The 141,478-nt window shown below is 44.9% G+C and overlaps 9 protein-coding genes and 1 pseudogene across 14 annotated transcripts; 6 read left to right on the forward strand and 4 right to left on the reverse strand.

The window, feature by feature from the left end:
• The first annotated feature begins 11,430 nt into the window (after window positions 1-11,430).
• On the forward strand, window positions 11,431-15,922 carry LOC133111099 (zona pellucida sperm-binding protein 3-like; annotated as a pseudogene).
• Window positions 15,923-16,058: 136 nt separating this feature from the next.
• On the reverse strand, window positions 16,059-27,515 carry csnk2a2b (casein kinase 2, alpha prime polypeptide b). Its single transcript, XM_061222229.1, has 12 exons — window positions 27,057-27,515; window positions 24,100-24,211; window positions 23,453-23,554; window positions 23,021-23,071; window positions 22,180-22,239; window positions 21,813-21,896; window positions 21,001-21,111; window positions 19,790-19,891; window positions 19,119-19,219; window positions 18,178-18,326; window positions 17,881-17,965; window positions 16,059-16,664 (listed from the first exon to the last, which is right to left on the reverse strand). The coding sequence occupies exons 1-11, from the start codon at window positions 27,158-27,160 to the stop codon at window positions 17,889-17,891; spliced, it is 1,053 nt and encodes a 350-aa protein (XP_061078213.1). The 5' UTR covers window positions 27,161-27,515; the 3' UTR covers window positions 16,059-16,664; window positions 17,881-17,888.
• Window positions 27,516-30,560: 3,045 nt separating this feature from the next.
• ccdc113 (coiled-coil domain containing 113) lies at window positions 30,561-41,180 on the forward strand. The gene is made up of 8 exons (XM_061222437.1): window positions 30,561-30,647; window positions 32,148-32,271; window positions 34,517-34,666; window positions 35,241-35,396; window positions 36,211-36,447; window positions 36,750-36,857; window positions 37,413-37,568; window positions 38,104-41,180. The coding sequence occupies exons 1-8, from the start codon at window positions 30,565-30,567 to the stop codon at window positions 38,170-38,172; spliced, it is 1,083 nt and encodes a 360-aa protein (XP_061078421.1). The 5' UTR covers window positions 30,561-30,564; the 3' UTR covers window positions 38,173-41,180.
• A 178-nt stretch (window positions 41,181-41,358) lies between these two features.
• Window positions 41,359-49,630, reverse strand: znf319b (zinc finger protein 319b). 3 transcript variants are annotated; one of them, XM_061222433.1, is made up of 3 exons: window positions 49,249-49,630; window positions 47,913-48,037; window positions 41,359-46,625 (listed from the first exon to the last, which is right to left on the reverse strand). In XM_061222433.1, the coding sequence occupies exon 3, from the start codon at window positions 46,353-46,355 to the stop codon at window positions 44,604-44,606; it is 1,752 nt and encodes a 583-aa protein (XP_061078417.1). In that variant the 5' UTR covers window positions 46,356-46,625; window positions 47,913-48,037; window positions 49,249-49,630; the 3' UTR covers window positions 41,359-44,603. The 3 variants fall into 3 exon arrangements, with proteins under 3 accessions (XP_061078417.1, XP_061078418.1, XP_061078416.1); XM_061222434.1 differs by having other exon boundaries at window positions 47,913-48,050; XM_061222432.1 differs by lacking the exon at window positions 47,913-48,037.
• A 388-nt stretch (window positions 49,631-50,018) lies between these two features.
• usb1 (U6 snRNA biogenesis 1) lies at window positions 50,019-55,672 on the forward strand. Of its 3 annotated transcripts, XM_061222439.1 has the most exons (8): window positions 50,277-50,807; window positions 51,455-51,645; window positions 51,936-52,119; window positions 53,545-53,598; window positions 53,757-53,862; window positions 54,574-54,657; window positions 55,228-55,360; window positions 55,403-55,672. In XM_061222439.1, the coding sequence occupies exons 1-7, from the start codon at window positions 50,650-50,652 to the stop codon at window positions 55,357-55,359; spliced, it is 909 nt and encodes a 302-aa protein (XP_061078423.1). In that variant the 5' UTR covers window positions 50,277-50,649; the 3' UTR covers window position 55,360; window positions 55,403-55,672. The 3 variants fall into 3 exon arrangements, with proteins under 3 accessions (XP_061078424.1, XP_061078422.1, XP_061078423.1); XM_061222440.1 differs by lacking the exon at window positions 50,277-50,807 and adding an exon at window positions 50,019-50,039 and having other exon boundaries at window positions 55,228-55,672; XM_061222438.1 differs by having other exon boundaries at window positions 50,185-50,807; window positions 55,228-55,672.
• Window positions 55,673-55,853: 181 nt separating this feature from the next.
• Window positions 55,854-69,249, reverse strand: pla2g15 (phospholipase A2, group XV). Its single transcript, XM_061222436.1, has 6 exons — window positions 68,977-69,249; window positions 65,962-66,118; window positions 62,400-62,518; window positions 62,221-62,319; window positions 60,685-60,909; window positions 55,854-60,068 (listed from the first exon to the last, which is right to left on the reverse strand). Exons 1-6 carry the CDS (start codon window positions 69,098-69,100, stop codon window positions 59,554-59,556), a joined length of 1,239 nt encoding a protein of 412 aa, XP_061078420.1. The 5' UTR covers window positions 69,101-69,249; the 3' UTR covers window positions 55,854-59,553.
• A 3,617-nt stretch (window positions 69,250-72,866) lies between these two features.
• Window positions 72,867-82,477, reverse strand: lcat (lecithin-cholesterol acyltransferase). Its single transcript, XM_061222435.1, has 6 exons — window positions 81,939-82,477; window positions 80,972-81,128; window positions 80,011-80,126; window positions 78,898-78,993; window positions 75,893-76,117; window positions 72,867-74,258 (listed from the first exon to the last, which is right to left on the reverse strand). The coding sequence occupies exons 1-6, from the start codon at window positions 82,084-82,086 to the stop codon at window positions 73,597-73,599; spliced, it is 1,404 nt and encodes a 467-aa protein (XP_061078419.1). The 5' UTR covers window positions 82,087-82,477; the 3' UTR covers window positions 72,867-73,596.
• A 4,844-nt stretch (window positions 82,478-87,321) lies between these two features.
• On the forward strand, window positions 87,322-97,157 carry uba2 (ubiquitin-like modifier activating enzyme 2). The gene is made up of 17 exons (XM_061221810.1): window positions 87,322-87,552; window positions 88,562-88,645; window positions 89,179-89,249; window positions 90,428-90,492; window positions 90,634-90,734; window positions 90,959-91,080; window positions 91,166-91,233; window positions 91,348-91,469; window positions 91,774-91,873; window positions 92,227-92,378; window positions 92,605-92,698; window positions 92,828-92,940; window positions 94,348-94,503; window positions 95,221-95,317; window positions 95,479-95,584; window positions 95,718-95,860; window positions 96,213-97,157. The coding sequence occupies exons 1-17, from the start codon at window positions 87,412-87,414 to the stop codon at window positions 96,407-96,409; spliced, it is 1,932 nt and encodes a 643-aa protein (XP_061077794.1). The 5' UTR covers window positions 87,322-87,411; the 3' UTR covers window positions 96,410-97,157.
• Window positions 97,158-98,826: 1,669 nt separating this feature from the next.
• On the forward strand, window positions 98,827-111,455 carry ca5a (carbonic anhydrase Va). Of its 2 annotated transcripts, none has more exons than XM_061221679.1 (7): window positions 98,827-99,117; window positions 101,461-101,658; window positions 102,878-102,996; window positions 105,427-105,522; window positions 106,131-106,193; window positions 106,936-107,094; window positions 107,529-111,455. In XM_061221679.1, the coding sequence occupies exons 1-7, from the start codon at window positions 98,976-98,978 to the stop codon at window positions 107,715-107,717; spliced, it is 966 nt and encodes a 321-aa protein (XP_061077663.1). In that variant the 5' UTR covers window positions 98,827-98,975; the 3' UTR covers window positions 107,718-111,455. The 2 variants fall into 2 exon arrangements, with proteins under 2 accessions (XP_061077663.1, XP_061077664.1); XM_061221680.1 differs by lacking the exon at window positions 98,827-99,117 and adding an exon at window positions 101,156-101,306.
• An 8,878-nt stretch (window positions 111,456-120,333) lies between these two features.
• On the forward strand, window positions 120,334-141,287 carry slc7a5 (solute carrier family 7 member 5). The gene is made up of 10 exons (XM_061221382.1): window positions 120,334-121,148; window positions 127,037-127,162; window positions 134,698-134,803; window positions 136,280-136,324; window positions 138,117-138,240; window positions 138,659-138,762; window positions 139,537-139,633; window positions 139,740-139,889; window positions 140,405-140,582; window positions 141,008-141,287. Exons 1-10 carry the CDS (start codon window positions 120,581-120,583, stop codon window positions 141,061-141,063), a joined length of 1,554 nt encoding a protein of 517 aa, XP_061077366.1. The 5' UTR covers window positions 120,334-120,580; the 3' UTR covers window positions 141,064-141,287.
• The last annotated feature ends 191 nt before the right edge of the window (window positions 141,288-141,478 follow it).

Raw genomic sequence — 141,478 nt, forward strand, 5'->3', positions numbered from 1 at the left:
GTCGTACCGCGGGCCCAAAATGACCCTGCGGCAGGTGTGCCGCCTGCTGCGCTCCATGCGGGAGCTGCGCAGACGGGAAGGCCTGCCTGCAGGCCCCAGGTGAGCAGGCCCCCTGCGCTCCCACCCGCACCCTTTCTGAGAGGCCTACTGTCGCCCCATGTAGACTGTTGTCTGATACGAGCAAGAATGTATACCGCATGTAAATGCTCTCCGGTCACCCAGGGTATAAACCAAATCTCACTGGTCACAAAGGTTGGTTATAGCCTGAATGTAAGCCAAAACGCTTTGTCACTGGACTTTAGACTGGCCTTTACAGTCCAATTCACGCCACTGAGAAGGTTCTCACTGACATTTTTGGCAAAAATGATTTAGTGTCATGAATATGTTGTTCCTTTCAAAGGGATTTAAACCTACAGGGTTGGTTACACAGACACCGATTAAGCTTAGCCCTGGACTAAATTGAGTTTTGTATGGAGAATGTCTATTCAAAGACCTTCATTAAAGACATATTTTTTAAAAATAAGCAGGGAAATCTTATGGTTAATAATCATGATGGTTATACATTATGAATGAAAGACAACAAATACAATAATATTAAACTTATTTTATTCAGTGTATATACAAATGAGTTTTCTCAACCTGAAAGAATATTTTCATACTGACCCTCTAAAAGAGGGTTTTGGTCTTTTGGAAATGTTACATTTAAACCAGCCGGAGGCTTAGTATGCGGGCAATCAGAACTGAAGTGAATATGTATTGTCAAAGTCTGCTCCCTAACTCAGCTCTGACATTTTAACTGAGGTGCGGCTGATACTAAGCCGATACTCTTGTTTCCTCTAATACCATCAAATACCATCTCTTGTTTCTCCATGGCTTTACATTGTCAGTGTTGGTTTCTTGATTATCTCTTAATCAAATGTGGGCGGTTATGCTCTCGCCTGATTTATAATCATTGTAAATTGCACTGTATTATTTATTCAATTGATGCTCTCAGCCATGTGATTTGCAAAGCCACCACGGCAAGCTGTTATGACCCTGTGCATGCCAAAGAGCACTAGGAACAGCATCGGATGTAGAACATCAATGATAAAGCACAGAGCAGAAAAGGTTTTAAGATGGATGTATTTGTTTAAAAAAATATATTGTATCATATTTAAAACAGAGGACAAAATATGCAAACAGTATGCACCAACCTGTACAGTCCCATAAGTAGTAGGTATTTACCTGTGAAATATGAGTAAAATTTAAATTCAATTTCAAATTTTTGGGCAATTACCACTGGCAAAAAAGGGAAATAATAACACTTAAACTATTACCCATCAATTCAAGTGACTACCTGTGTCATTATTAAAGGTTTAGACAGGTCACAGACTGAGTTTGTGTGCTTCCAAGGAATTTAGATAATACTTTCTTGGATACACCTCCATTGGAAAGTATATGGTTCCTAGGAAGTACACAATTACATTCAAGCGATAACCAAACTTTGATACCTTTGATAACAACAAAATAGTCACTTGAATTTATAGGAAGTAGATGAGCTATTCCTGATTATTTAGGGGAATGTAAAAGGAAGTATTACTGTACAGTTTTTGTCTGCATTTAATACGATCCCATCATATCTACTGGAAAGGGAGATTATGAATTTGGGGACAAAAACACTGTATTACTAAATATCCTGGCCTGCAGGCAACAGTATGTTTGTGCGTGCAAACACTGGGAAAATCATCTATGATTTCCATCAGCATAGGGGTGTCATCAGACCTGGCCTGTCACCCATGGTTACTATATTCAGCTGACTGCATCAGCCGCCATACTAACTCCTCAATGATTAAATTTTGCGGTTGACGGCACCTTGGCTGACCTTTTAACTGACGACAAAATCAATTACAGGGAGGAGATAAATTATTCATAAAGCTGGTGCACAAACATTGCCTTTGATTTCAATCACTTAAAAAAAATATCATTGTAAATCCAAATCTCTCCCAATGACAGTGGTACTATCACAAATGTTGTGTGCTGTGCAGATACCTCGGCATGAACATATCTGTGTTCTATGGCCTTAAACTCACGTTCTTTCTGTAAAACAAATTCTCTTTAGGGCAGCAGTTCCCTAACCCTGTTTCTGGTGATCGACTGTCCTGCAGGTTGTCACCCCAACCCCAACAAAGCACACCTCCTTCAACAACTACAGATTTCCATGAGCTGCTAATTAGTAGAATCAGGTGTGCCAAATTATGGTTCAGGTGAAAACGTCTTCAGGAACAGGGCGAGGGAACCACTGCTTTAGGGCAATAAAGGTTCAAAATTCACAGAAAAATTAAATGGTCGAAAAATGGAAAAGAAGATGGAGATGATGAATTTTATTCTTTTGACTGACAGGTCGGTATGACTGTCTGTTACAGGAAGCAAACGAGTCCCGCCTCGCCCCCGGGCTCGCCGGTCGTCAAGGTGCCGGAGAAGAGATGCCTGCCAGCCTGCTTACGCCGCAGACGCAGGGGAAACATCAAGAGCCTGGCGTGAAAATGGAGCTCCCCAAACCTGCCTTCAGCTCCCCCCAAACAGCCAATGAGGACGCAGTTTTATTGATGTCTCCGCCCTGCTCACACCTCACACATTTGTACAGAGTGATGACACGGGCATCGAGACCACTGTTTTTGGGAGGGGGGGGGCGCAGCACACCTGTGCAGGAACAGGGATCACTCCACACTGGACTCCAGCAGAACTGAATCTGTACATGATTGATGCTGGGAGCGACAGCGTCTCTCTCCGCCCCTTTATTTCCCCCCTGAACTCCGATACCATGGAAACCGCAGCGTTTGTTGTTCCACTGCATGTTCCACCCACCAATAAGCAGTTCAGTTGTGCTCAGGGCCGAAGTATCTCATTAATTAAAACTGTGGAACGGAGCCATCCATCACTGACCTGAGTGTTGTTTGTTTGTTTGACTGAGACTGGGAGGGGGGAAGGGGTTGGACATTTTGTTCCAGCTTTTTCCTTCAGAAAATTTTATCATCATATTATACCTTTACTGACCATTATCACGTTTAATGCTTTACTGATTTTTAATTATTAATTAATTAAATAATAGATTATTTGACACATTCCACGTTGTTTGAAACTTGTGACGTGGTTCCAGTATTTGCCATCAAGGTCAATTTTATCTGTTGTCCCTGGCCAGAAAAGACTAAAATCATTGAAAGCTTCATAAGTTCATAGAAGAAGATTTGAAAGGTCTAATATAATAATGCTCTGGTTACAATTTACTGTCTGAATGTTACAGGGGCTTCATGTATTGTTTCACAAACGTGTGGTGAGGTTGATTTTTGTGGCGTGTCAGCGTGTTTTTTAATGGAATTTCAAAAGTAAATAAAATGAAACATTCACGTGGACTCTGGCTTTTGAATGGACTGCCAAGCCGTCATCACGGGTGAAAATGAAGCATCTTACTTTCGCGTTCGGGCCACATCCAGAGGAACTGGAGCGGGCCCGGGCTAACAGGCCGTCACCAGATACAACACGGGGAGAAACACTTAACCCCACTGGAGCTCAGGAAACAAACAGAACAAAGCTAATGGACACGGTATCCAATGGTACATAGCCCACACCCCTCAGTCTAATGCAGGCAGAGTGGTAATGGGTAATGAGTAATGCGCACACGCACACACACACACAAACACCTGGTGCAGCCCTGAGTAGTATGAGTATACAAATAATGTAAAAGCCATCTAAGTCACTCTGGATAAGAGTGTTTGCAAAATGCTTGTCATGTCCTGGGAACACACACAAACACACATACACTCACTGACCACCAGCTTGTTAATGCAAATATTTAATCAGCCAATCATGTGGCAGCAATTGAATGCATAAAAGCATGCAGACATGGTCCAGAGCTTCAACTGTTTTTCAGACCAAATGTGATCACAGTCACTTTGAGCGTGGAATGATTATTGGTGCCAGACAGGGTTGTTTGAGTATCTCAGAAAATAATATATAAGGGTATGGACAATACCCTGTCCACAGAGCACTGCTAATAACTGCTCAGTGGTTTGAGGAACAAGAACATGAATAGAACATTCTGGAACAATGCCTAAAGACAGCATTTTCACTTCCATGAACAAAGACGAAGACGAATATTGTATTCAGCAGTATTTCAATATTTCAGTTGCAGGTAAACTCTACAGTATTTGGACATGTGTACAAATCTGTTCTTTTGGCTCTGCGATCACCTTTAATTTGAGAGCATTTACATCCATATTGGGTAATCCATGTAGGAATTACATCCATTTATATACTTAGTCCCCCCCACCCCCCCCCCCCCCATTTTAGGGGACTAAAAGTAATTGGACAGTTGGTTTCTCACATTAGTCAGATAGATACAGTCCCCTCCAAAAGTTTTGGAACAGGTGGTCAATTCCTTTGTTTTTGCTATACATTGAAGACAATTGAGTTTGAAGTCTGAGATGTATGAGAGGACAGATCATCAGAGCATCAGACATCGAACGGGTCGACCAAGGAAAACAACAGCAGTTAATGACGGAAACATTGTGAGAGGTGTGAAAAAACTCCCATAAGGCAGGGGTGAAGCTATTTCAATCAATGGTTTGAAGAAGAATTAGAGAGCAGCAATATAGAGGCCACAAGATGCAACCACTCATCAGTCGTAAGAATTGGAAGGCAAGATTACAATTTGCGATGAAATAAGATGAGCCACAAAAGTTCTGGAAGAAAGTCCACGATTAATGGATGAGTCCACAATTAACCTCTACCAAAGTGATTGAAAGGCCAAAGTGTAGAGAAAGAAGAGATCTGCTCATGATCCAAAACATACAAGGTAATCTGTGAAGTACGGTGGAGGAAGTGTCATGGCTATAATTGGGAGGAACTTCATCATGCAGCAAGACAATGACTCAAAACACACTGCCAACACAACAAAGGACTTCATTCGGGAGAAAAAGTGGGAAAAGTAAAAATTGGGTGGTCTGATACCAAAGGTGCTATGTTCTAAGTAGTTTAACACATCTATGTGTGAATATCAGGAATTAAAAGCTGAAATTCTGAACTCTTGTGTCGTGTTTGTCTTTTTATCACTACCCAAAATGTATTCAGTGTATTGCAAAAACAAATGGATTGGCCTCGTTGTTCCAATACTTTTGGAGGGGACTGTATATTCAGTTGCTTCCATAGTGCAGGCATAATAAAGTTTTCAGCATCTAGCCATGATTCTAGACTTTTAATCGCCTTTTGCATCTGTTATTGGTGTTTGTCAACATGGACCAGAGTTGTGCCAATGACAGTCAAGGAAGCCTTTAAGAGGCTGAGAAATGAAGGGAAAAAACTGTCAGATACATCGGCCAAACAATAGACTTACCAAAATAAACTGCTTAGAACAGCATAAAGAAGAAAGAGAGCACTGGTGAGCACTGGGCAGTAAATGCAAAGGAGCTGGCCGGCCATGGAAGACCTCTAGTGTTGATGACCGTAGAACACACTCTACACTGCACTCTATGCTGACCCCACATGCTCTACGCTGCGCTCTCCGCTGACCCCACATGCTCTACGCTGCGCTCTATGCTGTGCTCTATGCTGACCCCACACACTCTACGCTGCGCTCTACGCTGACCCCACACGCTCTACGCTGCGCTCTACGCTGACCCCACATGCTCTACGCTGACCCCACATGCTCTACGCTGCGCTCTATCCTGACCCCACACACTCTACGCTGCACTCTACGCTGACCCCACATGCTCAACGCTGCGCTCTATGCTGACCCCACATGCTCTACGCTGGGCTGACCCCACACGCTCTACGCTGCGCTCTACGCTGACCCCACACGCTCTACGCTGCGCTCTATGCTGACCCCACATGCTCTACGCTGCGCTCTATGCTGACCCCACATGCTCTACGCTGCGCTCTATGCTGACCCCACACGCTCTACGCTGGGCTGACCCCACACGCTCTACGCTGCGCTCTACGCTGACCCCACACGCTCTACGCTGCGCTCTATGCTGACCCCACATGCTCTACGCTGCGCTCTATGCTGACCCCACATGCTCTACGCTGCGCTCTATGCTGACCCCACACGCTCTACGCTGCACTCTACGCTGACCCCACATGCTCAACGCTGCGCTCTATGCTGACCCCACATGCTCTACGCTGGGCTGACCCCACACGCTCTACGCTGCGCTCTACGCTGACCCCACACGCTCTACGCTGCGCTCTATGCTGACCCCACATGCTCTACGCTGCGCTCTATGCTGACCCCACATGCTCAACGCTGCGCTCTATGCTGACCCCACATGCTCTACGCTGGGCTGACCCCACACGCTCTACGCTGCGCTCTACGCTGACCCCACACGCTCTACGCTGCGCTCTATGCTGACCCCACATGCTCTACGCTGCGCTCTATGCTGACCCCACATGCTCTACGCTGCGCTCTATGCTGACCCCACACGCTCTATGCTGCGCTCTATGCTGACCCCACATGCTCTACGCTGCGCTCTACGCTGACCCCATGCGCTCCACGCCGGGCTGACCCCACACACCGATGCTGCTCAATCTTTAATGCGGAGATGTAGTCTGAGCGTGAGCCACAGGACAGAAAGCCTGTCGGACAGGAAGAGGCGGCTCACATTTCTCCTGCACAGGAAACCGATATTCCTCTCATGCCTGGCTGGTCAATTAGATCCAGCAAGGTGTGTTTGTATGTGCATGACATACGTGTGTGTGTTTGTGTATGTGTATATACAGTGCACATAGGTGTGTGTATCTGCACGTGTGAATATGAGTCTGTGTACATGTACAGTATGTGCACATGTGCATTTACGTGTATGCTTGTGTATGCAGTGTTTTGTCTATGTATGTATGTATATGAGCATGTGTGAAGTTCATGAAGTATGTGTGAGTGTATATGCATGTGTATGTATGTGTGTGTGTGTCTGTGTGTGTCTGTGTGTGCTTAGCCTCGTTTATGAATGTGTGTGTCTCCTTGTGTGCAAGTGTATGTGTGTTAAAAACTGTTTGTGTGAAATAGGAGCAGTGGAAAGCTCTGCAGAACTGCAGTATCTGTGCAGCAGGGCTAGAGTAACATTAACCTCAGACAGACTGATTTAATGGCACCAGTGGAAGTTTCCAGTGCTTTAGTGCTTTAGTTACCGATCTGAACATCTCCTTGGTCACCTTTCAGTGGTCAGTTCAACTGTTGACAAGGTGGAAGATCACAAGTGCTCCAAATACCTAAGAAATTACCTACAAACACTTCCAGTTACTTTGAATAATTGCAGATAACTTTATTCTATGTTTTAATGCTGCAATAATTGAGAGATTATCTTATGAATATGAATAAGTCTTACAGGTGTTTCCAGCAAAGAACAACCTGATATCCAGCCAATCACAAGCCATTCTACTTAATTGGTGCACCCAGAGTACTCATGTTAATACATTTAATGTCTGCCACTCACATGAACAATAAATAACAAAAAAATAATAATAATAACAAGACTATAACTAGGACAGACCGTTTAGCTCATCTAGTCAATTTCCAGCAGGCTAGAAAGTATGGGATGTTGTAAAAAGTTGCACTCATTTTTTTGTTTGGAGCAGGGTGGTCTCAACAAACAAACAGTTTATCAGCAGCTGAATCAGGTATAAAATAAAACAAAACATTAATATCACGCTTGCCTGTGCCCCTGCTATTATTTTTCATGGCAGTGAATGTGTTTTCATATTTAATCAATAGTTTCACTACTAGCTCGTTCACTAGCAAGTGAATGCTGTTACCTATGATTTTAAGCTTTTGTTTCATTGTGATATATTGGTGAGCATCTAATTCTAAAAATGTTGTATTATTATTCAGGCTGGCTTTTGAATAATAAATGGAATGTGAAATGGTAAGATATACTTTAATCAATGGACCTAAATCAATATATTGTACTAGATGTTATTATTGTAATTATTGTAGTTATTTTTTACAATCTTCTGAACCTGCTGCTACCAGAGGGGAGAGCAAGTAATGGGAGGTTAAGAGGGAGAGGGGAGGTGATAGGTGGTTGGGGAGGGGTGAGACTTTTCAGGAGGGGGTGAGACTTTTTTCAGGAGCATTTAAAAAAACTTATTCCAGGATATTTTTAGTGTGCAATATATAGCATTTTACACCTCATAAGACCCATAATATCATTGGGTTATCAAGTGTCCTTTTGGAGTGTCTAAATGGCCTTTTGGAAACCTGTCTAGACAGTGGTTAAATTGGGCAGGTCTTATGAGCTTATCAAATGGTGATAAATGAGGCCCAGTGAGTATTGCATGTTGATGACAAGACACATTGTCATAGCTAACTAGTGTGGTGCAGTTGTGCACTGTTGCAATACTTAGCTAGGTGGCTAACATTAGTGAGCTCCTTGCCCAGAGTCGGGAAATCTGTAGATTAACGTAATAGCACAAGCTAGCCTATATAGTAATATTACTATGTGAGCTGTGCCAAGCCATTCTCCTTTTCAGGGCCTTCTGGTAAGATGTGTTGTGTAAATTACGCCTTGCCAAGCTATAGTTCAGCACAGGGAGAGACTGGTGCCGTATCCAATACCTGTAGGCTCATTTTTATATGTTTCAGGCATCAACATATCCAACTTTTCCTAATTAACCGAAAATGTTTCTAAAATAAAAAAATGACCGATCCTTTAATTTAGGATCCTTCTTTCCAGAGGGAAAAGTTCCATAGGAATGAATGGCAGAATGTTCAGTTTCTAGATTGGTGACAGTTCAAATTTTGACATGTTTTTTTAAAATTGCCATTACTCTCACAACTTTTACACTACATGCATAAATTATATGTTCACATGTTCTCGTCATGTTAACTTCTGGGTAGTTTTTGAATTAGTTTGTTAATTTGTTTGAGAGCAGTTTTCTTCAAACTCTAGTCTCACTTCCAGTTCAGCCAATCCTCTATTGATATGCAAATGAGCTGTGTACTCCTGGAATCCTGTGAGGTCAGAAGAGCCTCTGCCCTCTGGTTAGAGTTCATATATACTCTTTATTAGGTACACCTGTACACTAGCTTGTAAATGCAAATATTTAAACACCATAGTATTAGCAGTAATAACAATAGTCCACCGATTTGCCGCAGTCACATTCTTTAGGAAATATATAGTTCATATCAGTAAATGAATTAACTGAACATGAAAGTCAATGCTTCTTCAGTATTAGGATTTGAACATTGAAATAACCCCACAGTTCACATTTGATCAATGTGATCAGTGTGCTTTCATTAATATTTGTGCTGTGCCTACCCCGCTAGAGCCAGTCCCCACATCCAGCAACAAGGGATCCCAATTTAACCACTGCACCTAGCTTAGAAAAAGCAATGCAAAATGCTCACTTTTGGCAATATCAAATTTGAAATGGCATTTGTCCAGCATTCTGGTAGTGGCTCCATTGTATTTATTAGTCCACTAGCCACAAGCATTTGTGTCCACGCAAATACAAAAACTATTTCAGGTGTTAGGGGGTGATACTGAATGGGTTAATGCAGTTAAAAGCATATGGCTGAGTGAGTAACTGGAATCAAGGAAGCATTTATTGGTTGGAATGAAAACCCCTTAATTAGTACACAACCGAGGCCAGGGATCTCAAACCCCAGTCCTGAATGGCTGCATATCTGCATTATCCTTTAAATCAGCAGCTCATTTAGCCCTCTGAAAAATGTCTGTGGACTTATTAGTCAATCAATGACTTTAAGCCAGCGCAACTCAACTCCACGTCCTGTGGCGTGCAGTCCCTGCAGATATTTGCTCCAACCTTGTGCAACACACTGATTTCACTAATTATTTTACCTGCTTGGTTCAGATAATAAGCTAATTAGTGAACTAAACACACTAAAAACCAGCTAACATCACTGTGAAGTATGAGAGGTTGCACAACTGCTTAATCAGAAATTGAAAATTAACACAGGTGTAAAAAATATTGACTTCATTGACAAATACAACACATTTACAAAGCTGCATAAATCTTACGAGACAGGACTGCTTGAATAATGTTTCATTGTCAGAGAAAGATAAGTGAAACGAGGAAGGAGGGGTTTAGACAAGGAAGTACAAGGAAGGGTTGCTATTGCTGGGCTTTCTAACAGCAAAATCTAATTCACCATAGCAAGGAAAGGGTTAGATGTAGGGTTTGTCTGGTTTGGCTATCTTTGTGATGCAGTGGAAGACGCAGCTCTACCAAATTCTTTGGGTCTTCCATCAATTGCAAGCTCTGCAGTTAATGACACGGCTGAGGGTATACAGTCTGATAGCCCAATGCCACCTCATGGTCTTGTGGCTCAGCCATCCTATGAGAAACCTGCAAGCCCCCCTCCTCCTGTTGACTTTGCCATTGAGAGTCCTCTACCCACAATTGTTATGGTGGTCTGGCCATCGGCTATCCAGCCTCCTGTAGATCAACCACCCTATGAGTGACCAGTGGGTCCTCATGTTTCTGTGGGCCTGCCACCCTATGGGTGACCAGTGGGTCCTCATGTTCCTGTGGGCCTGCCACCCTATGGGTGACCAGTGGGTCCTCATGTTCCTGTGGGCCTGCCACCCTATGGGTGACCAGTGGGTCCTCATGTTCCAGTGGGCCTGCCAACCTATGAGTGACCAGTGGGTCCTCATGTTCCTGTGGGCCTGCCACCCTATGGGTGACCAGTGGGTCCTCATGTTCCTGTGGGCCTGCCACCCTATGGGTGACCAGTGGGTCCTCATGTTCCTGTGGGCCTGCCACCCTATGGGTGACCAGTGGGTCCTCATGTTCCAGTGGGCCTGCCACCCTATGGGTGACCAGTGGGTCCTCATGTTCCTGTGGGCCTGCCACCCTATGGGTGACCAGTGGGTCCTCATGTTCCTGTGAGCCTGCCACCCTATGGGTGACCAGTGGGTCCTCATGTTCCTGTGGGCCTGCCACCCTATGGGTGACCAGTGGGTCCTCATGTTCCTGTGGGCCTGCCACCCTATGGGTGACCAGTGGGTCCTCATGTTCCTGTGGGCCTGCCACCCTATGGGTGACCAGTGGGTCCTCATGTTCCAGTGGGCCTGCCAACCTATGAGTGACCAGTGGGTCCTCATGTTCCTGTGGGCCTGCCACCCTATGGGTGACCAGTGGGTCCTCATGTTCCTGTGGGCCTGCCACCCTATGGGTGACCAGTGGGTCCTCATGTTCCTGTGGGCCTGCCACCCTATGGGTGACCAGTGGGTCCTCATGTTCCAGTGGGCCTGCCACCCTATGGGTGACCAGTGGGTCCTCATGTTCCTGTGGGCCTGCCACCCTATGGGTGACCAGTGGGTCCTCATGTTCCTGTGAGCCTGCCACCCTATGGGTGACCAGTGGGTCCTCATGTTCCAGTGGGCCTGCCACCCTATGAGGGACCAGTGGGTCCTCATGTTCCTGTGAGCCTGCCACCCTATGGGTGACCAGTGGGTCCTCATGTTCCTGTGGGCCTGCCACCCTATGAGGGACCAGTGGCTCCTCATGCCTATTGTAAGGTCCAATGATGCAGTGGTTCTCATCCAGTGCTATTATCCAAGGTTTGTGTTCTATGCCACTATAAAGGCTTTGAATGTACTGGAACTGTTTCTTTCATGGGCTTGTGTGCTTCATCATTGCAGGTCAAATCCAATATACATTACCACTAGCTGAGGCAAAGTACTTGTCACTGCTGCATAATGAGTCCCATTTCTACTTTTCCCCAGGTTGCACAATGTGAGCAGCAATGCCCTGAACCCAACCTGGATCCCCTACCAACCTAGCATATCTACTGATCAACTCTTTGTCTTTACTCTGAGGCTCATGGCTGGTATGTTGCAGTCCTTGTATATTGTTGGTTTACATTTGAAATATTAACCACTTGCCTATCAACAGATGACTGGCAAGCGGAGAGGACCTCAAATGTATTTTTCTTGGGAGGTGTCCTGAACATCAAGGCCTCTGTAGTCCAGGCAAACCACGTGCCCCTCCGTGTCTACATTGAGACGTGTGTTGCTTACTTGGATCCCAGTTTGGCCCCCAGCTATGCTTTCATTGATAACAATGGGTGAGCACTCTATGCTAGTTCCTCAAATGTTTAATGTGAGTATGCTTGTCTAAAGGTGTTTTGTTTAGGTGCCTAATGGATTGCCAGGCTCCCGCTCAATGTTCCTGCCCCGGCTACATGAGCTCTGTATGCAAATGGGTGTTTTCAGGTTTGCCGAAGAGGAACGGAGCTCCGTGAGTACAATGCCATTTATTGTTTCTGATAACCTCCTTTCAAGATTGAAGGTACTAAAACTCTTCCCTACAGATTTACTTCTACTGTTGTCTGAAAGCCACTGCAGCTTCAGATCATTATGGGCCTGTTCATTCTCTCCAGAAGCTGGCCGGTAGGTAAATTATGACTGATATTTAATCATCGGTTGCCTCACAATATGACCAGTTACCCCTTTTTTCCAGGTGGTCCAGTCTCTCTGGGACGGATGTGTGTAGTTGCTGTGTCACTAGCTGTGGTGTGACTCGGAAGGGGAGGAGTCTGGATGATTCAGGTTAGGACCTCATTGCGGATTTACCGATGACCTGTATTCTAGCTGCTGGTGATTTAACTTATTTTCTTCAGCTGTGCAGCGGGAAGGTGATGCCTTCCTTGGCCCCATTACTGTCCAAGAAGAGGCTGCAAGTTGCCTGCAGTCTTGGGGCAATCTCTTGAAGGCAGAGACTCCTAAAGCTACAGGTAATCAAACCTGTATTTTGCTGTTAAAATGAACAATGACTCTGCTTCAGACTTGAGACTTCACATGGTCACCTGTGGCCATGATCATGGTTAGTAGTAGTAGCCATTGGTGCTGTATTGGCAACGGTACTACTTTTGAGAAGATGCAAGCCTGTCTTGTATGAGTTGTCTGGCTAATAGACATGGTGAAATATCTGACTCTGGTTGTACAATTATTCTAGGTTGCCCTGGTCAGTCAGCCATTGCTACCTTCACAATTTATTTGCCTGCAACATTTTATCCTTTATTTCTTTATGCCATTTTAGCGTGCAAGTTGTCACAGATTGTTTTGCATAAACTGATTCTGTTTCAATAAAAGGCTTAACTGGCAAAGGCTACAAGTAATCCGATGATTGCATGCTCAATCTGAAGGCTTGCCACTAAATCCATGAGTGCCAACTTGGAAATTGGTAAACTGACAGAGCTTGGCTTAACTTCACCCATGATGCAAATTATTCCCTGCTTTGCAATGGAAAAATGCAATTCAAAAACAAACCGGGCCCATTGAAAAATATTTCAAATGTAGGAACTAAATGTTTGGAACATGAAATTGGTCACACCCTTTAATTTATATGGAGGAGGGTGGTTTCATGCAAACACTAAGAACCACCTGAATCTGCTTCAAAATAGTTTGGCAGAAAGCTGAAGATGTGAAATCTCCTATAGCCTAATGGAGAGCCCACTGGGAGTGGAGGTGTATAGGCCTATGGTTTCATAATTTTACACGATCAGATGAGCGGTTGCAAAGAATTCGTGATCATGTCACTGTTCTGCCAATATCGTACTAAAATGCGGCAGTGTCAAAATGTTCATTTGGTCACTTAACGAACCACCCATTTTAGCTGTCGAGCTTCTCGTTTGCATTTGGATAGCCAATTGTTCGCTTCCGTTAGACTGCCATGGTTTAAGTATTTGGAGTCAAGTAACATTAGCTTTACTTCTGATACTAGGGCTTATGAACATAGTTATACTGTATTTTGATGCATATGATGGCTTTATATATATTGTCAGCCTGGCTCATTTAAGCTAGCCTAGCCCCAGATGCTCATATCCAGTCTAGAGAAGCTATCTGGTGACGAGAATCAAAAGGTGAATCATTAAATAATTACATATATCACCAAGGTCTGATGTGACATACAGGTACACAATATTAAGCAACACATCAGCCAAACGCATACACTGAACAGATACATATACACTTGGATGCAAACACGCAATCAGGCAATATGGCTGTTCCCTTAAAGCTTACTTCTGATTGGCAGCACAACAAACGGTTACACTGCTGATTAGCCAAAATGCCATTTTACGTAGGCCATGCTACAAAGCTCTGCAAATGACCAAAAGCAAATCCTCAAGTGGGCAGTAAAGGTACTAGCTGACTGATTGGAATGGCATATTTCTCATTGCTTATTCTCTTGTCATGTGTAATCTCGCTAGCAAGATAATATGCAAATACTGTGTTGATGGCAGACAACTGCCATCTCCTTAGGATTGGATTGAAGAAATGCATCAGGTAGCGAATTATCGTTGGAATGGAAAACAATGGATCCGCTATACTATTAAATCAAGCATCATGATGCATGCTAGCTATGAAAACAAAACCTTTGAGAGTGAGAATCAATTCAACCAATAATTAATCACCAATGAATGGCAAAATACCACTTCTTGCCGTGTATAAGAAATGGGGAGAATGGGGCTACTTTAGTTAGCTAGTGGGCTGAGTCGATTCTTTAATGTAAGTTATCAGCCAAGGATTTTATTTTTAATGCATATAAAACAATTTAAAAAACATGAAATTGCTTAGCCCTAATTCTAACATCAGCCTACTCTCCATCAAGGTATCAACACAGAGCTTTGACAACATGCTACAATCCTGTAGTTTGTATTCAGGTTGTGCAGAACAAGACTTTCTTATTTAAACCCCATTATTTCCCCAGCATTAATATGGCAGCAGATTATTTTGATAAATTCAACAGATACAAAATTAATTGTGTATATATTACATACATTATAACATGTATTGTGATTTGTGGATGACACTATCATTGAGCAACTGAATGCGCAGTAGTTAACCATGACTGCGTTTAATTGGTCAATTACCTTTGAATATCAATATCAATTATGCATGAGCCCATACACATACATACAGTAAGTCTGCTTCCACACTTTTACCCAGAATGACATAGAGTAGGCCTATATGAATGAGAGCATAGCAATATACACAATATACACTTGCAGAGATCTATCAATTAATCACACTAGTTAAAAAATGGTATGCGACGTATACAGGCTCAGGCGGTAAGTGCATTCGTCTGGCAGTCGCAAGGGTCGCCAGTTTGATTCCCGCCCTGCGTGTCGAAGTGTCCCTGAGCAAGACGCCTAACCCCCAAATGCTCCTAACATGCAGGTTGGTGTCTTGCATGGCAGCCAGGTTCTCACGCTGCAGGTGTGCGAGTGTATATGAATGGGTGAATGAGAAGCATCAATTGTACGGCACTTTGGATAAAGGCGCCATATAAATGCCAACCATTTACCGCTAACGTCAATATGCAAATTGCCAATATATTTACAGAGCACTACTCTAAGACTGCAAATTCTTCGAGAGGTTTGAATCTGCCCAGTGGATACACATATTGTTTGACATACAGTAGGCATTATTCATGGCTGTAGCATGTTCTCAGAGGTCTGTGGCGACACCTTGATGGAAAGCAGGCTGATGCTTGCGTTAGGGCTGTTCAAATAAGTTTTCTGTCTTTTGAAATACAAACATTTCACTTAAAACAACTAATAACAATATGTTACATGATCTAAATATGAATTAACATATTGTATACCATTCATGTATACCTCCCCCAAATGCAGACCCCCCCCCTCGCCCCCGGCAGAAAAGGAGGCCACACCTGAGCTGAGGCTCTCATCCCCGTGTCGCCGGAGCGGAGGAACTGCGTCAGAGACACACGAGCAGGGGGCCGCTATCACATCACCGCACATGTACACCCCCCGCTAGCACGGAACCCGCGCCCATCGGAGCACACGTGAGGGGGGAGTCAGGCACACGCCGCTGCGTAGCGGCCATCTGCTTTTACTGCATTTCTACCACTGGGCCTCTGAGCTGTCACTGCAGATGGGAACTCTAAAGAATCGTTAAATAAAAAAATGTAGAGCATGGTTCCGAGCGTGCGTGTAGTCAGTGAGTGCGAGTGTGTGTATAAACATCTGCGCGTCTTGCTCAAGAAACTTTTATCGAGAAATGACATCACCACCTCCCGAACACAAGGACCCAACGCATGAATCTAAATAAAAATCATTTATTATTAATATTATTATTATCATTTATACCTATAGCAGAGAAAGGTCCGCCATGCCACCTCAGAACTACAGTGCGGAGTCTGAACCCAGGTCCGCCCAGCCCGACACAGAGACACGCAGGACTGGGCGGGGGGGAGGGGGGAGGGGGGTACTGGGGTGGGCGGGGGCCCACTCATTCTTCTTTATTCTCCATGCTTGTTTATATGAGGGGAGGGGGGGGAACTGGGGCATGAAGTCAGGAGAGGGCTGTTTTATTCTGTTTTGGAAATTATATTCGACCTAAATGGGAGTGGGGGGGGGGGGGGAGGGAGGGGCACTGAGACACCTTCAAGCTCATTGGTCTGGCAGCTGAACACCTGACTGGGCGGAGTCAACTGTACTGTATACTGACACAGAGAGGGGGAGGGAGGGAAGGAGTGTGTGTGTTTGGCTGTGTGTATGCGCACGTGTGGGTGTGTGTTTGCTCATGTGTGCGTGTCTGTGTGTGTGTGTTTTCCACTGGTCAACGGTGTATTGATCCGGTGTCCCTGTACACTTGAAGAGGTTTCTGCCACAAACGGGATAAAAAGTTGAGGTAACAAAAGGAATCCTGAAAGACAAAAAAGGAAGGAAGAAAATTAACAATCCCTGTTCCGTTCTACCGCTGTCACACGTCAGATGGCAAAACATTTCTTCATAAGCATTCATAAACCACAGAGCTGCATCGTGTTACAAGGCGGATAGGATTACAAAACGCCAACATGCTATAAAAAAATAAAATAAAATAAAAGATTCCAGTTCAATGAGCCAAAATGCTTATTACAAACCAAAATATTGGTTTCACTTGTCACAGTATGAAATGGCCGTAACATAAATATTGGGCAACAGTACATAACAAAAAGACAAATCTGTTTAACTCATCAAGGGCACGGCTTCAAATTTAGCCTACTTCAAATGTAACGAGCAGGAAATAGGTTGCAGAATGTTAGTACAGTCACAGTATAGAAGGTGAAGTCTTTCACCATTTGGAAATCAGGCACAAGGGCACAGTGAGAGGAATTTATTAAACCTTGTTTGTGTCTAAAAATCAATGACATATGGCAGAAGAGGACCTGTGGTCCCAGGCCACACGGTTAGTGAGCTGCGCTCTCGTAAAAGTTGCCACTTCTACTGGCACTTTGCCAGTCTGTCAATTTCTATGTAGAACACCAAGGACTGAAATCCTCTTGTCTGACTGAAAACAGTCATCGCTTTCTTCTGAATGCTATGGCGTCTGCCACGGAATGCTGAGATTGGTGCCCTTCGCTTTGGGCTGCTGTGATTGGTCGAGTGATAAACAACTCATACTTATTATTGGCTCCCTGAACTTGGTCATGTGGCAATATGGACAGCACTAATTTGAGGCTTGTGTCTTGAATGCAGGGTGTGTGGCTAATGCAGCCGCCTAGTAGTCAGTTTAAGCGCAGAACTGGAGCTAGGGCACAGGTAGAGATCTTTTACAAAGGCTTTTAATTAAGGAGAATACGTACACGTACACACACACACACACACACACACACACACAAGCCCAAAAGAAAGGCCAGGTCTGAGCAAACACTCCCATCACAAACGTAAACACACACAATCCCTTTTTTTTTTGTTCTCCAGGTAGTGTGACATTACATTATTTAAAAGAAATACAGTACTGAGCACGTGTTAGTGCACTCGCGTATGCAAGTGTGTGTGTGTGTGTGTGTGTAGTAGTAGTCTACATTGGTAGTAAGAGGTGTGTGTGTGTGTGTGTGTGTGTGTGTGTGTGTGTGTGTGTGTGTGTGTGTGTGTATTACCTGCTCTCTCATCGCGCTGTGGTGGAGCCACTGGACTGCAGGTTGCCATCAGTGTTGGAGTGAGACTGCTCCTTCAGCACTGGATCTGTGGAGACACACACCTTACTATCTATACAGAACAAACGCGCACACACACTGCGCGCACACACACTGCGCGCACACACACTGCGCGCGCACACACTGCGCGCGCACACACACTGCACACACACACACACACACTGCACACACACTGCACACACACACTGCACACACACACACACACTGCACACACACTGCACACACACTGCACACACTCACAGAAATACGGGTGCTCCATGGCCTCTGTGGCGGTCAGCCTCTGCTGGTGGTCGTATCGCAGTAGTTTGTCCAGCAGGTCCAGAGCCTCGGGACTGACCAGGTGCTGGTTCTCCGACTGGACAAACTGCTCCCAGCGTTTCCGCGTCTGCCTGGAGGGGGCGACAGAGAGCACCATTGCTCAGCACAGCAGCAACAGGCATGGCAACAGCACGGACAAGGCCATATTTCTCTTACAACGACCTTTTCCCTTAATTATTCTATTTCGAGAAATACAAAAGGAACAATTGTATTCGCTTCCCTGTTTCGTTGCTGAAACTTCCTTGTTAGTTCAGGGCGGGTGTGTCCACACTTGAGGACAAGCAAGGACATGAGGACAATCTTTCATTGTGGCCAACTAAGCTTCACTGTTCCAGGCTGTCGGACACGGCTGGCCCTGGCACCGGTCACAGCTTTCTGGCTAGTTTTTCCAATTGATATGACGTCGCCCCCTAGTGCCACCTATATTTTTGATCAAAAAGCCATTTTCCCCATTCATTTTTGATAAGGAATTGAGAAGAAGTCCTCCCACATATTGATATTCCATCTACGTTAAACATTTGTTTGATTATTTTTCTCATTATTTTAACCGCGCTCCAAATTTTGTCCCCCTAGCACACAGACAAAGATGTTGGTGCTGAGGCACCTAGTTACACACACCCACACACACACACACACACACACACACCCCCACCCACACACACACATTCCCCAGCTCTTAGTTTTCTTTGACGTGCATGTGACTAGGCGTGTGACCAAGGAGACAAATGAGCATGAGCAGTAAGCGAGACTATTAAACTTCCTGGTACCCTGTGTGGCGGGATTTTCCCCCATAGGTTAAGCATTTAACTCTGAACCACTTCCCACCTGCCCACCCACCAGCAGTGCCCCCTGGTGGTACTCACTGGCCCAGCAGGTCCTTGAAGCGCGGGTCCAGTTCGATGTGGTACTTGCGCAGGTAGCCGAAGAGCTCGTCTGTACCCAGAACTTTGGCGATCCGCACAAGCTGGTACCAGGGAAACAGTCAGAACCGAACCACCCCAAAGGACACTGTGTGTGTGTGCGTGTGTGTACGTGCACACATATGTATGGTTGTGTGTGTGTATATGTCAGCTTGTACACTGTATAATGAACTGTTCCATGCAAGTTTGTGATGCATTTCAAAGAGTTATATTTAAACTGTTACATTTTCTAAAAATCCACATAATAATGAATATTAAGATAAGAATATTCCTGCTCCAAGCCAACAAGTCCCCCCCTCAACACCAACAGCTGTGTGGAAGTGCAGATCTTTCTGTGTAAAGAGATGTGCTTTCACACTCACTTTCACACAGGAAAATTATAATAACTGGATTTGGTCTCCATTTCATAAGACAGACAAACCACCCAATCACTGGTGTGTCTATGGAGACCCAGTTTCATGGTTAGTCATTAGTTGTTACAATGCAGGGTCACCTCTGATTCAGATACTTTGAGCTATGGTGTGTATACAGTGATAGTAAGCTATGTACTAGTTATTAAACTAGTGATAGGAAGTTATGTGCTAGTTAAAGATGAATTAGGCAGGTTTTGATACCTGGTCATAGTTGTCCTGGCCATGGAAGAACGGTTCCTTCTGGAAGATCATACTGGCCAGCATGCAGCCCAGACTCCACATGTCCAAGCTGTAGTCATACATCTACCGACCAATACAGAGCGACACCGATGAAAAAAAACAACAACTCAGTCATCAACAGCACATTTAAGCATGTCAATCTCTGACAGTATTCAATCATTTAGGGAGAATAAACCGAGTGTGGATGTACTAGCCCATGGAATGCTACATCTTCAGAGTGAAGGACATTTCTGGACAAAACCTGCATCTCACACCTATTCACTCGCATTCTGAAAAGATAACTTTTTGCCATAATATGGAAAATCACAACAGAAATCTATGTTCATAATTGTATTATGACACAGAAGTGGGATGAACTAGCGAGGTTAGCAGGATAAAATAAGCTACAAATAATGTTTTACCGTTCTGGTCAAAACACATTTTTTAAACAGACTAATAACATTTAAAAACTCTTTCTCTTTGAATCTCGCATTGCTACCAACAGCTGTGTAAATATTATGATGAATAAACAACATGGATGTCAGACACTGAAAGATGATAAATTTCCTTGTGGTTCAGGTCTGGGTCATCATCTGTTGTTCAAAAGAAGAAAAAAAAGACCTTGCTATAATTGCATTCATAGAACACGGTCTTCCTTTCCAGCATTTTTGCTCTTTTTGTCTGTGTATAAAACAGAATCCTGCATTACAGCGACCACTGGCTATAAGCAGTAGTGTGTTGGGTTTGATTATCATCCAGGGTCACTGCTGGCAGTAAATACACCGCTGTGGAAATAGGGTCTTAAAAAGCATAGCCTTTCAGGACAAAGTGTCTGTCAGAAAACAAATCTGTGAAAAGGGATGTTATTATAAATGAAAGTCCAGCAGGATTTCGGATAGACTTTTTCAACGTGAGCCCACTGGGCTGAGATATCCGAGCCTCATCCATTACGAGCCAGAAGGCGGAACGTCTCCTCGGTCAGCACTCCTGCACTTCAGCTGCTTCACGAGTCCATTTATGAATGTATTTTTTTTTTTTTTTGTTGCTGGGGATCGTTTTGTCATCATGATAAAAAAGATATCGGCCCATCAATAGACTACAGGAATCTCTTATCTCAGCAACAACGCAAGGTAAAAATAGCTCCCCCCAAAAAAAGGCGTGCCCTGGCAACAGAGGAACCGTGGAACACTCACCTGATAATCCACCAGCAGCTCAGGGCCCTTGAAGTAGCGTGATGCTACCCTGACGTTGTACTCCTGAGCAGGGTGGTAGAACTCCGCCAGGCCCCAGTCTATCAGACGCAGCTATGGCGCGTACACAGTATACACACACACGCACACGCACACGCAGACAGACACTGTGAGAACTGGAACAAATCTGTGATGATCATTTTAACCAACTGCCGCTCCGACAAAAACTCCAGAAATAAACAACTGCGAGACGCTACTGTCGAGGTGTTGCTCCACCGCCATCTTGTGGCAGCTATACAGCACTACAAGTTCTGAGAGGAGGCCAGGGGCCAGGCAAAATCAGAACTCTCTAATGTTGCACTTTGCATCTCAAAACCAAAGGTAAAGGTAGGATGCAAATTAGTGCTCCTATGTTGTCTATGCTCCTGCTCTCATGGCTTAAACACTCGGCACTTTGATTTGCTGTGCCTTTTGGAAACGTTTTGACCAGCGGTGACGCATTCAGAACATGCCTGGTGTGTGATCGCGCACCCATTTCTACAGATGAAAAACCCATTATAGACTAAGGAGCCCTATAGAAAACCTATTAAGGCCTAGAAATGACACTGAATTTCGACGGCCGTGTGCCTTTAAAAACGGTCTCGCGATCAAATACAACGCTGCCGTCGCATCCGTCCGTTAAGGGGTTAAAGTTTAATGGTTAGTTTCCCCTTATGCATCGCGCCGCAGTAGTTGTGCCAGAAGACGCGTATAAGAGCGTCTGCTGAATTAATTATGCATCAGGTTGGCGGGAATGTCAGCACAGCGCCCCCTACCTTCCTCAGCTGGTGGTCGATCATCACGTTGTGCGGCTTCACGTCCCTGTGCATGATGCCCATGCTGTGACAGTAGTCCAGAGCCTGGGGGACACGGGACGCACATGCAACGAACACGTCAAACACACGCATAGCGCCAGCGGCACACACGCAGAGATAACGGCTGACACGCAGACCTATCATTTTGGACACTTTTGCACACTTCCGCTACTGAGCTCGTCTGGTGTATTGGAACCTGTGAAATACTCCTCTTGGTTGGCGCAATTGCACCAGGCAAGATTAATCGAGCACAGAAAAGTATTTGAATCCAAAACAATGACATATTTCACCCAGGTTTGACAGACAGACACACTTCTCCAGCTCTTACCTTTAGTAACTCATACATGTAGAAACGAATATCAAAATCTGTTAACTTCTGATACAGCTCCTGCATGAGACAAGAGACAGAACATGAGAAAAGTCAAACCAATGAAAAAGACCAATCACATGTTCCGAAAACACGGACCTGCACCAATAAAATGTGCTCTATGCAAAGACCTGGGCAACAAGCCCAGTGGCTAAGGCACGTGACTGGGACCTGGAAGATTGGGGGTTGAAGACCCAGTGTCGCCACCATGAGATCTGTACAGCTGTTGGGCACTTGAGCAAGGCTGTTAACCCCACATTGCTCCAGGGCGGATTGCCCCCAGTTTAGTCTAATCAACTGTAAGACGCTTTGGATCAAAGTAACAGCTAAATAACAAATTATTATTATTACCCTGCAGAATTTCCATACTCCACACCTGTCCACTCCTAAGCCAATCAAAAACCCTCTACACAAGACCAGCCCAGAATGTGCAACTGGATTTTTACATGCAAATTTTTATGTGCGCTGTCAGAGAGGGTGTGTACAGGCATGCTTGGGAGTGTGTGTGTGTTAGAGAGGTGGGTGTGAGAGGAGAAGGTGTGTATGAGAGAGGAGGTGCATGTGACAGAGTGTGAGTGCGAGTACAGGATGAGGCAACAAGCCCTAATCATGACACCTGTCCCACTGGGCAGAAGTGATAACCATCGTCATGGTGAGACACAGCACATTCTGATTGGGTTACAGTTCTCTTAACAACCAATCAGACTGAGCAACCCCTGCTTTCTAGTTCAACCCCTGCTTTCTAGTCTGCCCTGCTGTTGCAACCTCACAGGAAAAGGGCGTAAAGAGGGAACAGGTCTACCTTAAAATCTGTGTTATTGATGCATTCAAAGACAAGTGCCGGTGTCCGGGACTGTGGAAGAAATCAGAGAGGAAGAGATGTGAAACACTGAACACTGAAACAGAACGAACACATCAAACTCAAACTAAACACACATTACTGCAGCCACTAGTGTAAAGTACATTTTTCATAAAGAAAATCATTCAAAGATGCAGGATATCAACCGCTATGCACAAAAGCACATTCAGCTTAGACTGCAGTTGCAGCTGTGCAATCATGCAATTAGAATTACGGGAAATGCTAAGTTTTAATGGTTCCTGTACATCTGGTGATTAAAGTGTGTCAGAGACTGACATCACTCTGAGGATCTGATATTGAGGTTAGTAAACTCGGATTGGTCAGTCGCTGCCATGTGACTTTGGGCCAGCCAATGACACGGAGAGCAGACCATACCACCGGATCCTTTACGGTGTCCACCAGGCGGATGATGTTGGTTCCGCCGCGCAGGTTCTCCAAAATCTTGATCTCACGCTTGATCTTTTTCTTCTTGACAGGCTGCGGAGGTCAGAGGTCGCATCATTGTCATGCAGCCAATCAGAATACGACATGGAGCAAAATTAAGGAATGAATGGGTGTTTCTCAATACCAAGAACTTTCTTGTGTTCTTAACTAGAACGGTCTTGCAAGAACACAAGGAAAGATGACACTGTTAGGCATTTGAGATGCAATGTGTGCTTGTGACGTGTGCATGCGCTACCACTACAAAACAGGCAGCAGCCTTTCCTGGCAGTTTCTACTCTCTACCTTGTGCATCTAATTTCTACTTTACTATGGTTTTGGGTATACTTTTATTCCAACTGTAGCCTACTTGAAACATTGAACAAAATGTCCCTTTCATCTGGTGTTCTTTAGCTAGCTAATGCATTTAGGTTGCATCACTCAGGTGACCCACAAAAATCTAGCTTGGTAAACGTTAACTCTATGAAACGAAAGATGATGTTAAAAAAGTTCACGAGAACACAAGAATGGACAAGGATAGATACTGAGAAACAGATGGGACAGGATGTGAGCTCGTATTTATGGATCGGGGGTCAGCTCACCTTGAGGATTTTGACCACCACCTTCTCATTGTTGTTGATGTTGATGGCCTCAAAGACCTCACTGTACTTTCCACGCCCCAGCTTACGCACCAGCTGGTAGTCCTCTTGGTTACTGAGACAAAAGCAAAACAGAGATTAATTTTCATGGTTACTGCACAGCCATGGGGTAAGGGGAGGGAGAGCGAGCGTTTACTTTTCCTAGTTACTGGGAGGACAGAGATTAATCCTCCTGGTTACTGGGTGAAGAGAAAGAAAGAGTGATTACTTCTCCTGGTTACTAGACAGAGCAACATTCGTACTGGGAGAATGAGAGAGAAAGAGAGACTTTTGATGTTCCTTTATTGAAAAATAGAGACTTTCGATGTTCCTTTATTGAAAAATAGAGACTTTCAACAAAAACTTGCCAAAACATCCCTCAAAAAAGAAAAATGAGACAAATCAGAGTGAGAAGGTGAAAGAAAAGGGGGGCAGAGAGACCCATTGAGACAGAGCAGAGACCCCAGAACAAATGAGAGATTGAGAGAAAAAGAGAGATTGAGATTGAGACATACACTCAGTGAGCACTTTTTTAGGTATTTTAGACTCATTTCTTTTTTACTTATTGGTCTTCTGCTGCTGCTGCTGTAGCCTATAACACGCAGTGTGTGTTCAGAGATGCTCTTCTGCATACCACTGTTGTAATGTGTGGTTATTTGCCTGTCACCTTCCCGTCAGCTTTTACCAGCTTCTCCTCTGACCTCTCTCATTAACAGCGTATTTTTGCCCGCAGAACTGCTGCTCACTGGATGTTTATTTTTTCCCCCCACACAATTCTCTGCAAACTCTAGAGACTGTTGGGAGTGAAAATCCCAGCAGTTCCTCAAATGCCCAAACCAGCCTGTCCAGCAACAATAATGCCACAGTCAAAATCACTGAGATCAGATATTTTCCCCATTCTGAAGGCTGGTGTGAACTGAAGCTCCTGACCCAAATCTGCATGATTATATGCACTGCACTGCTGACACGCGTTTGGCTGATTAGATAATCGCATGAATAAGTCATTGTAATAAAGTAAGAATGTTCCTAATAAAATGCTCAGTGAGCAGAGGCAGAGGCAGAGGGAGACCCATCTGCATCAGGCGTCTCTACCAGACGCCCAAAACGAACAGAATCATAAATCCCACTCGGTATGTTTCAGACCCAAATGGTGGGCTGATAGCCAGGCCACAGTGGTAGACCACAAAATAAAAAAAATAATGAATATGTACTCTACTTCACCACAACCACACATTCACACAAATATAACTAAACACCAGCTATTGCTAGCATACACAGACTTATGTTGACACACATTTTATTCCATATTTGACCATATTTTAGTCTGAGATATTTCAGTGGGGCAGGTCATTGAAAGTGCATTCTCTGTCATGGCTGCTCTGTTCAGGGTAATTGGGTAACAAAAATCGTTTTAGTGAGTAAACTGCAAATACAACAAACAGAGCGTAGACCTCCATTTGACAATTCTCCTCAAGGTGAATTTAGTGTCTCACACATAAGCAATGTGATATTTTTATTTTTATTTCAGTATCACCCATTAACTAATTAATTTTACCTGGTTGAGTCTAGTACGACAGAATTTACCTGTTAGCAGTTAAATTGTTTGACTTTTAAGAGCAAATACATATTCTAATTGAATATTTCTAAGATTCAAAATGATTTAACGCAGGCCAAATCTCCATGTGCGAACAATACTCACTTCCTGTGAGTGAAAAGTAACAGAAATGGAAAGACAGTTTATGCAAAAAGAAATCCACCGGTGATCGCTGATGCTATAACGGTGTTAGTTTGGCAAGCTTGACCGTGTAAACTTAAGCAAAAACAAGTTGAGCCCGGGAGGTAGATTCCCTGCCTAGCCCACGAGCTCGACTCCCTGCCTCTGGCGTCAGAACAGCGCGCGTCATAGCACTGTCACACTAATGACTCATTCAATGGTATAGTATTAAACAAAGAGGAAACGCGAGACAGACAGCCAGGAAGACAAATATAGGACTTCCTGTGTTTTTCACTGAAATTAACTGAAATATTTTCACTATTCACAATTTATGGGATTATGTTGCGCTAACCTCACACACACCCATTTTACATTAAGTGCTAATATACGGTTATGTCACCCCTGTAAATTCACATCGTAAAAGGGAAGAAAAAAAAAAAAGGACACACACATCTAACCTGTGAATGTGACAAGTAGTGCTATTTCAGAATCTCATATTCTTGACTGGAGGAATGTTTAGACGTTCAGCTACATTAATTAGCACCGTGTATATCTGTCAAAAAATTTGAAACGCAAGCGGGTCTTTGGGGACATCGGTGCTGGTAAATACAAAGCCACTCCTGCCCTTCTGTGACCCGACAATCTGAGAATGTGATGGACATCATGCTCACTCGTTCGCGGCGACCCTGAATTGCCGAGACCCAAACAGCCCAGGCCTCCTAGATCCGGGCGGATCAATGAGTTTCGCGGGGTTGATCGATACACGCAAAACACCCGGGGCAAACTACGCGTTCGCTCCACAACCATGACCCCCGCACGTTTAACAACCCTCTGCACACAGACCCTTGCATAACGAATTAATGAAAATACGACCAGGCTGATCGACAACCATCAGAATAATCCAGAATGATGAATTATATTTAATTTTATTAAAACCACACGCAGTTGTTAATCCACGTAAACACAAATTCAAACATGATCAAAAGAAATACAACAATCAAATTCTGCGTTTATCATCTATCCATCTTACTACCGACGTAGCTGTTTCCTGACTTGAAATTGAAACGCTGATTTGACGATGTAACGTTACCCGATTCCACATTAGGCAGTAAGACATGTCGATGTACGCGTAGACTAACTGATGTTAATTGCAACGTTTTTTTATTTTAAGACAGGGTTTACTGTAACAGTAAAACGTGGCCCTCACCTCCAGCTGGGCACGTGGGCTTCATAGTCCCAGTACTCCCGGCTCTTCAAAGTGTTCACGTCGGCGTAAACCCGGGATTTGCTACCGGCCGCCGGGCCGGGCATGGCGCGTACAGGAGCTCGGTCTGAGCAGGTCTCGCTTACAGCTGGGTTCTTCGAAACTCGCAGTGGGAATGCGGAACACCGAACTTCCCCAGGAGTCCGTGGTCTTGCGCTTTTTATGTACGGGTTTCTGGTAGTGGATGCCGTGTGTTTAGGGAGATGGTCAGACTGTGCTGCAGGTTGTGACCGCTGAGCCGCGCTCGCCGCTCGGATTGTCAGAGCTAAGCCGACCGGGGTTCCAAGCTTGAGAAGGAGCCGGGGAGAGAGGGGGAGGAGAGGGCCAGCCAGTTTCAACGAGGCGACGGGGAATAACGTTTGATAAACCAAGCTGAGGTAGAGGTAGAGGAAATGATTCAGTAGGGGTCCAATCGCGAACACCTAACTAAGATAGCGGAGTATATTTGCAAAAAATTACAGTTACAATCTCGGGGTAACATAACGGGGGGAGCCAAGATCGCACGTTAAACCCCCCAACCCCCCAGTGGGCCGCAAGTCGCTGATCCGAAAATGGGAGATCCGACCAGGACGACTCCCGGGGACAGGCCCAGCGCCGGACTGCTCTCCCCGTACTCCCGACGAAATGCAATGTTGCGGTGTATGCTAACGGAAAAGCTAAAATAAATATTTAAAAAATGATTTCACAATTTGCCTAGAGCTAACTAGATACTGGATATATTAAGAATCACAGCCGGTTGGAGGGAGGGGGTGGGGTAAATCGATGTTGTTAGCTAGCTAGCTTTCTGGCTAGCTGGGTCTGTTGTGCCAATGTGAAAGCCGCGCCTCTGGAAGCGCGGTATCTTGCACCCTCGCCGGGGCGCGGAGCCGGTGTAAGCGTAAGGAGCACCAGCAATAAAAAAAAATACCAAGCAAAGCTCTCTGTTGGCCAGGTTCGGGGAGCTCTTTTGGGAACCCCCCCGGTCCGTACTCCGTACTGCAGGGAACCGGATTGCGGCAGAAACACCCGGAAACGATCGGGATCAGAATCAAAAAGCCAAATCGGGTCAGATAAGAATGGCGGGGAGGGGGATACATTGCATTAGTCCATTCTATGGCGCCCTCTAACAGAGAGGAGGTCCCTTGAGATAAAAAAAGCGAAGTTCCGGAATCCGGAAATACACGTTTCCTTCAAACTGAGCTATTCATTTTGTTTGATTGGGTTAAATCAATTAATATTGATTTGTTTTTGGACACCGCCTGGCAGTTATGTTCGATAAGTAGCGCCCCCGATTGTCTTCCCTCGTTTTCCCTATGCTACTTCCGTCTTCTCCCGCTAGAGGTCGCGATATCCTCTTTGTCAAGCAATTATCCCATTTGAACCACCGCACGTAGATAAAGTAATTGCCACTAAATAAGCACAAATAACATGGACATCTTGCAGTGTATTTAAATATTGTACAGGGGCATGAAGATCCTGTGGCTCCCCAGGACCAGGAGTGTGTACCACTAGCTGGCTCAAAGACATGCTTTAATAGCATTTAACCTTTAACCAAATGTGCCTTTTCAGTTACTGTAGTTTCAGTCATGCCTGCACACCTGCAACCCCCAGCACCATACCAATTTGGGGGAGTCATTTTCTCTGATCTCAGCTTTGAAGTGGCGTTCAGAGTATTTCCTAAGATGTGCTGAGACACAGTGAGTGAATGTCTATAAAAGGCATTCAGTTAAACATAAAGTAGACAAAATTCTACAAAATTGTAGAGCACTCCAGTCAAGAGTTGCTATCCTAGCAACTGAGTAGACCCAGGAATTCAGAAGGAGAAACACTGATGTAGTTCAGCAAAGTTATTCTTTCTCACAAATATTTAATGTGTGATGTGAGAAGTGCAGTATAATTCAATGCATAGACCATTTATTAAGAAACCAGCTCACACAGAAAATACATATATTGCCATATATTTCAAAACATTTTAAATATTTGGCAATATATGTTAATCTCTCAAATATATTTTGTATTTTTAAAAAATATATGAAAAGTGCCCTTGTTTTATATTTTGTAATACATTTAAGAAATAGCCTGTAGCTGAGTGGCTAAGGTATGTCACTTGGACCTGGAAGGTTGGCGTTTGTGTTTGGTGGGTGTAGCCATGCAGATGGACTGTAAGTCGCTTTGGATAAAAGCAACAGCTAAATAACAAATTACTATAATTAAGAAATACATTGCAAAATACATTTCATATTTGTGTTTTTCTTCTGTGTGGGAGGACTGGGTTCAATCTGGGCTACAGTCCCCTCCAAATGTATTGGAACAGCCAGGCCAATTATTTTTGCAATACACTGAATGCATTTAGGGTTGAGCTAAAGATGAACATGAGACTAGAATTTCATCTTTTATTTCCTGGTATTTACACCTAGATGTGTTAAACTACTTTAAACATAGCACCTTTGGTATCAGACCACCCGATTTTTAAGTGAGAAAAAGGATTGGAACAGAGAGTATTTAAGAAAATGTAAGTAAATAATACTTAATATTTGGTAGCATATCCCTTGCTTGCAATAACTGCATCAAACATGTGACCCATTGACATCACCAAACTTGCATTCTTCTTTTGTGATGCTTTTGCAGGCATTTACTGCAGCCTCTTTCAGTTGTTGTTTGTTTCATGGGGTTTCAAAATGGCTTTTCTCCCAAAGACAGCTTCATGTTGGTTTCTCTTTTCTAACACAAATGCAGTCTTCATAGGCAATAGCCCAAGGCTAAAACCAAGAGTAGACAAGAGTAGAGCTATTTATTGTTTAACCAATCAATCTAACAGGACACATCTGAGTAACAAGAATATGTAACATGTTACAATACTTTTGCTCACCTAAAAATTAGGTGGGATGATACAAAAGGTAATATGTTGTAAGTTGTTTAACAAGTCTAGTGAAAAATACCAGGAAATAAAAGCTGAAGTTCGGATCTGTCATCTCATGTATATATTTTGACCTCAAACTCAATTGTCTTCGGTGTATAGGAAAAACAAGGCATTGCTGTTCCAATACTTTTGTATATTAGATTGTTTAATGTGTAGTGAGCAACTTGGCCACTCAAACTAAAGTGTGCATTTGTGTTTGTGTGCATGTGCCTGTATCTACGAAACCATTGTTCATTTTAACCACTGTTTATATAATTTTACAGACCAGGGCATGGAGGCTTATACAAATCTGCGGCAGCTGGTCATGGACATTTAATTTGAAGCATGGCTACGAGCTTTATTTACAAAATAAGTATTTGCCAGCACTATTGTGGTTTAGGTTTTATGGGAACTAAATGGCATACATTTGCCATTTACCGTTTAATAGCCTAATAGTCTACTGACTCGCATCGCAAAATAGCGCACTTGCCTCCTGGCGGTTGACATCATGGTTGATATCTGTGCGGTTGCCGCGAGTTAACCGCACGTGAAGTTGTGTTTACCTTAGCAACCATGGCGGATGACATCAAGCAGTTGGCTGATGGAGCTTCAGAAGAGGACAATAAATGTCTTGTCGAAACTGTGGAGGATCTCAGGTTTCTAAAATGAGCACTTTTACAATTATTATAACACGAACTTGACTACATTCTATGTTTTAAGAGAGTTAAAAAAAGAAACATGTACAGTATTGTGACAATGGCACTTGCTAACGTTAACTACATCGCTAACTAGCTAGACGGTTAGCTAGCATTATAATAGTCTAACGTTATACCATGCTGCAAAGTAATAGTGAGTTGGATTATTTTGATATGTAGCATCGGTTCTGACAGCGGAGTTTCAACCGAACCAAACTTACCAGGTTGCTTGTCTAGCTAACTAACAACGCCAGTCAACTTAGTAAGTTAGCGAGTTAACTCTAACAATATAATAACCACTTAAAATATTTTACCAGCATTACTTATTTGTAGCCGTAATAACATCAATTCGGAAAATAATACATCATCAGATTGATGATTGATGTGCCACAATGTGTTATGTCGAGATGGGGGTAATTTACTGTGAATATTAAAGCTGTTGGCTTAATCATTATTTTCATGTGGAATTGATCAATCTGGTAACTTAAATACATTCATTTTGAAACATCGTAGTTATTCAAACCTATGTTGGACTATTCATTTTTAAAATAATTTTAATACAGCCATTTAAAATGTATGAAGCAGTCATAATTCCGCTGAAGTATAAAGTGTTAATTAAATAATGTTAAACTATCTATATGTGGAACATGAGAGAATAGGGATTCATTGGAATCTCACATTGCTACAGGTTATGTGTTGCACTACTAATTTCACAAACAAGAACCATGAAATAAAGAAAGAATTAAAATGCAGTGTGTGGCCCCTTCAAATTTGGCTACAAACCTGCCAGTATATGCAAGTTTAATTCCCTTGTGTTATTTGTGGAGATGATTTCTATCTGAACTCTTAAAAAAAAAAAAAAAAAATGCTGGAATTAAAGGCATGTTCTCTAAAAAGAGCTAAGCTGAACCTTTTTGTATGAGAATCCATACAAGTGGCTGAATCTAAGGGAAACCGCAAACTTTCCAGCTATTAACACCAAAGCAAGCGCCTTTCATTTCATTGTAAACCCGGTTTCTGCCTGTGACGCCATCTTAGGTGCTGCAGGGTGTGTGAATTAACACATTCAAGCAATGTGACACTTGTGCCATTTCTGTACACTGCTGAAAAAAACAGCTCAAGCTAGGTTTTGACACAGCTGGTAGCTGGTTGACCAGTTCAAACCAGCTCCCAGCTCAACATGGTTTAACCAGCTCAAGCTATGTTTTGAAAGCAGCTACCTGCTCAGACAAGCTACCAGCACTAGCTGCTTGACCAGCTCATACCCAGCTAGACCAGCTTCATGACCAGCTCGAACCCAGCTCAGTTTGCAAGCTGGTCAATCTGGCACAGCTGGATTTTACAGCAGGGTATGCTAGTTAACACCATGTGCGTGCGTTAATGCAGTGTGTGCATATACGTTTGTGAGCTCGCGTTCATGCGGGGAACGTTAACACAGCGCACACTCGCTTGTGTTCCCAGGCGGAGCAATGCTGCTCTCCGGGTGGAGACGGAGATGTTCGAGCGCTTCATCAGACGGCAGGGGACCAAGGACGACGGCGCTCTCCTTGACGGCCCAGGAGGGCTTTTCCAGGAAATGGGAATGGTAAAGAGCCGCGATGACAGCTCTGCTGTCAGGTGCCAGACGGCTGTCTCTCAGGGCATGGGCCTCGTTCTGTGTTTACACCTTTTCATTTTGTTCAGGTGACAGTGCAGCAGTTTCCGATGCTACTTAAATGCTTACTTACTCTCTGCTATTTTGCCGCTTTTTAAGATTCTGGTAAAATAAAGGAAAAATAAAGCAATGCTTACATTACATTATATTACATTATTGGCATTTGGCAGACGCTCTTATCCAGAGTGATGTACAACAAAGTGCATACCCATAACCCATAAGTTCGCTGAAAGACCCCAGAGGGAAGTACAATTTCAATTGCTACCCGTACAACAAAGATAAGGACAAGGGCCTATTTTTTTTTTTAAATCAACAAATAAACAAACAAACAACAAAGCAAAAGTGACCAAACTTAACTATCCAAATACTGCTTACCTAGCCAACTAAAAATACCGAAACACTACGCAAATCACAAAGACAACAATTAAGGTTCACAGGGAGGTAGGGAGGGATGGGGAGAGGTGCTGCTTGAAGAGGTGCGTCTTCAGTTTGCGCTTGTAGGTGGGGAGAGATTCTACAGTTCTGACCTCAACGGGGAGTTTGTTCCACCACCGTGGAGCCAGAACAGACAGTAGTCGTGAGCTTGAGGTGGAGGTTCGGAGAGGGGGAGGTGCCAAGTGGCCTGTGGAGGCTGAACGAAGAGGTCTGGCAGGGGTGTATCTGATGATTTTTTGTAGGTAAGCTGGGGAAGACCCCTTAACTGCTTGGAAGGCTAGCACCAATGTTTTGAATTTGATGCGAGCCATGACAGGCAGCCAGTGGAGGGAAGTAAGCAGGGGGGTGATGTGTGAGTATTTGGGAAGGTTGAAGACCAGACGAGCTGCTGCATTGTGGATAAGTTGGAGGGGTCTGATGGCGGACGCTGGGAGGCCAGCCAAGAGGGAATTGCAGTAGTCCAGGCGGGACAGAACCATCGCTTGGACCAGGAGCTGGGTCGAGTAGAGGGTGAGAAAGGGGCGGATTCTCCGTATGTTGTATAGGAAGAACCTGCATGACCGAGTCACCACTGCAATGTTCTCGGAAAGGGACAGTCTGCTGTCCATCACCACGCCGAAGTTCGTTGCACTGAGTGATGGCATGAGGGTGGTATCCCCGAGGGAAATGGAGAGATCCAGGCGGGGAGAGGTATTAGCAGGGATGAATATCATTTCAGTCTTGCCTGGGTTGAGCTTTAGATAGTGGTTGTCCATCCAGCTCTGGATGTCACTCAGGCAAGAAGAGTTACGAGCAGAAACCTGTGTATCAGATGGTGGGAACGAGATGAAGAGTTGGGTATCATCCGCATTGCAGTGGTAGGATAGCCCATGTGCAGTGATCACAGGGCCAAGGGAATGAGTGTAAAGAGAAAAAAGAAGCGGGCCTAGGACTGAGCCCTGGGGAACTCCTGTGGCAAGGGGCCGAGGTGTCGATACTGTACCAGCCCAGGCAACCTGGAAGGAGCGACCAAAGAGGTAGGACTCAATCCAGTCCAGGGCTGTGCCACAGATGCCTGTTGCTGACAGGGCGGACAGGAGGATGGAGTGATCCACAGTGTCGAAGGCAGCAGAGAGATCTAGAAGAATGAGGACAGAGGAGAGGGAGGCTGCTCGTGCGGCATGGAGCGACTCACTGACGGAGAGGCCCTGTTGAGTGGCCCGATCTGAAGCCAGACCGATGGCGGTCAAGCAGGTTGTTGTTAGAAAAGAAAGAAGAAAGTTGAGTAAAAGCAGCTCGTTCTATGGTTTTAGAAAGAAAAGGAAGAAGAAATACCGGGCGGTAGTTCTGGATGATGGAGGGATCCAGGGTAGGCTTTTTTAGCAACGGATGCGAGAAAACAGCCGGAAGACGGAGGAATTGACAAGGGAGGTGACAAATGGGAGAATGTCTGGTGTGATAGTCTGGAGAAGAGAAGAGGGGATAGGGTCAAGGGCACAGGTTGTAGGGCGGTGGGAGAGCAGGAGTTGAGAAACACACAATACATATGCAAGCAAATGAACAAAAGAACAAAGAACAAAAGCACTATTCTACAGTAAAATGTCCAGTGTAAATGGACTAAATTAGAATAAAATGTATTTTGTAAGACTTGATTCAACACTGGAGTTGAACATTCCTCTGTATTAATATGCCAATCCTTCCTTACATGTGTGTATGTATATATCTGTGTGCACTCTTGCGTGTGTGTGTGTGTGTGTGGCAGTGTCAAAGCAGGAAGGCCAGGTTGGCTCAGGAGAAGCATCGCCTCACTATGGAGCAGAAGTGTGATGTGTCAGAGCGAGAGTATGACACAATGTGGGACGAACTGCAGCACCTCAAGGAAAGCTCAGAGAGGCAGATGCACCTCCATCAGGTAACCACAGGGGTCGCCAGAGAGTTAGATGCACAGCTATCTGGTAGCCACAGGTGGAGAGAGCAGTGCACCAGTAATGTAGACAAGGGCTGTCGACATTATTCATCAGGTGTTTTGATTGGGAGAAATATAAGTAATGTTTTTTGATAATTGTTCGTAGAAACTATCAATCTAACAGTTGTATTACACAACATAGCAATGTAAATTGTTGCAATTTTAACAACCATGAGAAATTATACAAACATTGCATTACATTATTGGCATTTGGCAGACGCTCTTATCCAGAGTGACGTACAGTTGATTAGGCTAAGCAGGAGACAATCCTCCCCTGGAGCAGTGCAGGGTTAAGGGCTTTGCTCAAGGGCCCAACGGCTGTGTGGATTTTATTGTGGCTACACCAGAATTAGAACCACCAACCTTGCGTGTCCCAGTCATTTAACTTAACCACTACGCTACAGGCCGCCCTACAGTACGTCTAGTTCTAACAGCAGTCCCTGGATAGTTTTTAGTTGCATAAGGCAGCCCTAATTGGTTGTTTCTTTTTTCACATTTGTGCACCGGCCCTCATTGCCAGGCAACACTGGAGGAAGCGGAGGTTAGGCTGAGCGAGGTGAAGAAGGCCAGCTTTGAGTTTGACCGCGACGTCGCCAAGGTGATTCGAGAGAAGAAGGGCGGCATGATGGACGCAGAGAAGGTCATCCGTTACATTGAGGACAGAATAAAGGCCAAGGTGAGTGGGAGCTTCGAGGGGTCAAAGGTCACTTAGAGCTGCAGACAGGACTGGACTCTCATTTTGATTGGCTGTTGCTGTCACTCAGAGAGAATTGCCATTTATTAGCATTACAAAACTGATTTTAAGCTACCTGAGCTCGCTAAAACCTGGTTGTCATCTTTAATTTCTTAGATTCTTGAGATTTTCAAAATAAGAGCCAGTTGTCTCAGGTCAGAGTGAAAAGCTGCATACGTGACTTTTCTGAGGGGCTACACTTGTGTGTTGTGGGGACTGTACGCATCATCAGCACAAGATAAAAACAAGGAAGACCACAAGACTACACACTTGCATGCCTGATCAAATTCAGCAGCATACCTGTCACACAAACCGACATTTTTGAATTTAAAAGGCCTGTCCAAGATATATAAATATACATTTGCCAGGGTAAAGTCATAGTTTTGAATGGAGTTCAATGAAATTAGCTTTATGGCACCAGAAGCTTAATAAGCTGCAATACGTCTGTTAACCACTGGAGTTTGTGAGCTTCTGAGGGAATGTTTTCTCTTCTTCTTTTGGTTTTGTGGCAATTTAGCTATAAAGTAAAATTAGTGCATTACCGCCACCTACTGTATGCATTGCCATCGTCGTCTCTTCTTTTAGTTCTCCAAAAAACGCCCTCCCATGCCTGTATCCCGATTCTTTACCATTCCCCTTTATCCCTGGCGTCTGAACCTGGCCTCCAAACGCTTTCGGAAACATTCCCAGAGGGAATGTCAATCCCCGGTGGGCTGTAACTGAAGTGTCGCCCCGCCCCGCCCCGCCCCGCACGCAGGAGGCCCTGGTGGAGAAGCTGCGGCTGAAGAACGGCGCGCTGCGGGTGCAGAAGCGCAAGCTGGACCTGCAGCTGAAGCAGAAGGGCGAGGTGGGGGAGGTGCGCCACCACGTGGACTTCCAGCAGCTCAAGATCAAGAACACCCAGTACCTGCAGCAGATCGACATCCTCAACCAGGACCTGCTCCGACTCAAACTGCTGGCTGGGAGCACCCAGCAGATCCTGCACTCGCACAAGGTCCCATGTACACCCTGTCTGTCTGACACGATGTCTCACCAGCGCGCTGTCTGTCCGGCTGTCTGTCTGCCTGCTTGCCTCACCCACGCCAACACCATGCAGGGTTTAAAGACTGTAACAATGGTGGTGCCCCAGTCTATTCCCTCGCTTGCACCACTGTGTCCTCTGTATTTGTTTCGCCACTCTACTTACCCACACTCAGGGCAGAGACCTGGCTTCTGTGAACTGCTTTGTCAATGTTGGAAGAAACTTCCTCTATCCTCCACTGGTAGGTATTCTAACGGTATGTTGGAATGTTACAGAATAAGCTGCAGCAGCTGATCAACGAGTCAAAGTTGCTGAGCAACGAAATCGCCTCACGGGACGACGTGGTGGCCAAGATGGAGCATGAGACCCGGCAGGCCGAGCGTGTGAGTACAGAACCTTCCCCAGAACCTTCCCCAGAACATTCCCCAGAACCTTCCCCAGAACCTTCCCCAGAACCTTCCCCAGAACCTTCCCCAACGTTTTCCTGCCATTATCTCACTCCAGGTCCCCAGCCCACAACCCCCCCCCCAGAAGAATACCACACTGGGGAATTGTATGTTGGTCTGGCACAGGAGTGTCAAATTCCAGTCCTGGAAGGTCACAGTGTGTGCATGTATTTGTAGTTTCCTTTCATATCAGCGAGTTAAGACCTTGCGAATGAGGTGCCATTCGACCACACCAACAACCACTGTGGCCCTCCAGGACTGGACACTAAAACCCGTCGTCAAGCACATGCAATAAAACCAGGTCAAATCAAGAATCAACAGTGCTGGGTTTCAGTCATGGAGTAGAAGTTCTGAGAACACATTGCGGCCACACATACACCCGCACACGCAGTCATGCACGCACACATGCACACACCCACACACACACACACACACACACACACACACAGACTTTGGCCTGAGAAGTGTGCGTTTGGCGCCCCCCGCTGGCAGGAGTGCAGGGAGGCGGAGACGGTGAACGGGCAGCTCAGGAGGCAGCTGGAGAGCTTCAGCGTGCCGCCACTGCTGGACTACATCAAGGCCAAGAGTGTCCATGGCGAGCTGGAGCAGACTGTGCGGTCCTGGGAGCGCAAGGTGGTCATCGCCGAGGTCAGGACCGCACTTCTCTTTAAACAACCTTTCAGGGAGTCCCCATCACTTTTCTGTTTGAAATCAGACAACCATTACCATTTCTGTTTATCTTTCAGTGTAGTTTTAGCCTATCTATCTCAAGTTGTTTCTTGATTGTGTTTCTTTGCTTTGCACCAGACCTGGGTCAAATACAGTGTCAGACAGTTTACACTTTAACCGCATATTCATTGTTTCCTTTCAAATCCAACATGCTCGAGTATGAGCCAAAAGAACAGAAATTGTGCCCCTGTCCAAATACTTATCGAGTGCACTGTACGTAATAAATTTTGGATTTAAATACTTTTCTATGCTTTACTGATTAGTTTATTGGAACCATTCATGAAATATTCACAAAAAATGCAAACCTTGCCTTCTGGTCCTCTTGGTTGGTTCTGTTGCACCAGGCAATATCATTTGAGCACAGAAAAGTAAGAATCCAAAATGGCTCAATATTTTTCTGGGAGATCCTTCTGACCAGCCTGGACTCAAACTCCTTTCCCTTGCTGTCCTGCAGATGGCACTGAGGAACAACACAAAGATGCTGGAAAAGCTTCAGCTTCAGGTGCCTGAGCAGCAGACCTGACCCTGTAACTCCACCTTACTACACCCAAACCTGACCCTGCAACTCCACCTTACTACACCCAAACCTGACCCTGCAACTCCACCTTACTACACCCAAACCTGACCCTGAAACTCCACCTTACTACACCCAAACCTGACCCTGCAACTCCACCTTACTACACCCAAACCTGACCCTGCAACTCCACCTTACTACACCCAAACCTGACCCTGAAACTCCACCTTACTACACCAAATCTGACCCTGCAACTCCATCTTACTACACCTAAACCTGACCCTGAAACTTCATCATACTACACCTAAACCTGACCCTGTAACTCCACCTTACTACGCCAAAACCTGACCCTGCAATTCAACCTTACTACACACAAACCTGACCCTGAAATTCCACCTTACCACACACAAACATGACCCTGGAACTCCACCTTGCTACACCTAAACCTGACCCTAAAATTCCACCTTACTACACCCAAACCTGACCCTGCAACTCCACCTTACTACACTCAAACCTGACCCTGTAACTCCACCTTACTACCCACTGACCAACACCTTACTACCCAAACCAATAAGCTACCACCACACTGGTTGTTGATTGTATCCTACTGCAGATGAAAAAGTACAGTACCGTGAAAAAGTGAATGTAATATTGGTAAATGGGAACCTGAGTAAACACAAAACAGATTTTTTACATTACTACTTAATTTATTTTGTGAAAAAGCTTCTCGAACACCCAATTCACCCGTGAAAAAGTAATTTCCCCTGTAATCTTAAAAACTGGTTGCACCACTTTTAGCAGCAATACCTGCTATCGAACACTTCCTGTAATTTCATATTAGTCTTTCATATTACTGTGCAGTTAGCATAACTGTTTTAATTCGGACAAATTCATAGGTTTGGTATGCCGTAAGGGACTTTCGAGAGATCAAAGTCTAGAAAGGGTACAAAGCCCTTTCTAAGGCTCTGGGACACAGTATGAGCCATTCTCTCAATGGAGAACAATTGGAACAGTCGTGTATATTCCCAGGAGTGGCTGGCCTGCCAAAATTCCTCAAAGGGCACAGTGACAACTAATCCAGGAAGTCACACATTATCCCAGAAGAGCATCCAGAGACCCCTAGCCTCAGCTATATCTGTGTTCATGACTCTACAATAAGAAAGAGACCGGGCAAAAAAGGGGAGTCATGAGAGAGTGGCAAGGTGGAAACCACCGCTAACCAAGAGAAACATCAGTGGTCATCTCACATTGCAAAAAAGCACCCGGATGATCCCCAAGCCTTTTGGGATAAAGTTGTATTGTTTCATCCCAATGTATGTGTGCATGTGTTTATTCTTTTGCAATACACTGAATACATTTGGAATTGAGAGAAAAAGATGAGCACAAGACAAGAGTTCAGAATTTCTGATATTTTATGGTATTTACATCTAGATGTGTTAAGCTACACAGAACATAGCACATTTGCTATCAGACCACCCAATTTCTAGGTGAGCAAAAGTATTGGAACAGAGAGTATTTAAAGGAGCACTGTTACACGTGTTTCAGTTTAGTTTATTTGGATTCAATTTTGTGTGTAGGCATTTTTAAAATCACTGTCAGTGCAGCCTTTTCCTAAATATGGAAATGATGTCACTGGATGTGTTTGCTCTTAAACATTTTGCCCCATATTTAGGAAACTCAGTGCTTGAACTCAAACTAGGAATCTTTAGTGACAGTGCTCCTTTAAATAAATGAAAGTAAATAACGTAATATTTGGTAGCATATCCCTTGCTTGCAATAACTACATCAAACCTGCATTGGGTTAAGGTCTGGTGATTGACTTGGCCAGTCAAAAACCTTCCACTTTTCCTCCCTAATGAAGTCCTTTGTTGTGTTGGCAGTGTGTTTTGGGTCATTGTCTTGCTGCATGATGAAGTTCCTCCCAATTAGTTTGGATGCATTTCTGCGTAAGTTGGCAGACAGAATGTTTTTGTAGACTCTGAATTCATCCTGCTGAATTCATGAGTTACATCATCACTAAAGCTTAGTGAGGCCAACTCCAGAAGCAGCCATGCAAGCCCAAGCCATGACACCGTGCTTCACAGATGAGCTTGTATGTTTTGGATCATGACCAGAGCCCTTCTTTCTCCACATTTTGGCCTTTCCATCACTTTGGTAGAGGTTAATCATGGACTCATCAGTCCATAATCTCTGTACTCATCTCTGTACTTTGCAAATTGTAATCTCGCCTTCCGATTCTGACTACAGATGAGTGGTTTGCATCTTGTGGTATAGCCTCTTTATTGCTGCTAAGTCTCCTTTGAACGACTGATTGAGATACCATCACCCCTGCCCTGTGAAGATTTTTTGTGATATCACTGATATTTTGAGGTATTTCTTCACAGCTCTCACAATGCTTCTGTCATCAACTGCAGTTGTGTTCCTTGGTCGACCTGTTCTATGTCTTTTGCTCAGTACACCAGTCAAAACCCAAGGCTAAAATCAAGAGTAGACATTCAGAATTATTTATTGTTTAAGCAATCAATCTAACAGGACACATCTGGGCAACAAAAAACAACTCAGTTACATGTTTCAATACTTTTGCTCACCTAAAAATTGGGTGGTCTCATAAACAACTTAGAAAAGGGTGATGTGTTCTAATAAATCTCAATAAAAATACCAGGATTAAAATTCAGATCTGTCATCTCATGTACATCTTTTGACCTCAAACTCAATTGTCTTCAGTGTACTGCAAAAACAAAGGAATTGACCTGGAGGTTTCAGTACTTCTGGAGGGGACTGCATACGTCAGTCTGCATGTGTACATGTGGATCATGGTTGGGGTCAATTAAAATTTCAGTTCAGTCCATTGACAAATTCACTTTTGAAATCACAATAGGCATTAACGTGGTTTTAATTTTGTGAATTGACCAGATCGAAAGTGGAATTGACCCAGCCTTGATTTGTGTGGCCAAGCATAAGTATGTCTTCAGATTCTGCAGGGGAAGTGTTGTTTTATATAAACTTTGCTTCCTGTGTTTGTGGTGAGCTTCCTGTTGGCCTCGCTCACACCAGCTTCCAGAGCCCAGAATATTCACAGCTGTTAGTCCAGCCTTTCTCACCCTCAGCTTTTCCGCAGAACACACTCACACCCTCCAGAGAAAACCTCCCGGACATCACACGCCTTTCAAACAAGGACAACCGCTCTTGTCAGTATTCATGGAAAAGGTTTTATTTGTTGGGTGACGTGTGTATTAAATGCTAGAGATCGCTTCAGCTCGAGGGTTACACATCCACTGCCACACATACAGCTTTAACAGAATCGTCCAGAAACTACAAATATGGAGGGGGGGGGAAAAAACAAAACATAAGGGGGACAGGTACACAGAGGCTAACACCGTGAGCATGCACAGAGGGTGATACAGGCAAGGGGAGGGGGGCTAACTACTTCCCACTGCCCAGGTCAAAGGTCATGGTATCTGTACACCAGATAACCAGTCAGTTAATCTCATCATGACTCATCCCTTTCAAACTCCTACTGAGACTATAGATATTTTTCACATAAAGTTTTAATAATGAAAATAAAATACACTTAAACTTGCATACATGCAAAACTTTTTTTTTTCTTTTTTTTTTTTTTAAACGCTATGGGTGGTTACTCAGTGTTTGCACTCATCATTTGCGTTCATTGTCGTTTCCCTTGAGAAGCTAGGGGGCGGATCTGAAGCAGCATCAGTCAGAGTGAGCAGTGATCTGGCCCCCAACAGGAAACAGGCCTCTCATCCGCACTAAAGGCTAACGTACCGTTGCTCTACCGCACACAGCCCTGAAACGTCATACTGTACTGTAACACTTAGCATCACCACTGCCCCTGTGAGAATGGGGGCTTGACCTTTGACCCCAGTCCAATTTTACCCTTTGGGGCTCCTGTAAACTGGCACTTACAATAATATTAAATATACAATCCCCCCCCTCCCCCCATTCCAAAAAAAAAATAAAAAAATCAAGCACCACTTCAGTCTGGGGGCCAATAATCACTTGATCATTTTCAAAAGCAGGCAGTGAAAAAAACAACATAACAAATGAAGCAGAAATGTAAAGCAACAAATGCTGAGGCAAAAGCTTCAGTAGCAGGCTTTGACCTCTCCAGACAGTTCTTCCTTTTCGACATTTTTTTTTTTTTTCTCTCCCCTCATTTGTATTTTTAAAGTATCTCCCTGAACCAGGGGCCAGTGGGAGAGCGTGAGGACTCAAGGGTCAGGTGGCCAGTTCATTTGCAGCGATGAACACTTATCTCATGCAATTAGCTTCCACCCCATCCAACGTTGTGCGTGGGGTCCGTTCTCGCTCTCCGTGTCCCCCCCACCCACAATGCAACAGATATAAAACCACAGATTCTCTACAAACCAGATTGTCAGACCCTTCTTCCTCAGCGTGGGAGAACCCGATTAGTAACAGTTTCAAATTACTTTTGAACATTTGTGAAACGGTAGGCCCCATGAGGAGAACCTCCATCGCAACAAATACTTTATTTGGAGACACCCCCTCGCAAAATACTCATAAGATGGCTCCAACTTCAACTTCAGCAGCAGAGACAGCTATGTTAAGAACAAAGAGTTGATAGTCTAGTCCCAACTTGGCCCTGAGGGATGCTGGCTTTTGATTCAGCAAATGTTTTTTTTGACCAGTTAAGGTACAAAACGTGTTAAAAGTTCTACCATAACGGCTTCCTTTAATGTATTTTAAGACCATACAGGTCTGTCCAATTTTTATTTGTTACGTCATGATCATCATAAAAAAAAAAAAATCTTGTCATCAATGTTTCAATGACCTGGTGGCCACATTTTTTGCCATGGAATGGTCATTTAGCACAATATAAAAAATAAAAGCATGTGATCTGGCTGACTAAAACTCATGTGATGTGAATACCATTTATTCTTCATTCATGTAATGCTGTTGCTTTAAGAAAATAAGTCATCCTGCAACGGACATAAGGGTCTAATTGAGAACAAGTAAAAGCTTGTTCTCATTCAGATGTTGCAATTACAGTAGGAACAAAAACCAGCAGAGACAGTGCAGCCCCAGGACCAAGCTGGAGAAACCGCCCAATGGAGGTGGCATCCAGTGAACCGGTGCCAGCATCTCTCCAGGCCTGGAGACGTGCTGCATGGCTATGGTACCGTCTCAGCACGCCGTGGGGAACGCCAAAAAATGAAAAGGGTGGCACAAAGACGAGCCTCTCCTTCAGAACATTTTCACCTCACACAAAATGCAGTCGGAAGTCCCCCCCCAAACACAACAAAAACACCAAATCACTCAAGTGTAATCACATGGAGGGTACAATTATTTGCCATAAAAAAAAAAGATTAAAAAATGTATAATAAAAATAACCACACAAAATAAAGTGTCAATAGGCAAAATAGCAGGTGCACTTTATAAACGCATACAACGCAACTCCTACGTCACGACTCGTAAACATACTAGCATACATACTATTTATGTACATACAGTAATAACAAGGAGCCTTCTACAGTCCCTAGTCATTGTAGGGGTGACAGACCCATAATCCTTAGCTGCTGGAATCACACACATATACATATATGTATATATATATAGGCAGATAGAAGTGTATACATATTTCTGTACATTTCCATAGCAACTTCAGCACACCCCATTGGGATGTCGTACAGTGGAGGCTTTGGTAAGTCCAGCAGTAACCACGGTGACCCAGAAAATAAACACACAATATTTAATAATTAGACAATTTTCCCTTATATTTTTAATCATAGTTTTGCTAATGTGGCCATGAAGATGGAAAAAAAATGTCTTGATGATTGTTCACGATTGTTAATGAAGTCCACCAAGCAGTAGCACAGGAAGCAGGGTGTCAGGTGACCCAGGTGTAGCCAATTGCCTTGCTTGTGGGAGGTACGGCCTGGTGGGTTAGCTCCACCCCTGCTTCAGCTTGGTACTCAACCACCACTGGCAGGTGGTTTTTGGTTCTTGTCCCTGCATTTCCCAGAACCACCACTACAAACGTGCATTGGATTTTGTCCATGCTTTGTTCATTTGGGCCTTTCAGAAGACAGGCGGACAGGCCTACCCTCAAACCATTATTACAAAATAACATGATTTATAAATACCGTGGGCTCAACACCTGATATATTTCAACTAGGCCCATGTAGCGGTACACGAACGCCACGATGAAGGAGGGCATCAAGCCATGGCACAGGGTAGTGCGTGTGTATGTGTCAGAGAGAGTGTATCTTTGTGTGTGTGCGTGTGTGTGTGTGTGTGTGTGTGCGCATGTGTGAAAATCTGCAAGATGCGGGGCAGGTCTACACGGAGAGTGGGGCCAGGGTTCTGGTCGGGGGCGGGGTGGCTGGTTTGGGGGAACGGGGCGGCTGGTTTGGGGGAACGGGGCGGCTGGTATAGGGGACGGGGCGGCGGGTTTTGGGGGCCTATATGCAGGGGGCCTCTGGGTAGTCCCCGCCCTCGGCGGTGTGCTGGACGGTGTGCTCCTGCAAGGCGGCCAGGTCGGCGAAGCGCTCGCCGCACCACACGCACTTGAACTGCGTCTCGCGGGCGTGCACGCTGCCGTGCTTCAGCAGGTGCTCGCGCTGCTTGAAGCCCTTGTCGCAGCTGGCGCACTTGAAGGGCTTCTCGCCCGTGTGCACGCGCCGGTGCCTCTGGAAGTCCGACGAGTACTTGAAGCGCTTCTCGCAGTCGGGGCACTTCAGGGGCTTCTCGCGCGCCGGGTCGCACTGGTGCTGCACGAAGTCGGACGAGGACGGGAAGCGCCGGTCGCACAGCGAGCACTTGAGCGGCTTCTCGCCACAGTGCTGGCCCTGGTGCCGCTGCAGCGTGGACGCCTTCTTGTAGCCCTTGCCGCAGACGTCGCACTTGTAGGGCCGCTCGGCGGCCGCCGTGGCCGCCGCCTCCCCGCACTTGTGCCGCAGCAGCTCCCCGGACTGCCCGAAGGTCTTCTGGCAGGAGGCGCACTTGAAGAGGCTCTCCACCCCGTGGACGTGCTGGTGGTAGAGCAGGTGCGAGGGCTGCAGGAAGCCCTTGTCGCAGAGGGCGCACTTGTAGGGCCGCTCGGCCGCGCCCTTGTGCGTGCGCCGGTGGCGGACCAGCGCGTACGGCTGCTTGAAGCTCATCTGGCACTCCTCGCAGCGGAAGGGCCGCTCCTCGGAGTGCGTGCGCTCGTGCTGCCGCAGGTCGGACGGGCGGCGGAAGCCCTTTCCGCAGGAGCCGCAGCGGAAGGGCCTCTCGGCCTGCGGCTGGCACTGGTGGTGCAGCAGCTCGGACGACTCCTTGAAGTGCAGCTCGCACAGGTTGCACTTGAAGAGGTGCTCGCCGGCGTGCGCGTACATGTGGCGCACCAGGTGGGAGCGGTGCTTGAAGCCCTTCTCGCAGGCGGCGCACTTGTAGGGCCGCTCGTCGCTGTGCGTGCGCCGGTGGTGGGCCAGGTGCGAGGACTGGCTGAAGCTCTTGTCGCACGCGTCGCACTTATAGGGCCGCTCGCCCGTGTGCACGCGCTCGTGCCGCGACAGCTCCGACAGGTGGCGGAAGCCCTTCTGGCACACCGAGCACTTGTAGGGCCGGTCGGCGGCGGGGGCCGGGGCCTCGAAGCCCGCCGGGGCCATAGCCGCCGCCCCCTCGGCCGACGGCTGCTGCGGGTTGGAGCCCGAGGAGGTGGGAGTGGTGTTGCCGGACGAGCCCGGGCGGTACGTCTTCTCGCAGATGGAGCACTTCATGGGGTTGCCGCTGTTGTGGGCGTTGTGGTGCTGGGCCAGCGAGGTGAGGAGGGAGAAGCCCATTTTACACACGCCGCAGACAAACGGCTTCTGCTCCACCTGGGCGCACTGGTGCTCCAGGAGGTCAGTGGCCTGGTGGAAGACCTTCAGGCACTGGGTGCACTGGAAGGAGCGGTCCTGGCTGACTACGCACTGGTGCTCGTGCGGGTTGGCCAGGTGCGAGATGTCGTGGCCGCAGGCCCCGCACTTGTGCCCGCCGTCGCCCCCTACCTGCAGGGAGGGCTGCTGCGGCTGGGAGGCGTGCGGCTGCTGCTGCTGCTGCTGCTGCAGGCCGGGGTCCTGCTGCAGAACGATGCCGTACACGGCGCAGCCCAGCGCGTTCTCCACCCCCTGAGGGATGGTGTGCACCGCCGAGGGCGGGGCCACCGCGTGCTGCTGCCACGCCTCCGTCATCCTGCCGACGGTGGTGCTGGGATTCGGCTGTGGGCGTGCGGGTTGGGGCGTGGCTCATCGGGGGGGGGGGGAGCGATGGGCGGACTCGGCGGCAATTCCCCGGCTGATTTGCGAGGAGGCGTGGCTGAGAAAACTCGTCAATCTCCTCCAGAGAGGGGGGGGGGCGTTTCCAATAGCAACCGACCGGTCACCAAAGTCCGGGGAATTAAAGGGACGGCGTGGACATTGGGTTGGAGACGCTCCGCTGGCAGTGATTGTGCCTGATTCCCCCTATAAGAACAACAGAGATTCATTACTACACTGCTCCATCTTAACCGACAAACGACAGCGATGATACGGTTTCAAAACCGTTAACAAGGCTACAACTTTGGAAGAATAAGCCAAACTAACCAAAACAAAGGAGAGAAACGTCCAAGGAGCACTGTGATATTTGTCAGTAGACGCTTAAAAAAATTAAATATAAAAATATAAAAAAATAAAATGCAGTTCTTGATATAGATAGATACTTCTACTACTTGGGGTGCTTTTAAACTCATTGTATGAATCTATGCTGTCGGGTTTAAAAAGACAAAACTTACAAATATAACCCGTCCGAACGAGTGAAGTGCACACATACGTGATAACGTTTTTATGTTAACAGCAATTACACATTTTCTCTTAAAGAAAATCAAAACATAGCTGAGTGGGCCAGTGGTTAAGAAACAGACATGGCTCCAACTGTGCTGGCAGCCCACATCTCCATGCATCATTGGGAAAGCCCTCAGATTGACCCCCAGTGGACTGTTACCCATGGGAAATCAGCAGCCGGTTGGTGTGGTGGGTTGAGAGCAGGGGCCATATTCCTACTCCATGCCATATTCCACTTTCCCTGGCCCAGCCTAACATATCCATTATCAACCAATAGACAAAACTGATTTCACGTTCTTAACGACGATGCGCCCCCTTGACTTGTAAGAGATGCTGCCACTGCAATGTAAATAACATGGTAACATTTCTACAGTAAATCTTCAGCTTTTTAAAAATACAAGCTATCCAAGTCAGCCCTGTTATGGCTAGAATTAGCAGTGAAATAAAATGTGAAATGGTTATACATGGCTTTGACGCCACCACTGCAAGGCAGGAGCAGTGAAATGACAGACGTTACACCACTGTAGTGTTCAAACGCCACTGACCTTACCTCTAATTACATATTTTTCCTGGGGGCAAGGGGGAGCATTTGAACACTCAATGCAACCAACACAAAAAGCCAAATCTTAGGAGTCATATCATATACCTTTATAGCCTAAAGTCTCTCTGAGCAAAGACTACTGTTTCTGGTGTATCTCCTGAATTGACTATCAGTAAAATAAAAGATTATAGGCAAAACCAAAATAAAGGCTTGGAAAAGGCCATTTAAAAAAAAAAAACATTTATTTTATTAAGCCCCGTTCCCCCGACCCTTTGGTCCGACTGGAGGAAGTGAAATATCTCTGTTTCATTTTGATCGAGTTCTCAGAAGAAACACCAGGGCGGATTCAGTGCCTCAAAGGGAAGAGAAAGCCAGGAAACCAAGCTCACCAAACGGTACCAAGGCGCCGGGAGCGAACAGAAACTCAGGAAACCGCCAACCAACGGCTGCACCCAACAGCGGGTCAGGCTCTTCTCTGCTTCTGTTCAAAGCTACATCTCCTTCCCTCCAGCACCTGATTAAATAGACTGTGTACTATTAAAATACTCATAAAAACGACCTGACAAATTTGATAAAGATATCTGAAGCAATTTGGTCGGCCTATTGATGCACATTTTCCAAGAGCTGGAACTAGACGATGCCATTCACCCTTAGTAGCCTTTACCTGGCTGTTGAAAAAGCAAGCAGTAACACGGATGACAAGACAAGAGACATCACTACAGATCTGTTCGAAGCTGGGCAGTGTTCAATCAGCTCAACACGGAAAAAACCCGTATTATCGTGAAATATGTAACATGACTGAATTTGAATAACAACTTAAAACTAAACAAATCAGTGCATACAAAAAACAATATTCAAATAAGTTGCATCGACTTGCAACTGCTGTCTGGATTTGCATTTGCATTTACATGTTGAAGAAATGCAAACAGAAACAAACACCTGAAATTTAGTTCTATTCCAGTTTGGAACAAATCCGTTTTCGTAGTGAAAGGGTATGAGGGTGATGCTTCTATAATATTTTAAATGGTTAGCTTTCTATGTGACGTAGAATAGTGGCTCGCCGATATCTGACATTTCTGCAAAGTCGACTTTCTGAAAGCGCTACCGAATCGGTTGGCAGACGCATTAAAACATTATCTGGACACAAATATAGCTCCAGCCGAATAGCTACATTTTGGCTAGTTTCCGGTGGCCTAAAATGGCTTACGCACTCACTAGCCATACACTGGATAGGAATGCATAAACAACGGAAGAAATAAGTTACACACCAATTACAGAAATGGCATCGACAAAATTATTTTATACATGGAGCCAATTAAATAAAGGCTATTTCAGCGGGGTCGCGAAATAATAAAACAACAATAGCTACCGAGCCATTTCATCGGTTAGCCATGATTAGCCTCCCTCATTGTGGGCAGGGGGCAAATTCTCTCTTAGGGAAACAAATCACACGGCAAATACAGATTTAATTTCGTATGAATCAATACCACATCATATGAATGCACCACATTAGCTAGCTTGCTGGTTGGTAACCAGTCGGATCCTAGCTACAGCTTGCAACACAATTGCATCCTACGGTAAAATATCATACACGTCACATATTCTTGCTAGTGAGCCTTAGCCAGGTAATCACTGCAGACAGACGCTGTACAAATTGTCAAATAAACACCCCCTTTATCTGAGATACTGTAGCTAGCCTAAATATTAGGCTACCTTAATACTCACCTTGTGTGCCTTCAGCAGCCAGTCATCCTCGTTTCCAGTGATAAATTAGATCGCGCTACTGTCTTGCAGCGGGCAGAATGGAGGGCCCCAGCGGTCTCCGGCTGTACGGACTGCGGCCAGTTTAGGCCGCTTACTACGTTGCTCTCTCTTCCAGCTGGTGAGCTGTGGTGGTCTGGAAAGGGCAGCTTTGTTTGTTACGCGAAATTCATAGATAGCCGTTTTTCAATGCCCAGTGGATCCCTCCGATGCATTCCGTTTTACATGGAATCCTGTGACTATCACCCCGTTTTTCACCAGGTCTAGGGTCCTCACTTCATTACAAATATTCACGGCTCAAACAGTGCAAAGAAACACAGGAACCTGAATAGGAAATAACTGCCGTCCACAGAAACACACACCGGAAACGTGCGCGCATTACACCCCGAGGGTCACAGTGCAGTTTGCCAACTGTCACTACACCCTGCACAACTTTGTTTCGTTTTTGACCCTCTTGTAACATCTGTAACATTTTGGGCGATAATCCCTGTTATTAAAGTTGGGTTCAAGCTATCTTTCATTTAAAAAGTGTTGCAATAACATATCCGAATAAGTGCTTCAATTGTCTTGTTCATAAGATCCTATTTGCTATATGATACAACACATGTAGACGTGTAAAACACTGGATATATGGTAATGTTTTTTGTCACAAGTCTTTCCTTTGATTTTAATGTAAGACAAACAATTGGATCATTCAAGGTAAATGTCTCCCCTGTAGCAAGCAAGAAAGAGAAGCAGTCAGCGCGCGAAAGCTGGTAGGACGCTCTGGGCATCGTCTATTTGTTGTTATTTCATTGCAAACGCAGTAGGCTATGTATTGTCTGCCACAGTATTCTGCATCTCACTAATTGGGTGTTCCAAGCAGGTAATCCCATACTATTATATACGGCTATACAAAGTAAACCTTCGGTACACTGCGGTCGCATTTCACGCATGAAAGCTAATAATATAATGTCAAAACTACAGTGCAGGACTTCTTTAGAACTAATCTCATCCGCCAGTGTCAGAGGGTAAGGCTTAATTAAAATTGTATCTAAGCCTCAGTAGAATTGCTATCGGGAAAATAAATTGCCGAAATGTAACACCTGTCAACTAGAAACTGGGTGATTCGTATTAAGTCACACGAAGTTATTTAAATAAGGTTTTTCATTTTGTTTTAAAACTACAACCCCTACGAGGTTTAATCGTGGAGCTATAAAGAATAGCGATGTAACCGACCAAGAGCTCGAATGCATACCAATCCACGTGACATAGTGGAACTATTTCGCGTTGGTGTTTGTTTGCCAGGGGAAGTACTTCGAGAACGTTTCTATAGGAAGTGGCAAACGCTTGATTTTGATTTTAATAAGTTATTTTCATGGCTATATGATCCGAGTACTTCGTTGTGGCATGTTAGTCAGCTACAGCAGCAGCTCCGAAGACGACGAAGAAAACGAAGATAGGGATAAAAGGAAGCATAAAGGTTTTAAAAATGACGACTGTGCGCCGGCATGTAAAAAGCTGAGATGTGTCACAACAACACGGTAAGGCAACTAGCTACCTAGTGTAGTTTCGAGCGTGTAATTTTCCTTATTTTTGTCATGTTGTGGTACTGACTGGTCGCGATGTAGCTAGCATGAATTAAATGTAAACAATTAATATTAACACCACATCTGACCTCCTCGTGCCGTGGCATTTCTCACTACCACAGCTTTAGGAAAACAACTCTATACTTAGACGTGACTACGTGAGTACGAGAGGAAATTACCTATGTCTAATGTGTTAAGAGCAAGTTACACCAGTTAGCAGCAAGTAACTCGGCGCAAATGGTCCTGTTTGGTTTCACCAATGCGAGGGCTTCTGCCCTCTTCTGGTTAAATAATGTAAACGCTGTTTTCACGACGTTGTGGGCTGTAACTGCTGGTGGCAGCCCACTCCTAAAGCAAGTACAAGTGGTGTTCCAATGTAGTAAGACAACATTGATGTAACCTACTCCGCTGTGACATTTAAAGTAAGTATCGAACAATCACTGTAGGTGTTCAATTTTAGTTGTCAACAAAATGATTGGTGGAGCTCCTGTTTAGTTTAAGGAAAACCTGACAACTGTACAGATTTTTTTTGCTGGCCACGCAATTGTCCGGTCCCTGCTTTATCACAGGTGGTGTTGAGTTCCTGTGCATTCTTCCCACAGGGATGGCCGCCCCCAAACGGCTGAGCTCCACCGTGCACTGGCAAAACCCCGCCTGCCGTTGCCAGGTAGCGTTCTCGAAATGTTCAGGGAAACTGAGGATCCATCAGTTGAGGACAGCTCGCTGCACGGCGGCAGAGTGCGATCCTTCCAGCATGAGCGGGGAAACTGGGCTACATACGTGTACCTTCCGTGTGAGTTAACCTGCCAGGAATATGCACCCATCCTGTAAAAATGCCTGCATAAGCATACCTGCTGTGCACGTTTACCTGTGACATGCCACATCAAATCACATTTATTTGTATAGCTGACAGACAACTGTCACAAAGACAGAAGGACACAAAAGGGCAAAAAGCAAGCACATAAGGGGAAATAAAGAAAAGGATAAAATGGGGATCGACTAGTCTTCATGTCATGCATAATTAGCGGCGTTATCCACCTGAGATGCCCAGTAAAGACTAGCGCCTGCCCCTCTCCCCCACAGACGATCCCGATGAGGTGTTTCTGGAGCTGGTCGGGGCGATGATGCAGGTGGTGTCGGCCCATGGGCTCTCCCTGAACTGGGCGGAGGAGTTCCATGTCAGCCTGTCTCAGACGGTGGTCCTGCGGCATCACTGGATCCAGCCATTCGTGCTGTCCCTTCGTACGGGGCTGGCCTCCTACCCACGGTAAGGGTCCCTAGATTTTGAGAGAGGGGCCTTGGGTATTTCTCAGTGTCGGTACTTGTGGTTTTGTGTACTTGTGTGACATCATATTTAATGGTCTAAGTCCTGTTCCAAAACCAAGAACGCAAAGAAGCAAGAAGAGATAGAAATCCCTGAAGTGGTCTTGATTCCCCTCAAATATCAAAGATGCATGCATTGCCCAATGAGAATGGGCATTATATTCCACCATTCATTGTGCGATGGTAGACATTACATTACATTATTGGCATTTGGCAGACGCTCTTATCCAGAGCAACGTACAGTTGATTAGACTAAGCAGGAGACAGTCCTCCCCTGGAGCAGTGCAGGGTTAAGAGCCTTGCTCAAGGGCCCAACGGCTGTGTGGAGATTAGAACCACCGACCTTGCGTGTCCCTGTCATTTACCTTAACCACTATGTTACAGGCTGCTCCTCAAGCTGAGCCAAGCCCACAACTAACCAACTAACTAAAGTTTTAAAGGTACAATAGGTAAGATATTTGTGTTAAAAGATTGTTACAAGCCCATTAAAAATCCAAGACCTTCCTATCATTGAAAAAGGCTTACTGACATGTTGACTCACCCTCTGCCTGTTCTTAAGTTTAGGTTTCAAAATATACCGTTGACGGCCTGGCACTCTCTACCAAAACGTTGTATAACTACAATAATTCAAGCTCATTGGTTGAAAATTAGTTTTAATTGCCACAGCCAATGGCGTTTCAATTCATTTACATAGAAGGGGGAGGGATAAACAGTGTGTTGGTTTGAAGGTGTTTGTTGCTGCTATTCGTCTCTTGATCATTAGAAGTCCAAAATTACCTATTGTACCTTTAATTTAATTAATTTTTAAGTGTCACTATCTAATTTCTCCATTATATGTTGCTAAAAATATCAAAATATGCGTATTACTGGCTGAATTCTATCTTGTTTTAAATATAGCTAGGAGCTACGGTGCATTAACTTTAAAGTTTATTGGCTTGGCTAACTCGTAGCCAGTTACTAGTCTCTGCTGAGAGTTACTGACAATTTTGTAGTGAGAGCATAACCACCTGTCACAAGCATGCATTTTATCTCAAATGCATTCCAAAGAACGCAAGTCTGGACTTCATGTTCTTGGGGTGGCCTGTAGAGTAGTGGTTAAGGCATGTGACTTGGACACGCAAGGTCAGTGGTTCTAATCCCGGTGTAGCCGCAATAAGATCCGCACAGCCGTTGGGCCCTTGAGCAAGGCCCTTAACCGTGCATTGCTCCAGGGGAGGATTGTCTCCTGCTTAGTCTAATCAACTGTACGTCGCTCTGGATAAATTGCCAAATGCTAATAATGTAATGTAAAATGGTATTGAGAAACGCCCAGTGTCTATGATACTGGGGGAGGAGCTGATGTCTGTATGCCTTTTCTCTCTCTCTTTAGGATGGTGTGTTTGGCTGAAAAGATGAAGGTGTACACTAATGACGCAAAGACCAGGTAGTGTTTGTTTCCTTGTTTTTGCACTGCAGAACTCACAACCAATTTTAATGCTTAACCACACTTATTAGTTAGTCATGCTCTGTGGTTTTGATGTGCAGTGCAAGTTGGGACTGTTATTGGGTGGGCCCGGCATAACTCTGTACTTTGTGCTACAGGACATTTCTGGGTGTGGAAATCACCACTGGGCATGCGCAGCTGTTGGAGGTTGTGAGGGCTGTTGATCAAACCATGGAGGAGTTCAGTCTGGACACCTTCTACAAGGTCAGAACCGCTCACTGAAGTTCGCCATGGATGGCACTGAGCTGATAAAACTGCAAGTAAATGAAATTCAGAATGAAGCACAACAACAGATGACACAGTGTTCATATAATTAATTTATATTGCTTTGATACAGAGTGAACTTGAAATAGTGAAGTGAAATATATGAATGTAGATGTTGTAATTGTAAACTTGAATACCAATAAATGGTAGTGGTCTGTGGGGTCAGGAACGGTCTTTCTGCCCGGTTCGATGTTTTAAATCTAACCCTGTTCAATTTTTTCATCATTTCCATTCTGCGGAATTGTTTAAATGTAAAGACTATCTTGACCTGCTTGGCTGTGGTATTGAATTTCCATCCATAACAGTGCAGTCCGTAAGTATTTGGACAATGAAATGTATTAAAATAAACTGTCACGCGGCCTGCAGAGTAGTGGTTAAGGCACGTGACTGGGACACACAAGGTCGGTGGTTCGATCCCCGGTGTAGCCACAATAAGATCCACACAGCCCTTGGGCAAGGCCCTTAACCATTGCATTGCTCCAGGGGAGGATTGTCTCCTGCTTAGTCTAATCAACTGTAGTGAAAACAAATGTGTCACTGTCCAAATACGTACAGACAGCACTGAATGTGAAGAGTTGAAATCCCAGTGTTTAGGGCCTGAGAGTGACAGGGAAAATGTACTTGCGCCAACCCCTTTCCTCTTCCCTACAGAACCCCTCCTTCCACATGAGCCTGGCCTGGTCTGTGGGCAACTGTGTAGACCAGCTGAGCAGCAAGTGTCTGCAAGAGCTTCAGGTATGACCTCTGACCCACACACCTGACCCACTTCTCCCCATTCACCTGTCTTCTCTGGTTCTCTTTTGCCATCTGTCTCCCTAATCTGTCCCTCACTTTTTTCTGTTGAAACTGAAAGTAACTCATGCAGACAGCTGATGGAATGTTTAGTGGCTTGTTACCATGGCAATGCACCGACATTCTCTGGCTGTACACAGAAGAAATGTTAACCAGCCTTTTTTTTCCGGCTTGATGTCTTCACAGGTATTCCAGGTATTTCTGCTCTGTGTAAAGATTACTGAGATTCCTCACTCTCCCATCAGCCCATCAGTGTTGTTCTTGTTCTATAACACTGACCTTCAACCATGTTTTGAGCATGATTTAAGAAATGTATCTCAACATATCAGAATCAGAATCAGAAAGCTTTATTGTCATTGCACAAAAACAGTACAACGAGATTTGGTTGAGATTTGGAGATTTTGGACATATGACTGTAACACATTTGCTGTCACCCATCACTGATTACTGATGGAGGAAAATGCTGATGTTTAGATGGCTCTCTCTCTCTCCCACCCCCCCTTGTCTCTCTAGGCCACTCTGGACTCCCATGAGGATGGGTCCTTCCTGCTGAGACTGGCCTGTGAGGAGCTCCGCTGCAAATCCGGGAACAAAGTCTTCACCTTCCCCCTGCGCTCCCCTCTGCCCCCTGACCCCAGCGAGTGAGGCTGCATCGGTCTCCCACTGGGTGTGGCTCTCCACATCACAGATTCAGTCTGTACTCCATCGCTCTGCCCATTACTGGATTCGCAAAGCCACGTTCCCCCATCACTAGCGCCGAACCTGCAAATCCGGGGAGAAAGCACTACGCGCTGTTCGCACTGCACCTTATGGTGGAAATGAGGGTCGCGGGTAGAGTTTCTGCCTCCTAACTAATCGTAGCTTTCCTGATTCCCAGGGCAACTTTTCTCATTAGCAAATTTACACGCATTTTACATTTTGTTTGCAAAGAATAAACTATTTTAAACTTTTCTACAAATTGCTTGTTGTATCTCAAACTTCATCTTGAAGAGTTGGTCTGACCCACTAATGCCAGTCTGAATGAAAATGGCACCGAAAAATGGTGTCATAAATGGCACCACTGCTAAACCACACCTTACATTTAACACAACAAAAATGTTTTGTGATCCCAAGTAAATTCATTTGAATAGAAACACAGCTGGTGAAATGTATGAATTTATTAAATGATATCAGTCATAATGCAACCAAGAAGTACATTACAACACATAAGGATTAGGGAGGAAATTAGATTTAGCAGTGGAACACAATACCGTACGTTTTTAAAAATTAGGTTACTTTGTAATTTTTTACTTTCAATACACTATACTTGATCAAGTTATTGACACTTCACACCCCTAAAAAACAAATAAATAGTATTTTCTGGTGCAGTTATAACAATGGAAGTTGTTGTTCATAAATCATAATAGCCAAACAAACTGCCACACAAAATGTATGTGATTTCAGGGTTGTGGCAGTCAACAAGAAACAATTTTTTAATACTTTTCTCTTACTGGTACACATGTTTACATGTCACGTGAACATACACACCATGTAAATTTGAGGCCATAAATAAGCCAGAGCATTACAAACACACCACAAAACATATGTCGGTTTCACAGATGAAGCTTGGACTAACCAGAAGTTTTTTAATGGAGAATCTGCATTAAAAATGTTATTTAGTCTTATAAGGCTTAATCTGTGTCTGTGAAACTGGCCCATTGTTTGACAACAATCGCTTTGTTTCATTGCATCAATTTGCGTCTTAAAAAAGATAAATAAAAATGAATTACGTTATATAATGGATAGAGCTAGATTCGGTTTCACACCTGAGGCACGGATATTGCGTGGATCACCAAGTACGGGGAGTGAAAACGGCCAAGGCACAGAGGAGAGGGCACAGGGTAACCTCGGAAACAGATTTACCTACAATTTCCCCACCGCTCATGACCATATATGCTATAATACAGAGGCGGGGCGGGACGACAAACCGTACAATGCGTAATGAAACACGGCTGTGGTTAATGTTGCAGACACGGCTGAGGTAAACATTGCTGACACGGCTGTGGTTAATGTTGCAGACACAGACGCAGTTGAGGCAGATTGAGAACATATATACTGTATATATGCCACCATTCATTAGAGGTTGTTATGCAACATAGTACAACATATCCCACAGGCCTGCCTGCAGAGGGCAGCCTTGAGTCTTCAGGAATGAGAAACCATGGCAATGCTCAGGGTTGTGGTTGGTGCTTTATTTTTGGTAGAAAGCAACAAGGCAATTGGAAATCTGTTTGTTTTAATCAGGCGCACCGATTGGTTCAGCATGGGGTGAGCAGTTAAACAGGTGACATGTGGTTCCACGGTGGAGTGGGTATCAGTACTGGAGGCTGCTGGGAGTTTGTGGCTGAGCCAGAGGACCCTGTTGGTATGCAGCAGAGCCATGGGTGGAGTTTTCACATGCGATCAAGGACTCTGATCTGAACCAATCATTTTATTGAGGGATGTGAGGTTACTTAATTACTTCATTGGGAGTAGGTGATAGACAGCACATGCTGCTCCTCCCACAGCATCACGACTGAAAACAGAACAGTAAACACGATTACAGTAATCTACAACATGGTACACATCCCCACCTCTGTATCAGCACAGACACACTGACGAGACTAAAAGAAGGCTTCAACATTTGTTTTGTTCAATGAAAGATATATTTATCTCTGAGTTTCAGGTGGAGTAACACAACTTTGTCCTTTAGCAAAACAACAGCACTGTCGCAGTTCATGTCAGAGGTCGAGTGGTTAGCCAAGGTCAACGCCCTCCCCTCCCTCTGGGTGAAAATCAATGCATCAGCCTTGACAGAAAGGCATTCTGGGATTCTCAAGACACATTGGAAAAGAGTAAAACAATGATAAATCAATAATAAAATCAAGCAATACAAAAAGCTGGATAACATTAAAATTAGAAAAGGAAAGCCATCAAAAAGGCTGGAATACACACCAGAAAAGTGACAGAAAGATCTATTGGCGTGAGCAAGTTATATAAAGCACACCATAGGGACACACTTTGGAAAATACATATCCCAATGTTATCCCTGCCTTGTTGGTTAGAAACTGGCAGATTTGTCATGCACAATAGTTAAAAACAGTCGGAAAAGGCAGCAAAAAAAGAAATAAAAAGTGGCACTTTGATCCTTGAGTATACTGCAGTTGTGTAATAAAATTAATACATCATAATTGAATATCACATTTAGTTATATCTTTTTTGTTTAACATAAAAGAAACATAAAAAGTTGAGTAAGCTATAAAATGCTTATAAAATCTTTGACCTATGGATTACAGGATAGATCAGTAACTCTGAACTGGATAGATACAGCTTGGAGCCCATAGGAATGCCTTACGATGTGATTTGAGGCATGTGACTGCATTTCAACTCTTATCCTCAAGACCTGGAGCTGGAGTTTGATCAATATGCAAAGCTCGGTCTCAAATCAAAATGAAAAAGACTGCTAAAAGAGCAGAATTAACCTTATTAATAATCATTTTAATGAATAATGTCAAAATCCATTACTGTCTATATTTGCAAAAAAACAAAACAAAAAAAAAACGTTATAGGTCTTGTATTCTTTTACAACTAGAAAATACTGGGCCAATAAATTTATAGGACATCCAACGGCGAATGTCTTCAGTTTTCCAGCTGTTCAGAGTTCAACATAGCCTACTAGCTACTCATAAACGCATAAAAGGTCAATTAACCGTGTTCCTCGATGATACTTGAAAACTTTCAATTACGTTTTCCAACCTAAATGCTTGAACACGGTTCTTCCTGATTAAAACATATACATTGATCTCCTATGGCTTTAAATACACAAACTGCAGCAAAGCGTCTTCCCATGCTAATTTTCCCGGCAGTGATGAAGTTACGTCGTTATACTTTGCACGTGGACATTTTGAATGGATTATCCGTTATTGGATTTTTAAAAATCCAATGAATACATTACGTTCAAGTTCAAAAACGTTCTAAGAAGTTGCCGGAAAAAAGCGCATACCAACACACCGAATACCTTTCACCCAGCTTTTACATTTCTCAGAGCAATTTGGATGAATTTTGTAAAAAGTAAGTAAAATAATTTCCTAACACAAATTGTCCAGGCGATATTTGTAACGAATGCTGTCGATGCAGAAAGAAGACTTTCTTCATACATTCACACAGGTGATAGTGTCAGCATGCACATACTTTTGTTTCACAACAGACTTGGAAGCCTCACTTACGGCAATTATATCATTAATGTCGAAGACTAATGAACGCCAATGGGATGATTGTTTAAGATACCTAGCTGTTTCATAACACAGCTTGAGGTGTTTTTTTTTAAGCCGGGTAGTGATCTAGTGGTGGACCAAGGCAACTACCAACTTAAAAAAAACACAAAAAATTCAGAGATTTCTAAGGGCCGAAGTATTATACAGCGCTATACTGCACAGAGAACTCACACTAAATACAGAGGACCACCTTCAGCTGAACGACATGGGCCATTTTGACCAAACAGGTCCACTCTCCTGGATTCTTTCTCTCTCTCAGCATATGTATCCTCCTACATCACCAGCACATTTCATAAATAATTTAAATACATTCATATTTAATTTCCTACAATCATATAATTCCTGTAATGATGAAACGCATGCTCTGGCCATCCCTTAGGGAGCAGGGTAAGGGGGTCAGATCACATCGACCCGAGCTCCTGTTCAATACACCGGCGGTGTCCCTGGATTGGCTCAGCAGGCGCATGTCACCTCCCCCATACAGTTCGGATCGGTCGGAAGCGGAGGGGAGGCGGGGAGGGGTTTAACCTCGCTTGCGGTGGCACGGTCAGGGGAAGAGCACGTTCTTGATGTAGGCGATGGTGGTGTAGTTGAGCAGCATGGCCACGTGCTCGTTCCCTGGCAGCTCGTGCAGGACGACGGGCTGCTTCTGGCGGCCCACCCAGCGCTTGCAGGCCACGGCGGACACCAGGTTCACCGTGCCGTCTCCGTCGCCGTTGTCCACCACGGTGGGCTCCACGTCGGGGAAGCCGGCTCCGTAGTGGAAAGCCTCGGGCGTGTCCACGCCCGTCCCGTACAGGCAGTGCAGCTCCACGCCGGGCGGCTCCAGCACGTTCACCAGCGCCTCGGTGTCGTGCCGCATGGCCCAGCCCTCCTCGTAGCTGATGTCGGAGAAGAAGCGCTGGTAGTCGCCCAGCGTGTAGTTCTCGTTGGCGGTGTACACCAGCACCTTGCCCGAGGGCCACGTGTTGCCGTAGGGGAGGAGCCAGGGCGTGGACACGGCCGTGCGCTGCTGGGCGCGGATCTTCAGCGAGCTGATCAGCGGGATGCGGTCGTTGTCACCTGCAGGGGGGGCGCGGCGAGGGGAGGGGCAAAAAAAACATTGTTCACCGTTTTTCATCTTTCCATTCGCCACTAACGAACAAAAATAGCTACCAACGGGGATGATGCCGAGAGAAAAAAAAGTTGACCGTTAATCACTAATATTTGTTCTTGCCATTTTAAATGCAGCTAATCAGTTAGCGAGCATTGTTCGGCCTAAGTGGCATCTATTTGTAATAAAAAGGCATTGGTGGTGAACTAAATAGAGTGTTTATTTAAAATTGTTCAAGAGTGTCTGTTTGCTGCAAACTTAGTTCTCACACGTCAGCTCTTTGCTCATGTGAGAATGTGTCAGCACAGGCACTCATTCACGCACACACACACCAGGGCTGGGCCAAATACGTAATTGTTTTTCAAATATTTTCCTTTGCTCGATTGATCTGTCCTGGTGCAACTGAGCCAACAGAAGGTGGGGCTTGCACTTTTTGAGAGTATTTCATCGGTTCCAATGCACTAAACAAGCTCAGTAAAGCGTAGAAAAGCATTTGAATCCAAAACAAACACAAATTTTTGACCCAGGTTTGGAACGCGCACGCACACACACACACACAGACAGACACAGGGGCGGGGGCATTACCGGAGGTCATGACGCGCAGGGTTTTGGCCACGCCGCCCCATGGGGCTCCGAGGGAGATGAAGGCCTTGATGTAGCGGTCCTTCCAGGACTGAGGCTGCTGGCTCAGGAAGTACAGCGTGTACATGTTGCCCATGCTGTGGGCGATGAGCACCACCGGGCTGCCGGCCTTGTGCGCCATGTCCTCGATCATCTTCTGCAGGGCCAGGAAGTACGGCTTGTTCTCGTCTGCAACGCAGCCACAAAACCCAGAGGCCCCTCTGACATAAATGCAAGCGGTAGTGCAAAGGGATGGTGTCTGTACTCAAGATAGGGGACTGTGGTGTATATAAAATACCAGGAATGGTCTGTTGCAATGCAGAGGGATGTAGGAGGGGCTTGGCCTATACGAATATAGAGAGGTGTGGTATGTAGTCATATAGAGAGCAAATGAATGGGTGAAGTTTTCTTTAGCGAAACATCACTAGCCTATTGACTGCATTCCAATTTCATGTTTGTGGCCTAGAGTGTGTGTGTGTGTGTGTGTGTGTGTGTGTTTGTGAGGGTGTATGTATATGATTAACATAACCTAATGACCGAGAACAGGTCATTCAGCCCAGCAATGTTCGCCTTTTCCTAGCACTAAACTCTACTTAATGCTTACCTAAAGTTTACCTAAAAGCTTGATAGTATCTAGCACCGTATCAAGCCTGGACTTGAAAACCCCTGCCTCCATGACATGTTCTGGCAAGCTATTCGATAGTGACCACCACCCATAAAGTAATCCTCCCTTATGTTTTAATTTCCTCACATGTAGAATATTGAATTTCATTTGCAAGGTTTCTGTCCTCCTGTAATGCCTACTGTCTTCATTTTGATTATGAGTTTGTCATGTGGTAGCTTACGATTGTGTAAATAAGTGAGTGTGTGCGTGTGTGAGTGTGTGCGTGTGTGAGTGTGTGCGTGCGTGTGTGCGTGTGTGCGTGTGTGAGTGTGTACGTGTGTGAGTGTGTACGTGTGTGCGTGTGTGAGTGTGTGAGTGTGTGCGCGTGTGTGTGTGAGTGCGCGCGTGTGCGCGTGTGAGTGAGTGTGTGCGTGTGTGCGTGTGCGCGAGTGTGTGTGTGAGTGTGTGTGTGTGTGAGTGTGTGTGTGTGTGTGTGTGTGTGCGCGTGTGTGTGAGTGCGCGCGTGTGCGCGTGTGAGTGAGTGTGTGTGTGTGTGCGTGTGCGCGTGTGCGTGAGTGTGTGTGTGAGTGTGTGTGTGAGTGTGTGTGTGCGCGTGTGCGTGAGTGTGTGTGTGAGTGTGTGTGTGTGTGTGCGTGTGCGCGTGTGCGTGAGTGTGTGTGTGAGTGTGTGTGTGCGCGTGTGCGTGAGTGTGTGTGTGAGTGTGTGTGTGTGTGTGCGTGTGCGCGTGTGCGTGAGTGTGTGTGTGAGTGTGTGTGTGCGCGTGAGTGTGTGTGTGAGTGTGTGTGCGTGTGTGCGTGTGTGCGAGTGTGTGTGTGAGTGTGTGAGTGTGTGAGTGTGTGAGTGTGTGTGTGAGTGTGTGTGTGTGCGTTACTCACTTGGAGCCTTGCGCCAGTCGTATGGAGCGCCCCGTAAGTCACCATCTCGAGTGTACCCCCAATCTACCAGCGCCTGTGCTATGGTGAAGAAGTACATCCCTGCAATACAGACAGATCTTAGACACTCGCACACTAACACGCACACTCATGCACTCTCTTTCTCGCAGTGGGTGACTCACCAACGCTGTGCTTCGACGGGTCCAGGAACTCCAGGGGGTAAGTTTTCCCAAACCCCGGAACCCTCACATTTACCCCCGGGGGTGCCTCTGTCCTCCTCTTCCTCCAATTATAGATCAGTCTGCAACACAAGACCGTAAATCTCTCAAACACAAACACACACACACACACACACAGACACACAGACACACAGACACACAGACACACAGACACACAGACACTCTCTCCAACAAACATACATAACTGTGCAAAAGTCCTAGGCACCTGTATAACATTCTGTACAGATAAGATTCTTTCAAAAATAATTCAATAAAAGGTCCTAAATAAACATACTATACATTTTACATTACATTTGAGTAATTTGGCAGAATAATTAAAAACTGAATCAAATCAATATTTTGTGACCACCCTTTGGCAATAAAACTGCATCACTTCTCTGAGATATAGAACTGCAGGACAGCTTTGGCTAAGACAATCAGCAGGGAGGTTGTTCCAAGCATGTTGGAGAACTTGCCACAGTTCTTCTGCAGACTTTGGTTGGCTCCTTGCTTCTGATCTCAGACAGCCTTGATCAAGTTTTTATGTAAAAAGTAGTAAATTGCTTACAGTAATATGTTACTTTTAAAAATGAAATACAAAAATGTCTCTGTAAAATTAAATATTTTTTGTAATTTGGAAATCTCAAATGTGTTATTGTATACTAACACACACAAAAAAATAAACATATATATAATAAAGTCTAGGGTGCATAAAACTTCTGCACAGTACTGTATGTATATACACACTGTAACCCAAACCACAAATGTGTGCGAGCCATGTGACAATTTTTTGCTTTCACCATTTCTTGGAAGCATTAGTGAGCAATTGATTTAACCATGTTTTTGCTAGTCTGACCACACAGGCACTGTACTCTACTGTGCAAAACAAGTGTCTAAAAAAAAAAAAAAAAAAGGTCCAAAAATCAATAAGCATTTAAGTAGCCCGTCTCTAAATGATGCATTCAGCTAGTCCAAGGAATAATTAATTAAATTGAACACTCTGGAATTCATGGGGGTAATTTAATGTCTACTTCAGACATTAGCTATCAAGCTACCTAGGTTCATGATTTTAACCCTTGATTCTTGTTGTCTGCTTGCATTATTCTATAGTGATCTACAATCGGACCATGAGATAGTATGTATGCGTATGTCTTTGTGTGTGAGTGTGTGTGTGTGTGTGTGTGTGTGTGTGTGTGTGTGTGTGTGTGTGTGTGAGTGTGTGTGTGTGTGTGAGTGCAAGTGTGAGTGTGAGTGTGTGTGTTTGTGGGGGGGGGGGAGATGAAAACAGTGAGTAGGGGACGGATGCTGACATAGGCCTTGCCGGTGGTTCTCTCTTCCTGACTGGTGTATTTTCAGAAATAAATGCTGCAGGATTTTAGCCTCAACTCCCTCAAGCAGAAATAAATTACAGAAGATATGTAGGGAAAATTCACAGAGCAAAATATTCCCCCCCTAAAAGCACAAATCAAAATCAGACTCTGCCCTAATGAGCAAGCTGGTTCCTTCAACGCTCTCAAAGATTTATGCTAAGAGTGTATCAATATATATGTATACACGACCTGTAATCAATATATCATATGTATGCTGTTTTATTCAATTGAATGAACCTAGAACATTTCATTATAGCTGAGCTTATGAAAACGCAAGAAGCCACAGTGTACACTGTTGAAAAGAGAGCAAAGACTGCAAGCTAAAGAAATACATTTATTCATCCATCCATCCATCCATCCATCCATCCATTATCTGAACCCGCTTATCCTGAACAGGGTCGCAGGGGGGCTGGAGCCTATCCCAGCATACATTTGGCGAAATGTATTCACTTAGAAGAAAATATTAATCAGATATGTAGTATTATATTTTCTATGATTTTACTGCTGTTCAGTATGTCTGTATACATTCTATGACTTATTGTTATATTTTCAATGATTTCACTGATGTCTATCATATATTTTCTATGATTTTGATTTTACTGCTGTTCAGTTTGTCTGTATACTCTCTATGACTTATTACTGATAAATATTGTTGTTAGAAGCGCATAAGTGACCAATGTGTAAGCAAAATGGTTCTTTGTCAGGGAGTTTTCACACTGCATACCTATCACAGAGGGTTCTGTTAAGAACTAATAGGGGTCCTCAATGGAGACAAACTAACAAACCTTTTTTTCCTGAGAGTGTGTAGAATTAAAGGCACTGTGGCTTGCCTGTGTGAGATACCGAGAGCACTCTGCCAAGAGCCTCAAGTCTCCAGCCTCTGCAGTGATAACCTGCCCTGTTTCCCCAGTGAGCTTCTACTCATTGGGTTACAGTACAGATAATCTCCTTAGTAATTCATTTAAAGAAGGGGAACACGCTCCTTCATTGAGGGCCACTGTTTTTTGTTCCCGACCGTTATTAGTTTAACCATTTCTACACACCGTAGCTGATTCATTCCTGCATTGCAGCACTGTAAAAAATAATAATAATTCAGGAAGATTATTATGTGCAGTCTGCAACTGTGGCATATGTCTTTATCTTAAAAGTTGGGTGAAATAAATGACTTGGCTACTTTAGGAATTAAAATAGCAGTTAGTTTCTGAGAGCCACGAATAACACATAGAGGTTACACACAGGTTTTAAATACAGAGCACTGAGAATTAATAATAGGGAGCTGTCTGTTCGGACGCAATGGGGAATTTAATTAGCTATAATTGACTAAACTCAGCATTTAATAGAGATGTAAAGAAAAAGCCTTAAAGGGCACTAGCTAATAGTTAACTAGCTTTATTAACAATAGAAATGATAAAGCTACTGGTTCCGATGCTTGCATGCCCATTGTAGGCGCTTTCGACGGTGGACAGGGGTTAGCTTGGGCCCTCTGACAGGTCTGCGGCTATAAAGCACCACGTGCAGCAGGCTGCAGTACATTCCTCCGGTATCCATCGTGACTTGTGCTACGGTACCCCTTATTTCGGTTCAGACTACAGAGGATAGCCCTCGTCGCACATCGATGAGCCTTGGGCGCCCAACACCCTGTCACCGCTTCATGGCTTGTCCCTCCATAGAACACTGTCAGTAGGTACTCGCCACTGCTGACCGGGAGCATCCGACAAGCCTTGCCTTTTAGGAGATGCTCTGACCCAGTTGTCTGGCCATAACAAGTGGCCAGTCGCTCAGGTCTGTATGCCTGCACATTTCTTCCGCATCCAACACGTTCACTATGAGAACCAACTGTACTTTTGCCGTCTAATATATCCCAGACCTTCACATGCACCGTCGTTATGAGATAATCAATGTTATTTAATCTGTGAGTGGACATAATGCTTTGGCTCATCAGTGTATATGATGCATATACCTCGTTAGGTTAAATATTAGATTGTTAAATTTTGCTCATGGAGTGAACAAGGTTTTACCCTTTCCCAGAATCCATAAACCCATCCCTCATCAAACACTTTGTCTCAGAGGAGGGGCCTCTATCTTAATCCCACCCCCTACACTCCTCAGAAGCCAAAATAAACATGGCTCAAAGTCCCAGCCTGTGCCCTCCTCACCTCATGTTATCGATCCAGCAGTCGATGGCCACAGGCACCAGTAGCTCCAGGTTTAGCCATAGGGTGAAGTAGTCATTGGTCTTCTTGTAGCAGATGTAGTGGACCACGCTAGGCTTGTCTAGCTTTGCCTCCAGCTGGTTCCCCAGGTCTCCTGGAACTGTGGGGGTAAAGCAGGAGTGTGAAGCAGTTTGAGCGGTTGCAATTCTCATTTGTAGCAAGTCACTACACTTAAATGGAAGCCTCCCATATGTAGCTACAGTGTACCCTAATCTCCTGGTAAGGCCCGGAACAGCTCACCTTCTATGCATTCAGAGTGCTACTTTCATCCCTGCTCTACGGTCACATGAGTTGGGCCCGCCAATCCCAAACCAGCTGCCTCGGTTTGAGAGAGGGCTAGTATCACCATTCAACCTGGTGTACTCTTGGGAGGCATAATTTACAAATGTTCTAATGACAAGTCTGTTTTCCCTCTGTCCCACATACTTTCGTACTCAAGGAAATCCTTAAAATACAGGGTCTGTGCTTACTATGAATGTTCTGTCTATTCGGTGGTCTGGCAGACAGAACTTTCAAGACAAAGCATACATCACACAGCTCACCTCTGACCCCCGTTTACATGTTCAGGGCTGAGCTCAGGAGGATCCTTGCAAACTGTTGGACGCAGTGCTGTATTATAGGTCATACAGGGTGTTCTAGGTATATGCTGGCTGATGGGGCAATTGTGTACATTGTGACACCATTTCTCAAAAAAGTAACTTGCTGCTTCAGGTTACACGGGTAGGTATGTCCAACAAATAGTTCAGTAGTAAAAATACCCCTAAGGTTGCTAAAAATAAAATAAAAAAACACTGGAAATTGTATAGAGTATGCCTAATATCCAATGGGACAGCTGTAGCAAAAATAGTTTTCATCCTGAACACACCCCAGTCTCTCTGGATAAACCACCATGTGACCCATGAGCTCTCCTCACCTGACACATACTAGCCTATTACGCAACATTTAGACTTTTTATTTTTTGTTGGTGGTTCAACAACTCAGTCATAAAAGAAATACAGTCTTCATCCCTTTGCTGTTGTGGCTATACTAGCCTCAGACATGCATTAATGGAACACTGCTTCAGTTCAAGGAAATCCACCAACACATAAAGCTGAAGGTGCACGTGTGAAGTTGACTTTCTTAAAACATCCTCGTGAGCCGGCTTGGTTAAAACCGAAAAACACATTTCTCCATGCCAAATAGGAAACAAGACATGCACGTGTGGGTCTCGGATTGTGGCGGAGCAAGAGAAACCATATCTGAATAAGAATAAGCCAAACAAGGTAACACGCAGGCAACCGCACTCAGTGCTATCACGCACAGACACATATTTGGTGTACTGGTTCACTGGTTAATGTTTTTCCAAGCATGTGATAAAGCGCCTGATAAAGCAACTCCATCGGAAGTGCTTCCCAAACTCAATCCCGGGACCATTGTGTCTGCTGGTTTTTGATCCAACCACAATTGCAATCCCAGCATTTTAACAAGCTGTAAAAAAATTCTTAATTAGATGCTTCATATTGATTATCTGGTATCGTAAAGCACATGATGTCGGAAATATGTGCATGCCATGAAGAATAAAAGTCCCATGTTCACAATCTGTTTATTGTACTATATTGCAAACAAACGATAACAAATGTTTAACCGATTAAATCAGGGGTCTCCAATCTTATCCTAAAAGGGCCGGCGTGGGTGCAGGTTTTTGTTTTAACCCAGCAGTAACACACCTGATTATACTAATGAACTAATCGTGGTCTTTAATCAAGACCTAGATGAGTAGAATCAGCTGTCTTAGTCCTGTGCTAAAACAACAACCTGCACACACACCGGCCCTTTCTGGATAAGATTGGAGACCCCTGGATTAAATGAACGACCAAGATCAATAGGCTCGCTGGAATTGTAATTGTAGTTGAAACGAAAACAAGCATACACAGTGGTCCCTGGGATCTAATTTGATTAACCACCATTTTAATGCACGCAAAGGCTCAGACAATACAATACAAAGACTCATACAATTTGCATTTAAATTACTTGACGATTACGCTTCGTGTCGTGCAGCTACAAGCCGACTCAAACCAATAAGTTACAGAAAGGTAGGCTACTTGGATCGCCCACTTGAAAACCAGCGACGTAACTGTAACTTCCCACCGAAATTATATTTTGTCTAAACTAATTGAGATGGAAATGCACACTTTGGCCGGTTGTGTTAGTTCCAGGGTCCGATGCTTTACATTGGTTACTGTAGCTTGCTCATTTGGAACTGGAATATAATTAGCGAGCTACCACAATGTTAGAGCTGGTTGCATCAATGAGTCACATACCTTCAGACTGTCATATGACCAGTCAAGTGAAATAAACAAAATGCTAAACCGGACATGATGTAAACGGTAGAGGCTGAAACTGTCGAAATGCAAGTCGTGGAGAAGATGGGTTTTCTATTTAGCTCACGAAATTGGTCGCTAGTTGGATATGGGTAGTTCACAAACTTAATTTGATGCATTTCCGCATGGATGCGTTATGCTCAGGCGAAATAGTTATGAACACAGCCATTTTCGTCTGAATTATTTTAACACCAAATAAAATGTTCCAGGCGTTAAAGCAACAAACAATAGCTAACTGAAGACGTTGATTAATGTTGATAATCGTTCATGCTCTAGCTAATATATAAAGAAGATCATATTCCGTATAAAAATAATAGCTATAATAGCAACAGCAGAAGAGTTAGCCAACTATGTCTGATGCATTCTTAACATTAATCTTCAGTGAGTAATGCATGCATTTCATGCCGAGAGTTGGGCCGCTAAAGAAACACTTATTTTTCACCGTTATGGCTAGTATAGGCTTGAAAAATTCATTTACTTTTGCTAGATAGCTAGAATATCGAATCTTGCGAGTGACATTTTCTCGAGAACCCTTTTAAAACATAAACCATACATAGGTTAAATGCTCTGTAAAATAGGCTACAGATATTTAACTTACTCAAGACGACAGGGGGTCTGGCTGCGGTGGAGTTGCCACGGTTTTTGTTTACTGGAGTTCCATATGAAAATGCCACATAAAACAGCTGGAGCAGCGGCAGAATCAGCCCTCTAAAGGACACCATCTCTCCCGATGGCTCATTACTCGGTAGTTGAAAGGAAACTAGGGTGTTATATTGCCCGAATACTTCGCCTCACCAGCGCACTGTAAACAAAACGGTAAATAACATAAAGGAATCACGATAAGAGATGATCGCTCAGCCAGTGTCGGGTCTTGTCTGCTGAAGTCTGAACAAGACGCAGCCAGATAGTATCGAGGAAGAGAGGGCGGGGCAGGAAGACTAATGAGACTGATTCAATCGATCCGTCGATGGAAAAATAGAGCAAGAACGTTGGTCTTGTGAGTTGGGAAAAAATCTTGTTTATTTCAAGCAGTCAGAGCGGTCGCCGAGCTGGGATGAAAACGAATGATGTGTGTGGGGGAAACCCGCTTACTGGTTTTATCATAATTGCCGTTAAAACAATACATTACATTAGCTAAATTCATTGTGATATGTTTGGGATTGAGGAAACGACCCTTTTTCTCACATGTCTTAAGATATGAACTTATTGTAACTATCATCTTAGTAACACAGATAGAAGCCACATTGAAATCCAAGCGCACAGTTAGTCACTAAATTGTTCGATAATTTTCTGTCACCGAATGCCGGATGCAACAGCAGCTCGTGTATACCCACAAAAACAGTCACTATTTTCCACACTGAAGACACAGCAGTTGTGCTTATTGCAGGATATGCACATTTCACAGAGGCAGCCTTACCTGTAGGCTCCTGAAGAGGAGCAAGGGGGCGCTGATGCAGTGGTAACACTGGCTAACTACACCTAACTCTGCCATGTCTGTGCAAACCAGTTGTGTAGTGTTGCTGCAGACACCTGGCGATAGTGACATAATTGTGTAGCCTAGGCCACCATTGAACCAGGCTTACACCTATGGTGAATGCTCTTATTTGCTGAGAATCGGTTCACCTAAATTATGCTCTCCAGCTAAGTGTTTAAGATTTGTATATTATTGCAGAACATGTTGACTTCACTCGGGTTAGACTGGTTTACAATACATGTGTACACACCACGCATTGCATACATAGGGAATTTGTAACGCAATTGCTTGAGAACTGGGAATTAGTTTACAAATCAAAGGTTGTAGTTTAATTTCCCAACTGTGACTCTGCTGTTCTATCCTTGAGCAAGGTCCTTAACCTGACTTACTTCACTAAATATTGATATAAACCCGTATGACACCTGCTTTTTAGATTAGCATAGGCACACATACATTTTCTTTGTTTTAAAATGCTATGTAACTCCAATGATATAGCAGGGGGTGGTCACTTCCCCAGGGTTCAAAAGTGAAGTCATTACCTAGGAGATGATGGGAAAGAGCGATGAGTCTGTGAGGTTGAATATTTGTCTTTGTAGCAAATTGGCAAAGCTTAGTTTGGTTGCCACTTGAACTTTTTGTACAGGATGTTTTGGTTTTTGTCTGAGTCTCCAGTTTAGCCCTTACTTTTGAAAGTCCTTGGACAGGTGGTGGCATTTGGGGAACCTGGTTGTTTTCATGGTTGTTGCAGAATCCATTTTAGACTCTCGCAGTTGGCGGAGGTTTTCAGGCCCCATAACCTTTTCATTTTGTCTATACAGGTGCATCTAAAAAAAATGTAATATCGGGGAAAAGTTCATTTATTTCCATAATTTAATAAAAAAAAGTATATTCTAGATTAATTTCACATAAAGTGAAATATTTCAAGCCTTTTTTTGTTTTAATCTTGATGATTACGGCTTACAGCTCATGGAAATAAAAAATCCAGTATCTCAAAATATTAGAATATTACATAAGACCAATCAAAAAAAGGATTTATAATACAGAAATGTCGACCTTCTGAAAAGTATGTTAATTTATGCACTCCACAATGGGTGGAATTAATTATTAATTTAGCATAGTAATGGAGACAGTCAGGAGAAAGGGGGTGTGGTGGTAAATTTGTATCCCAAAGATAAAGGTTCCATGTTGAAGAGATATTGTAATTTACAAATACTTAGATACTGGTCAGGCCCATTTAAATCTCATCAATACCAATCCAAGATACTGTCCATTCCAATGGAAATTGAAATTGAATCAACCAGCCCATCAGTAACATCATCTGCCTTCATGGGGGGGAGGTGTTTTAGGTTGATAAGGGGAGAAGGCCTCTCTGTTTTTTGGGTACACTTTAGCCTCGCTTTACCCAACATGTTCATCCACATTAATCTGTCAGTATTTTCCTGATAAATTATTTTTGATCCAGAAGCTCATCTGAATGACACAAAAAATACAATTATTTGCCATGGAGGAGAGAGGGTGGGGAATAATGAGATAAGGATACCTCTTATGTGTCTTAATCTTTATTAATATGACATACCCTGAAAAAACAAACATATTATAAAGCATGGCATGACCATAGAAACCAGTGCCAAGGACAGATAGAGGAATTCATGTAATGAGAGGAAGCAAGAAGTTTCATTCAGTTTTTGTGGTTCTTTTTCGTCACCTGCCGTGCTATGATTGCACGCAGTGGGTAAACCATGTGTGGAGTTCTTGAGCATCTTCCTCTTTTATGTATTGCTTTTGCCAAACATGAGAACACAGGAAGAAGACGAAATGGCCAGCTTTCACCAGCAAAGACAGAAGGGCAAGGCCACCAACAATGAACTTTAACCAGAGCAAGTACTCAATAAAACAAACTGTCAACTCCCAGAAAAACAAAAACAAAAAAATCTTTGAGCATACCTACTATTATTATAAGTTATTTATGTTACTACAAACTAAAATTATCTATCTTACAACAAGAGAATTGGAGCAGGGAAGATGGTGGTAAGTGAGGACAGACAGAGCTACAGTACATGCGCAGCGTTCACCTGTACACAGAAAGTAGCCAGAACATCCCAAACATCAGCCAGCCGTGTGCAGACGGAGCATGTTTGCCTGTTTCTATGGGATACGAGAGTAATAAGGATAGTACAGGTGACTATGAGGTCACACTCTTGGTTACACTCTCAGCCTGGTTTGAGTCTGTCAGAGAGGTGGCTGCATTACTTAAACAGTGTCCAGGGGATTGGCTTCAGGGGTTTGTGGAAGGGCAAGGGTAGCTTTGAGGGGTAGGACTATAGCCCTGTCGTATAATTGGATGATGCGGGGGAGTCAGTGGGGGGCTGCTCGGGAGTAGCGAGGGGGCTAGGGCTGGGGTCTTGGCTGGGCGCGGGGGGACTGGGGGAAGGGGACTCCTCCGTGGGAGTGGGCGGTTCGTCCGGCAGGCCCACCAGGATGCGCTGGAGCAAGGAGAGCACGCGGTGGTCAAAGACGGTGTCCAGGTGGAGGAGGCCGCGGATTTCGGTGACGTGGATGGGCTGCTCCTGCTGCCCTGCCCAGCGCTTGCACAGGCTCATGCTGCGGCTGTCCACCGTGTCGTCGCCATCATCGTACACAATGTCCACCGGGTCGGCGTTGGGGAAGTTCTCATCGTAGACATAGGTGACCGGCGTGGGGCTCCCCACACCATACAAGCAGTGCCCATCAGCCCATCAGTAACATCCTCTGCCTTCATGGGGAGAGATGTTTTAGGTTCATAAGGGGAGAAGGCCTTTCTGTTTTTTGGGTACACTTTAGCCTCGCTTTACCCAACATGTTCATCCACATTAATCTGTCAGTATTTTCCTGATAAATTATTTTTGATCCAGAAGCTCATCTGAATGACACAAAAAATACAATTATTTGCTGTGGAGGAGAGAGGGTGGGAATAATGAGATAAGGATACCTCTTATGTGTCTTAATCTTTATTAATATGACATACCCTGAAAAAACAAACATTATAATGCATGGCATGACCATAGAAACCAGTGACAAGGACAGATAGAGGAATTCATGTAATGAGAGGAAGCAATCATTTTCATTCAGTTTTTGTGGTTCTTTTTCGTCACCTGCCGTGCTATGATTGCACGCAGTGGGTAAACCATGTGTGGAGTTCTTGAGCATCTTCCTCTTTTATGTATTGCTTTTGCCAAACAGGAGAACACAGGAAGAAGACGAAATGGCCAGCTTTCACCAGCAAAGACAGAAGGGCAAGGCCACCAACAATGAACTTTAACCAGAGCAAGTAGTCAATAAAACAAACTGTCAACTCCTAGAAAAACAAAAACAAAAAAATCTTTGAGCATACCTACTATTATTATAAGTTATTTATGTTACTACAAACTAAAATTATCTATCTTACAACAAGAGAATTGGAGCAGGGAAGATGGTGGTAAGTGAGGAGAGACAGAGCTACAGTACATGCGCAGCGTTCACCTGTACACAGAAAGTAGCCAGAACATCCCAAACATCAGCCAGCCGTGTGCAGACGGAGCATGTTTGCCTGTTTCTATGGGATACGAGAGTAATAAGGATAGTACAGGTGACTATGAGGTCACACTCTTGGTTACACTCTCAGCCTGGTTTGAGTCTGTCAGAGAGGTGGCTGCATTACTTAAACAGTGTCCAGGGGATTGGCTTCAGGGGTTTGTGGAGGGGCAAGGGCAGCTTGGAGGGGTAGGACTATAGCCCTGTCGTATAATTGGATGATGCGGGGGAGTCAGTGGGGGGCTGCCCAGGAGTAGTGAGGGGGCTAGGGCTGGGGGCTTGGCTGGGCGCGGGGGGACTGGGGGAAGGGGACTCCTCCGTGGGAGTGGGCGGTTCGTCCGGCAGGCCCACCAGGATGCGCTGGAGCAAGGAGAGCACGCGGTGGTCAAAGACGGTGTCCAGGTGGAGGAGGCCGCGGATTTCGGTGACGTGGACAGGCTGCTTCTGCTGCCCTGCCCAGCGCTTGCACAGGCTCATGCTGCGGCTGTCCACCGTGTCGTCGCCATCATCGTACACAATGTCCACCGGGTCGGCGTTGGGGAAGTTCTCATCGTAGACATAGGTGACCGGCGTGGGGCTCCCCACACCATATAAGCAGTGCACCTCCACGCCAGGAGGGGGCAGGCCAGCCGTCAGGTCCTTTGTGTCCTCCCACATGTACCAGCCGTCCTCGAAGTGGATGTCCGAGAAGAAGCGCTGGTAGTCCTGGTTGGTGTAGTTGAAAGAGGGGGTGGAGATGAAGACATGGTCGGTGGGCCAGGCGTCCTTGGTGGGCATCATCCAGGGGTTGGTGGTGGTCATACGCTGCTCCTCACGGATCTTGATGGTGGACACCAGTGGGATGCCGTCATTCTCACCTGTAGAAAACAGGGCGGGGTCAGGTATACAGAGGTGTTTCACTGAAATCAATAAGCCAATGACCCAACAATATTTAAATAAAGGCAGGCATACAATGACCACTTTCTGGTATCTGGAATTTTGTTGTTTGTCTTTTAATTAAGAACTAGAAGGACTTACATTTACATTTTAGCAGAAACTATTATACAGAGTGACTTATACAGCGTACATTCTTTGATTACCTACAGGTGAGTGACACAGCAACAGCCCCGACAGGTGAGTGACATTGAGGCAGCCCATACAGGCGAGTGACATCCTTCATTCATCCATTGCCGCCTATTCTCCAGAACATACCCACTGCTGCACTGACTTCAAGATACTGGAGGCCACAGACATCACAACCCATCATGCAACCACCGCTTGACCCCATCCCATCATCTGTCCTGCAGTTTATATCCGGGGAGATCCTTCCTCATCTGTCCTCTATCATTAACAGCTCCCTTGCCTGTGGTCATGTTCCTCCAGACGTTAAGATCACTTGTGTTACCCCGATCCTTAAGAAACCTACCGTAGACCCGTCTGATGTCAGGAACTATTGACCTGTATCACTATTGCATTTTCTGTCCAAAGCTCTAGAATGAACTTAACCAGTTGTCATATTTTCTCCTTCAGCACAACCTGCTTGACCCTCATCAATAGGGCTTCTGAACTGGGCAGTCAATGGAGACTGGTCTTCTGGGCTACCATCCACCCTGGATGAGATGGGCATTTCTGGGACTGCCCTCTCTTGGTTTGCTTCCTATCTAGCTATCTGGATGGGATCTGTCTCTGAACCTCCTCCTCTTGTTTCAGGGGTCCTGCAGGGATATGTACTGGGGCCTGGCTGTTTTCCATTTACATCAAAGCTCTTGGTTCAGTCATTACTTCACTTGTATCACTGTTATGCTGATACTTTTCTTATCTTTCCCTCCCTCTGCCACACAGGTTAATGAGAGAATATCTGCCTGCCTGGCTGACATCTCAACAACGATGGCTAGGCATCTCCTGAAGCTCAACCCGAGCTAGACGGACAAGACTGCTCTTCACCCCTCACAGAGTCTCCCCACTGTAAGAACTTACCATCACCATTGAGTGCTACAGTGGCTGCCTCAGGATGACTTTCCACCCATGCTTTCCACCCATGTGAGTGTTTCTCATTGAGCTTCTCTACTCTAGCTCCCCAGTCACCTCCCACTTTCCTCCGCAGTCTGAAGATGCAGTATCTTGACCTGCTCTAACATCGCGGAGTACCTGTAACCCTGATCTTTTTGCCCTCTTGTTGTACTTTATATCTTCATCTCGCCCTGAATTTGCATCCATCCTGGTGCTGTATTTGTTGAGCGTATCTATTGCATCATGCATTACTTCTCGTCTGACGTGCCATACCTACTGACATAGGCTGTATTGACCATGTGAACTCGATAAAATGTTCATGGCTATAGACAACTGATCCTTGTACATGTACATTGATTTTATCTTATCTGATCTGTTCGGTAGATGGTTACTCTGACCTTTTGGTATGCATTATTGTAAGTTGCTTTCAATAAAAGTGTGTAATGACACAGAGGCAGCCCATACAGGTGATTGACAGCGCAAGGGTCAGTGTGACTCCCACCTGAGGCTAGGACCCGGAGGGTTTTGACAGCCCCACCCCAGGGGGAGCCCAGTGAGATAAAGCCCCTGATGTAGTGGTCCTTCCAGGCCTGAGGCTGGTGGTTCAGGAAGTACAAGATGTAGTTGCAGCCCATGCTGTGGCCCAGTAGGTAGACTGGGTGCTGATACTCCTTGTACATCTCCTCCACGAGACCCTTCAGCCGCGAGAAGTACTCTGCGTGCTCATCTGAGACAGAGGGAAGGAAAATACCCTTTCAGATTCATTTATCCACAAACTGATCGAACCTCTCATTATTATGTACCTCCCTTATGTCTATGTGCTCATGTATCTCTGCCTGTGTGAGAAGCAGACATGTTAATACAGTGGCTTCAGAAATTTATTGTATCGTAGATTTCATTTTAAATGCAAAGATTTGTCATTTTTGACCATTAATCTATACTCAATAACCCATAAAGACAATGTGAAAACATATTTTTAGACATTTTTACTAAAAATCTAGAACTTAAATCTCTCATTTACATAAGTATTCAGACCCTTTGCTGTAGCACTCCAGATTGTGGTCAGGTGCATTCTATTTGCTTTAATTGTCCTTGAGATGTGTCTAGAACTTGATTGGAGTCCACCTGTGGCAAACTAAATTGAAGAAGAAAATAAATGTGGCAAGGTATAGATCAGGGAGAGTGTATAAAACCATTTATAAAGTGCTCCCAGGAGCACAGTGGCCTTGATAACTGAAATAGAAGACGTTTGGAACCACAAGGACTCTTTCTCGAGTTGGCTGTCCGACCAAACGGGGTTACCGGGAAAGAAGGGCCTTGGTCAGGGAGGTGACCAGGAACCCAATGGTCACTCTAACAACACTCTAATGAGCTGCGGAAGTCCTCTGCAGAGATGGGAGAGCCTGCCAGAAGGATGACCATCTCAGCAGCACTCCATCAATCAGGCCTTTATGGTAGAGTGGCGAGACGGAAAATTTTAATTGGCTCACAAAATATAGCTCATATGGCATTAACTGTGTAATTTGTGCCAAGCATTAATATGTGCCCACTACTAATGTGCAGAAAGAAGCTGTCAACCAGTGGACATTTCCACTGAACTGTAGAAATGTGAGCAAATATGTATCATAGAGCATGAATACCAGTAAAATAATAGAATCAGAAACATTTGTTTCAAATATCATCATGAGCTTGCAGAAAAACAGGAGCCCACCTAACCAAGAAGGGTGGAGGCCACACTGGATTAACCCCAGAGCTTAGAATTGTTTCTCTTGGTGCATGTGTTGGCTGCTGACTGGAAGGAGACAGGGACTGCCCCACTCCCCAGCAACAGAATGTGTATATAAGCTGTAACAAAGTAGAAGGCATTGTTTTCTGCTTTGGAAGCACTGGACCCGATATGCATATTGTATAAAGCTGTTGAACTCTCACTTGTGCAGAGCTGTTATTGTGTTGCAGATTTGTATCCAACACCACTCTTGAGTAAAAAGCATACGACAGCCCTCTAGGAGTTTGCCAAATGGCATTGAAAGGACTCTGAGAGCATGAAGAAAAGTATTCTCTGGTCTGATGAGACAAAAATTGAACTCTTTGGGCAGAACTCCAAGCAGTCTGTCTCGTGAATCCAAGCACTGCTCATCACCTGGCTAATATCATCCCTATGGTGAAGCATGATAGTGGCAGCAGTATCATGCTTCTCAGCAGCAGGGACAGGGAGACTGGTCAGAATTGAGGGAAGGATGAATGCAGCCAAATACAGAGACATCCTTAAAGAAAACCTGCTCCAGAGTGCACACAACCTCGGACAGGGAGACTGGGGTGATGATTCACCTTTCAGCATGACATCTTTTAACCCGAAGCATACAGACAAGACAACACTGGCGTGGCTTCGAGACAAGTCTCTGACTGTCCTTGAGTGGCCCAGTCAAAGCCCAGACTTAAACCCCATAGAACATCTGTGGAGAGACCTGAAGATGGCAGTTGCTTCTCTTCCAATCTGACAGAGCTTGAGAGGATCTGCCAGGAAGAATGGGATAAACTGCCAAAATCCAGGTGTGCAAAGCTTGTAGATACTTACCCAAGAAAACTTGAAGCTGTAATTGCTGCCAAAGGAACTTCTTCAAAGTACTGAATTAAGGGTCTGAATACTTATATAAATGAAAGATTCCAGTTTTTGATTTTGAATACATTTGCAAGTTCTAAACATGTTTTCACTTTGTGTCACAGGTTATTGAGTGTAGATTGATGGGGAAAAAGTGAAGGGGTCTGCATACTTTCTGAAGCTACTTTATATGTATGTGTTATTGTGCTAGCATTATGTGTACACATGTATGTATCCATATGGATGTACATATCAATGTTAACATATGTGTGTTGTTGTGTAGGCATATGTCTTTATTAGTATACATATAAAATATAACGTGCTGTCCGTAATTTTTGGGACAAAGACCCATCATTTATTTGCCTCTGTACTCCACATTTTGAGATTTGTAATACTATATATTTTTTTAAATTACATGTGGTTAAAGTACATATTGTCAGATTTTAATAAAGGGCCTTTTTATATACATTTTGGTTTTACCATGTAGAAATTACAGCTGTGTTTAAACATAGTTCCCCCATTTCAGGGCACCGTAACGTTTGGGACAGCAATGTTATACAAATGAAAGTATGCATGTTTAGTATTTTGTTGCATATCCTTTGCATGCCATGACTTCCTGATGTTTGTGACTTATCAACATACTCAAAGTCTGGATATCTTAAGTTCAGGTTGTCCAACAAGCGATACTAAAACTCTTCGCATTTGAATGGATCTCTAAATTTTTTTAATTACAGAAGCAAATAAATAAACGATGGCTCTTTGTCCCAAACATTATAGAGGGCACAGTATGTTTGTGTGCGTGTATTCAAACGTATTGTGTTAGTTTGTATTCCTACAGAAATGCATGTGTGCATGTTTGTGCTATTACACATTACGTGTGCATGTATGTATCAGCAGTTGGCCCTTACTGGGTGCGATCCTCCAATCGTAGGGAGCCGCACGGATGGTCTCGTTGCGGACATATCCTAAATTCACCAGGTGCTGGACCATAGTATAGAAGTACCCTGCGAAAGCAGAACAGTGTTCACATGATTGTGTTTTATCTTCAGTATTAATATACTACATTTACTCCACTGTACCTGTATATACTGAAGTAACACAGGTTATAACAGCAGTGTAACCTTTTAATTTAGCCACAGAGACACTGATCAACCCTGAAGAGGCCCTGAAGAGATTGTGTCATACTAAGTAAAACCAGTCTCAGACAATCTCTGCTAATGGTAAATGGCTTTATATTTACCATTAGCACCATTATCCAAAGTGCTGTCCAATTGATTATTCTTCTTCACCCATTGACACACACACTCATACACAAACGGCGATTGGCTGCCAACCAGCTCATCAGGAGCATTTAGGGGTTACTCAGGGACACTTCAACACAGCCCAGGTGGGGGATCGAACCAGCAACCCTCCAACTGCCAGACAACTGCTCTTACCGCCTGAACCAAATTATTAAGAAAACCAAAAATACTTGGTAAATAACTAAAACACTGGTAGTTTCATTGTCTTCAGCCTTCACAATGTCTTCATTGTCTTTGTGACTTTACAACATCGGGCATCTCTTCACCATCAGAGATGCAAAGCAGAGACAGATCCTAATACAGCCTCAGGTACCTCGGCCTGGTCATTGAGGCCTGTATTAAGAGTACTGGCTGCCAAAAGAGCGAAGGTCATGTGGTCACTCTGAGACAGGGTGCATGGAGCCAGAGATGTGCTTCCTCCTATACTGTTAAACCTATTCTTAGCTTAGTAACAACCATTTTGATAAGCATATGGATAAGTGTGGACTGCGATGGATTGGTGTCCTGTCTCGGGTGTATTCCTGCTTCTCACCCACTACATGCTGAGATAACTCCCCCCGTGACCCTGACCAGGAATAACATTTTTGAAAATGGATGGAAATTATTTCACAATTAATTATTTAATTTTAACACTGGATAATTCCTTTTATGATAATACAGGCGGTTTGAATCCTTAAATCAAAGAGACAGAGATAGATAGAGAGAGCAAGGTGTCCTCACCAGTCAACCTGTTTGCATCCAGGAACTCCACAGGGTAAGTTTGGCCAAACCCTGGGACCCTTACGTCAACCCCGGGAGCATTGGAGGTCGTTCGGGTCGTCCTGTTGTACACAATCCTGCAGTGGGAAGATATGCGGGGTTACCTTTCCTGTAGTTGAATCACTCTGGACTCTGCCCCCCTCAGGGGGACTGTGCTACTGTGTAATCAGTCAACAATCAGAACTGTACTTTAGTGATTGAGGAAAGAAAGCCCATTCAATCTGTTTATCTTTGGTAGAAGACCCACTTTTCCCAGGACAATGTACAGCGTTTACCCGCTGTGTACCCTTTGTGCAGATGAGTGTTTGCTGAAGCAATTCAGGCTAAAGGGATAGTCCCAACTTTTTTGGCAAATTTGCTTTTTGGCTATCTTACCCATAGCTTGACAATAATATTGTTTCATCCCTGTGCATCCAGTACAAAATATTAGACCGTACAGGCTGCAATGTAACTGTGGATACATGGTTATTTGTCAATTACGGGTCTGAATTTAGTGTCTACAATGACTAAGATTTAGTCGTTATAAACACACAAGATACAAGTGTAAATAACTCAGCTTTGGAGATGGATGATATATTTCCATCACTAATTATCAAAGCTAATGTTTCTTCCGTCTGCAGCCATATATAGTAGTAGCACAGTTAGCATGCAGCCCATAGATATTGTCTAATATTTTTGTACTGGATGCACAGGCATGAAATTGGTAGCGATCTTAGTGTCTACTATGAGATGAAGTCAAGCAAAAAGCAAATCTCCCAAGTTGGAATATCCCTCTAAGACTGTCCCTCTGAGCTTGAGCATGTGTGAAAGTGATGGGGGAACAGGGCCTGTAGCCAGGAGGTTATTTGTTTGATTCTCCATTGGGGTCATTGCCACCACTATAAGTTTCTTTATCAGGATTCCTCGCCTTACTGTTCCTTACCGGATGTTGTCAATCCAGCAGTCGAGCCCGATGGGCATGAACATGTTCAGGTCGATCCACAGGGGGAAGTAGTCTTCAGTCTTCTTGTAGCACAGCCAGTGCACCAGGGTGGGCTTGTCGATTTTGGCCTCCAGACGGTTTCCCAGGTTCCCCGGCACTGCCACGGCGAGGATAAAGGTCACAGATTTAACCGCCATGCTACGTTCCTCTTGCTACCACCCCACCCCCCACAGCAACTCATGGCTTTTCTCACCAACATTACCACAGGAGTTGGGAGAGCCTCACAGTCAAACAGAGACCTCCTACTGCTCTGATAAAAAAAAACTGACGGTTTCTGGAATAAAGTCCAGTTTGTCCTGCATACGTGGACTGATCCAAAGTTGTGAAACAACTGTCCGCACCCACAGCTGCCATTACAGAGCAAGCTGTTCCTCCTGCTCGTCTGTCTCTGTATCCATCCTAACCTCTTCCCTCATACAGTGTAGGAGTATGCTGCAGGAACTTTGAAACCTCTCTATCGTTAATGTATCGGTCACATGACGTGTATCTTTAATGCCCACTGCCCTCTGGCGAGAGGTGCATTGTGGGAAACATGTCCACGGAAACAGGAGACCATCTTCAAGCTCCACCCTGCGGCACAACCCCAAACACCCTATAGGACTGCCCTCTCCAACCAGTGCCCACCTTGCCTCAAGTTCCCACCCGCCACTGTTTTCATCCAAAATATCACTTTACCTCTTACCCCTCATTCGCACACTCCTTGAAAGCCTCCCCACAACAAACACAGACACGCACACAAGCACACACACCTCTCCACATTTACAGATATGTGGATCAACACACAAACTTTTTAAATGTTACTGACAATCATTCAATCCCGGACAATAAGCATTAAAGCCATATTATTAGAACGGGTAACCCCGCTCCCCCTCCCCAGTGTCCTTAAGCAGCGTTCCCCTGGACTCACCTATAATCACAGGTGGGGTGCTGTTTTTTGGGCTCTGCCGGGGCTGGGCGCTGGGTGGGAAGATGACGTTGAGGAGCCAGAAGGCGGTGGCCTGCTGGAGCACTAGGAACAGCAGGAGGGCGGGTGCCAGGACACGCAAGAGCTCCATCTTTCCCTCTGCTTTCTCTCTCTCTGTGACCCTTGCGCGGTGTGCTGCTCTCTCTGCAGCCGGAGCGAGACTGAGCTGTTCACACGACCTCCCCGCAGGCGAGGGGATGGGGTGGGGGTGGAGGGGGGTGGTGACGCGAATTCAGCGAGAGAGAGAGAGCGAGAGAGACAGAGAGAGGAGTAAAGGAAAAGCGTTAGGTCAGGGCATAGCTGGCAAACACCACCACACCACACTGGGAGGCAGACCGCACACGTGGAAGAGTCGAGCGCCTCGACGAACCGCTAAACCATTAAACCCAGCGCTGACCCATTATGCTAGTGGCAGAATTTTAACAGGTTTTCGCTGAATTTTCAAGCAGCACACAGAAGCCTCCCTCGCAGAAAGACAAACAGCGATGGCTTCAGACACCCAGTGGCCTATTGATTCATACTGAAGCCAGTGGGTGAGGGGTGTTTGCACTCTAGCAGAGAGGTAAAACATTAACATCACATGGCACAGACAGATAAATGGATGATACTATCTTGAACCCAAATTATAGGTTGCTATATTGTGAAACAACCTTTTCTTTCAAAAAAAGAAAAAGGATCAATCGCATGACATAAATTTATCAGTGTCTGTCTGTTGACCCGAAGATAAATGAGATTCTTGTTTATAAATGAGTCGATAGTCTGGGTGTTGATTCGTTGAAATGTCAAACAGTCTGTTCTACTGTTTCACAGTAGACTAAATAAATGAAAGAAAATGACCCTAAACATTTACTCTTATGGTAAAGTTCAGATAATTCCCCTTTTTTGGCTAAAATGCCCTGTGGAAGTGACCTGAATTTGCCATAGCTTAGAAATATAGAACATGGTTGACAAGCCAAAGTTTGTAATTATTCTGAGCCTCTGGACACATCCGAACATAACTCTTCTGGGAATGACTGCGGGGTCTTTGTACTGTACAGATGCACAACGGCTTCTCTCAACAGGCGGCTCCCCTCTTAAATGTAGTCTGGGGGCTAATGTTTCCATGGGTACCAGTAGGCTGCAGTAAACCTTTGGAATACTGTGGATGTGCAGACAAAACTAAGTAGGAGCCAAAGAGTTCGCTTTTTTTTTTTTATGAACTCAATGTTACGACTCATTCATTAGCATATGTGATATGTACTGTTAAAAAAAAAAAAGTCTTGCATACATTTGGAAATTTTCTGCACTGTTCAAACTGTTCATTGTTATAGCAGTTCATTGTCTGTCCTGGGGACTCCTGTATATGCTGGTTTTCGTTACAGCCAATATCTTCATTTAAGGCTGTTGAACTTGTGTTCTGTGTTCTTTCATATTCTTTCATTAAACTTATTATAAACTTATTATAACAATGCAGGTTTAGTAATTGTTATAATAATTTTGATGATGTTTGGCTATAATATAATTAAATATAATAAAACTGCTACTAAAGCAGAGTTTTTCTGCTCTGTTTTACTCAATTTAATTCATTTTGAAAACTTTATTAGATCAGATACTTCAGCAGGAAAAAACAATAGTTGTCAGTCAAGCTTCATTTAATATTGGAAACAAAGATGAAAAGCTTTTTAGAGTGCAAAATTTTATATTTATATGTTAATATTATATTTTATCATTATATAATTTTTTACAACCAAGAACAGTGGACACTCAGGCACTTAGTGTAATAGTTCTCCTGTTTTCCCCAAAAGGGCATGATACCACAGAAACATTTTTAAAAACCCACATTAAATAAGCATACGTATTTATATAACGCAGTTTTATTTAAACTAGTTTAAAATATGTATAATTCAGGTAACTGGATATTTGATATTGCACTGTAATAGCGGCATGCAACTACAGTCTCCTCCAAAAGTATTGGATCAGCAAGGTCAGTTCCTTTGTTTTTGCTAGACACTGAAGACAACTGAGTTTGAGGTCAAAAGATGTGCATGTGAAGACAGATCCCAAATTTCAGCTTTTATTTCCTGGTATTTTTACTGAGATTTGTTAAACAGCTTACAACATATCACCTTTTATATCAGACCACCCAATTTTTAGTTGAGCAAAATTATTGGAACATGTGACTGACAGGAGTGTCTTGTTGTCCAGATGTGTCCTGTTAGATTGATTGGTTAAACAATGAATAGTTCTTAATGTGTAATCTTAGTTTTAGCCTTAAAAGACTGTGAAGACTGCATTTGTGTTAGAAGAGACAAACCAACATGAAGACCAGAGAGCTGTCTTTGGGAGAAAAGCAAGCATTCTGAAGCTTAGAAAAGAGAAAAGAGGGAAATCCATTGCACAAGCATTTGGGGATAGCTTGTACAACTTGGAATGTCCTGACAAAATAAAGAAACCACTGGCGTACTGAGCAACAGACATCAAACAGGTCAACCAAGGAAAACAACAGCAGTTGATGATTGTGAGAGCTGTGAAGAAAACCCCCAAAACATCAGTCAGTGATATCACAAACAATTTCCACAGGGCAGGGGTGAAGGTTTCTCAAATAAACCGTTCAAAGAAGACTTTGAAAGCAGCAATATAGAGGCTATACCCCAAAATGCAAACCACGTATCAGTAGTAAGAATCGGAAGGTGAGATTACAATTTGCAAAAAGGTGTAGAGAAGAGCAACAAATGTTCTGGAACAAAGTTCCACTTGATGAGAGCAAGATTAACCTCTGCCAAAGTGTGGAGAAAGAAGGGATCTACTCATGATCCAAAATATACAAGCTCATCTGTGAAGCATGGTGGAGGAAGTGTCATGGCTTGGGCTTGCATGGCTGCTTCTGGAGTGGCCTCATTAATCTTTATTGTTGATGTAACTCATGCTGGTAGCAGCAGAATTAATTCAGAAGTCTACAAAAACATTCTGGCTGTCAACTTACAGAGAAATGTGTCCAAACTAGTTACATTACATTACATTACATTAATGGCATTTGGCAGACACTCTTATCCAGAGCGACGTACAACAAAGTGCATACCCATAACCAGGGATAAGTGCGCTGAAAGATCCTAGAGGGAAGTACAATTTCAACTGCTACCTGTACAACAAAGATAGTTGGGAGGAACTTGCATGCAGCAAGACAATGACAGACTGCCGACACAACAAAGGACTTCATTACTATTATATTACTATTTGAAATAATAACTGAAATTGCGAAAACATCACATTTATTTAGAAACAAATGTTTGAGTCGGGGGGAAGGATGTAAGGTTTTAGGGGTTGTGACCTAAAACAACTGAAGGAGGTTATGAGTTTGAATTCCAAGCGGGCTTCAGTCATTGCTGCTGTTGCAGGGCGACATGGCTCAAGCAGTAAGAGCAGTCGTCTGGCAGTCAGAGGGTTGCCGGTTTGATCCCCCACCCAGGCTGTGTCAAAGTGTCCCTGAGCAAGACACCTAACCCCCAAATGCTCCTGACAAGCTGGTCGGTGCCTTGCATGGCAGCCAATCGCTGTCGGTGTGCAAATGTGTGTATGAATGGGTGAATGAGAAGCATCAATTGTACAGCGCTTTGGATAAAGGCGCTATATAAATGCCAACCATTTACCATTTGTTGTCCTTGAGCAAAGACGATAACCAGAAATTATTTTGCAAATAGCCAAATACAGAAAAGGAGAAATGAGGGGGGCAAACGTTGGCCTAGATATAGACCCCAACTAAAGAGATAAACAAACATATCCTAACTAGACAAAATAAATAGTGCAGATGCTGGTGTGACGTGTTGAGTAATGCACAACGTGGACCAGGGGTTACTGTGATGCACAATTATAGAAGTAAACAATCGGTAGAAGACCCAGTCTTACATGTCAATCACCCAGAATCTCCTCCCTCCTGACAGAGGTTATTAGAGTCCAGTAACATCCAGTACACCCACTGGTCGTGTTTATGTGGCTGTACATACAAACAAGCTATATCCATAGCATTCCCTGCTGGTTTTGAAACAGCTGGTAGACCAGTTCCATACTCAACATAATTTGACCAGCTCAAGCTAGGTTTTGATCAGCTGGTAGCTGGTTCACCAGGTAGGCCGGATCCATACTCAACATGGTTTGACCAGTTCAAGCTATGTTTTGAAATAGCTGGTAACTGGTATTTCAAGCTGGTGATAGCTGGACTTTACACCAGGGCTTTCAAAAGACAATTGCAAACCATACAGACCAACGGTTTCAGAGGTCCCTTATATTGGTTCGCGCCGAGGCCAAAGGGCCAAGATAGGCAATGGAAACGGAACAATAAACATACTGATTTTCCTACACACACTCTTTATATTAACACAGTTAATATAAAGAACCCACATTTAATATCGAAGAATTACCAGCCTGCCTCAGTTACTTTCTAATTTAAATGTGCAATTAAAGTCCCGCAATTACATCTGCAGCTGTAGGGAATAATGTTAGTGTGGCGTTTAGCCTGGTTTTCGTCAGATGTTTACATGTTGGCCTAAACCATGGGATCGTTTAATGAGAAGCATGCACAGGTAAATTAAGACGCAATGAAATAATAAATGAGTCAGTTTTAAGGGATTGCTAATTAAATCAGCAGTAAATTAAATACAGTTTCAGGATGATTAATAGCTTTATTGGTCCACCCCGTATACGAATAACTGACGGGCTATGCTGTGCTCAGGCACTTCAGCTTTCAGTACACTAGCGCCACTAGCCGTCTGCAAACAATACCTGCATATAAAACTTCGAACCGCACAAAAGCTACACATAGTATGTTACGTTTATGCTGAAACAAATAAATATATTCAACATATCCATCTTCAGTTCAGTAAACTATCACAAGGATATTTCAACTAGGTCATACATTATCCAAAACCTTGGCTAATTAAAACATGACATGATCATGTTTCAGAGGTTTAACAATCAGGACTGGGCATAACTTATGGATATATAGCGTACATTATACATGTTCATGATATATAATATATAATAAGTTGGCATTCATTCAGATATCTGAGACATTTATAGTCTGCGTAAAATTTTTATTGAGGTAGTACACATTTCATAATTTATGTAGGCCTTTTGCTATTGTGTCTCATCTTATGAGTGACAAATAGGCCAGCCCAACAACAGATTCACAGTATGTCCTTGTTAGAAGTCATGACTCATAAAAGTTCAGCAGAGCGCTCAACTGAAAACTTCAAACTTGGAGACGGGTGCCAGGGGTCCTCCTGTCCAGTAGGTGACGTCAAACAACAGCCAGCGCTTCCACTCTGGTCTCCCATGTTTATTTTAAAAAACTTCGATGGTTGTCTACGTTCGCGCTGTCGCTAGCGCTGTGACTGTAGTGTAGATTTTACACTGCACGGTGTCTACCTTGAGCCGCGTAATAATGGTGCAGCTTGTGGGGTCCCTCCGTAAAGAGCTCGCTGATTCCGTGTCCTCTTGTCGACTGCTGGTCGTTGGAGCTGGAGGAATCGGCTGCGAGCTGCTAAAAAATCTAGTCCTTACCGGCTTCAGAAATATCGAAGTGGTAAGAAAATGGGGAAAAAAGCTTGTGGGCGGACCATTCGTTCTCTTTTGTACTGACTAGCCAGCCACGAAGGGCCTACCAAGCGACGTTTGCCGCTATTGAATGAAACATTTGAGAATGCACATTGCTGTTTGATTTTTCAGTTAGCTAGGCTAGTGTTGAATATTTTATTAATAAAGTGGTGTCTGATTGGCGCGGGTAAAATATACTGGCTATTTAGTTTCTGTGTTTATGGTACAAGTTATGTTTCATAAAAGTAGCTAGCTAGCATTTTCGCAAGCATAAACTTGGCTAGCTAGTTTTCATTTGTGCGCGCATGTTGGCTCAAGATTTTAGTGCAACGAGCAGGCTCATTATTGACGACTGCGAGTAATCAAATTTAGGTAATGTTACCATTACAATAAATCGTATCGTTCTTTGTAACGGAATGACCATAGGTAACATGTACATATGCGCCATATTCAATCAATTTTTCTTCCAATTTGCAAACATTTCCCCGCCAGGCAGTCTTTTCAAAACTGCTTCAAAGAGGACCACGCAAAATTGTGACGTTTTACGCAGGTTCCCGTTTCATTGTTCCATCGAAGTAACTTGGCAGTCGGCCTTAAAGGCAACTTCGCAGTAGGCCTGTCTTGCTGAAGGACGCCAAAAAGTTCTTTATTTTTGCTGTTTTTCAGCTTATGTTTGGCTTATGTTTTCTTTATTAATAATGCTATAACGTTTGATATATGGTTGCTTTTACAGTACTTACACGTCACTCACATTGAAATGCCAAAGTATGCGCAAAAAACTAATACAAACATAGAATACATATTTTTGTGATGTAATTATTTAGCTGTGATACAATTTAGGCTGTTTTGATCGGTGCTTCTGTTGATTATTGTTTCTGTTGATTCATGTGAAGTGGGAGGCTTAAATTATGTATGTGCTGGGAATATCATACAATGTTTCAGTGCTGTGTAGTAAAATAGTAAACTTTTATTTATTTATTTAAAATCTTTTATTTCAGATTGACCTGGACACCATCGATGTGAGTAACCTGAACCGACAGTTCCTCTTCCAGAAGAAACATGTGGGGAAATCTAAAGCCCAGGTAATGGAGAGATTTCCTCTCCTCCTCATTTCTCATTAAAACACTGCTGTACTCCTGGCACCTACGTGTGCGCATTGTGGCTGCAGTCCTCTTCATTTCTTGTTTTTTGTGTATTTGTGCTCAGAACATTGCTCCCCCTGATGTGTGTATGTGCACGCGCTTGAGACTTGCTGACGATTTTTGTCATGCACGTTCGTTTGCCAATCCTTCCACAAGGCATTCTGTGTGTGGGCGGCCTGTAGCGTAGTGGTTAAGGTACATGACTGGGACCCGCAAGGTCCGTGGTTCGATCCCCGGTGTAGCCACAATAAGATCCGTATAGCCCTTGTGCCCTTGAGCCAAGGCCCTTAACCCTCCAGGGGAGGATTGTCTCCTGCTTAGTCTAATCAACTGTACGTCGCTCTGGATAAGAGCGTCTGCCAAATGCCATTAATGTAATGTTATGCAGTTGGTATGCCAAAAGTTGTGAAGTAAATGTAATGTTGCTGTATTGTCACTGAACATTGTGCTTAATATTTTGACTTGTGTTGCAGGTGGCTAAGGAGAGTGTATTGCGATTCTGTCCTAAAGCCAACATCACAGCCTACCATGACAGCATCATGAAGTAAGTCCCTTAAGCGCTCTGTCTGTCTTGTCCCTGATTATGACTTGCACTTTAGTGTACGTCGCTCTCGATAAAGTGTCTGTCAAATGACTGTAATGTAATGTGATGTGTCGATCAATAAGTCTAAAATATTTCGAGACTTGCATCAGCTAAATCAGCTTACAAACAGATATGCTGAACATAAATGGTGATAATATGGTAAACAAACCTTTGCTATATTACTAAAGAGTGTCGTTTCTGCACACTGGATTTAATTCCATTATTTCAGAAGTTAACTGTGGTACGAGTTGCCAAAAATGGGAAATGTAGTGGTGGCTGTCCAGCTAACATTGTTGTAAGTTGTGAATGACATGAATACTAGTTCAAATGCATTCACGTCATGAAATTCCATTACATTTTAATTGTACAGTGCTTTTCACAGAGGACTGTCTCAGAGACGCTTTACAGAGTAACACAAGGGATGAGGGGGAGGGGGGGGGGAGGGAAACACAAGCGCTAAGCCCCCAGATAGCAAGAGGTAAAGAAAACTCCGTACAGTGGTGAGAGACTCTCCAATGGCAGGAAATCTTAGGAGGAACCCCGGTTAGAGGGGGGATGCCCATCCTCCACTGGCCTGCCGGTGGGGTTGGTAACAGTTGAGGTCTTAAACTAGCAGGTAATAATGGGATGTAAAGTATGCGGTTGTAAGGGCCATGGGAAATAGAGAAATACTAAACTACATTTAATTTGAAGTTCTAACTATGTACATGTAAGGAGTTATAGATTTGCCGAGGTGGGATTTGATTTTGATACATTACCAGACAGCTAAAGACGAAGACACCCATAGCCAAGGGCAGCGGTGTTCTTTTGAATTAGAATTTTGGGGAGCATTGTCCTGGTAACCTGCTCCAGGCTAAACTACTTTAGGATAAACCGTGAAACATCTCATTCCATCCATTTCCCAGCAAATTGTTCAGTCCGAAATGTTCAGATCTGCACAAGCCTCATGAATCAGTACAATCTCAACCTGAAACTGAACTGCACGTGAGCATGAGTAAGCTTGCGTTTTCTCAACACGGCACACCGTTTTCCGCATAGCTTTTTCCTGTGTGGGAAAAACACAGGATCCTGTGTATGTCTTTTTGTGCTGTTGAATATGGTCAATAAACCTGTTGTTTTTCTTTTTTCCCCCTCCATAGTCCGGATTACAATGTGGAGTTCTTCAGGAATTTCACACTGGTCATGAACGCGTTGGATAACCGAGGTACGGGCGCAGGTTTTTGCTCTTCACTTTGTGCTCCCTTCCCTGCTCCTCCCTCTACCCTCCCCTGTCTTTATGCTCGTGTGTCTCTCCTGTTCTCTGTGCATCTCTCTCGATGCCTGATTACCCTGCCCTGTGTCCTAGCGGCCCGTAACCATGTCAACCGGATGTGTCTGGCGGCGGACATTCCCCTGATCGAGAGTGGCACAGCAGGTTACCTGGGCCAGGTGACTGTCATCAAGAAGGTGAGAGTCAGGTGTTTACATGCACATGCAAGTGTGCAACACACGTACACACATGCATACACACACACACACACAGAACAACAAGGAGAAACTGTGTATAAACTGCACATGCCTCCAAAATGTTAAATGTTAATAAATGTGAATATCTGATATTTGATATTATTCCAACAAATATTTGACTGTCCAAGTCCGTACCTACAGCGTCGCTATTTACCCCTCTACAGGGCCTGACCGAGTGCTACGAGTGCCAGCCCAAACCCACTCAGAAAACCTTCCCAGGATGCACCATCCGCAACACCCCGTCCGAGCCCATCCACTGCATCGTGTGGGCCAAGTATCTCTACAAGTACGAGCTTCCCCTGCCGTGCGTTTAGCGCTGTGTGGTCTGTCCAGGTCGCCTGATTAATCCGCCTGCTCCGTCTGTCCTGCAGCCAGCTGTTCGGAGAGGAGGACGCCGACCAGGAGGTGTCCCCCGACACGGCGGACCCCGAAGCTGCCTGTGAGCGGACCTCCTTTTTATGACCCCTTTCCCAAACTCAGGGGATCGTTTTTTTGGGGGGGGGGTTTGGTCCTCAGTTTTCTAGAATTTGTTTTTGTTTTTTTCTCGCTCAAGGGGACCCTGCGGAGGTAGCCGCCCGAGCTGGCGCGTCCAATCAGGATGGAGACATCAAGCGTGTGTCCACCAAGGAGTGGGCCCGGTCCACGGGGTACAACCCCGTCAAGATCTTCAACAAGGTGTGTCCAGCTAAAAGCAGGTGACGGGGCTTCACTGCTGGGGCTGATGGTGCTTTTGTGAAGTCGGCAGTTTCCAGAATTGTCCTACTGAATGGCTGTAAATGTTGAAGTCGAAATCTCGGGCTCCTCAGGAGTATTCTGAGTTTGCTAGACGACTGCAAAAGCATCACAGCTCAACAAAGTGATAAAAGCTGAACATTTGTATTCCAAGCATGCATGAACATGGGGGAGTTAAGCTAATTGTCTTGCCCTTTTATCTGAGGGGTAAGATGCTCAAACTAATCGTCTACGTCTCATCATATAGCTCTTCAAAGATGACATCAAGTACCTGCTGACCATGGACAAGCTTTGGAAGAAGAGGAAAGCACCGCAGCCTCTAGACTGGACTGAAGTACAGAAGCTTGGTGAGAAACACCAAGCACCAATACTGCTAATGCTACTGCTACATATAGTACTATTACCACACTGCTAATGCTACTGCTACATATAGTACCATTACCACACACTGCTAATGCTACTGCTACATATAGTACCATTACCACACTGCTAATGCTACTGCTACATATAGTACCATTACCACACTGCTAATGCTACTGCTACATATAGTACCATTACCACACTGCTAATGCCACTGCTACAAACAGTACCATTACCACACTGCTAATGCTACTGCTACATACAGTACCATTACCACACTGCTAAGGCTACTGCTACACACAGTACCATTACCACACTGCTAAGGCTAATGTCTCTGCAGCATGCCCCCTGGAGGAGGTATCGGGGGCAGGGCTAAAGGATCAGCAGGTGCTCGGTGTGCGGGGGTACAGCCACCTCTTCTCCCGAAGCATTGAGACATTGCGTGTGCAGCTGGCCGAGAAGGGGGAAGGAGGAGAACTCACCTGGGACAAGGTAGGTTGGGCCTGACCAGGGGATGGGTGGGTGCTGGATGTGACAGTATTGCTCCAACCCTTTTAAATAGCAAATGAAACGGTGTGTGAAAGCTATACTCCAGGGTCCCCAAGTTTGACCTAAGCTTGAATTTCACTTCCAAGTGTAGTGACATGTTCAGACTGACTGAAATTCGATTCTCACCGGATGTGCGTTTGACGCCTCTCTCCCTTGCGCGTGTTGCCAGGACGACCCCCCTGCGATGGACTTTGTGACGTCCGCGGCAAACCTGCGCATGCACATCTTCAGCATGAACATGAAGAGTCGCTTCGACGTCAAGTGTGAGTGTTTGCGGGCGGGGGGGGGGTGGGTGACGTAAAAGCGTGAGGCGTATCAGCCACGCATGTTTCCTTGACACGCATTTCGGCGCCGTCTCCTAAACGGACACGTTTGCGGTGGTTTGTCCGCAGCTATGGCCGGGAACATCATCCCCGCGATCGCCACCACCAACGCCGTGATCGCCGGCCTCATCGTGCTGGAGGCCCTGAAGATCCTCTCTGGAGACCTGGAGCAGTGCCGCACGGTGAGGAGACGCCCCGCAAAACTAAATTGCCCCCAAACACAAGTAGCCCCCAGTGGGAGTAATCACTGTGCTCTCTCTCTCTCACGCAGACAGACACGCACTACACTCTGTCCCCCCCCCCAATACACATTTAATTAAATCTTTATTGGCATGACTCTGTACAATTTATTTCTAAAGCAATTAACAATAAAACAATTTACAATGATGCGTAAAACATAATACCATGAAATATTTAAGTAATAGGTAAGTACATACAGTTGTGTTCAAAATAATAGCAGTCCAACATGACTTACCAGATCAATCACTGTTTTTGGTAGAAAATATATTACTACATGGCAAATAATTTACCAGTAGGTGTAGTAGAGTCATAGAAAACCAACAGACCCAACATTCATGATACACATGCTCCTGAGTCTGTGTAATTGAATAATTAATTGAAAGAGGCATGTTCAAAATAATAGCAGTGTGGAGTTCAATTAGTGAGGTCATTCATTCTGTGAAAAAACAGGTGTGAATCAGGTGGCCCTTATTTAAGGAAGAAGCCAGCACATGTTTGCATGCATTTCTCTCTGAAAACCTGAGAAAAATGGGTCGTTCCAGACCAACAAAATTAAAGTTATTGAGTGGCCAGCCCAATCCCCGGACCTTAATCCGATTGAAAACTTGTGGGGTGACATCAAAAATGCTTTTTCTGAGGCAAAACCAAAAAATGCAGAGGAATTGTGGAATGTTGTCAAATCATCCTGGGCTGAAATACCTGTTCATAGGTGCCAGAAGTTGGTCGATTCCATGCAACACGGATGTGAAGCAGTTCTCAGAAACCGTGGTTATACAACTAAATATTAGTTTAGTGATTCACAGGAATGCTAAATCCTGAAGATTTTTCAGTTTATGCAGTAAATATTTGAGTTTGTAAAGAAAAATGCAGACACTGCAATTTTTTTGAACAGCCCAATATTCATTTTTCTTCATTTTCTGTAAAGTAATTCAAAAATTGACACATTTTTCTTCATGTTTTGATTTAGGATATAATGTTCCCAATGCATCGAAATAAAAACTATTAGGATTTTGAGCTTTACTCACATTTTTAAACACACTGCTATTATTTTGAACACAACTGTAAATATAAATAATAACCAAACCATGTGTCTCTACTTTTACCATTTTAGATGCTTTAAAGGAAATTGTGTATTTCTCTAAATACTCGTTGCAATGTTGAAATAAAAGCGACATAAATATAAAAATGTCTCCCTCTTTCTCCCCCCCCTCTCTCACTCTCTCACTCTCTCACTCTCTCACTCTCTCACTCTCTCTCTCTCTCTCTCTCTCTCTCTCTCTCTCTCTCTCTCTCTCTCTCTCTCTCTCTCTCTCTCTCTCTCTCTCTCTCTCTCTCTCACACACTCACAGATCTTCCTGAATAAGCAGCCTAACCCGCGTAAGAAGCTGCTGGTTCCGTGCGCTCTGGACCCGCCCAACGCCAGCTGCTACGTGTGCGCCAGCAAACCCGAGGTCACCGTCCGTCTCAACGTGCACAAGACCCAGGTGCTCAGCCTGCAGGACAAGGTACTGCCCCGCCTCTGATGTCATCATCCTGCACCCTCCACCATCACCACCCTGCTTCTTCCACCATCACCACCCCACTTCTGATGTCATCATCCTGCACCCTCCACCATCACCACCCTGCCTCTTCCACCATCACCACCCCACTTCTGATGTCATCATCCCAACCCCTCCACCATCACCACCCTGCCTCTATTGGCCAGTTTTCTTGCCTGGCCCCTGATTCAGTCCAGCTGCTGACTGAATTTGGCCTGATTGGTGAAATGTGTTAAGCCTGCTGTTCTGGAAATTTTCAAGGAGACAAGGCTTTGTAGCGGGTGGTGTGTGTGTATCTGTGCGATGTGTGAAGGTGCTCGGTGTGTGTGAGGTTCGGAGCGTTCCAGTTGTTGCCTTGTAATGACCGTCAGTGACATTTCGGCTGGCAAGGAGCTGCTGCGAGCTGTGAAACCTTCTGAACCCCATTAGCTTCAGAGCTATTTCGTAATATCCGCTGATCATTAGGAACATGTGCAACGTTTTTCACAGTTCAGTGTATTTCTGTCTGTTTTAATGACGTACTTTGTAACTGTAAAATGATACCACTTTCCAACTCATAATTCAGAGTTAGCCAGTGCATCTTTCATGGGCAGAAGGTTGTAAATGTTGAGTTTCTGAGCTATCTGGAACGCAGTATAAGTGGAAGGCTTGTGTGAATGACACTGAATGTGCGTTGTTTGGCAGATTCTGAAGGAGAAGTTGGGCATGGTGGCACCTGACGTGCAGATCGAGGACGGGAAGGGAACCATCCTCATCTCCTCAGAGGAAGGAGAGACCTCTGGTGAGTCTCCTGGCAACAGTGACGTCACTGCTCTACCACATGCACTTCTGCAGCAGGCCAGCAGGGGGTGAGAAATCACTCCTCTTCAATATCGTTTTTTTTCCCCTCCTTTTATGTCAGTTTATTGTTACCTCTCTCGCTCTCTCTCCCTCTCTCTCCAGCAAACAATAACCGCAGTCTATCTGAGTTTGGTATCAGGAATGGAAGCAGGTTGCAAGTGGATGACTTCCTCCAAGATTACACGCTCCTGATAAATGTGTTGCACTGGTGAGTCGGGTCTGCGATTAACTCTGTGCGTGCCTGTTTTCACCCCTGTGCTTCTCAATGATCAATCCTGGTCCTGAATTGCACTGAACCTCGTCGTGTCTGTGCGTGTGTCTGTGTGTGTGTCTATGCGTAGCGAGGACTTGGGGAAGGACGTTGAGTTTGAGCTGGTGGGCGATGCCCCGGACAAGGCCCCACCACAGCCCAGTGTTCCAGAAGGGGGAAAGGGCATCGCCAACGGCAGCGAAGACTCCGCCCAGCCTTCCACCTCCTCTAAAGGTCAGCTCACACACACACTTCTACGTTTCACCTTTATTCTTTGCTCTGAACTTGCTAGAAAAGTATGCCAGTTATGACATCTTGAGTGTGTCTTGTATAACATTCCCATTTAAAGGCCTTCTAAGAGAATGCAAACTGAAATCTCTATTGCAGTATCAATAACACCCTTAATTGAAAAGGACAAATTGATCACTTAACTACCCCATTAGTGTTCAACTACAGTATCAGCAAAGATCAGATAAACAGATTGGGTCGTTTGGGCATAGGGAATGAAGGACACACCCATCCAAAAGTTGAAATAACGCTTGAATAGACAGACGCAGGTAAATAATGTTACAACCGCCCGCAACAGCAACCCCAGCAGAGGATGATGACGTTCTCATCGTGGATTCGGACGAAGAGCCGTCCTCCAGCGGCGCGGATGTTGCCCGGGAGACGGGCGCGCTCAAAAGGAAGCTGCAGGACGCGGAGACCGGCGAAGGCGTCGCCAAGCGCCAGCGAGTGGAGCAAGCGCCCGCCGAAGACGATGACATCATTGCGCTCGACTAGCTCCTGCGTGCGGGCCATGTTCATGGTCGTGTTTGTGTCTCCTCTTACCGAACACCTGTAAATATATATGTACAAAAACTGAGCTGTCAAAAGCAGTATGCTTATTTTTGCCTTTGTATTGTCAACTGAATGCCAATTGACAAATGAAGATACAGCTGACTTCTGGAACAAGTTTTAAAAAATTTAAAGAAAAAAAAAAAAAAAGAAAAAAACTTTTGTATTTCTTACAAACCAATTGGACACAAACCATGAGTCGTGTGCTCCATTTTGGGCAGACGAATTTGAAGGCGAGGAACAAACTGTAAACAAACTAGTACATCTCAATGCATATTTGAGAATTGGAAGTTATCCAATTATGTGTTTTAACAGTATGTAAACCACAACCAGCTCCATGATGAGCCGCCAAGAGTTCACGCAACTCTTTGGTCTGTACCATAGAGTAGACAATAGTGTAAAACGCGAAGTGGATCCAGGCTCCTCGACAAATGTGCATTAGCGGGCTGTTTGGCAGATTATTCTGTTTGCCATAGCCTAATGCATAATTTGGTTGTCTGCTGTTAGATGCTTACTTCCCCTTACCAATTGATGAAGAAAGATGTTTTGTGGGTGTTTGTGGCCAGCATTATTTATATTTCACCTTTTCATGGTTTTATTTTTAGGCACAAATACTGTACCTCATTTGGACCAAATAAAGACTGCATAAACGGTGAAATATTGTATCAATTAAACCAGCTTTATTCACCTTTAACATACGTTTCCAAGAACATGTCTGAATGAAAGCCTGATTTACTATAAGGAAACCAATGGTCCTTTGATCCGTTTTGTTTGGAGCTCCCACTTTCGCTTAACAAATTTGGTCAAAGTGGGTGAACTCTCAACCCGCCGGATGCCGACTTTTTGAGTGTACTGAGAATTCTGCCAACTGCAACGGCCCTGTGTGGTAACTCTTGCACATTCAGTACGTTCCGAGGCTGTTTTTGCAAACGTGGTTTCGTAACTGTTTGTCTGGTTGTAGATACGTGCGGATTTTCGTGCGTCAAACGAAGACACCGGGGAAAACATTTAAGGAAAGCTGTTTGTGCGTCGTTGGAGACCATAGTCCAAGAAAACACACGCAGCCCTGTCACTAGGTCATTAAATGATCTACACACAAGTCATTTTATACACGTCAGGTGTTTACAGTAAATGTCCAGGCTACTAAAAGCAAATAATCCGGAAACCTATGTAGATAAGATAATGGAATTTTGTCCCAACAATCGTCACCCACTGGACTTGCAGGCAAATTGCAATTTTATAATGTATTTTACATAGTACGCAATGGTAGGAGGTGTTAAGGATTTGGTATTATATTTGCGAATTTGATCCAATTCCCGACTTGTGGATTGAGTTTGATCCAGGGTTGTACCCTTCAGCAAGTTATTTATATTAATGGCGACAATAGGGGCGATAAGAGCAGCCGTCTGGCAGTCGGAGGGTTGCCGGTTCCATCCCGCCTTGGGTGTGTCGAAGTGTCCCTGAGTAAAACCCTGCTCCTGACGAGCTGGTTGATGCCTTGCATGGCATCAATTGCAGTTGGAGTGTGTGTGTGTGTGTGTGTGTGTGTGAATGGGTAAATGAGAAGCATTAATTGTACAGCGCTTTGGATAAAGGCGCTAGCCTATATATACATGCCTGCCATTTAATATCTTATATATAGGCCTATATATAAGATATTATATATATACACACATATACATATACACACATACATTTGTACATCTGGTAGGCTAAGGCAGGTTGCTCAGACTACCCAGAGGAACTTGCACAATAACAAGCCTAGCTAATTACGGATGTAACTTCGTATTTAAGAAATATTTCTACCCGATCACTAAAGGTAGCCATTACCTGCAAAATGAAAACGATAGGCACCTTGTCTTTATTTTATGGTGCGTTTATAGGCTTTGCATCAGGGATAAGATGTGTGATGCACACTCATTTTCAACAACCCTTAAAAAAAGAAATGTAACACCAAGCGTGGCCTGTTTGTAGGTCTGGCTCTTCCATCACACCACTGCATGGAGTCTGACTGTCTCGCGATGTCGCCTGTGTAACCAACGAAACGTCCATGTAATGCCGCAGCTGATTGGCTGTCGTCGCACCGCCCCGAACATTTTTTTGTCTGTTTATGATTTTTTTTTACTCGGTGTCTGTTATGGATAAATCACACAGATTAAACACATTAATCGGTGCCTCCAGGAGTTATGACCGAACAGAGAAGTGTAGACTACAGCTGTACCACCCTCTCGTAAACCAGAAAAACTTGTAGGTAACCGCAGAAAGGAGGCGTAAGTTTGTAAGCCTCCCCTTTTGCAACGACCAATCAGCGGGGGCGATTCCCTCCCCCTTGCAATGCATGGGACTTGACACTCTTTTATACCATGGTAATTTGAACCACATCGGGCAAGTTGGGCAAATAAGGAGTGAACAGACAACCTGCCATTCACCAGAAGATAGTCTTAGAATATTTCAAAGCATTTTTTTTATTATTATTCTTTTCAAACGCTTATTCCGCCTTGGAGTTCACAACATGGTAACGCTCACCGCGATCGTTGCACCGATGGGTCGTCAACTGTTAAGGCAATTTTCCAAACACACAAGAGGGCAGCGATGGATCCCTGTAAGAAGATGCAATCTGTCCGCATGTTCCAGCAAATTTGTGCTCTCCCATGGTGAGTACGTTATAATCGACACTGGTAGGTTATAGAATAGGCTAGTGTAACAAGACTTGAGCTTGTTAGTTTCGGTGAAAGAAAGGTCTTATGCTAGTGCGAGCTGGCTAAAGCATGCTTGCTGAGACTTGTTCGCCTGCTGCCGAATCTGCATGTCATCTCATCCGGAACAACATCTGTACCCTTTGTCACTTGGGCCTATTATAGACCGGTTAATTTGGAATTGTAATCAAAACGTGTTAACTCCACAAGCGTATGTTATTCGAATAACATTGAATGAACATCATTAAAGGGTTAACTGTAGAAATCTAGCCTAGACGTTCTCATGTCAGCGAATAACTACACGGAAAATGCGGACTGGATTACGGCAAAATGCGATTTGGGCTCGGGACCCCATTTAGGAGAAAGGCGGTCAGTGTCTGGTCTCGGACAAGTAAGCCAGTCCAGATTTTCATGGCAGCCGGTTTTAATTAAACAATGCAAGATTATATTCGTAAATATGTTTGTCTGCCAGCATGTTCATATACTTTATAAGCAGGAGTTTATAAACCTCATCATCATTCTTGTGATACGTTAAGTATAATAACCAGGATTAACCAAAAGGCTATGCGTTTGGTTTGCATGCCCATTTTGGTCGATTTTCAATTTTTCAAGTTGACCTAGTTCTTTGCCATTTAGTGAGAGAGTGGCATTGCTTGCGTCACACTGATATTAGTGATGTCAGGAAATAAATGATGCGGGAAGCATTCGTGGGCCCACGACCATAATCTGGGGTAAATTTGACCAACAGCCTATTTTTTGTTGACTGGGGGCTTGTCGATGTTGATCTTTTTACATTGGATAAATGTTTTGATCTATTGGTCCGACCGCCCTTCCTGTCGAATCTTATCTTGTATGCCTCCTATTCCTGAGAATATTTCGTTATGGTTTTGTGTTGTTGGAAGGAAACAATGTTACGTAAGAGGCATCCATCCGCACCTTCGCCCCACCCAGCGGGCTGGGCTGTACCGTTTTTTTAATTTGTTATTTGGCATCACATCGAAAACACTCAGACTCACACGTACTGCAAGCGTGGCTGAGCTAAAGTGGGGGAAAATCTGGGAAAATGTCTCCCTGCAATTGCAGTCAGCTACAGACTAGGCTATGTTCATTTCAGACATGCGCCTATGTTGGCAAAGTATTTCACATGCAAAATAATTCATTGCTTTAACCCTACATTGAGTTTTTTCCCGACATGGAGTCTGAGACTGTGGTCCAGGTATATGATGTGATCTTTCGGTCTCAGATCAGTTGCCTTCAGTTAGAATTGTGCTACTCGCTCTCTGGCTCTCAGTCACAGGCTACAAACAGTTCAGTTAAAAAAAATAAAAAATAAAGCCGCTCAGCTGACGCAATTTCATTGTGCACGGCTCAGGCTTTAGCGTACAATAAGCGTTGCACTTATGCTACTGAGTAATGAAACATTCAGGGAAGGGAACAGTTGATGCCCTCAGCTTTATTGACTATTAAGTTCGCATATGGCCACTTAGGCCTACACTGTACAATGTAGGCTCTCTCCTATCGCCTATGAAATCTAGAAATATGAAACCACTGGAATCTGCAGGGATTAGGATTTGCCTGTCTCTGGTTTAACATTCTCTGCTCAGAAACCCACCCATGATAAACACGTTTTCAACAATAAGCGCATTTCATAGCGGTTTTTGCTGTACGATTATACCCGAAAGAGTTAAACGGTTGTTTTAGACATAGGCCTGTGGATTGCATACTGTTAGGTTTTTGTTTAACAGACCAATAGCAGGCAGACTTGCAAGAAAAGAAGCCGCAGTAATTGTCTTGTGACCCGCGAATGCTGAAACACTTTTACCCGAAAGGAAGACATTCTCACGGTTAAGCAGCCAGGTGGAGGAGAGGGGCTGTATTACTGCTTTCGACTTGATGCCGACCAATGAATGTGTTCCGATTGTCGGGCTCTGAAACCTATCCGTCCGTTTTTTTTTTTTTGTTTTTTTTTTCTCAATTTCCTTTAAGGTCATTGCGGTTTGAAGAGGAAGTGCTTTTCTTTTTCATTTCCACTCGTTCAAGGAAGAACGAGCTTCGTTCAGTCCATTTTCGTATTTTTTCATACAAGTTAAAACTTTGTGTCGATATTTCTATAATGTGTACTATGCAGGCAGCGGTGGAATGTAAACGTAAGTTTTATGATATTCTTTCTCGAGAATCCCGTGTTACATGTTACTCTTTTTGTAAGCGATAGTCGCCTGTCAGGCATTGTAACGTTATAGTGCAGGGAGCCAAATAGTCTGTCACGTCACTGACAGCTCAGCGTGTCTCTCTCCTCTCCAGTGCATCCAATGTGGCAGGGGACACTGGCGGTGCCCGGTGGGGATAGACAGTCTCCGATCGACATCGCGGTCCGCAAGAGCGTCTTCGACCCCCAGCTGAAGCCTCTGACCTTCCAGTACGACCCCAGGACTTGCCAGCAAATATGGAACAACGGCTACTCCTTCCTCGTGGAGTACGACGACACCACAGACAAGTCAAGTAAGGATTTAATTTCTTTCTTACCTCCACCAAACTAGGTACTTTCTGAGAACTATGTCTGGAATGGGTGTTATGAATGCCAGCATTTATTACATCGAAGCCCGGCTTCATTTTGTGAAAAGATTTTTTCCTGTTTAAGTGAAAATGTCTGACTTTTAGCTGTGGTGGAGGGAGGATTAAAAAAACCCCAAAAAACCATTAACATATTTTTTAAGCTAGTAAGACCTGGATATATAAACTGCTCATTGCACTTGGACACTCCCTCTCTGTGTGGTTACTGCTTTTTCCATTCCAGTTGAAATATAGGATGAACAGAATGAAGCCTTCTGCTGCCTTTTGAAAATATTCTTCAATTCTACAATGTGCAGACTGTATGACCTCAGCTGGCCTTCTTTTTTTTGTTCCTTTTCATACAAAGTGACCAAATTCATCACTGAGCTGTCAAAGTGACCTCTTCACCAGCTATACACAAATGAGCATGTGGGTGTAGATTTAAAAGGATTTAATGGTGTTAAAAGCTTCAGAAAAGGAGACTGTTATGTGTGTGTGCATGCTAATCATCACAGGCGTGTCCAGATCTGATCCTGAAGAACCCCATCAAACTGCTTTAATGAAATCAGCATCCAGTTTAGGTCACAGATTTACAAGTGAGGTGAAATAACTGCAAATGATTAAATTGTTATTTTGCCTCCTTTGTATTTTATTTAAAACTCTGAGAATCAGCGTTGGCCATCCCTGACCCTTCAGGAACAAAGCAGGGCATTTGTTGACATTTTGAGGCTTGTGGTGCTTGCAGCTTGTTTGATTTTCCAACTGAACCAGTTCCTGTCACCCCGCACCTCAAAAGGCGTGTTCTGGAAAACTGCTTGGTTTTTGCGCATCAATCGTATGGTGCGTTTCCATTCAGGCTGGATAGTGTAAGCGCTGTGTCTTTCCATCGTGGCTTTATGGTATAAGTGGTGTGTGTTTACGTTCAGACTGCTTAGTGTAAGCGCTGTGTCTTTCCATTGTGGCTGTATGGTATAGGTTGTGTGTTTACGTTCAGACTGCTTAGTGTAAGCGCTGTGTCTTTCCATCGTGGCTGTATGGTATAAGTGGTGTGTGTTTACGTTCAGACTGCTTAGTGTAAGCGCTGTGTCTTTCCATCGTGGCTGTATGGTATAAGTGGTGTGTGTTTACGTTCAGACTGCTTAGTGTAAGCGCTGTGTTTCTTCCGCAGTTCTGAGCGGGGGCCCACTGCAGGATGCGTACCGGCTGTGCCAGTTCCACTTCCACTGGGGGGAGAGCAACGCATGGGGCTCAGAGCACACCGTGGACCGCCGGCTCTTCCCTGCTGAGGTAGAGAGCCTCTCGGAGAGAGAGAGAGAGAGACATTGTGTGTTGCCTCTTGTGTATGTGTGTATGCATATGGAGTGTATGTGTGTACATGCACAGGGGTGTATACCAGACCTGGGTCAAATGCATAATTGTTTTGGTTTCAAATACTCCTCTATGCTTCACTGAGCTTGTTTTGCGTATTTCAATATATGAAATGCGCTCAAAAAGTCTGCTCCTCTTGGTTGGCTCAGCTGCACCAGGCATGATGAATACAGCACAGAAAAGTATTTGAATCTGATGATTATGTAGTTGAGCCAGGTCTGGTGTATACGTGCACTGACTGGGGCGAGAGATTTTTGTAAGCACGTGTACAGGTGTGGCTATAGATCCACAGTGTTTGCGAGAGTGTGTGTGGTGACCAAGCATTTAAATGTGGCTGAAAGTTGTGCCTTCACATCTCCTGTCCAATATAAGTTTCAATATAGCAGCAGGCACTGGAACACTATCCATCCAAACCCTGCCAATATCAGCTCCGCCCCCATGCCATCACTGTCAATATCAATCCACACCAATGCAGCTAGCCATGCTTACACACAGCCCTGACCCATGATGTCACAAAGACTCCAGTGTCATGTGACCCCGTGTGCAGTGGAGGTCAGTGTAGTGGGCAGTGCTGAGGGTGGGCTTTCTATTGGAAAATCCCATGACATCTGCCTGCAGTCCCAAACAGCTGACTGGGATCAGTGCTTTTTGCAGAGGAATGTGTGGGGGTGTGTGTAGGGGTGTGTAGGGGTGTGTGTGTGTGTGTGTGTGTGTGTGTGTGTGTGTGTGTGTGTGTGTGTGTGTGTGTGTGTGTGTGTGTGTGTGAGATGCCAGGCGGCAGGCTCTTACCAGTTCCACATACCCTTGTCTTGTGTAACCACTGCACTATTCTAGTCTCTCTGTGAGGGATGAATCTTCTGCCCTTTGTGCATGAAACTTTACATTTAATTTAGCAAAAGCTTTTATCCAAAGCAACGTAAAAAAAACGTGCATATCAAGGTCATACAACAAATGACTGAACACACCAGATAAGGTACAATTCATAGAAGACTGGTTGTTAGGCTATGAACATATATCTAGTACACAAGATCTCTCTCTCTGTCATACCAAGACAACTACAATTTGAGAAATTACAGTCCAGATACAAATACAGTCCAAATACAAATTCAAAAGTCCTAGGTTAAGGTAAAAAAAAATACAAGGGCTATAGGGTTAAAGATAGATGGCTGAAGAACAAGTGACAATAGGTTAGGGGACTGCTGCATTGAGTTCAGGTACAGTAACATAAAGTAAGATACGCCATATCATGTTCACCCCTAAAAAAGATGGAGCAGATTTGTGCGTAAATGTGTGAGAATGTGTTGGTCTGGCGGTGTATGGGGCATGTGTGTGTATGAAAGAGAATGTGTGTTCCAAGCAAGAGAATGCAAGTTCCCAGCATTTCCTGGACAGGTGTGTCTGAGTCTAGAGTTACAGACAGTTATGACCCAGACATGGGCTTTGCTCCTTTGTGTGGTCAGGTTGTGTGCTGCTATTCTGTGCTGGTGCTGTTGTGTCTTTAAAAAAATAGTTATTGGCGGTTTGGTTTGTCTGAATGGCTTTTAGCCCAGACCATTGTCTGTGCTTCTGAAGTACAGGGCCTTGTTTGAGTAGCTGTATAATGACCAGAGCACAAGGGGGTGGATTACTAGGTGTGTTTCAGTGCTAGTTGTGTGTGAGTGACAGCCTATATTCAGTGGTTATGTTAATGTTGAAAAAAAGAGCCAAATGCAGGACAAAATGCACTGTCCTATAAACCCAGATATTGTTTTTCTGTAAAAAAAATAAAAAAAAGATCAGGCGAATGCAGTCTAACAGACGATGACCCAGACTTGAACCAAAGCAAAATAATTTATCTTGTTTCTTTGATCTTTTGATGTCTGATATTTGGGTTCTCTATTGATCATAACATTTACACAGCTGTTGGTAGCATTGTGAGCTTCAGAGTGCTGTACACAAGTACATTTAAACTGAAATCGCCCCTGGGTTTTAAAACCAATATTATTAGCCTGTTGGGCAAACAAGTATTACTTTTGATCACAACGGCAGAACATTATTAGTGGCTTATTTCATCCCGCTAAGCCCCCTATTTCATCCTGCGTCATAATAAAATAATGAACAACCTTTGTTTATTGTGTTATTGCTGTGAGATGGCATATTTTTGGTTATTTTGATCAGAACGCAAGTGCATTTAAAATTGGCCTTTCTCCTTTGTCCTCTCTCTCTCTCTCTCTCTCTCTCTCTCTCTCTCTCTCTCTCTCTCTCTCTCTCTCTCTCCCTCTCCCTCTCCCTCTCCCTCTCCCTCTCCCTCTCCCTCTCCCTCTCCCTCTCCCTCCCCCTCCCCCTCCCCCTCCCTCTCCCTCCCTGCAGCTGCACCTGGTCCACTGGAATGCTGAAAAGTACAGTCTGTTTGAGGAGGCAGTGATGGAGGAAAACGGCCTGGCTGTGATCGGGGTTTTCCTGAAGGTACGGCACACACGTGTCACTCCCAAATGACACCTGGGAAGTAGGGGTTGAGAAGACAATGCCAGAATATTCACACACACACACACACACACCCGCACCCTTTTTCACACATTCTTTTCAGGTTCAGTACATAAAAATAGAAAAGACCACACCCAGAAGCGGCCCGAGGAGCTTTTAGAATAACGAACGCAAGTAGACTAGCAAGGTATTTGGAATAAGTTTATTGTGCTGACGTTGTGCTAAAGAACACCAGTGCAGGGCAATAAAAATAGATAGTAAGCAGCCGTTTCAGTCACCGATGACCTCCTCCAGTCATATGTCACTAAAACGACAGAAGAATTTCTTAGGTGACTAAAGTCTGCTGACTATTCATTTTTATCACCTTGGTGCACTTCAGCAAGATCCTTGCACAATGAACATGTATGTATTTTTCTAAATATCTCAACGTGTGTTTCTTTTTTTGGGGGGATGTTTCCCTTTTGCAACGAGCGGTGTGCGAGTCCTACATCTTCCCTGCGTTGAATTTAGCATGTTTTGGGACACTAACGCACCACATTTTAGACTTCTTTACAAGGCACACTTTCAATGATCTCTGTCCCTGTTCTTAGGTGGGAAAGAGGCACGAAGGCCTTCAGAAATTAGTAGATGCTTTACCTGCTGTCAGGCACAAGGTGAGTTCACCTTTTCACCCTTTCTAACAAACCGCCCTAATCCTGTGTCTTAATCTGTGTACCAGCCTGTGTGTGTGCCGGTGAAATAGGTGCTGTAGCAGGTTGGCTTTTAGCTGAAGGTCAATGAGATAAACAGGGTCTGATGGAAGGTCACACATGCACAGCACAGAACCGTAAAGATAAACGGCACTCAGAGGCACAGGACTGGACCTGCACTGCCCTCTAGTGGCTAACTGCTCAAGCATTTTTTTGTTGCATTTCAGTCTGTTTCAGGAAATGAAAGCTTTACATAAGAATTGCAATAGTCATTTAAAAAAGATTCCGTTAAAGGCAAAATAAAGCGAAAATAGCTTTTTTAAATTTGAATTGTAGTCCTATGATATTTGTTTGTGCGATTCAATTATAAAAATATTACTAAATTAATTTGTAGAGGATCATTATTAATAATAAAATAAGCATAACATTGAATAAAGTGTATGAGGAAAGGTGATTTAATAAATATGGTTTGTGCCCTAATCCTCCTCTAATTCTATAGGAGTCTGTGAATGTTTGTGAGTGATGTGTATGTGCAAGGATAAGGTACAGACCTGATTGTGTGTGCTCTAATGTGTTATAAACATGCATACTATAATGTGCTATGTGTATATTGTTCTACAGGACGTGATGGGCTCTGTAGAACAGTGTGCTGTATTGTGTTATAATTGTGTGTATTATAATGTGTTATGTTTTGTGCTCCTTGTAGGACAGTGTGGTGGAGTTCACCAGGTTCGACCCGGCCTGCCTTCTGCCCACAAACACCCATGACTACTGGGCCTACCCTGGGTCACTGACCACCCCTCCCCTGAGCGAGTCCGTGTCCTGGATGATCATGAAGCAGCCAATAGAAGTCAGCCATGACCAGGTGAGCGTGCTCTGGTGGCTGTGTGCGTGCGTGTTAGGAGGGGAGGGATGGGGGATAGTCACTACTTTCACACACACATACTAGTAGCACCAGAAATGGTATCCCCAGCTTAATTTAGGCAATGTTGTGCTCCCAGAAATCAAGCCTTAAACTCACTTTTATTCCTTCCTCTCTCCTTCTTTCCTCCCTACTTCCCCACTCCTCTCTGTTTTCTCTCTCCCCCTCCCCTTCTCTTTCTCTCTCTCCTCCTCTCTCTGCGTCTCTCCCCCCCCTTTCTCTCTCCCCCTCCCCTTCTTTTCCTCTCTCCCCCCTCCCCTTCTTTTCCTCTCTCCCCCCTCCCCTTCTCTTCCCCTCCCTTCCCCTCTTCCCCTCTCTCCATCTCTCTCTGTCTCTCTCCCCCTGTCTCTCTGTCTCTCTCCCCCTCTCTCCTGTAGCTGGCGGTGTTCCGGAGCCTGCTGTTCACCTCGGCGGAGGAGGAGGTGCAGAAGAGCATGGTCAACAACTTCCGCGTGCAGCAGGCCCTGAGGGGGCGCACTGTTAGCTCCTCCTTTTCACCGTTCCTCCAGGAGGAGCCGCAGGAGGACCCGCCCGCCAATGGGCCACGCCCGGACCACGCCCACTAGCCCGGCTCTCTGACCCCGCCTGCACAGCCCAACAGCTGACTGAGGAGCTGCCTGTCCTCAGACTGAGGCCGCGCTATTGGCCACCCGCGGCCACAGAGCCGCTGGGATTGGTCAAAGAGCTCTTGGGTCAGGGGTCAAGGGTGAGGGGGTGGGGAAAGGGCTTGCTGGTTTCTTTCTGTACCGCTGCCTTGGAGATTTGGTGGAAATTAATGATTTTGGGTTGGTTGTTGGGAAACTAAGCTGCACAACGGAAACATTCTGTCATCCCGAGCGGAAAATCGATTGTTAGCCGATTTAAATTTAACTTTGTATTGACCAAACTAGTGATGGACTTCCACACAATTCTGTTGGAAGTCACTGCTGCTTGTTTTAAGACATTAGTGTGAAATGTGTTGAGTAGCTTCACACTTTACGGACACACATAATGTACCTTTTCCCCGCTCTCAGTTGGAGTCACTCTTGGCCTTGGGACGGGCCACACTGCAATAAGGGAAGTTGAGATGAGTTTGCCTCTGTCAACAGGAACTCTGAAACAGTCATACAACTACCCTGCCCTCGTGTCCTCTTAACTCCTTTTAACTGTTCAATTCTGCTTTCTAACTAGATTAGTGTTGTTATCCCTAGTCCAGTCGTATGCATGCATGTGTTTCTCTATGTATATATATACAGGTTATTACGAGTAGTAGAACTGTGTTTAGGTATTTTGGGGTATTTTTTCTTTTTTTTTGGGGGTGGGGTCAGTGGTGCATTGTGGGACGGCAGCGGGCGGTAGCCCATCACCTGAACACCATCCGTGTTAGTGCCGATCCAGAGCTCGAGCATCGCTTGCTCCTGCCTGACTCGCCGAAGGGGCTTTGACCATGTGACCCCACCGGTGCTGCGAGCGGATTGGATGCTCATAGACAAGCCTCTTCCATTTCTCTGAGAGAAAAAGTGCCTTCAGTGCAGCACAAGATCGATGATGCACAAAACCCATGTTTGTCCGAACAGACATAGAACAGTTCTTCAAATCACGGTCCTCAAGGGCCACAAACTGCTGATTTTCCACGCTCCCTTTACCTGCCTGTCAGGTGTGAAGACTAGCCTGGCCAATCGGTAGCACTAATTGTTAAAAACTAGGGCCGGATCTGGATTTGAGGGCCAGATTTGAGTATCCGTGCTGTACAGTTTGTTGGGAGTATACTTTATAGAAACAAACATCAACTAGTTCATATGAACTAAATGACTTAAAATGGAATTTGTGTGGAAAAATGTAACTCCACATTGACTTCGGTCACCCCCGGTGTGCACATCGCTGATGGCCCAAACAGTTGAGATGTCTGCACACGAGTTAAATGCGGAGGTTGCCTGTGATTGGTCTAAAATATAGGCTGTGTCCTGTATCCTGACGTACTAACATACCGTCTTCTCTTTCTTTTCTTTTAAAAAAATAAACTAAAGTGACTTTGAAATGGTCAACGTCCATCTGTGGATGTTTCCCGCAGCCCTTGCTGTGACCTGTGTTCGGTGCGGTAAATGTAGTTTTTCCACGTTTCCTGTGGTTATCACAACCACAGAATTTTAATCTGTGCCCTCACTGGTATGGAGTGTCGCTAAACAAACTGTTTGAAGCTGCTTATACCTTTGGAAAAGTAATTGGTTCAGTGTGAAGAACATTTCAGAATTCCAAAATAGTATAATTTCATCAGGGGAAATTTCATATTTTTTAATGGACTTCAATGGAGTAAATGAACTTTTTGGCCAATTTGGCACCAGAGGCTTAATAAACTGCAACACGCCTGGTAACCGCTGGAGTTTGTGAGCTGCGGGGGGACTGTCACTCCCCGGTCCCTGGCTATACACGTTTGGCTGTGGTGCCGTGTTCGGCTCTGGTTTCATTTCGGCTGAGTTCGCCTTCCAATTAGATTTTATTTGTATAGAACGTTTTACTGAAGACTGTCACAAAGACGCTTTGAAGAGTCATTCAGTTCAGTTTTATTTCTATAGCCTTCTCATGAAGTATGCTCCCAGCTTAACTGCTGCCAAAGGTACAGTCTTAGAATATTCCCGCCTTACTGTCTGCTGCCCACAGGAGAATGCCCCCTCCCACTGGTATTGAAGACCGTTTCTGTCCGGGGGGGGGGGGGGGCAATAAAGACCAATTAGGCATGGGGCTTTTTTCTTTGGAGAGGATATAGAGGCAATAAACAGGGAGGGTCAGCTGTCTGTTGGCGGGGGGGAGAAAGAGAGGGAAAAAGATGGGCGGGCAGGCAGGAAGAAAAGCGGGAGGACAATAATTTCTCTGGCTGCTGATTGGTTCCCGCGATCGTACGGGGGAAACACACTCCCAGATCTGCTTCTCTGTGGGACAGGGCGGGTTTGGTTTGGCTTGTCCAGCTTGTGGGGTTTTTCCTCTCTGATCACACAGGAACAATACCCCCTGAGAGGGGGGCCGGCCCCCATCCGGCCCCCCGATCTGAATGGGCCACCTGGTGTGCCCCCCCCCCCGCCCACCCCTACTCCCGCCACCCCGGTCCAGCAATAACACGACCCAAAAACCGCTTCCCTGTCCCGACAATGCTGGTCCCAGAACAGCCGGTGTATGGGGAGGGGGCGCTGAGGGATAGCGTAGCGTACATTCTTTGTCACGTGACCCGAGACACAAAGGCGGGAAGGGATTTCAAAAACCTGAGACTTTCAAGTAGGAAGAGGAAGAGGGAAAATGATTGTTCTTCCCGATTTCAGAAACGTGTGTTTGTTTGAGATGTTGTTTCTCTGTGGACCTGACGGTGCCTGTCGCTGTCCGTTATAACCCCCCCCCCCCCTTACACACACACACACAGCCTCACACATGACGAGTTCACTCCACACATTCCTCCGACAGATCAGAGAATTCATACCATGTTTTTCTTCCATTTTTTATCCTTCTTTTTTTACAAAAATTAATTCTGTAAATCGCGCACACTTCCGCTTACCGATGCAAGGCTAACCTGCACTGCCAAAAAACGTTTTAAAACGAGTCACAATGTATGCATTAAGTTTACTGAAAACAAAACCTTGGCACCAAGTAGTAGGTACACAGTCACCCTGTGTACCGTAGGAGTCGTTGGGTAACGTCTCTTGTGACTCTGAAGGCCAGTGCTTTGTGTGGGAAGCTGAAACAGTGTTGTTACAGAAGTTACCAGTGTCCTCTGCCTGAGGGCTCATAATGCATCGCTCCTCTTCCATACCCACCATTGTTGCCTTTCTTTATGACAAATAAATCTCTCGCAGGTACGCACAACCCTCATAATATTACCATATCATGTTCCCTTTTTTATGAATGTAGAAAAAAAAAAAAATCTGTTCTCTGTAATATAGAATGCGGTTAGCACATTAGTGCTTGCTCTAGGGGGACTGGGTGGGGTCCTATAGGGGCGTGCTGGAAGGCTTCGGCCATTTTGTGTGTCGGCTGGATGATTCTACATTCCGTCTCTGCAGGGCCCTGTGGGACACCAGTGGTTTTGGGGGCCCCAGCTCCCGGCGGGATTGTTGTCCCAGGTGCCAGGGTCAGAGCGCTTTGGCCCCGGGCCCAGGTGCCGGAGCTGTGCCTGGGCCTGGGGGCCCAGCGTGGGAGCTGAACGTCTCGCACGCTAACCACGCCTGGAGAGATGGAGCCACACGCCCCTGTGCCCCTCTCCACTACTGTTATACGTTTCTATTCTGTATAGAGGCTTTTAAGATTTATTCAATAAATTATACGGTATATTAGAAACTGAATTCACTGTCCCCTGTGTTTCCTTGGCTGAGTTGCTGTGTGTGTGTGTGTGTATGTGTGACCGCATTCATGTGTATGTGAGTCTGTGTGTGTGTGACAGCGTGCCTGTGTGACCAAGAGTGTGTGTGTGAGTCTACGTATGTGTGCACTACTATATCTTGGGCACCTGTAAAAACTAATTCTATACAGCTAAGATGCTTTCAAAGGATCTCAAAAGAAAGTAACAAAAGGTTTAAGTAACTATTTCCCATAAAGAGCAAAAAAAGAAAAAAAAAAGATGTTTTTATTAAAAACTAAATCAAATCAACATTTGTAGTGACCTCCATTCGCCTTTAAAACAATATCAGTTCTCTTACGTACACTGCCCGAAAGTATGTTCAGTTGTTCCAAGCATGTTGGAAAAGTTGCCATGGTTCTTCTACAGCCTTTGGCTGTCTCACATGCTTCTGGCTCTTCTGATACTATTTAACAAAACAAATACATTTCTCTGTAAAGAAAAATTGGGAAAATGAATGTTTGGAGATTTCTACTGGCACATTAATGCAGGAATAAAACATCTAAGACCAAATAGAATAGCTTCAGAAAGTATTCAGGCCCCTTCACTTTTTGCACATGTAACTGTTTTGTAGATTTAATTTTAGGCCATTGCGATTATTCCCATAAATCTACCCTCAATAACCGATAATGGCAGTTAAAACATTTTTTTAGACAGCGAAGTTGATTAGACTATGCGATGGACAATCCCCCTTGGGTCAAATGCAGGGTGAAGGGCCTTACGCAGGCTTGTTCCTTTGGCAGCATTTGCAGCTTTGAGTCTTGGGTAAGTCTCAACAAGATTTGCAGTTTAACCCATCCTGGCAGATTGGACAGGAAGCCTCTGTAAACAGCCATCTTCAGGTCTCCCCCCACATACTTTCTATGGGGTTTTAGTCTGGGCTTCTGTCTAGCTACTCCACTATAAAGGCTTGATTGATGGAGTGTTGCTGAGATGGTTGTCCTTCCGGCAGGTTCTCCCATCTCTGCAGAGGACTTCCGAGTTCTGCTAGAGTGACTTGGGTTCTTGGCCACCTCCCTGACCAAGGCCCTTCTCACCCGATTACTCAGTTTGGCCAGACAGCCAACTCTAGGAAGAGTCCTGGTGGTCCCAAACTTCTTCCATTTTGCATTTATTGAGATCACTGTGGAACGCTCAAAGCTTTAGAAATGGTTTATACTCTTGCCTTGATCTATGCATCGCCACAATTTGATTGCGGAGGTCTGCAGAGAGTTCCTTGAACTTCATGGCTTGGTTTTTGTCCTGACATGCAGTGTGGATTGTGGGACCTGATATACACAGTGCCTTTCTGAACTACAGTTGTGTTCAAATAAATAGCAGTGTGTTAAAAAAAGTGAATAAAGAGCAAATATTTTTAATAGCTTTTACATTACATTATTGGCATTTGGCAGACACTCTTATCCAGAGCGACGTACAACAAAGTGCATACCCATAACCAAGGCTAAGTGCGCTGAAAGATCCTAGAGGGAAGTACAATTTCAATTGCTACCCGTACAACAAAGATAAGGACCAGGGCCTATTTTTTATTTTTTTATTTTTTTAAATCAACAAATAACCAAACAACAAAGCAAAAGTGACCAAACTTAACTATCCAAATACTGCTTACCTAGCCATTTTACATTTACATTTACATTTTTGTCATTTGGCAGATGCTTTTAATCCAAAGCGACTTACAAGTGCATCAAAGCATCACATCCAGAACTAGGAAAATACACATGGAATGCTGTTCTAAACATATAGTCGTCATCATAAGTGCATTTTTTTTTTTTTGCCAACTAAAAATACCAAAACACAAAGTAAATCACAAAGACAACAATTAAGGTTCACAGGGAGGTAGGGAGGGATGGGGAGAGGTGCTGCTTGAAGAGGTGCGTCTTCAGTTTGCGCTTGAAGGTGGGGAGAGATTCTACAGTTCTGACCTCAACAGGGTGTTCGTTCCACCACCGTGGAGCCAGAACAGACAGTAGTCGTGAGCGTGAGGTGGAGGTTCGGAGAGGGGGAGGTGCCAAGCGGCCTGTGGAGGCTGAACGAAGAGGTCTGGCAGGGGTGTAGGGTCTGATGATTTTTTGTAGGTAAGCTGAGGAAGACCCCTTAACTGCTTGGAAGGCTAGCACCAATGTTTTGAATTTGATGCGAGCCATGACAGGCAGCCAGGGGAGGGACGTAAGCAGGGGGGTGACGTGTGAGTATTTGGGAAAGTTGAAGACCAGACGAGCTGCTGCATTCTGGATAAGTTGGAGGGGTCTGATGGCGGACGTTGGGAGGCCAGCCAAGAGGGAATTGCAGTAGTCCAGGCGGGACAGAACCATCGCTTGGACCAGGAGCTGGGTTGAGTAGGGGGTGAGAAAGGGGCGGATTCTCCGTATGTTGTATAGGAAGAACCTGCATGACCGGGTCACCGCCGCAATGTTCTCGGAAAGGGACAGTCTGCTGTCCATCACCACGCCGAGGTTCCTTGCACTGGGTGATGGCGTGAGTGTGGTATCCCCGAGGGAAATGGAGAGATCCAGGTGGGGAGTGGTATTAGCAGGGATGAATATCATTTCAGTCTTGCCTGGGTTGAGCTTTAGATAGTGGTTGTCCATCCAGCTCTGGATGTCACTCAGGCAAGCAGAGATACGGGCAGAAACCTGTGTATCAGAGGGTGGGAACGAGATGAGAGTTAGGTATCATCCGCATAGCAGTGGTAGGATAGCCCATGTGCAGTGATCACAGGGCCAAGGGAACTAGGACTGAGCCCTGGGGAACTCCTGTGGCAAGGGGCCGAGGTGTCGATACCGTACCAGCCCAGGCAACCTGGAAGGAGCGACCAAAGAGGTAGGACTCAATCCAGTCCAGGGCTGTGCCACAGATGCCCGTTGCTGACAGGGCGGACAGGAGGATGGAGTGCATAAACTGCATTTTTAATATCACCCCACCAGTTTTCAATGGAGTTGAGGTCGGGGGATTAAGCTGGCCACTCCATTACCTCAATACTTTTTGTCTGGAACCAAGTTGTTGCTTGCTTACTCGTGTGTTTGGGGTAGTTGTCTTGTTGAAACACCCATTCCAGGGGCATTTCCTCTTCGGCATACAGCAACATAATCTCTTCAAGTATTTTGATGTATTCAAACTGATCCATGATCCCTGGTATACGAACCCAACATCGTAGTATGAAAAACATCCCCATACCTTGATTTTGCGCCACCATGCTTCACTGTCTTCACAGTGTACTGTGGCTTGAATTCTGTACCTGGGGGTCGTCTGACGTACTGTCGACGACCACTAGACCCGAAAAGAACAATTTTACTCTCATCAGTCCACAGAATGTTAAGCCATTTCTCTTTGGGCCAATCGATGTGTTCCTTGGCAAAATCATTTTAACTGAGCATCCTATAGTTTGCTGCACTTTATTATATGTTTTCCCCTCTCCAATCAACTTTTTAATCAAATGACGTTGTTCCTCCGAACAATGTTTGGAACGGCCCATTTTACTTAGCAATTCAGAAGGAAATATAGTTTATAATGTGTGAAACATTTGCTTCCCTTCTTCCTTAATAAAGGAAAATTGATGACACCTGTTTTTTCACAGATTAAATGAATTCTCTAAGTAAACGCCACACTGCTTATTTTGAACACACCCCTTTCAATGAATGAGTCAATTACTCAGAACAAGCAGCGTGCATGTCATGACAGTTGGGTCTATTACACTACTACATCTACAAGTAAAGTATTTGCCATGTAGAAATATCACTACTACTAATAACAGTGGTCATCAGGTTACTGATGTTTTACTGCTATTTTCTTGAACACAACTGTATGTCCAATCAATTCATTTTGCCATATTTTCCAATAAAGTTCTAGACACATCTCAAGGATAATTAAAAACAAATAGGATGCACCTGACCACAATTTGGAGTGCCACAGCAAAGGGTCTGAATACTTATGTAAATGAGATTTCATGTAATGTAATGTAATGTAATGTAAAATTTCAGTTTTTTATTTGTTAATACATTTGCAAAATTGTAATTAAAAAGTAAAAGGGACTGAATAGTTTGGCCACTGTATATAATGTATACCATATCAAGAATCTAGGGTACCTAAGAGTTTTGCACAGTACTGTATGTGTGTATGTGAGTGTGAGTCTGTGAGCAGGGCTGCAGCACCAATTCACAAATACACTATTGGGGACCCCCCAAACAACAAATTAAAAATAGTTACACCGTACATGTTCTGGGCCTGGCTTGGACCTGAGCCCGGGTCACAGTGTCCCACTTGTCCCCCTATCTGCAGCCCTGTGTGAGTGTGTGAGTCTGTGTGAGTGTGCGAGTCTGTGTGAGTGTGTGTAAGTGTGTGCAAGTCTCTGTGAGTGTGTGTAAGTGTGTGAGTCTGTGTTAATGTGTGTAAGTGTGTGTGAATCTGTGTGAATGCGTGTAAGTGCGTGTGAGTCTGTGTGAGTGTGTGTAAGTGTGCGTGAATCTGTGTGAATGTGTGTAAGTGTGTGTGAGTCTGTGTAAGTGTGCGTGAGTCTGTGTGAGTGTGTGAGTCAGTGTGAGTGTGTGTAAGTGTGCGTGAATCTGTGTGAATGCGTGTAAGTGCATGTGAGTCTGTGTGAGTGTGTGTAAGTGCATGTGAGTCTGTGTGAGTGTGTGTGTGTGTGAGTCTGTGTGAATGTGTGTGAGTCTCTGTGAGTGTGTGTAAGTGCATGTGAGTCTGTGTGAGTGTGTGTAAGTGTGTGTGAGTGTGTGTGAGTGTGCGTGAGTCTGTGGGAGTGTGTGTAAGTGTGCATGAGTCTGTGTGAGTGTGTGGGTCTGTGTGAGTGTGTGTAAGTGTGTGAGTGTGTGTGAGTGTGTGTGGGTAGGACAGGTTCTGTTCCTTAGACCCTGCCACGACTGGCGAGGGCTGGATTGGGTTAGCGCTACGGGCAAACGGGGCCCCAGGCTCCGTTTGAAGATGAAGGAGGGGCCAGGCCGGGCCGGGAGGGGGCCAGCCCGGTGGGACCATGAGGAGAGCTGGGGCTCGTCTTTGTGCAAACAGGCTCCCGTGGTTTGTTTTGGTTGGCAGGCAGGGGGGCGACGCACCGCGCCCCCGTCTCGTCTCCGAGCCCCGACGCTTCCCGCCATTGTGGCAGAACCGCACAGGGCCCGATGCCTCTTGATCCGAACGCGTAAATAAACAGCTCGCCCTGGCCGAAAAAACTTGGCTTTTTGGGCTTGGACATGCTGACCTGTGCGCGGGCCTCAGGGTGAAGAGGTCAAGGACCTGGAGGGGGTGTATTGCGACGCATGATTACGAATTTAGCTGGATACGGATTTAAGTGTTCTTACTTCAATATATGTTCCATTTTTGGGCAGGGTCAGGGTTTTACTTGGTGAACTTCTCCAGCTAACTTGGCAATCCGGCTTCATGATATACCCAGCTGGGCTTGTCAAACAGAGGTTGCACATTCAGTTCATCCCACAGTGGGGCACTGCAGGCATAGCTTAACGCAGAGCAATTAACATGGACAGCTCTAATAAGCGGATGCACAGGACCCAGCTATATAAATTCATAAGGTGTGCACAAATGTTAGCTTTGCAAGTCAAGATGGATGCGGCTGTGTGCTAATGAAATAACGCCTTAGCCGGTGGCACCCCCACAACCAGCGTGAAATGCAGCTGCATCACGCGGTCCTCTCGGGGGCTACATATTGTGCAATATGTCCAGCGCTCAGATTCCCATCGCCAGATGAAAGCGCTGAGGCCGCCGTGTCCTCCTCTGGTTTCTGTTTATATGTTTATGTGGATATTTTTAGCAAATAAAAGATAAAAGCGAACAAGTTCACAGCGAGCAGGAAGACAAACAGGAACCTTGAGCGGGAGGAAGCTTCTCAGAACTCTCAGTCTCGCTGTGCTGCCCCCCCAAACTGAAAGAGGTCCTTGGATTCGCCTCGACTCTCGGTGATGCGGTTGGAAGACCTGGTGACCTGCTTCTCTAGCCTCTCTGCTTGAGGTCAGTACCTGAAATGGGGTGGGGCGGTATGATGCAGAGCTTTGGTGTTGCTCAGGTTTGCCTCCTGTGCTGGACTTCCTTCTGTGGTTCTGTGGTATTTAAAAATAACCCCCCCCCCCCAGGCCTACTGCACAGTTACCCCAACCACATCCTTCAACTGCCAGTTCCCAAGTGCAGCCACATTCAAGACCAGCCACAATCAAGACTAGCCACATCCAAGAACAGTCCCATCCACGAACAGCCACAATCAAGAACAGCCACAATCAAGACTAGCCATATTCAAGAACAGTCCCATCCAAGAGAACAGCTACATTCAAGAACATGCCAGAACACAGCACACGTGCAGCAAATCCCCTCCCAAAACAAAAACATAAAAATCATGTAAAAATCATGACTTTACTCTTAAAAAAAAAAAAATTCCACGTTATAGAACTTATCACATATCACATATTTGTGACCTCACACCTTTAAAGGATTAATAACCATAACTGGCGACCACCATGCAAAAGGCCCTCCGGCCAGGAAAGGCTGTGGCGGCAGGCGAAACAGGCAGGAGCTTGCTCGCTCGCGAGTTCACAACCTTAAGAGAGCAACCTGGATACCCCGCGCGCAGACAATAGCGCCTACAGTAGGTCAACAAGGCAAAAGTCGCTCCCTCATTAACATGAATGCCAGCTCTGTTTACGGCATCGAATGAGAGCGATTACACGGAGCCCTTTTCTGACCGCCTTGATCTGGGAGCTCCTAAGGAGCTTACGCGCCGAGTGGGCTTGAGACCGGCTGAGACTGGATTCCATTGTCTCAGTACCGCTCATGTGAAAATACGCCACACAAAACCCATCATTCATTTGTTTGGTCCATTCCAGGGCCGGGCTAATCGTTTACCTCTTATATTTCACACAATAGGGTTTACAGAGAAAGGAACATAGTGTATACACCAAAGCTACTGCCAGTATGTGAAGTGGATTTCTCATCATGCTCCAAAAAACTTATCAAAAAGTCTTATCAAGTGTTTTTGTCTTGTATCGGGACATTCTTTTTTTTTCTGTCAAGTTGAAAACATTAGCTTTCAAGTTACCCTTTTGCTTGGTGAAATTGCCGAACTCCATTGTCAAATCTTGAAATGAGTCCCTGCATTGGCAATATTTTTATCTTATTTAGCAAAAATGTATTAATACTTCTTAAGATTGTCTTGGTTTTTGTTATATGTGTTACATCTTTTGAACCATGCTAGCTGGAAAAATATTCTGGTAAACCATACAAAAGATGCAACCACAAATTGTCTTAAGCTCACACTTGCAATTTAATCAGGAAGACCAAGGTAACTGAGAGGAGTGGTGAATAATGTGGGTAATGCAGCATATGTGTGGGGCCAAGGTGTCTCTGTGATTTACGGTATCTGCCTCTTGTCCGAAAAATGTTGCTGTAACTGTCTCTCTTGTATTCCGGGCCCCCGATAGGAGGGGGCTAATATAATCTCCGAAAACTCATCCTGAATGAACCCCCCCGCCCACTCCCTGGGGGTTTCAACCAGGATGAGTTTTCAGAGATTATATTAACCCACTCCTATCGGGGTGGGGGTGTTCTGGAATGGGGGTCCCTGAGTCCACACCCTGGGAATAAGAGCTGCCCCCTGCCATGCTGCTCGAACCCCTGTGTGAGCATCCCGAATATCGGGATCTAAAGCCTAGCCCAGGGGTGTTTTTCTTCAGATGGGAAAACACATGGAGAAGGGAGAGTGGAGTCGGGGAGAGGGGACTTCATTCGCTCCAGTGATGGACCAGCTGTACGCATCTGCGCGATGGAACACAGGGGCTGCACTGAGCATGTGCGAGCGAACGTAGAATGGAGAACTACAAGGTCAGCGGCGTTCTGGACCGTGAGCAGAGACACTCCCATAGGAAGTCTGGAATGGGGTCGCAAAACAACCGAAACACACACACACACACACACACACACACACACACACACACACACACACAGATTCAGGCAATAAAGCAGTAAGCCCTGTCTGTCTGCACAGATAAAGGGGTGAATGTGTGTGCTGGTGTGCTTAATATTGTGCAATTTGTCCAGAGCTTTAGGGTACAGTTGGCGGACAGGCTGGCCCTCCTCTCCCCCCTCCTCCTCACCTGTACAGGAAATTGGCGGCACTTTGGGCTCTGATGTCCAGACGGGACAAATGTGTCAGACAGGGCCGTCTGGCTGAGGGATTGCTAGAGAGTGTCCCGCGGGTAGCCAGTCCTCACTGGGTGGGGTCTCTGAAAACCCATTCCTCTGCACAACCCCACCCACTCAACCCCCTGACCCCCTGTGGGAGAGTCCTCTGGGGCCCCAGGACTGTCTGTGCTGGTCTGCTGTCGGCACGGCAACCAAACTGTGGAGTGAAGGGCCACAGCAGTGATGTCTCCTTGGACAATCCGAGCATAACAATAATAAAAGATTTAATAATTTCTCAGCGGGGCACTAACAATGAAATTGTGGGTCTGCATGGCATCATAATGTTCACTGTTGCACAGCTGCAACACAACATGTTCTTATTCACAGAAGGCTGTGAATTTGTTGTAGACTGTGGATTTGTTGTAGATTCTAAGTGTGTCTAAGTATCTCAGCAAGTAAGTAAGTGTGTCATCTCCGTAATTAAGAGCAAACCAGTTTCATTCGTTGACAACTTTAACAAGGAGACCAGGCACTTTCGGCAGCTGTGGAATCTCTCGACTCCTGCCACGGGGCCCCTTGTCCTGTTCACGGATATTCCACTTGGGGGCGCTGCACACCCCCTGGTCGAAGCGCTTTGTAGTCGTTGAAAGCATCGGGTTGGAAGAGCATCATCATGTGGGCAGGATTGTGACGCTGACGCTACTTATAGGAGGCAGAAGGCCAGTCGGAGCGAAACCATGAGATGATTCAACTCCAATTCATTACAGACACGGTCGAGCAGGAAGACTGTGAAACACCACGCGTTCTCCTCACAAGTACACAGAGCAACGTGCTCTCACATCCGAACTAGCAGAAAGCAAGTGGCTGCACGCACACTTTCACAGTCGCGTCTCAAAATAGACAATCCATTCCTAACCTATTTTTGTCTCGTCAAGCGGAACAATGTCTAGTTTGAAGAAACGAAATTCGAATTCATCAGCAGAACGAGAAGAGGAGGAGAGGCAGGTAACAGAGAAGATGTTGTCCACGGCCGATGGTGAGAACGGGGACACGAACCGAGAAAGCCCGAACAAAGCAGATGGTTCCGCAGCCGGCGAGACTGTGGTCCTTCAGAGGAACATAACGCTGTTGAACGGTGTGGCTATTATTGTTGGCACCATCATCGGTTCGGGCATCTTTGTGACTCCGACTGGAGTGGTCAAGGAAGCCGGTTCCGTTGGACTGTCGCTCATCATATGGACAGTGTGTGGGGTGTTCTCTACCGTCGGTGCCTTGTGCTACGCTGAGCTGGGCACAACCATCTCTAAATCGGGCGGAGATTATGCTTATATCCTCGAGGTTTACGGCTCTCTTCCAGCTTTCCTGAAACTGTGGATCGAGCTGCTCATCATCCGACCGTCATCGCAGTATATCGTGGCGTATGTCTTCGCCACGTACCTGCTGAAACCCATCTTCCCCGTCTGCCCAGTGCCCGAAACGGGGGTGAAGTTGGTGGCTTGCATGTGCATACGTAAGTAGTTGGCTAATGAGTCTGTCGGTTTTATTTTATCAAAGTAGCTAGCTTGCTAACCCCATCCATGAGGTAGCCTTGACATGATCAAGCTAGCGTTAGGTCATGACACATGAGTCAACTATTGTAAATGCAGCTCAGGGAGTGGACTACGTTATATTGCCTCGGAAGTGTTCTGCCATTAAGTGGCTACTACATGTAAATGGATAAGTAGCTTAGCTTTTGCAGTTGCAGCGACCTTTAATGTTGTTTCCAACAAGGACAATAGGGACATTTTGAACGTAGCATTCGATATTTCGCTTAGCTCTAGCATTGTTTCGTGTGTATGACAACCAGGAAGTTCTGCATTAGCGAGGGACTGGTCGTTCTTACCTCACTCCCAGCGTGTAGGCTGACACAGGGCGGGCATCACTGCTTCAGACAGTGCTGAAAAAACGCGAGTTATTTCATCATCTCTTAAGGAAACCCCGCGTTTTGCTACTGTTCACCATGTGGTGCCAGGCAGTGCTTGACTACAGCGTGGCACAGTTAACGTTAGCCAAAATGTATTCAATATATGGCGCTTACAAATGTTGTTATTTTGTATATTTTCGACCGCGTCATTTGCGTAATTCCATACGTTGTAAATGGTGATAATATGATTATTTAGTTCAGTGAACTCATAGGACACAATTAGCCTGCATCAGAAATGAGTCATGAAACCATTTGAAGTCGATTCCTTGTCCACTTGGGTTGCGCTCGACTCGCCAGCACTTGTCACATCGTCCCTTCTCTCCTGAGAAATGGTGCAGGCTACTGAGTGCCACACGCATGCCGGCAAAGAAATTACTTTCCGGTGAGTCTTCTCTGAATCATAGGCCGCCACGTGTGGCCCCAAGCAAGCATGCACGCCACAGATTTTGCAGTTCAAATTGTTTTAAATAGATAAATAGAATAGTGTAAATAAATAAAATAAGTGTGAATATAATTGTAATCACACAACGAACTTTATTTATATAGTTGTACGTCGCTCTGGATAAGAGCGTCTGCTAAATGCCATGTAATGTAATGTAATGTAATGTAATATAGGCTAATGTTGGGATATCTGTTTTGACAGGTCTCCATTGTATGTAAAAAAAATAACACCAAAGAAATCAATACCCTAGTTCTGGCCATTGTTAATGTGTTTGTGTTTATGTGCATGTGCATGCAAAATAATTGGTGTAGCCCGTATCCTAGTAATTGTTGGGTGTGTCAGAGGGAGAGTGGCTGGAATGAAGAACAGTGACTGTGGGCTTAAAGGTTTGGGTGACGTTTCTGTGTTTATGAAGGGTTTATGAAGGAGGTTTTAGGGTCCTGGAGGCGCCAGACAGCCATCCGCTTGCCCTGCGTTGTTCGTGCCGTTCGTGGAGGTCACCGGCAGTAGCCATCTCAGAGGGACCCGTGTGGTTTAGTGTTGGTGACAGGCCTGGGTGCACTGATGGTGCTGAGGGTCTTATGGTGGGGCTCGCTATGCTGTGAAATCAAGCAGGTTTAGCCGGGCTGGGGATTAGGTCAGGATTAACTTGAGCCCTAATGACCATTAGCCAGGGAATCGCAAACAGTCCGTGGGGAGGATCTCTCTCTCTCTCTCTCTCTCTCTCTCTCTCTCTCTCTCTCTCTCTCTCTCTCTCTCTCTCTCTCTCTCTCTCTCTCTCTCTCTCTCTCTCTCTCTCTCTCTCTCTCTCTCTCTCTCTCTCTCTCTCTCTCTCTCTCTCAGCATTAACATATGAATGTGTGTATTTGAAGAGTATGTGCACACTGCTGACACGTGTTAGAATGAGGGTGTATGTGTTTGTGTCTTTGTTCCATAATCCCCAATGCGTCTTTAAGCATTTAATCACAGAGAGTCAGAGAGGCATGGTTGATTGGTGGGGGGGGGGGTTCATAACTGCATTGAGTAAAACTCATAGCCCTCTCAAATCTGGAACATGGGCTGAAGTAAAAATAGCTGTTCCAGGTTTTACTCAGCACTGTTACCCAGCTAAATGTAGTAATCCTGCATTGTGCAAATACCCCCCCACCTCACTTTGTGAAACAGGCCCCAGACCTTGTGCTCACAAAGTCACCAATGTCAGTGTAGCTAGCACCTGTTTGAATATGTGTAAACCTCTGCACGTGTCTGTGTGTTTGTGTTCTTTATGTTGGAGTGCATATTTGTTTATTTGAATGCATACATGACGTGTGTTGGTGTTTGAATATGTTTAAGCGAGCGTGTGTTTGAATATATGAATGTGTTTGTAAATGTGTGCGATGGGTGTTTGTATTTGTGTTTCAATGTGTTTTAAATGTGAGTAAATGCGTCCTAGTGACCTTTCCCTCAGTTATGATTCTCTCTTATGCCAGATGCTGCTGCCCTCATTAAACTGCTATTTTAGACTATTTGCACGCACGCGCGCACACACGCACGCACACATACACACACATACGCACACATACACACACATACGCACATACGCACATACGCACACACACACACACACATACACACACACATACACACACATACACACACACACACACAGCCCCCGACTATAAAACCTGACACTATGTTCGTATTGCCTGACTAGTCCAGGGGTCCCTGCCCTGTGTTTCTTCCATCCAAGAACCAAAGTTATTTGACCCATCCAAGCTGTTTGGGAGCTGCGGACAGCCACAGCGCAGTGCCTGTGGACCAACTCCAGTTCAGAGGCCAGGGCCTTGGCCAAGGGAAATCACAAGAGTATGACCTAACCTGACATACGTATATGTCTTTCAGAGGGGAGACACCACCTTGTGAGGCAAAGGTGCTAACTGCTGCCTCGCAAGGAGGTGGCTCTGTCACAACAAATTCTATCCCCCTTACAAAACTTGTCCCCTCCGGGGTCACATTTCTGGTTCCGTCTCTGCAATGACGTCAATCATATTTGCTTACTCCTGTGTGTAATAGGCTCTGCATCTGCAAACTAGTGATGCTTTGGTGAATATGTAGTGCTTCATATGTAATATCTCGATTATTAATATACATTGAACCACGATATAGGCTACATCTAGCTAGCTAGATAGAAAGATCCCTATGATATCCCTAGATAGAAACAGCTATGGCTTATCTTCCTAGTTGACCACTGATCTATCCGTCTCGCTAGCTAGATATTTCTTATTTTGCTAGCTAGGGAGCCAACTAACTGCCTGGTCACTAACTAGCTAGCGGTACTGATATTGGTCCACCGAGAGATGAGCACTAGCTATCTCTATCGCTATCTTAAACTGTAGGGAAATTGGCAATTTATATGTTTCGCTAACTAAATAAATGCTTATTGACAGAGTAATGACTAAGTGTATGCTGTTCACAAAAAGACACGCTAGCCAGTTGACTCTACCGTACGCATCAGGGGAATGTATCTTATAGATCGCATCATAGCAACCGACAGATAACGCTTGGCAACCTCGCTGTCGACTTGACGCTAAGTCATGACGCTCACTTGCATAAGTAGGGCGGATAAACCACTCAATCACTAACCACCGCACCACTGCTGGTTTGAACACGCTCCCTACACGTGAATTTTTTGCATAACAGCGTCAGACCCACGCCATTTTGTTTCCTCTTGAAGTCTACGTCCTGGCCTGTCTACTTCCTGAACCTGGATTTTACACCACAAAAATGTGGGCACCCCTGGTCAAAAGGCCTTTTCAATTAATATCTTGAACAGAAATGAACCTGACCTCTAAATGGTACAATGTTAAACATGACACATTTCTTCAAATTATTTTTTACAGTTTCAAAATAATAAAAAAAGGAAAAAGGCCCTGTGACAAAACTGTCAGTTAGTACTTTGTAACTCCTCCTTGTGCAACTATAACAGCTTGTAAACACTTCCTCTTGCCAGCTACGAGTCTTTCCATTCTCCCTTTGGGAATTGTTCCCCATTCTTCCTGGCAGAACACCTCTGGCTCAGAAATATTCTTCGGCCTCCTTGCATGTACGGCCTGTTTGAGATCTGGAGCTACTTCATGGTTGATTTTGAGGTATGCTTTGGATCATTGTCTTGCTGGAATACCCAACCTCTCTTCACCTTCAATTTCTGGACTGAGCTTTGAATATTAGCCTCTAGAATTTCTCGATATTTGGTGGAATTCATTCTTCGTTCCATTCGCACAATATTTCCTGTGCCCCCAGCTGCCACACAACCCCAATGCACAGTCGATCAACCTCTATGCTTCACAGTTGGCAAGGTGTTCTTTTCTACAAAGGCTTATACCCTTTTATCTCCAAACATACCTTCTTTGGTGCTGGCCAAAACGTTCAATTGTGACTTTGTCATTCAAAAGAACATTGTTCCAAAAGGCTTCAGGCTTCTCAGTGTTTCCTTTTGCATACTTCAGATGCCTAAATTGTTCTTTCTGGCAACTCTGCCTTGTAGGTTTTTTTTGTTTAAAGTAAAAAGTTCAGCCCTAGAATTATACTCACCTGACTCATTGAAGTCCTGAGGAGTTTAATCACCTGAGGCCTTAGTAATCATGTTTTTAAAAAGTCACAAGGAATGATCCAAAAGGGATCCCAAACTTTTGCACAGGGTCCAACAATAAAATATGTGAATAAAAAGCAATTCAGGTTTGCTTTCATTCACATACGGATTCATTATAACAGACATTTAAACCAGGGGTGCTCAAATTTTTACACCCCACTGTAGTTTCTCCTCCTCACTACGTCCGAGGTGTGTGTGTGTGTGTGTGTGTGTGTGTGTGTGTGTGTGTGTGTGTGTGGGTAGCCCTCTCTCACACAGACTGCCTTTGTGCCGAGGAGCCCTGTGAAGTCCTGCCGCCTGATTTACCGCCAGCCGCGGCTTTCGACTCCTCATTAGTTCATTTTAATGGGGAGCCAGATTGCTGGCGAGAGGGGGAGGGGCCTCTGTGGAAAGTGGGAGGGCTGGTAACCATGGGGAGTGTCTAGTACCTACAGTGGGAGGAGCCTGTGGGGAAACTGGGAGTGGTAATTGATTTATTATTTTTGATATATTTATTTATTCATTTGTGAGGGACCATGTACAATATTAAACATAAATGTTGCATAAATGTTTGGTGTATTGTACTCCGCTAATTTCCATCTGTAGTCCCTTGGCAGGTTACAGGTAATACATACGGTATATAAGCCGCACAATCCACAATAACAATGGCAATAACAATACAAGTGTAAATCACAATCGTAACAAGAAAAGGCAATGGACATTGGGGGATTTAAGAGTGTAGAAGGGCATATATGCATAACGTGTCAAATTTCGGAGCAGCAGAGGCACTTGCGGATTCATGTCGGGGGTGCAGCTGAAGTCTAACTTTGGTAGCGTTGATTAAAGAGAAGCTATACATTCACGCCTGAAGTACTTGCAAGTAAGCATCTGCAAAATACACGTCCAAACAAAACACCGATGATATCCACATGTTGATATGTGGCTAATGTTTGTACTGAGGTTGCTTTGTAGTGTAACTGTTAGCAAGAGAATCTTGCGTGGGTTGTTGGTATACAAACCCTTAACATTTGTGTGTGTCTATAACCCTATGTTAGTGTTGCTGACCTGTGTGTGTGTGTGTGTGTGTGTGTGTGTTACAGTGTTGCTGACCTGTGTGTGTGTGTGTGTGTGTGTGTGTGTGTGTGTGTGTGTGTGCGCGCGCATGTGTCTGTGCGGGTGTGTGTGTAACCCTGTGTTGCTGACCTGTGTGTGTGTGTGTGTGTGTGTGTGTGTGTGTGTCCCTGTGTTGCTGACCGGTGTGTGTGTGTGCGTGCGTGCGTGCGTGCGTGCATGTGTGTGTGCAGTGTTGCTGACCAGTGTGTGTGTGTGTAAACCTGTGTTGCAGTGTTGCTGACCAGTGTGTGTGTGTGTAACCCTGTGTTGCAGTGTTGCTGACTGCTATAAACTGCTACAGTGTCAAAGCCGCTACACGGGTGCAGGACGCCTTCGCCACCGCCAAGCTGCTCGCCCTGGCCCTCATCATCATCATCGGCTTCGTGCAGATCGGCAAAGGTGAGCCTCGGGACACTCGCGCTCCTGCGCAGACACCTAGACTCAGTTTAATGTAAATGTCACCTGCAGGTACATATAAGACAGTTCCAGATCAGTGTAAACACCCTCAGTGTAAGTGTATGGAAAAACGAAAAACCGGTTTGAGCCTGATTTGTGTATGAAGGAAACCGCAGTCCTCTTTCTGAAGAGGTTTGCATGAAACTAAAACCATGCCCCATTTTACCACTTTTTTTACAGTTACAATTATACTGTAGCTCCTGTAGAGCAGTTTCTGAGCAGTGCTCACGGTCAGGTAGAGGGACCGTACTCACGGTCAGGTAGAGGGACCGTACTCACGGTCAGGTAGAAGGGCCGTACTCACGGTCAGGTAGAAGGGCCGTACTCACGGTCAGGTAGAGGGACCGTACTCACGGTCAGGTAGAGGGACCGTACTCACGGTCAGGTAGAGGGGCCGTACTCACGGTCAGGTAGAAGGGCCGTACTCAGGGTCAGGTAGAGGGACCGTACTCACGGTCAGGTAGAAGGGCCGTACTCACGGTCAGGTAGAGGGACCGTACTCACGGTCAGGTAGAGGGGCCGTACTCACGGTCAGGTAGAAGGGCCGTACTCAGGGTCAGGTAGCGGGACCGTACTCACGGTCAGGTAGAGGGACCGTACTCACGGTCAGGTAGAGGGACCGTACTCACGGTCAGGTAGAGGGACCGTACTCACGGTCAGGTAGAAGGGCCGTACTCACGGTCAGGTAGAGGGACGGCTAGCAACTGACCTCCTTACAAATCCTTTTGTTTTCCTGTTCCTTGTTTTTTGCGATAGGAAGTTTGTGTTTCCCCAGAAAAACAAACAGAGTGGCTTCAAAAAGTCACAGACACAATAGAGTAGATCAAAGACATTGCATTTCTGGGGCGGGCGTGGGACCAGACAGGGGCTAGGGGGACATGTTGTTTCAACTCTGGGGGACAGGGGATGAGGGACGGGGGGGGGGGGGGGGGCGGGGGGGTGTTTGACGAGATTCCATTGCTAGTTGTTCTTGCGCCCAGAAAACCAACTGACCAGAGAGGAGAGAGAATTACAATCTCCTAATGCTGCATGACCAAGATGCAGTAAGCAACTTTATTAGCACAGATAATTTGTGAAGGGTACATGTAAGAAACAGCCTTACTAGTGCAGAAAACATGCAAGAAGCAATTTTATTCATGTGAATAACAGGTCATAAGGACCTGTGTACTGTATTAGCGCTGGAAACATGGATTGAGGATGCAGCCAACACTCCACTTCAGTCACCATCGATGTCGACCCCATCCTGGTTTCTGGAGCTGCAGTTGGGCCATCAGCCGGGCTTGAGAGAGCCCTGCCGGTACTCTGTAGGCTGGTGTATACTGTATGAAGAGACTGAGACTGCGGGAGAGGGCAAGTGGGAGATTTCGGAACTGAGGAGGAGTGAGAGCTGGCGTGTGGGGGCAGGGGGCGGGGGGCGGGGGGGGTCGGGGGCGGTGTCTCGGAACCGGGCCGGACCTCCCTGATTCGCTGACGGACACAGTCTGGAACAGTCTGTCCCTTGTTCTGTCCCTGTGTCGGAGCTGGACTGCGGGCGCAGGGAGGGAGATTAGCATAGCCGCCGTGGCGTTCGCTCGCCCTCCTCTCCGACGCGGCACGATTGCCGAGGTTCACTCACTCACCCCGACGCCGAGGGGCGCTAAAGCTCCCGCCAGATTCACCTTTCTTTTCTCTGACCTTTGACCTCTGACTGCTGACCTTAGAAACACCCACAGTACCTCACTTCACCTTCTCCAGACCTGCTGTATTGAGAAAAAAAAACTAAAGGGCTAAATGTGAAACATTCACGTTATTACAGCCGTTTTTCAGTGATTTCTAAGCTGATTTATTAACTGAAGCCATTCAGGTTCAACATAAGGGTACAATGGCTGAACATTCTGTTTGCAAGTTAAGTGATTAACTGGCTACAATAGCTTGTATTTGCGCAATATGAAATCAATGTGTTTCTGTGTAACCGTTTGGCGGTGCAACTGCCATTGAAGAAAAGTTTGTGAATTGAATGCAGAGCAGGAAAGTGAGAGGGGGGGAGTGAGAGAGAGGGAGCAAGAGAGAGAAAAGGGATCTCTTGGAGGGTTGGGCTCTCTTTGAAGGTTGGGCTTTTTAAATTATATTAGATTGCAATACATTACAATCCCTTCAGTACATTCAAGTTTCACAGTAGATATTCACAAAATCAGGCCCAAGGCTGTAACCAAGAGGCATACTATTAAGGAAGACCAGCTGTGTGTGTGTGTGTGTGTGTGTGTTGGAATTTTATACTGGGCTGACTCCATTGTGAGTGGAATCCCAGGGTGCTTGGGTGCTTGGAGTAATCTTGCCAACTCAGGAGCCAGGCTGCACGGCCTCCCTCCTCCCGCAAACTCCTGCCGCCCAATCAGGGCGTGGCTCATCTGGAAGTGATCGCCCCTTCCATCTGCGTCTTCATGATAATGGAGACCCTGTCCTGTCCTGCGGAGACCCGCTCCCTCCCCCCTCGCTCTCCAAATCAGCTCTGAAATGCAGTGTTGTGCTTGCTTCTATGTCGGTGAAACAGGGTCTTGCAACGGTTGATTTATGACCAAAGTTTCAGGTACCCCGGCAGGTCCCTCAGCCTGCAGCTGCCCCTACTCCCTGTTTTTCACCTGCTCTCCATTCACCTGCACGATGTCCTGCCTCAAACCCAGCTCTCCACCCTTCTGCTCCAAGAACAGACTCTGAGGCCAGAATGCAGAGGCATCTACAGTTGTGTTCAAAATAATAGCAGTGTGTCTAAAAACGCGAGTAAAGCTCAAACTCCTTATCATAGTTTTTATTTTGATGCATTGGGAACACTGCACATTTTATCCTAAATCAAAACATGAAGAAAAATGTGTCAATTTTTTAATTACTTTACAGAAAATGAAGAAAAATTAATATTGGGCTGTTCAAAAAAATAGCAGTGTCTGCATTTTTCTTTACAAACTCAAATATTTACTGTAAAACTGAAAAATCTTCAGGATTACCTGACCTGTGAATCACTAAACTAATATTTAGTTGTATAACCACGGTTTCTGAGAACTGCTTCACATCCGTGTTGCATGGAATCGACCAACTTCTGGCACCTATGAACAGGTATTTCAGCCCAGGATGATTTGACAACATTCCACAATTCCTCTGCATTTCTTGGTTTTGCCTCAGAAACAGCATTTTTGATGTCACCCCACAAGTTTTCAATCGGATTAAGGTCCGGGGATTGGGCTCGGATTGGGACATGACCTCTTCAAGTATTTTGATGTAGGCAAACTGATCCATGATCCCTTGTATGCGATAAATAGGCCCGACACCATAGTAAGAGAAACATCCCCATATCATGATGCTTGCACCACCATGCTTCACTGTCTTCAGAGTGTACTGTGGCTTGAATTCAGTGTTTGGTGGTCGTCTGACAAACTGCCTGCGTCCCTTGGACCCAAAAAGAACAATCTTACTTTAATCAGTCCACAAAATGTTTCTCCATTTCTCTTTAGGCCAGTTGATGTGTTCTTTGGCCAATTGTATCCTCTTCAGCACGTGTCTTTTTTTTAACAGTGGGACTTTGAGGGGGCTTCTTGCCGATAGATTAGCTTCACACAGGCGTCTTCTAATTGTCACAGTACTCACCGGTAACTTCAGACTGTCTTTGATCACCCTGGAGCTGATCATTGACTGAGTCTTTGCCATTCTGGCTATTCTTCGATCCATTCGAATGGTAGTCTTTCGTTTTCTTCCACGTCTCTCTGGTTTTGCTTTCCATTTTAAAGCATTGGAGATCATTTTAGCCGAGCAGCCTATTATTTTCTGCACTTCTTTATACGTTTTTCCCTCTCCAATCAACGTTTTAATCAAAGTACGCTGTTCTTTTGAACAATGTCAGGAACGACCCATTTTTCTCAGGTTTTCAGAGAGAAATGCATGCAAACATGTGCTGGCTTCATCCTTAAATAAGGGCCACCTGATTCACACCTGTTTTTTCACAGAATGAATGACCTCACTAATTGAACTCCACACTGCTATTATTTTGAAGACGCCTCTTTCAATTAATTATTCAATTACACAGACTCAGGAGCATGTGTATCATGAATGTTGGGTCTGTTGGTTTTCTATGACTCTACTACACCTACTGGTAAATTATTTGCCATGTAGTAATATATTTTCTACCAAAAACAGTGATTGATCTGGTAAGTCATGTTGGACTGCTATTATTTTGAACACAACTGTATATGAGGCTTTTTCTGATTGTCAAATGCAAGTTGGCATGTACAAATATTAGATAAAGGTGATTAGCCCTTTAAGGCAGGGGTCTCCAGTCTTATCCAGAAAGGGCCGGTGTGTGTGCAGGTTGTTGTTTTAGCACAGGACTAAGACAGCTGATTCTACTCATCTAGGTCTTGATTAAAGACCACGATTAGTTCATTAGTATAATCAGGTGTGTTACTGCTGGGTTAAAACAAAAACCTGCACCCACGCCAGCCCTTTTAGGATAAGATTGGAGACCCCTGCTTTAAGGTGTGGGAGTATGTGATGAGAATGTTCTTACATTCTGCTTAAGTTAAGAACATTTTACTCACAAATATGTTATTAGAATGTTCAATTAACAATCACTACTGGTATTAGAGAGCAGGTGGAGGTCTAGAACACTGAATTATAATTTTGGGTGGGGAAAAAAAACATTCCAAAAACCCTACAATGTCAAAAATGGGTTTGACATTGTTTAAATAAGTGCTTTTTAAATCCTTAACTGATATCAATAGTTGTAATTTATTATCCACATGAGGTAAAATCACAGCACAGCACATGAACAGTGGTCTAGTGTCGAACCCTACTGATGATACTGAGTTCAACCGCATTTCTCTCCTGGTACAAGGTGATGGAGGGACAAACCAAAGAGAATCACCTCATTGTTGAGTGCCCGGATTCTCTCCTCACCTCACCTCTCTGACAGTCAGCTGTTAATGTTCCTTTTGCAGTTCACTGGAGAACCACAGTTATGCATTATGGCTGAACTGCTGGGGAGCCCTCCTGCCATACAGACCAGAGTGCGTGTGAGAGAGAGAGAGAGCTGCACCGTTTGTGATGTCCAGTGTCTGGTCTGTTTTTGCCAGAGTAAAGGGAATTTTGGAAATTTTCTGCAGAAAGAGGAGACTGAGTATGCTGTTCAACTGTGCTGATGCACACGCAAACACACACACACACACACACACACACACTAATCTGTATGACATGGAGGCCTCCCTAGCTGTTATGTGGTGAGGCGTGGTGCAGTGGTACAGGCCGAGTCCCCCCTTGCGGGCAGGGGTTCGATCCCCCGCCGTGGCCCTTCCTGTGCTGTGACCCCTGTCTGATACTCCAACATGGCCGTCACGTGCACACTCGTGGTCATAGGCACACGTGGTCGTATTTTTTTTTGCCTGAGTCCGAGGTGGGATTTGAACCCTGGCCTCTCACCGGTCCAATTAATTGTTGAAGGAATGTGTTACCAGTCAGCTAAGGATGAAATCGCCTCGAGCCTTCACTTTCCTGCACTTCACTGTAGCCGAGCTAACCCTGCTACACACATACATGCTCGCATTGACGCTAAAAAACAAGGATACCTATTGCAGGAGGAATTTGTGTGTGTGTGTGTGTGTGTGTGTGTGTGTGTGTGTGTGTGTGTGTGTGTGTGTGTGTGTGTGTGTGTGTGTGTGTGTGTGTGTGTGTGTGTGTGTGTGTGTGTGTGTGTGTGTGTGTACAGCCTCTCATCACTGTGATTGAGTGTAATTAGTGTGGGAATGGGTTCTTTCCTGCTGAGTGCTTAATGACTGAACTGAAGCAGAGGGAGCAGAGAGGGCGAGTAAATTAACACACACATGCATGCGCACACACTTGCTCACACTCTACTCATATACACAGACACACACACACAGATACAGACACACACACACACACACATGCGTGCGCATACACTTGCTCACACTCTACTCATATACACAGACACACACACACAGATACAGACCCACACAGACACACACACACACACACACACACATACACACATGCGTGCGCATACACTTGCTCACACTCTATACTCATATACACAGACACACACACGCACACACACACATACACATACACACGTGTGTGCACACGGACACACACACGCGCAGCTATGGATACACACACACACAGATTCAGACCCACACAGACACACACACACACACAGATTCAGACGCACAAAGACAGACAGACAGACACACACACACACACACACACAGGATTGCTTGCCAGCAGCGAATGAGCCCAGCAGTGTGAGAGAGTGAATCGAGGGCATTGTGTGACCGCTTCAGTAAACGGGCTCTGTTCATAACGGGAACTAAACACCACTGACCGATGAAGATGCGTAAAAGCCCCGTCTCATCCCAGCCGCGTGTGCGTGAGAGAGAGGAAGTGAAAGAGAGGGATGGAGAGAGACGGTAAAGTGCCAGTCAGCACAGTTGGGGTACTAGAGCAGTCGTACAGAGGATGGTTTATTTCTGTGAAACTCTGGGCAGGCAGAGCACTGGAGGATCATGGGAAGGAGGCTATGGCCCCTTAGAGTCTCACAGCCACCAGGTCCTGATCATGATCCAGAAGGTTCAAATATATAAATGAAAACAAAGCGACTTGTGGTTGGTTGGACTAAGCAGGGGACAATCCCCCCTGGAGCAATGCAGGGTTAAGGGCCTTTCTCACAGCTCTGTGGATCTTACCGTGGCTACACTGGGGATTGAACCACCAACCTTCATGTTCCTTAGCCACCAGGCTACATCCTGCCCCTGCACACTTAGAGCATACTAAGTTGTACAAACTACCAATTCAATGACTTCACACTGAAAGTAGATGAACTACAGCCGAGCTAATCTACAGAGAAATTAAGCTATTGACATAAAAATGACTGAAGACGCAGTTCAAATTACTTTGTAAAAATAAAAATAAAAGTATCCTCATATTCATATTCCCCAGACATGAAGCGTGTGTGAGCAATGCCTTATTTTTGCTGCCCCTCCAGACGGACAGGGATGGGTGAGGGTGGTCTGATGGCAGAGGAGGCTTTGTCTGAAACAACGCGGCGCTGCGTGTTTGCTCTGGCTGAAAGGGCCGCTCCGCGGGGACGCACATTCCCGCCGCTTGCTCGTCCGCCTGTGACGTCTCCCCAGCGCCTGGGACTCCCCGCTCATTAACTCTGCGGCATTCGCCGAGCAGCGGGGCCCAAAACAACCCCTGGGGGGAGGGGTCACTGATTCTGCGGCCCCGTCTCTCAGTAACCCCCCCCCTCTGTAAGCTCTGTACTCTGTGGGATTGATGGGTTGAGTCTTTAAGTTGGGTTTAACCTCCTTTCTCCTTCCCCCTTCCATTTCTGTTTCTCCCCTCTGTTTTTCTCTCTTTCGCCCTCTTTCTACTTCCCTCTTCCTCCTGCCCTCATCTTGTGTGTCTCCCTCTCTTTTTCTCTCCCTATCTCTCTCTGTCAGGTGATGTTGAAGGCCTGTTGCCTGAGAATTCCTTCAAAGGGTCCAAATCTGATTTTGGGAACATCGGATTGGCTCTGTACAGCGGCCTGTTTGCCTACGGTGGCTGGTAGGTATGAGGGGGCTTGGGGTAGGGGTCTGACGGAAATGGGGTGAACCTTAAGTGTCGTTATTTTAGGTTGTCTAGTTGTATTCTAGGCAGAAAATGCAGGAGGTAAAGCAGTGGTTACCAACCCTGTTCACGGAGATCTACCATCCTGTAGATCTTTACTCCAGCCCTGGCAAAGCACACCTCATTCAACGTCCAGAGATCTTCTTGAGCTGCTAATGAGTAGGATCAGAGTGCCAGATTATGGTTGAAATGAGAACGTAGAGGATTGTATATTTCCAAGACCAGGGTCAGGCCATCTGAGGTGAATTCTAAATCTGCTAAAGCATTTGTTTGTTTGCGCTCACTGCCTTACAGTAGTTTTGCAGTTCCTGGGGCATAGCCGTCAAAAGAGCTTATCTTTCACTCTCGCTCTTTTTATTTATTTCTCAGCATGAGTAAATGGTACTGTGAGTGAGTTTAGCTCTCCTTTGAAACCTGTAGCCAGGTCAGATATATAATTGTTTGGGATTCAAATATTTTTGTGTGCTCGATTTGATTGAGCCAACCAAAAGGACCAGAAGGCACGGTTCCAATATGCCAGACAAGCTCAGTAAAGTGTAGAAAAGTATTTGAATCCAAAATAATGAGGTATTTGACCTGGAGACCCGGGGTCTGGGTTGCAGTCACGCTCAGAGTGACTTTTTTGGCCATAGTTCACAGTCGTCTGTGGTCTGGTCAGCAGATCGGTCACAGTTGTGTACAGTGCCATCCATAATGTTTGGGGCAAAGACCCATCATTTATTTATTTGCCTCTGTACCCCACAATTTGCGATTTAGTTATACACTTCAAAGTGCACGTTGTCAGATTTGAATAAAGGGCATTGTGTTTTCACCATGTATTAATTTCAGCAGTGTGTATACAAAGTCTTCCCATTTCAGGGCACCATAATGTTTGGGACACAGCAATGTTATGTAAATGAAAGTAGTCATGTTTAGTATTTTGTTGCATATCTTTTCCATGCAATGACTGCTTGAAGTCTGCAAATCACGGACATCTCCAGTTGCTGGGTGTCTTCTCTGGTGATGCTCTACCAGGCCTATATTGCAGCCTTCTTTAGCTCCTGCTTGTTTCATGTGTCCCAAACATTATGGCACCCTGAAATTGAAGGGTCTGTAAACACAGCTGCAATTTCTACATGGTGAAACCAAACTGTGTAAAAATACCATTTCATACAATCTGAGACTGTGCACTTTAACCACAGGTTAATTGTATGATTCCAAATAAAAAGTCAGAAGCAAATCAAGATCTCAGTCATGATCAGTCTTTGTCCCAAACATTGTGCAGGGCACTGTATGTGAGGCAGCAATTCTGAGATGATGTGTTATGTCTATGTGTAAGAAGCTTGGTTTTTATAGCCGCTCATCATTGCGTTTTTAGTGGTGAAACTTTGACTTTGTTTCTTGACATATTTCTCTCTCTTTTTTTTCCCCCAGGAATTATTTGAATTTTGTCACTGAAGAAATGATCGAGCCATTCAAGTGAGAGCTTAATTTCCCTTGAATTATTTGTATTATACACAGATGATAATAGGTTATGAATATCATTAATATCCTATGCTATGCTCTATATGTTGTGCTGTGTCTCTTGGCTGCTATCCTCAGCCGCTATTAAACACTTCCTGCATTGCTTCCTGTAGTCTTATGCCCCGAGAAGCACTGTGCAGTTTTATTAATGTGAGGTTCTGGGGACCCAATGTATAGGCTGCTTTTTGTCATCTCTTGATCAATTAAGGGTGTTGAAAATATGTTTGAGTTCTTCTCCCTTAATTGTGTGTTTTATTACAACACAATGCAAGTTTGACTTGTTGGCAACTTTCACTTGTTGGCTTCTTGCCAACTTTCACTTGTTGGCTTGTTGCCATACAGTAGATGGTGTCAGGTGTCCACATTCCAATATATTTCACCTGTGAGTTTGCAATTGCATCAGTTAAATGTTTTACCTGTTTTCGAGTTATTTCACATATAATAGCCTACATACAGGGCAGTAAATAAAAGTGTAAGTTGATCTGACCTATTGAAATTCCTCAGATGTGAAAATGGGAATTTTTTTTTTAGCACCTCGGATATGGCTATTTCTGGCATAATGTGGCATTGAGAGGGTAAATGTAGCTAAAAAAGGCTTCAATACAAAAGTATATGTTTTTCGCTATTTGCTACACTGAATTATTTCAGACCTAGCATGTATTACCTAGATGTAATATTAAACCAAGGAAAGCGGAGTAAACACAAAACATTATTTGAATTATTTCATTGATTTGTTGAAAAAAACATCCCTGTGATAAAGTAATTCCCCCCCTTAAACTTAATAACTGGTTGCCTCATCTTTAGCAGCAATAATTGCAACCAAATGCTTCCTATAATTCTATCAGTCTTTCGCATTGCTGTGGAGAAATTTTAGCCCACCCTTTAGCCCACTTTACAGAACTGCTTTCATTCAGAATGGGGTTTAAACAAAAACTGCTTGTTTAAGCTCCTGCCACAATATCTATTGGGTTCAAGTCGGGACAATAATAGAGGAAACCAGGAAGGGGACAAATTATTTTTTCACAGCACTGTAACCAGGAATAATTAGTGTCTTATTAAGAACAATTAGTGACCCTGTACCTAGAAGCACTGTCCTAGCGCATGAAACATTATTGCATTTTTCTTGCTTCACAAATTTTGAAATTGGCCGATTTTTGCTTCACAAGTTGACATCACTCTTATCGGGTCAAGGCAGAATTAATTTCAAGGGTGTTTAATTAAGGCCAATGTTTGCTGGCACTGAAGTGAGCCTGATTATATATTAAATCTTTGATGAATGACTGTCCTTTTGACGTATTTTGTGTATTAGGGCCATAAACATGGAAATGTGACGCGCCGTATTGTCAAAAGCTGAAGCAATACAAAGCCACTTGCTTCTGCTTTTGTGATTTATATTATGACCTGCCCCGTTTTTAAATTAATCTTCCATCTGGAAAGGCCTGTTTGCCCGGAGATGGTTATCTTCCTTTGGCAAAGGGCTAAATGCAGGTTCAGTAAAAAGCAATCGAGCAGTTATCTGATGATTCTTCTGTGACATGAGCAATTGCATGAAATCATGTTTAATAATTTCATGCTATTTTGGGGAAAGATACCGGTTATTTGCAATAGAAAAGTAGTACCATGGCTACAAAGTCAGTGGCTGGGGTGATGAATAAGTATTCCAGTTCTAACCTGTACCCCTTCTCTCTCTCTCTCTCTCTCACTCACTCACTCACACAAACACACACACACACACACACACACACAGGAACCTCCCGAGGGCCATCATCATCTCCCTGCCCATTGTAACCGTCGTCTATGTGCTCACCAACCTGGCCTACTTCACCACCCTCACCACGGAGGAGATGTTCAACTCCGATGCCGTCGCTGTGGTGAGTCTGTTCTCCACACACACACACACACACACACACACATCGCAAATCAGCGATCTACACAAATTAACTTTAGAAATGCTCATTAACCTGCCGTGAATCGACAGGCGTATCACAGATTGAGGAAGCGCGGGGGAACCCCTGAGGTTGAGGTGCAGAGAAACTGGTTGCGCTGGTTGTTCATACATTCACATCAGAACAGCCGAATACTGAATGTCATGAGAATAGCCAGCATTCTTTTCGAGTTTGAAGTGCAAAAACCAAGAAATAAGTCAATCTCAACAAGTATTTTTGCAGTGTGTGTTCCTTGGTGGCATGGCTGAGAGTGAGAAGTCCATTCCCGAGTTACTCCATAAGGCCCCAACTCAGTGCAGGTCCCGCTCTCTGTCTCTGACCGTTTGTCTCTCTGTGCTTCCAGGATTTCGGGAATTACCACTTGGGCCCGATGGCCTGGATCATCCCCGTGTTTGTGGGTCTGTCCTGCTTTGGCTCTGTCAATGGCTCTCTCTTCACTTCCTCCAGGTACCAAACACACACACACACTCACACAGACACACACACACACACACTAATACATACTGAAACCCCACACACACACACACACACACACTAATACATACTGAAACCCCACACACACACACACACACACACTAATACATACTGAAACCCCACACACTCACACAGACACACACACACACACACTAATACATACTGAAACCCCACACACACACACACACACACACTAATACATACTGAAACCCCACACACTCACACAGACACACACACACACACACACACTAATACATACTGAAACCCCACACACACACACACACACACACACACACACACACACACACACACTAATACATACTGAAACCCCCCCCCCACACACACACACACACACACACACACTAATACATACTGAAACCCCACACACACACACACACACACACACACACAGCACATTTGCAGACCCAAACAATTGAATTTCCCCCGGTGTTTTGATGGGTAATGAAACTCTGGATTTAAGGCAATCTTATTATGAGCAGGAGCAGAGCACTGCACAGTGATCTCTGCCTCTGTTTCTGTAAATGTTTCCAAAACGCAAATTCATTCAAATCGGTATCATTCCAAAGACTAATCTTCATGTCTAACCAAATATAACACTTTTTTCTAAATGTGTGTGTGTGCCCTGTGTGTGTTTTCACGCAAACAAATGAAAACCAAATAATGAACCGTTATTGTTTAACTCTCTCTCCAATTCTCTCTCACTCTTGCTCTCTCTCTCTCTTCTAGATTGTTCTTTGTTGGGGCAAGAGAAGGTCACCTGCCCAGCCTACTGGCCATGATCCACCCTACCCTGCTGACGCCTATGCCCTCTCTCATCTTCACTGTACGTATCTGACCCCTTGACCTGTAACCTGGAACCATATTTGCCAGCTCTAGCCTGCCTCTCAGTGATCCCTGACCTCACACACTTTTCTCTCTCTCCCCTGCAGTGCATCATGACGCTATTGTACGCCTTCTCCCACGACATCTTCTCCGTGATCAACTTCTTCAGCTTCTTCAACTGGCTCTGCATCGCCATGGCAATCGTCGGCATGATGTGGTTGCGCTACAAGAAGCCTGAACTGGAGCGGCCAATCAAGGTGAGCGAGTCTGTCAGCTGGCCAATCAGAATGGATCAGGATGGAAAGACACTGACTGACTGCTGATGCACTGCCTTCAGCTTCACCTGACCTGATTCTCCACACACATAGATTCACACATGCACCGGGGGGTGTGTAAAGATGTGTGCTGCTTGTGTGAGTGCTCAGATACGCCAGAATATGTGCACAAAATCCCAAAAATATATCTGTCAAGTTTTAATATTATATTTAGACTTAAAATCTCATTTTTGTAACATTTTTGTAAGACAACAATATTGCCAGAGTCATTTCAAGATTTGCCTCAGGACAATTTCACTTGTCATACAAAGAGTAACCTAAGACAAGCTTGAGAGAGGGGGGAAGAAAAACCAAAGAAAATTTAAACTTTGTCTTGTTACAAGACTAAAACACTTTTTAAGACTGGTTTCAGTGTGTAATGGCCATCTCTTCCTAAATGTGCGCTGGGGGGAGCTTGTGCCAGTGTGCAATTAAAATGGCCGCCACCTCTCCTCCAGGTGAACCTCGTGCTGCCGATGTCGTTTGTGCTGGCCTGCCTGTTCCTCATTGTGGTGTCCATCTGGAAGACGCCAAAGGAGTGCGCCATCGGCTTCGGCATCATCGCCACGGGGGTGCCTGTCTACTTCATCGGCGTCATTTGGCAGAAGAAACCTCAGTGGCTCCTGAATTTTATTCGTGAGTGTTTGTGCCACCCCAGGGGTTCCGCACAGGGTGGGGATTGAGCTGTACTTTTAGGAGTGCTGTGTGTGAGTCCTGGGAAGGTTCTGGAAAAATAAAAGTGCAATGAGGGGCAACTAGAGTGGTTCCAGTTTTCAAACTTAAACGCCAACAGAGACCTGAAGAGCTGGATTTCATAAAAGTAAAGGTGCAGACATGTACATTGCAGTGGAGACTATGTACTAAAAGGGATGCAGTTCCTACATGGTTCACTCAATACAGATGTAAAAACCATAAAAGCTGAAAGTCTGCACCACATAGTAATTGTTTTATTTCAACTGTTTGTTTGCTGGAGTACAGACTACAGAAAAAAAGTGTCCAAATACTAGGGGTCTAGGGGTGTCTGTAACCCTCTCTCTCTCGCTCTTTCTCTCTCTCCTCAGTCTTCTCGACGACCCTGTCCCAGAAGCTGTTGCAAGTGGTGCCGCAAAACTCCTGAGAGGGTGGGAGGAGCCCACCTGCGCACAATGACTCACTGACCGGACCATGACCCCCAAACCTGCAGCTCACACTGAAAAACCCCTCCAACCCCGCCCCTCTACCCTTACCCGCCCCTCTCTACCCTGACCCGCCCTGACCCACCCTGTCCTGGGAGAGAGGACCCTAGGACACTGCCTCCTCCTCCCTGTGGTAGCCGTTGTGGGGGGTTGAGTGCGGCAGAGGGGGGGGGGGGGGGTTTAGAGAGGATACATGTAGATGAAGATAATTTTTTATGTAACATTTTTTTAATTTATTTTACCAGATGACTGAACCCAGTTTTCATCCAATAGCTCTTTACTATGGGTATAGTCTTCGCATGGGTCTAGTGCTTTACCATACTGACATGGGTAGATGTTCATGTGTAGCATATTCCC

Source organism: Conger conger, chromosome 15 (genome assembly GCF_963514075.1).
Source record: "Conger conger chromosome 15, fConCon1.1, whole genome shotgun sequence".
In the NCBI taxonomy this organism is placed as follows: domain Eukaryota; kingdom Metazoa; phylum Chordata; class Actinopteri; order Anguilliformes; family Congridae; genus Conger; species Conger conger.

Bases quoted from the DNA above. Each gene is read 5' to 3' on its own strand.
- uba2 (XM_061221810.1), top strand. From the start codon at position 87,412: ATGGTGCAGCTTGTGGGGTCCCTCCGTAAAGAGCTCGCTGATTCCGTG. The intron at 88,646-89,178 runs GTAATGGAGAGA...CTTGTGTTGCAG, and splicing joins TGGGGAAATCTAAAGCCCAG to GTGGCTAAGGAGAGTGTATT. The intron at 91,874-92,226 runs GTGAGAAACACC...ATGTCTCTGCAG, and splicing joins GACTGAAGTACAGAAGCTTG to CATGCCCCCTGGAGGAGGTA.
- slc7a5 (XM_061221382.1), top strand. From the start codon at position 120,581: ATGTCTAGTTTGAAGAAACGAAATTCGAATTCATCAGCAGAACGAGAA. The intron at 134,804-136,279 runs GTAGGTATGAGG...TTTTTCCCCCAG, and splicing joins CTGTTTGCCTACGGTGGCTG to GAATTATTTGAATTTTGTCA. The intron at 139,890-140,404 runs GTGAGCGAGTCT...CCTCTCCTCCAG, and splicing joins AACTGGAGCGGCCAATCAAG to GTGAACCTCGTGCTGCCGAT.
- ccdc113 (XM_061222437.1), top strand. From the start codon at position 30,565: ATGGCGGATGACATCAAGCAGTTGGCTGATGGAGCTTCAGAAGAGGAC. The intron at 30,648-32,147 runs GTTTCTAAAATG...TTGTGTTCCCAG, and splicing joins GAAACTGTGGAGGATCTCAG to GCGGAGCAATGCTGCTCTCC. The intron at 37,569-38,103 runs GTCAGGACCGCA...GCTGTCCTGCAG, and splicing joins GCAAGGTGGTCATCGCCGAG to ATGGCACTGAGGAACAACAC.
- usb1 (XM_061222438.1), top strand. From the start codon at position 50,650: ATGATCCGAGTACTTCGTTGTGGCATGTTAGTCAGCTACAGCAGCAGC. The intron at 52,120-53,544 runs GTAAGGGTCCCT...CTCTCTCTTTAG, and splicing joins GGGCTGGCCTCCTACCCACG to GATGGTGTGTTTGGCTGAAA. The intron at 54,658-55,227 runs GTATGACCTCTG...TTGTCTCTCTAG, and splicing joins AGTGTCTGCAAGAGCTTCAG to GCCACTCTGGACTCCCATGA.
- znf319b (XM_061222432.1), bottom strand. From the start codon at position 46,355: ATGACGGAGGCGTGGCAGCAGCACGCGGTGGCCCCGCCCTCGGCGGTG.
- ca5a (XM_061221679.1), top strand. From the start codon at position 98,976: ATGGTAACGCTCACCGCGATCGTTGCACCGATGGGTCGTCAACTGTTA. The intron at 102,997-105,426 runs GTAGAGAGCCTC...CCCTCCCTGCAG, and splicing joins GCCGGCTCTTCCCTGCTGAG to CTGCACCTGGTCCACTGGAA. The intron at 105,523-106,130 runs GTACGGCACACA...CCCTGTTCTTAG, and splicing joins TGATCGGGGTTTTCCTGAAG to GTGGGAAAGAGGCACGAAGG.
- pla2g15 (XM_061222436.1), bottom strand. From the start codon at position 69,100: ATGGTGTCCTTTAGAGGGCTGATTCTGCCGCTGCTCCAGCTGTTTTAT. The intron at 66,119-68,976 runs GTAAGTTAAATA...TTACCCCCACAG, and splicing joins CAGACCCCCTGTCGTCTTGA to TTCCAGGAGACCTGGGGAAC. The intron at 60,069-60,684 runs GTAATGCCCCCG...CCCCCCCTGCAG, and splicing joins CCTGCGCGTCATGACCTCCG to GTGACAACGACCGCATCCCG.
- csnk2a2b (XM_061222229.1), bottom strand. From the start codon at position 27,160: ATGCCCGGCCCGGCGGCCGGTAGCAAATCCCGGGTTTACGCCGACGTG. The intron at 21,897-22,179 runs GTAAGAGCTGGA...CGTGTCCCCCAG, and splicing joins ACATGTATGAGTTACTAAAG to GCTCTGGACTACTGTCACAG. The intron at 17,966-18,177 runs GTGAGTGTGTGC...GTGTCTCCACAG, and splicing joins CATGGAGCACCCGTATTTCT to ATCCAGTGCTGAAGGAGCAG.
- lcat (XM_061222435.1), bottom strand. From the start codon at position 82,086: ATGGAGCTCTTGCGTGTCCTGGCACCCGCCCTCCTGCTGTTCCTAGTG. The intron at 81,129-81,938 runs GTGAGTCCAGGG...TCGCCGTGGCAG, and splicing joins CACCCCACCTGTGATTATAG to TGCCGGGGAACCTGGGAAAC. The intron at 78,994-80,010 runs GTGAGGACACCT...CTGCTTTCGCAG, and splicing joins GGATGCAAACAGGTTGACTG to GGTACTTCTATACTATGGTC.